Source organism: Camarhynchus parvulus, chromosome 1A (genome assembly GCF_901933205.1).
Source record: "Camarhynchus parvulus chromosome 1A, STF_HiC, whole genome shotgun sequence".
Taxonomy (NCBI): Eukaryota; Metazoa; Chordata; class Aves; order Passeriformes; family Thraupidae; genus Camarhynchus; species Camarhynchus parvulus.
The window spans coordinates 40764260-40886155 of record NC_044586.1 but is presented as its reverse complement, the minus strand read 5'-3'; the positions used below and the strand labels follow the sequence as shown (position 1 = coordinate 40886155).

The 121896-nt window shown below is 40.0% G+C and overlaps 1 protein-coding gene across 1 annotated transcript; it reads left to right on the top strand.

The window, feature by feature from the left end:
• The first annotated feature begins 13302 nt into the window (after positions 1-13302).
• Positions 13303-83898, top strand: ANO6 (anoctamin 6). The gene is made up of 20 exons (XM_030959840.1): positions 13303-13440; positions 39636-39712; positions 48268-48396; positions 56311-56376; positions 57952-58230; positions 58589-58702; positions 60567-60682; positions 61089-61223; positions 62526-62631; positions 63856-63916; positions 67254-67399; positions 68823-68900; positions 70333-70558; positions 71440-71609; positions 72159-72256; positions 72891-73021; positions 73829-74034; positions 78093-78292; positions 78755-78860; positions 79792-83898. Exons 1-20 carry the CDS (start codon positions 13353-13355, stop codon positions 79996-79998), a joined length of 2739 nt encoding a protein of 912 aa, XP_030815700.1. The 5' UTR covers positions 13303-13352; the 3' UTR covers positions 79999-83898.
• Positions 83899-121896: the final 37998 nt, after the last annotated feature.

Here is a 121896-nt window from a genome sequence, read left to right as displayed (position 1 = left end):
TTATTCCTGGCATAATACATTGAATTTCACAGGAAAATATGACAAGATTCTGGGAACAGATGCTTTTCTTTTTGAATGTGAACTGCTATTCAGTGTTCAGAGTCTTAATGGAAGTTTCCTTCAGAAAGAAAAAACAATGTTAAAGTTAGATACTTTTCTGACTTTTGCCCCTTTAATGTACAAAGACTAAAACCAAAGTTATCAAAAAACTATCTTATTCTCAATTTTAAAATCCTTGCAGTGGAATTGTCATGGAAAGATGTCTCTGGCTATTGACTTTTTTTGAGGTTACATTTCTAATACTTGCTGTGCCTATTTGCTTTCTTTTCTGATGTTTTTGTGTCAGCCTGTGATGGTTTTGCAGTTTCTTTTCACATTTACCTCCATCAAACAGTGTCCACACCTCTGCGTTTTTATGTAGCCCAAAAACCCATTTTTTATCTGGGACCTTTATAATGGTATATATTGTTATGATCTTGGCAATGACTCTTTTTTTCAGCTGTCTGATTCCATGAAGGAACTTTACTGTTTCCTATATTTTATTATAAATTAAATGCAGCTGTTACAAGCAACACCTGCAAGGAGATTTTGTCCAAGCCTTAGTATAATGCACCCTCACCCTTACTGAAACCACCATTCAGAATGAAATTCTGACTTTGAGATTTGACATTTACAAGGGTTTGAGGAGCTCAGAAAAAAGCATTATCTGGGTATATCAAAGGTGAAAAATTGGACTATGGAGTCAGACATGTTGTTCTTCTACAAAAAGAGCTATAAAACCAGGTCAAAACACTGTATCATGTGCAAGGCAGGCATTGCAGCTGGTCTGTGAATTGCAGACATAGAGCTGGGTTCAGCATCTCGGTTTGTTCCCCTCTTGATCACAGAGACTCTTGTCTTAAACTGGGCTTCTTCCTCCATGAACCAGCCAATCAGCACATCAGTCTCAGCCCACAGCCAGGCGTTCCTGGCTGTAATTTTAAACAACAGTGGTCTCTGATGTCCTTTGCATCTCATCTGCCTGCTTGGATGTCTCTTGGACGTCACAGAGCATCACTGCGCCTTGGCCCTGGAAGGCTACACCAGGAGGAATGTCCCCAGAAATATCTGGGGAAAAATATCTTTAGGACTGTCTGTGGGACCAGGAGAGTTGTGTCTCTAAGGGCAGAAACATCAGGAACATGAAGGATGATTTCTCAAGTCCGACATAAAGACTCATGCATGGAAAGGATGAAAAAGGACCAGATTTCCCTCCTGACAACATGGAGGTGAGCTCCACCAAGGACTATCCCCCTCCTCTGCCCCTACTAACAGAGAGATGGCTGGAAATGGGAAAGTTTAAAATGGAATGGGAAAGTTTAAAACTCCCATCTCCATCCTGAAATACTGGAGCTCTCTTCACAGCTCTCCAAACTAGAGTAATGGGGTCCTTTCTTTATGACTTGTACAGCCTCCTATGCCATACACCAAGCCCAGAAAGTGAGATGGACTGGAGATTGGAGGGCAGGGGTGGGTGGTGATGTCAGCAGGAGCTCCTTGCTGCAAATGCAAAGGGTAGGTCACTGCCAAGGCAGGGCACTGCTGGTCCATGTGCTGAGCTAAAATGCCATGTTCTCCTTGTCCTCCTTCTCTCATGTATGACCTTGTCTTACAAAGGTCTTCCCAACAATCAAAACATAAACATGCATTGGGAAACCTGAGAGACATTAATAGTGTTCTGTCCCCAGGTAGTTGCAGCATGTGTGTGCTGCTCTTAAGAGCTGCCAGTCACATTTCGAAGGAGAAAAATCACTCTGCAGAGGCAACCAAATCCAGCATGGAACAAGACATTTATATTCAGAGTCTGAGAGTAAAATCATATACAATATATTCAGTGGCAGAGATGCATCACTGACAGAAATGATCAGAGAAATTATTTTATAGAAGTTTCATTCTCTATTGTAAATAATGTAAATACTGCAAAATAGTATGATTTGTTTGCATGTGTACATGCACAAAGGCTGCTATTGGAAAAACTTCTACATTTTGACACTAACTGCTACATTAAAAAGTGCTATTTTCACCATAGGACCCTTGCTTGGAACCTTGTCGGAGAAGAAACTATTCTGTATTTTGCTTTAACCACACTATCCTGCGTCTACTGATAGGATATCTACTGTCTATGTGAAGGGCTGTGTTCAACTTACCTTCCTGGGGCTCTGCTCTGATTTCACTTCTCTGGAGTGAATCAGTCACAAGCATGCACTCTTAAGGCTTCCCGAGGCAGGGCTCCAATATTATTTAATTTTTAGCTACCTAAGGCTCCATTCCTGAGAACACTGAGTATTATGTAGACCTTTTTGTCCACATAATAATTATGTGTAATTATGTTATTGTTGTTGCTGCTGTTGCTGTTATTTTTCCATAAGACTGATGGGGAAAAATGAACATGATGCTGTTTTATGGAGTGTAAACTAAAGTACATACACTGTGTAAACCCATTAAGAAAGTGCAGACAGCCAACATTTGGCATTTCCTAAATTTTTCTCAATTAAAATCACAGCCATTTCATGTTGTTTAATTATTTTAATGTCATTTTAGAAAGAGTGACAAATAGAGTAGTTTGACATGCCACATTCCTATGGCCAAGCCAAGTTGCTTCTGCTTAAATAGCTGCAGCAGAAAATAATGGATTATTGAAAACAGTTTTAACAGAACTAACATAATTAATTTAGTCATATCTAGCTAAGGGAGGGAGTTAAGGAGAAACTGATGTTTGCAGTTTAGGCATGCATAATTTAGAAGGAAAGCAATCTCCTAGCAAAAAGTAAATAAAGGCTAGTGAGCCAGGCCTAATATTAGACTTTGCTTAAATAGTTCATGTACAGGGCAATTGGAGTATATGGCCAACAACTGAAAACACTTAAGAGAACACAGCCTCTCGGTGGTCCTGAGGTGCAGTGAAGGTTCCAATTCACATTGCGCCATGCCCATAAAGAGATGAAATCTGTGCTGCAGTATTTACAAGATCTGTTTATAAACTGATCATAACTGATGGAATACAAAAACATGGTGGTGAAATTGCAAATAAATAGGTATTGAAGGTGCAGATACATGTTTCTGAAGTGAACTTTCAAGTTAATTTAAGCAGAGTTGATTTTCTTCTCACCTGTTAGCAGTTAAAGGCTGTAACTCTATCCATGGCTCTGCAGGACACCCACAAAATTGATCAATTTGGGAGAGGTGAACTCTTCACTTGAGCTGTGGTTACTGCAAACCATCAGCTGCTTTCAGGGGACTCAAAGTTGCTGCTGGCAATACAAACACAGTAAAAGCATCCCAGGTGTTCTGAGGGGATATCACGCAACAGGAACCAACTCATCATTGAACAGTAGCTCCCACAAATGTATTTCTGTAAGTTAATGTGTTTAAAGGGGTTAGCCAGGTTAGCCAGTGTGCCCCCCAAACAGCCTGAATTTACTGAACTTATTCACTTTAAATTCATTTTGAAAGGGCCACAGCAGTCATATAATTTAGTTTCTGTATAGTTCAGTATCATGTGGAAAATAATATACAGGGCCATTTTGAGTTGCAAGGGTGTCTTGGCTTACAGAGAGAGCAACTAATCAGGAATGCTACCATTTTGTGCAGTTCCTGGACTGGCTGGTTAGCATTTAGTCAGCTCATATCTTCAGCAAAATAAGATCAAAACTGTTCACATCCTTCTTTGCATTGGCAGTGATCTGTCACATCCCCATACTGAAACATCAGATATACCAGAAAACGTTCTTATGGTATTTGACTTTGGGTTCTCCTAATTTCCTGTTTATCTAATAATTTTCCTTCAGAATGAAAGGTTAGAAAAAGTTAGAATCGAGAAACAGGAGCTGTTAGTGACTTGGTGTCTCAGACACAAGTTTGAGAATGGTCCCATCTGTAAATGGGATTGAGAATGGTCCCATCTGTAAATGGGAAGGAAGATTTCTTACTTTGGAACTTTAACATCCCACAGCAGCAAGCGGAGTTGCTGTTCACAAAGTAATCACCATAGCTTCAAACTGCAGATTTGGAAAACTGTTGCAAAATGTTAAATATATTTTCTGGTACTTTGCAGAATCACATTAGGGATTTGGTTACTTCATGATAACCATCATTCTGGATCTTGTGGTTAGGCATGTTGTTTCTCTAAGGAACTTGATGGGTATAGCACCTTTCAGAAGGAAACTAACTTTTAGATGAAAGGGGAATTGTGACAATCTTTACCTGGAAAAGTTTAGGCCACAGATTAGCATTAAAATTTGCTGTTTTCTCTGATCTGAATCAATGCCTAATCTGAAGATGCTTCTGCTGCAACCTATGGTGGTCAAAAAAGAGAGAAGCCTTAACACAGCAGCCTGAGGAACATTTCTGTTTTTCCTTAGAGGAAGTCAACAAGTTCCTCCTCTACATTTTTAGCCTTTGATCCTACAGTACTTTAATACAACTAGCATGGGAGTCAGGAAAATCCTCATGCTATTTCTTGTATTTTTTTCCACAACCAGCCATGGGCCCTTTCTGAGTGTGGGGTAGTGGCACAGTCACACCTTTAGATTGACCAGCTATTGGTAGTTTTCACCTCAACCATCAGGTAAGTGCTTTTAAAGACTTTTTTTTCTCGTTCATGTAATTTTACGTGCTGGCATTTGGAGGAGAACAAGGTTCTGTTTTATTCCTGTTTATCTCACTCTTGAGTTTCTCAGAGTAATAAGTCAGAGCAAGTTGTTTGTAAGATGTCATTTCACATCTCGGTTGTGAGGACGTTAATGTAAAGCCACATTTTGCACTTGTTTATCCTCTGCAGTTCTGGTGGTTTCACTGGGGATTTGATGGAGGAAATAAGGTCGGGATGCAGCTCTTTGAGCCCAATTCCGCAGAATTTATTCTGGAAAAAAAGCTTGTGGGCTTCCTCCTCCTAATACCCCATGCAATGGAAGGAAACATATGCTCCTCCAAGTGACCATGGAAACTGGTGCCTTGGTTTCCAAGGTGATTTTCTGGCAAGTGGCCGAAGGAGGAAGCGTTAACAAAACAGGATCCTGGGCAGCAGAAAGCATCCACATTCCTGGCGATGCAGCAGCCTGCACTGAGGAGGACAAAGCCACAGAGACAAACAGAAAACTCCTCATTTTAAAATCGCCAAAGGTGTCAAACACCTGGCAAAGGATGGGTAACTTGGTCTGTGTTCCCAGCTTCCTCACACATCTGTTTCCTTTTCTGCTTCTACCTGCAGAATGAGATCAGTCTTACCCAACTAACACCTTAAGGCTCAAATAATCTCACTTTCAATAGAAAACAAGAAAAGCAAATAACACAAGGAGAGAAAAAAGAAGCTGCTTAAAACTGACTCATACCTTGAGGTAAGGAAATTCTCACACTCTGTGTATATCTATATATATATCTATCTATCTATATGTATGTATATATGTGTGTGTATATGTATATATAGATACATATTTAATGTTTCATAGTAAATAAGAGTGGTTTTCTTTCTTGGCATTTGCAAGACATGGAAGACATGTGAAGAAATATCCATTTCTCTTTAAAGTGCAATAAAGATACTTTGCAGAGCATGTGGGTAATCCTCCTGGAGTTCCAAACCAGCATACAGCAAAACCCCTTCTTCACATTCTTCAGGAGGACCAAAACTCTCCTTGTTTGCCTGTCAGTGTAATTCCTCCATGGAGTAAATTTGAAATACAGTGATGTGCAACATGACATAACAGAGAGGAGGAGGAGGAGGAAGGACTGGTGACAAGATCACTTCCTTTTGCAGCAGAGGGGAAGAGGAGTTGATACAGAAGACACATGTGCTCCTCCAAGTCCTGTGCGAACATTAAAGCCTGCCACAGAATGCTCTCACATCATCAGTTGTGGAGTCTACTGATTTATATCACATCCATGACCACAAGCCAGTACAGACATAACATTTAACACTGGAACAACCCAGAAACAGCTATGTTACTGAAGATTAGACGAAAATTAAGACCATTCCTAGCAGAAAAGCAACCCATCCTGATAGAAGAAGTCTGATTGGGAAATAAAGGAAAGCCATTTCAGTGTTAAGTGTGCAATTAAACTCATTCTTCAGCTATAAGTAAAGCCTTATGAAGTTTGATTGCCAGGTTTTCATTAATGTGAGAAGGTCCTGTTCTATCCCTGCAGGATACAGTTATTGACAAGTTATTTTAAGAATGTTTCATGGCCACAGAATAGAACCAAATTATCTTTAAAAGTGCCGGGAAGTATTTTGACATTAAGTCACTTACCTAACAGTGGGATTTATTTCAGAATTCCTCTTTCTTCTTCTTTCTTCAACTTTTAATGGAAAATCTGTTCTTGCAGGTGGTGGTGGAGATGTACAGCAGCAGTCACTGAAAGCACTTTGCTTACCACAAGTAGAGAGCTTTACTGAAAGCATGCAGAAGTAGCACTTGCTTATCCCACTGGAATTGCAGTTAAGATGAACACTGGCTGAAGTGCTGGATGCATCAGCCACCACAGTAAGGGGAGATGATGACAGTGAGGGCAGAGGATGTAACCTGCACAAGTAACTGCCAAGACAAGCCCTTCTGATCTTATCACTGATAAACTCCCAATGCATATTTGTCACCAGATAAGTTCAGGTTTTTCCTGAAAAATATCTATTCCACTGATAATGGAATGGTAAGTTTGTGACATGCATTGCTGAGTGGGTTCTACAGAATGGAGCTCTCTCAGTTGCTCAGGGAAGATTGTCTGAGTAAGCCAGCATGGAAATAGAAAGATTAAAAAAGTATTTTATTTAAAATAAAGTATCATAGCTTCTATGACCAAATTTCTGGGAACATTCTCTTTTTTTAATGTGTGTTTTTGCGGCAGCTGCAGAAAAAAAAATGTAGTATTACCACAATATTATGGTCACTCCAACTTTTCCAGTAAGTTTTATCTCCTTATGTTCAAAAATTCACAAATTTGATCTTTCCAGGACATGCAGCTCTTATTTCAAATTAGAAAAATTGTTGAAGACTTTATTGTGTATTTTTTGTAGTCTGAATTTTCAGCTGTGGTTGTGTCATTTCTGTGTTGGCTTAGATCAAACATTTTTCCCAAGTAACTGAGATAGTGACACTGTAAAAAACACTTAGCAACAAGTGGGCCAAATTATTTGTCCTTTACTTTCCCAACCAAAGTGTACCTGCACTTGGACACAGTAAAGATGCACAGCATTATTCAAATTACTTTAACCATTTCAGTGGGGATCAGGTCAGTTCAGTGGGGTTCAGGTCAGGGCTAAATGTAGCTATTTGCCTTTTTTCAGAGCACGAAGACAAAACCTGTTGGCTGCCCTACAGGTGTGGGCCATAACTCCTCCAGCAGTCAGACGTGCTGCCCAGATACCACAGCTAGTTTAGAGCAGCCCAGAACTCACAGAGGTCCTAGCCCTGGCTTTGAAAGGCCTGGCCATGTTAGTCACATAGCTCATCTGGACTAACCAACACAGGTGGGTGTTGCCTGGGACTTAGAGATATCCAGACAGACTTGGGACATTTTTTAGTTGTTTTTTTTTTTTTTTGCAAGTAGAATTAAAATATCATAAAACTAGAACAGCATACTGCCCAGAAAATGACTGAATGTTATTGTTCATAATTCACCTTTTGAAATAACCTCATTATCTCCCTGAAGTTTAAATATTTTGAACTATATGAGTTCAGATATTTGTGTTAGAAAAATAACAGTACTTGAACTCTTAGCCTATTATTCTAATATACACATTGGCCATGTACATACCTTTCTTAAGAATTAAAAGCTTGGTATTAAACAGGTTAGAAATATCAGACAAAAGATTTCCCAGATGATTACCACATCTACTTAACATACTAAGGACGGCTAGAGAAAGAAGGCAAAAGGAACTCATAGGCAGGAGTCAGCAGAAGACTTGGCAGCCCTTACAAGACTTCTGCATCAAGTAATTACACACGCCACTGGCCTGAGATCCATCATTTATATCCTCTTTTATGCATTGTAGCTCATATTTCCTTGGTAATTGTTATTACCAATTCACTTCAATAGAGGGCAAAAGAGACTGAAGTTGTCATCTCAGACTAGAAGCTGCATGCAAGAGTGAGAATTAGGAAATCTGTGAGGATTACATGCAATTGGAAACATAACCGAGGTAAAAGAAAAATACTAGAGCTGTACAGAAATTGGGTAATTTAATTTCCCCTAATGATTCACTGCTCTCCCTATCTGTGAATCAGACTGAAATAAACATAAGAGCTTGATGAAACAAAATTATCTCAAAACTCTTCACAGTCATTTCTCTCTAGGCTTGAACAGATTGCAAGCACCAACTTAACAATACAGGAAAAATATATGGTGCAGTGAACTGGAAGAAGTTTCTTCTACATTTTCTTTTACTGACTGTTAATGCAGCAAATTTGTGAATAATTTGGTGCACTTAAGGGGATTTCTTGTGGGGAAATACCATTTTATTAAATGTATATTATATTTATATATATATAATTTATTATTTCTTTAGTTCGTTTTTATCTTCTCTCTGATTTTGTTCTTCCATCATAGCAAGGGCTTTGCATTTCAAATGATCTCTTTTCTGTTACTGAGTTTCAAAGTTTCAGTAATGGTGCTAAAGTCCCCTGCTTTCAGACACAAAGGCACAATATCCCAGCAGTTATTAAAAAGTCTAATGTTTTATGAAATGTGAAATAATAGACTTTGTTTGGTCCCTAGGATAATTATTTCTTTCATTCCAACTGAGAATGCAGAATAGAAAGACAGCTGTGTTCTCTGCTCTGCCCTGAATCCCACAGTGATGAACCACTCCAACTCCTGTATCCTTAAAGAAATCCTCACACAGTGATACTTGTCTCCTGCTGTTTTTCCCAAATTTCACGTGCACTGATACAATATTCCAGCACGGCCCTAATATCTTTCAATAATTGTTAGCTTTCCCACAAAACTCCCTGCAAGGGTTTTTTTTGGAGCATACCTGACATACCTGTCCTCCAAATCTTCTGTTTGCTTTCTACATGCTCATGGACTTTATTCTGCTAGGCCTATGGTTTAGGCCATATTAATTTTGTCCCCCAGCAATTTGCTGATACCAAGAAAAACACTCATGTTCAAAATTACCTTGAAAAATGAGAAAGAACTGATCAAATGAGGGAATATTATAAAAACAAGGGTAAAAATGTCCACTTAGGAACAGAAAATCAACTACAGAAATACAAAATGGGAAACTGCCAGACAAATTGATCTAAGACTTATTGCACAATGCAATAGAAATATGAGTTGACAACTGTGGAAAGACAAAAATTAGAATTGTTTCTGTGGACATGTTTGACGGAAAATCATGTCCAAAATGGTACAGCAATAGTATTCACTGTGGGTGAATTCTTACTTGGAATACAGTATTTGTTGTTGAGCACAATGCCTTTAAAATAAAGGGTGAGGCAATGAAACAAAATGTACAGAGGTATTGACAGGTAGTAGAAATATTAAGAGGGCAGAAATGAAGGATGAGTGGATACAACTGCATAAGCATGATAAAAATGAACTATATTCAATTAAAAATAAACCATATTAATTTTAAAGGAAGGGCATAGTCCCCAACAGAAAGGAGGACTGTTTCCTGCATTTACCATTCCAGTCAAATGAGAACACAGATTGCCTGCCAGAAGAAGACTCTACCTCTAACAAAGGAAAGTAATATCACATCACATCAAATACACCACTCCTTTTGTTTCTAGCCCATCTATAACGCAGACTCTGGCCTTAAGGAACGCAGGCCAGACTTGCCTAAAATTTATGGAGGTGGAAATAAGTAGAAGTTCAATGCAAAAGAATCATGTCATAGTGATTTTTGGATCTTGGGTATGAAACATCTGTCCAAAAATTAGTTTATCATTGCTCAGGGGAGATGATGAGGACCTGATACCTGACATCCCTTCATGAAATCACAGAATTACAGAATTACAGAATGGCTGACCTCTGCAGGTCATCTTGTCCATGCCCCTTGCTAAAGGAAGACCACCTGTGCTGTGTCCAGGTGACTTTTGAGTATCTCCCAGGATGGAGCTCCATGGCCCCCTGGTCCTCTGTGTTGTACACAAGGGACCCTGCCCAGACCACCTGAACATTTGTTTGTTGGTTCTTGTAATTGTGTAGATGTGAGAGTGTAAAGGAATGCAATCATGGAGAAAAGGACTGTGAGTGGGTAAAGCCAATGTACTTAAAAGATTTGGTAAAATGATATCACCTTCCTCTACCATAGATTCTCACACTGCATTTTTTACACTACCTTGTAACAGAGAGAAACGCACAGACAGTTATATGTGCTGGAAGCATGCAAGACCTGGGTTTGTGTAATCTGGATGAGAAAAGCTTCAGAGGCATTAAGGTGATAGTTTTCCACATGTAATATGTCATTATCAAGAGAACAACAACCAGCTGCTCTCACAGATGCTGGGAGAAGGACAAGAAGAAAACGTCAAATGCTGCAAAATTCTTTTGGCTGTGTACCAGCAGGAGTGACACTGGGGGCCTCATGGACTCCCCACCAGAGAATGTGAAGCCTATGATGGCAAATATTTGTCACCAGTGTCTGGATATGTTCAAACCTGCCTTTCTGCTGGGGGCTGGACCAGAGCAGTGACTGACAGCAAGCTTCTGATGCTCAGTGCCAGATTCTTCGTCAAAGGCCCTGTGACTCAGAGCTCCTGGTGCCAGCCCAGATCCACGCCAGTAAAAGACTTGGTGCTTGTGCCAGAATTTTGTTACTACTGGGCTAAACAATCTCTCTTACTCTCTTCCTGACCTATATTGTTACAGTTGCTATGAAACCCTTACCCATGGAGGCAATTTTTCCGCTGGCTCCATGAACTGTCTCTGTTTCTCACTACCAGGAAGTTTTATTTCTTCAATAAAATTGAATACAGTCATGCTTGAGCTGGGGTGGGGATTAGTTAGCCTAACATTTTCATTTCAGATGACTTTTGAAAAACTTGGCTACAGTTAACCCACCTGCAATTCTTTGAGTGGATTTTTTGCTATTATCCATCTGACAAAGAGATGGCAGCAGGGTGGTGCTGTTGCATTTTTGTCTACATTTACTTTTTTTTTTTAAATCTGTTTTTCAGGAGTAACAAAACTGAGCTTCTGAAGATTAGGTGTTTCACCAAAACTACACATAAAAGTATTCTCATCTGGTACAAAGTCAAAAAACAAATAGCTATGCATTTCCCAACATACATGCTTTTCATGTGAATTTTGCACACAATATTCCCCTTGTTTTTTAAGATATCTGCAAAACTCAGCTCTGTAATCCATGAAATTGAACATTCAGCTGTTGAAGGCTGAAAGAAGCCTAAAAAAATCTTTATTTGTATTATTACAATCTATATTGTAAAATACTGGAAGAAATCTTTATGCTGGGAGCAGGAGGTAGATCCTCTATCTGTATTTTTAGTAGGATCAAGTTAAAAAAACCCTACATTTTGTTAAAGCCTGGTTTTGAAGTGCTCTTTCTTTTTTTAATTTTGCTATTATTGGATCATATTTTCATTCATTAAATGTGAAAATGGGAAGTATGTAACCAAGGTAACAATGATGTCCCTGGAGAGTATCCAAGTGCACAAATCTCACGTCACCATCCTAAACCAAGCTGTACCTTGACTGTAACCTGCCCTGTTCCCATCATTTGTGAAACAAGATCTCACCAGCCAGGACCACATTTTGGGGAGGACCTGCAAGAAAAGGGTGCAGCTGAATGTTACACAATATAGATATGTAAAGATGTTACTGCAACTGTGTGCCAGGCACATCAAAACCATGATGTGTCTGCAAATGAGTCATCTTGGAGTGAACACTCCTGGCTGGGAGCGACGTAACTCACTCCCTCCCCATAACCTCACAGAGTGTGAAACCTGACAAGCAGTCACAGCAGTGAGTAAGGCACGTTCTTAGATGGTCAGAGGCAGATTGGATGTGTCACAGGGCAGCACACTAGGTTTCTAACTTAGGACACAAAAGATCAAATCTTGCTATGCATCATTATCCCCCCATCATATTGCCCTCCTTCTCTGATTCAGTTCTGTGAGTCTTTCCTAATCTGACTGAGAAAAATGCACAGTGTCAGATGGTGCAGATAACCATAATACCAGTGAGGTGCTATCAAAGGAGCAAAAGCAGTAGCTTCTGTTCTGATGCTTTTGCAGACCACTTCTGTCTTTAAGCAGACTATGAGAGAAGGTCTTTACCAAGCAGAGCTGATTCAAAACTCTGCAATTAGATTTCTGAACTATTTTTTTGCTGAAAGTGCTTGCACCTAGACTTGCTGTAATACCAGGCCCTGCTGTGACTAACCACAGCTGCCTGACAACAGATAACCATATTAACAAGCAACAAGCTTATCTGACAAATGGCTTTTCATCCAGTTTTTTGTTTGTACTTTAAACATCCTGAGTCCTGTGAGTCATTTTGGTATCAACAACAGACTGGAGAGTGAAAATAGATTGCTTATAGGGTTTTTACTGCTTTCTGCAGGAAAAAAAGCCTCAAATGGTATCTTGTGCTTCTTATCTTCTCCTTTCCCCAAATGTTGCTCCTCCATTTCTTCAATCCATTTTTACAGTCTTATTTCCATTTCTTCCCACTATACCACCTCAGTCCAGCTACTGTCTGGGCACTCCTCCAGATGTCTTGCAGTTTTAGGAACCCTTTACTTGCTCCTGGAACCAAGACATGTGAGTAGATGAGTATATTGATGAGCACTTAAATCCCTTTTTATAAGTACTTCTGCCCCCACAGTATTCCTGCTTAGTGACGATTCTGCATTCTCTGTGCTGCAAAATTCTCCTAGGTTGTGTCTGGAGGCTAAGATGGAGATGAGAACAACCTCTTCCCTCTGAAACAATCAACAACGAGTTGAATACGTTACTAGAGCTCTAGAGATGGTCTTTTTATTCAGTCCTTGATCATTCCCCCTTCAATTTCCATTACCTTTTCCAAATAACTCTACTTGTTGCTTTGGAGCTTTTTCCACCCGTAGGCTTCACATTTCCAGCAGTATTTAGCAGCGGTGAGTCCTTCAGTGCTTGGGTGCATAGTTTGACACATTTTTAAAAGACCCAGGGCTTCAGAGGGACGTGACGCTCCCGTTGGAGCGGAGCAGGGCCGTGCCCGGCGGGGCGGGGGCGGCTGCTCCTGCCGGGAAGGTGCCGGTGGCCGCCCCGCCGCCCGCCCCCCGCCGCCGCTCCGCCCCCGGCGCTGCCCGGGCTCGGGGCGGGCTCGCTCCCGGCGGCACGGGAGCCGGCACGGGGCGCCGCAACTTCGGCAAGATGAACGTGGAGAACCAGGATGTGCTGCTGGATCTGGAGGGGGAGGAGGAGGAGGAGGAAGACGATGATAATGATGATGGGGAGATCGGTGAGTCGGGGCTGGGGCGGGGAGGGTCCCCCTGGACAGCGGGCTCATCCCGGTCGCTGTGGCTCGGCGGGGTTCCAGCCTCGGGCATCCCTGGCGGGGCCGGGGCCGGTGCCGGTGCCGCGGGGAGCGCACCTGGCGGCGCCGCGCCCGGGCCGGGGCCGGGAGCCACCGGCAGACAACGAGCCCGCACCGCCTCTCGCCTCCTTCCGCTAAAACTACTGAGCATTTTTCCGCGGAAAATACGGGATGGATGTCTTTGTCGCTGCTGGCGGGTGTGCGCCAGGTGCGGTTGCCTTCTGGAGCGCCGTGGCGATGGTCCCGCTTCCGTAGCATCGGCACGGCGAGAAGCACCGAAAACTTTGCCTCTTCCTTTCCCTGTGAGCTGAGGGAAACGCGTGAGAGGAGGCAGAAGCAGCACTTTGCAGGGAGCGCGATGCCGGAGACCTTCGGTGCGGCAGTGATCTCCCAGCACGGGCACAGCCCGTGTCCCGGTGCCTCGGTCCTTAGGAAAACACAAACGTGCCATCGCTCCGGCCGCCCGGCGCTTGCAGCATCCCTTTGCTCCCCGCGCTGCCCGACTGGCGTGCCTTGGCTTGACACCGAGCTAAGGAAAAGGGTACTTGCAGAATGGCTTGGGATGGAGAGAGCTTGAAGATCATCCGGTTCCAGCACAGCTGCCATAGGCAGGGACACCTTCCAGCAGACCGGGTGGCTCATGGTTCCATCCTAGCTGCCCTCAAACACAATGCGGGGAAGAGGCATCCACAGCTTCTCTGAGCAGCCTCTTCCAGTGCCTCACCATCCTCACAGTAAAGAACTTTTTCCTAATATCTAATCTAAACATATCCTCCTTCAGTGACACCACTCCCCCCCCCCCCCACAGAACAATACACCCAGCAAAACAAAGTAAAATGTCAGGGGAAAATTGGCAAAGCAAAGAAAGATAGTGATTTTGCTGGAGGGGAAAAAAAGGCATATTGTGTCTGCCAGAAAAGCAGACATTAAAATGGACAGAGAGTTTTAAATTCAAAGTGTATGTTGGTCTTGTTCCAATACCAGTAGCCCAGGACAATGACATTGTATTTACCGTGGGAATGAATTCTATTAAAAAATTTCCAGAAAACAGCCCAAAAGGGGTTGTTTCTCAGCTGGTTCACACTGAAGGGGTCTGTTCATTTCACTGAAGAGACACAGATTTACTTCAGTTCAGAAGCTGTTTTTCAGCTGCAATTGCCAAGATATTCTAAAGCCTTTTATTTCTAGTTCAGTTGTTAAAATAAATCTAACAAATAAAGAATGCAGGCAAAAGTCAGTTAGACAAGCAAGTAGAAGCTGGATCTGTTTATATAAATTTTAACAAATAAAAAGGGTTTCTGCTCATTATTTTTCAAAAGGCTGTGAATGTTTTTGCTGAAAAGCACATATTTTTGATGATTTTTAAATATTTGGTCTGAATTTCTGCATTTGTAAAAAATTTTAGTGACATTAACTCTCTCTTTTTCATTGCCTCCAAATATTAATCCTTAATAATGGTAAATACAGGCTGCCACATTTGTTCAGTTAGCTCACTCCAGAAGTTCATAAAGTTTGAGCCTCACCCAATGTCTGTGGAAATCAGGGAATGTCTTTCCTCCAACATTATTAGCCTTTGTTTCAGATGGGAGTATCCCTTGACTTACAGTAATAGTCCAAAGACAAATCCAGTTTTCCATATGAAGTGCAGCAAAGGTATTGTTTGACTCCACTCCCTGAATTTAAAGGATGGATCAGCACTGCAGTGTATTAATCAACAGCTGTCTTTTCCATTCTTCACCCCAGAGAACAACTGAATTTTTTCCTACTCATAACTCTTTATCCAACTTGGGGATTGTTCAGCTCTCAGAGCCAGCAAATCATGAACTTCATATACTGTACACAGCAGTTGGGAACTACTCATGCTATGTGGCAAAACTGCCTAAAAATTGTGCAGTGATGATTTCATGAGTTGTTATGTTATGCAGAGCCTGTTACACTGCACCTGGATTTGTCACATTTGCTACTCTGCCTTGCAAAATGCATGTGTAACTGTCTTAAGGTTTTTATATTAGGTATAATTACAGGAGAATGATTTTATAAGTCTGACAAATATATTAATCATCCATTTACCTCCAGTTTTATTTTGCCACTTGCATCTGCAGTTTTCCCAAGGACACCATCCCTGGTTCAGGAAGTAAGCAGGATTTCTGAACACTTTCCAGTTCTATTCAAGGTTAATCCAAAGTGTTTATATCTCATCAGAAAAGCATTATTATGGAATGTCAGAGTTTGCACTCATGGCACATAAAGGGAGCGATCTGTCTCATTTTGGCATACAGTTGGTTTTGGTTATCCATGCTGATGACTAGCAAGCCACTCATGTCAGAAACAGTGTTGGGCAGACATCCAGAGAAAGAGCTATACACAAGTCCCAGTCCAGAGGGAGGTACCAGAGCTTCTCTGCCTGTTGCACAGAGTTTTGACACTAATTGTTTGGATCAGAGTTGTGCTTAGGGAAGTCTTGTCCTAAGGTTAGACTTTTTGGCAAGTTGAAACTTTTTCTTTCCAATGCTTAAACAAGATGGACAACCTTTTCATTTGGACGCAGGCTTTTCAAGAGGATTTTTACATCAGTGGCATTTTTTTCCCCCATAATTTATTTTTTCCCTACTGCAAACTTCACACCATATCCAAATTGGTTTGCTTGTGTTTGAGGATTTACAGAATATTTGAGTATGGTTTCCAGAAAAATTAACTTGTGCAGACAATATCCAGAGGCATCCATCCTGACTACCCATCTGACAAGAAATACTTTTGGCTTCATAAGGATATGTTAGCAACTTGCTTATGCTTTGTGGTCTTGGTTTTACTCAAATATATATCCTATTTGCTTCTTGAGCCTTGAGTCTACATCTTGTCATCTTTTGACACTGCTGCAATAATGACCAGACTGTGCTTTATAGATGGCCAAGGAAAGGATGTTCATATGTCAGCCTTTTTCTTCTCATACAATGTGCTGATAAGAAGTCAGGGAGAATTCCAGCTCTTCTTTCTAAGAAGGCTTTCATGCTGTTGTTCAGGACGCATTTTAAGCAACTACAATAAAAGTGTACAAAAGTGCTGGTTTATTCAAGCAACATAATAATTGTGTAGTCACAGCCTAAGACAACCAGTTTTGTTCAGCCCACTGTACAACTGGAGCCCTGCCCTGAGGGGTGATGTAATCCAGATGGTGTAGAGTAGGCATAGCTATCCTTCACCTCCTTACTTTTGCTCACTGTTATGTTCTCTGCTTGTTTCCTCATGGCATATACTGCATTTAGTCATGTTGCCTGCCCAGAGCTTTTATTTTTTCCATTTCAATAGCTCCAATAACATGATGTTCCTTGTATGATCCTACAAATATTATTGATATCATATACTGTACTCCAATATGAACATTTACCATACCCACAGTGTCCTCCAAATTACTCAATTTTGCCTTCATGACTCCGTGAAATAGGCAATTCTCTACAGAAGTCTTCTAAAGGCAATGGAAAGACTGAAAAATTAAATTCTTTTTCTCAGAAGTATGTCTTTGTCCTGCAATTTATTAAGTATAATCCCCGCCTTTGGAAAAATTCAAAGGGGCCAGATCTAATAATTTTTTAACATGCAAGACGTTGTAAGCAGATTCTTTTTAAAAAGTGGTTCTGTTTCTGAATGGACACTTTCTTCCTTTTCAGTCTACCTACAGTAGTAGTGAGTAAAACTGCCCCAGTGGTGTCTTTTCACACCCAGTTTTCTTCTCTTTTGCTTCTCATACTTGCGATCAACTTAAAAATGATTGGGGAAAATTGCAGTTCTCCATTGTCCTGAAGATGGCAATAAACTATCTGATGAGCTGAGAATCAAGAATTTCTGCTCCTTGCACTCTGTTTGGGACCCTGCTCTTGTGTGTGGACATCTTGTGCGTGTATGTTCCTGCAGAAACAAGCAGGAATGTAGACACATGGTCTCACTTATTCTATTAAATTAATATTGGAGTTACTATTGGGGCAGTGAGAAACTCTTCTTGGTGAGCTGGGACTTGCAAAGGTTCAGGAAACTCTGGTGTGTTACACTGGTCAACATCTAAACTACTTTTCATGACTTCATGTCCTTTCTCTTACATCTGTTACACCAATGGTTTACCCACATGTTTTTTGTCTCTTCATACTTCGGCATTTTTCTCTCCTGAAATTCTACCACTTCACCTGTGCAGAACCCAGGCCACAGATGAGCATTCAATCCAAGCCACACAATGACATCAACCTTGTCACCAAGTGTAGTTCCGTTTGAAAGTACACCGCTGGTACCACTCACTTTTTAAGGCTGATTTAATTATTTTTCTGCAAAACTCCTAAAAACCAAATGCTAAGAATATAAATATTTAATTGCAATATAATTACCAGTTTGCAGCTATTTATAATTCATAAATTCTGGAGGAGATCAGAGAATCAGGCAGGAATTTAGGAAATTTATACAACCTTCACGCATATACCCAATTTAACTCTATTTTTAAAGGTTTTTTACCATACCTAAATTCACAGTTGTCCATGAAAAACTTCCTGCACTGTGAAAATATTCTTTGTTCCTGTATTTTCAATTTAGCTGTACTGAACATATGAGTGCATTTTACAGGTAAGTCTACAAACTGTAGGAGGACTTATTTGCCAGTGTATTAGTTTGTGCAATTTGCACAACTCCAATAGTAATAGTTTTGTTTCTTTTCCTAATTATTAAGTAATAAATTTTATGGTGGATATTTATCACAAGTCATTCCCTGAATTTTTTCCTCTATTTACACAAGCCACAATTTCCTTTAAGAGGAGGAATACTCTACACTGTTGTGATCAACAACTTAAGATTTTTTAAAAATACTTTTCAAGCATTACCATTTGTTAAAAAGAAAACTCGTTAAATTCAATACGTAGGGAAAAGCCAGAGTTTTGTTATGTGGTACAGAACTCCAGCAGTTCTATAATGTTACAGTTACTAAAAGTAATGCAATCAAAAGCTCACAAAAAACTGTCCCAATATCAGTGGATTTGTGCTTTATGCAGAATATGAAAATGCAGATAGAGAACTTGAATTTGGAGAGACCAGAGACTTGGAAAGGAAGATTTGCACATGCCATAACAGATGTTGTCTTTCCACACAAAAGGACCTTTCAAGAGTAATTAGAGAAGAATTACTAATAAGATCTGTTACTATATGCCTGGAACATTCTTAGACTCACAGAATGGGTAAGATTGGAAAGGACCACAGTGGATCACTGATCCAACCTCCCTGCTCAAGCAGGGTCATCCTAGAACACATTGGACAGGATTGTGTCCAGATTGTTCTTGAATATCTCCAGTGAGGGAGACTCCACAATCTCTCTGAACAATCTGTTCCAGAGCTTGGTCACCTGTGCAGTAAAGTTCTTCCTCATATTCAGGCGGAACTCCCGGTGCATCAGTTTCTACCTGTTGCCTCTTGTCCTATTGCTTGGCACCACCAAGAAGAGCCTGGAAACATCCTCTGGACACCCTTCCTTCAGATCCTGATAGACATTGACAAAGTTCCCTCTCAGTCATTTCTTCTTGAGGCTGAACAGGCACAGCTCCCTCAGCCTTTCCTCATAAGAGAGATGTTCCATTCCCCTGATCATCTTTGTCACCCTCTATGGGACCCACTTCAGGAGCTCCATGTCTCTCTTGCACTGAGGAGCCCAGAACCGGGCACAGCACTCCAGATGTGCCTCAGCAGGGCTGAGCGGAGGGGCAGGATCACCTCCCTGGACCTGCTGGCAGTGCTCTTCCCAATGCAGCCCAGGATTCCATTGGCCTTCTGGCCACAAGGGCACTGCTGGCTCATTGACAGCTTGTCATCCACCAGGATCCCCAGGTCCTTCTCCACAGAGCTGCTTCCCAGCAGGTGGGCCCCAAGGCTGTCCTGGTGCAGAGGGTTGTTTTTCCCCAGGTGCAGGATCCTGCATTTGCCTTTGCTGTATTTCAGACTGTTCATCTCTGCCCATCTCTTCAACCTGTTAAGGTCCTTCTGCAGGGCTGCACAGACCTCTGGGATGTGAGCCACTCTTCCCACTTTTCTGTTGTCCATAAAGTTGTTATAATGTTTGCCATTCAATAAAGTTATCATTGAAATCACCTCATCATACTATTTCCTCATACCTGCCCATTCCTTGGAAATGATGGGTGGCATGCACTTAAGATATAGTTTGCCATTAGAAATGTGGCAAACCTCAAGGGGAATCTGATACTAAAATGGGTGTTTTCTGCTGTGATTACAAAAAGAAAAAAGAAAAAGAACCAAACACAAGGGTGCTTTTGTTTTTCATGGCATAAATTAAATAGTCTTGTACCCCTTAAAAAAGTCAAATAAAGTACCATTAGCCTAAGTTTGGGATTAACTGGCATAGCCAGGAACAGGAGTTACTGACTGCTGTGCTTTTTACTTAATGCGCAAATAATAAAACAAAATATTGTTTGCTTGACATGAGAAAACCTTTAGAAAAGGTGCTTCAGGCCTTAAGCATATGGAACTGCTGCAGTTGAGTGTTTAACAAGATCGTTTATCTAACAGAGGGTGAATGTCAAGGAGGACAGCTCTGAAGAAGGTGCCATGGGTTGGTTTGTGTGCTGTTCTCATATTGAGGAAACAAAGGTGAAGGGAGAAATGTTATGCAAGTGCTGACCTCTGTGTCCTGATGACCAGAAAAAATCAGATTATTTTTAGTGGACTGTCACTCATGCTACAGTGCATGTCTTTGGCATGGTCCTTTCTAACATTCTGAAATATTGCTGTACAGAATGCATATTATTAAACTGATACTTGGTATATATATTTTAATATGAAATTTTAAAAAATATTCACTAGGGGCCAAATATTCAATGGGCCTAATATCACTTGCAGTTTTTAGGGTTTTCTGTTTCAAACTCAGTGTGAGTGTAGGTGGAACACTCTCACCTCTGAAGAGAGTGAGGTCATCTGCTGCATTGGCTGTGAGAAGGGACTGCTCAGACATTGCTGCTGTCTGGTGTTCTGCTTCCAGTCTGATGGATCTGGAAGCTGAAGTCAAAACTGGAGGCTGTAATGCCACAAACATGTGAAGCAGCACAAAATGGTTTGGCTACAAAAGGTATTCCCACCCACAGCCAGCCCACAGCAGCAGCCTAAGTCTCCTTGGCATCCTGGCCCTGTATTTCACTGGGGAGTCTCAGTGCCACTGCGGTAGGAATGCAAAGCTGCAGAGAAGGACACTGCACACTTTATCTTCTTATTGCTGCTGTCTGTGGCAAATGAAAACTGGCAGTCATGTGCATTGCCACCAAACAATAGGTTGGTTTTGGTAGTCAGTCTAAGAATGCAAGTATCTAAGCATAGATCTATTGTCTTTTCCACCCCTCACAATTTACTCAGGCATCCCACATCTCTCTGAAGGCTTTGTGAGAGAAGACAGACAATCAATTCCCTTGATTGTATCCCAAGGGAATACACAGACATCTGAAATATATTTTTGCTTAATTTGATGGAATTACTCTCTTCTTACCTACCCCATTCTCAAGTATTTGATAACAGCAGTAGATGTATAGGCATGGTTCCCTGCAGGGACTTGAGAAGTGAGCTCCTGAGGCATCCTTAATGAGTGCCAGATTCAAATTGGGAAATTAATAAAATATATTAAACTGCAAACTGAACTTTAAGAAGTGCAGTTACAAGTCTGCTGGACCATAAACATTCTTTTCATTGTTTTGTGGCTCATGTGGTAGAAACAGCAGCTTAGTTTTAGAATGTTGTGTAAAGGCACTTCAATTTAGTTTTTACATTAAATACAATTAAAATAATTTCCAATTAAACCACTATTCATTAACATCATTTTGACACAACTGAAAATTAAAGTTTTGTAAGAACTGCCACCAGCAGCAGATTTTTCTTTGCTTTCACTGTTTCCCTTCCTTTCTTTTTTTTTTTTTGTAGATGGAATTCATCTGGCCCCATTAATCTGGTTAGTCAGGTTCTCCAGCATTTTTTAGATATGATTTATTATGGGACATTAAATATTTGCATAGGAGGCTGCTTACATTACCGTCATCAGAATGAGCTGAGCAGCAGTGTTCTGCTGTAGGAAACAGCTACTACCTCTTCTGTGTTCAGTGCTGTTTGAGACCAGCTGGTGCAGCAGGCTAAATGCCTAACTTGAGTTCCCATGATGTGTGTCTGTCCTGCAGGCTTCCAGCATGGGTGGAGGTAGATCACAGAACCACAGAATGGTTTGGGTTGGAAGGACCTGTAAAGCTCATTTAGTCCAGCCCCACTGCCGTGAGCCCCATCTTCAACTAGATCTGGTTGCTCAGGGCCCCAGCCAGTCTGGCCTTTAATATTTCTAGGGATGGGACATCAGCCACCTCTGGGCAACCTGTTCCAGTGTGTCACCAATCTCATTGTTAAAAACTTGTTCCTTATAAGTAGACTGAGTCTACCCTCTTTCAGCCTAAAACCATCACCCCTTGTCCTGTCTCTAAAGGCCCCGCTAGAAATTCTGTCCCCATCTTGCTTATATGCCCCCAGTTTGTCCTACAATGACACAATAAGGTTTCCCCAGAGCCTTCTCTTCAGCCTGAATGCTCTTGGTTCTTTTTCCATGGCTGCAGCAGAGACTCTTGAACTGTCCCTCTACTAGTCTGCGAAATGACAGTCAGTTAAGGAATCTTCACTGTCTAGGAAGAGTGGGAGCAAGAAGTGCTTGTGTTGAGAATCCCTGCACCTCCTATGGTGCGGTGATACTAATGGACTTGTGTCAGGAGAAGGGAATGAGATTAGTGACTTTTCAGGGGGTGAAATATTGTGGATTCTTTCCTTCCTTTGTGGGAGGAATAGTAACTAAAAAATGTCATCTGGGCTGCAGATCAGGTTAGAAAGAATGAGAAGTGATTGTAAAATATTGGTGGTGTAGCAACCCTGCTAAAGATGCTGGCAACTGATATTAGTAATCCAAGGGTGTGCTAACAGAGTGGAGGAGTTAAGAGCCATGACCAAACAGCCTGTGGAGAAGCTGTGGTCTGTTACTGTGATTCAAGAAAGCCTGAGAAAAGCACCAGACTTGAGCTTAGATCAGTGGAGAGACTCATGTAGTACAAACCAGGGTCTTACCTGAAGGTTCTCATAAAATAAAAAGTGTTGAAGTCCTGAAAAGAATGAGGAAATTGAAGTAAAGACAAAACATGTGAGTTCTGGGTACAGACTAAGAAAGAAAGAAAGCAATTGAAAGTGAAAGAGGAAGACCTCTTGGAAGTATTCACTGGGGAGGGCTGGCCAGTGCAGCTGTTAAGAAGGAATTGTTTGCTGTGGGTGGTGAGGCACTGGAAGGAGTTCCCCAGAGGAGCTGTGAATGCCATATGCCTGGGAGTGAGCAGGGCCAGGCTGGATGGAACTTTGAGCAACCTCTCTAGTGGACTGTGTCCCTGTCCATGGCAGGGGGGTTGGGAACTAGATGATCTTTAAGGTTCTTGCCAACCCAAGCCATTCTGTGATTCTAAGATTCTGTAATTATATTCACCTATTTATCTGGTCAGGAACTCATTAAGCAGTGGCATAAAGATTCTTCCAGTTGAGTTCATCAGGAAAATAAACTGCAGAAGGGACTAAGATAATATAGCTATGGGTGCAGTGAATTGAAATAATTCATCTGTGCCATTTTCATGTATTTTTTAATATATAGCAAAAATTGAAATGTGTTCATTGGTAATTTATCCAGCAGGAAAAGAAAATTGCTATCTTTATACTCTTAGTTATTTGCAAAAAAATTTCCACTGCTGCAGGTTTGGCACTGCAGTTAGAGATATTAAGAAGGCTGAGATGATAATCCAGAGGGCTCTAGCAGCGCCAGAGAGTTTTATTAGTTTGTGTGCAATGTTAGTAAGATTATTGGTGTTCTTTATCTGTGTTTTTTCTGTAAGTAGTCTAATGGAGTTTTTACAGGCATTAATGAATAAGGATGAGATCAAGCAAGGCACACTTTACCCTTGTGAGCAGTCCCTTTGACTAGAGTGGGAATAGCATCATTTTTGTAAACAATGTTGCAAAAGCAGAATTATTCCCTAATCGAGGTTATATCTGTTAAATATTTCATCATCTCCATATATGCTGATTTATTCTAGGAAAAATAATTAAATTCATTTAATCATTCTGCTGTCTATAAAATACAAGAAGGAATTTTGCACTAAAGCACATTTTAATCTATAAAATGATGGTAGTACTTAAGACACAACCCAGCAATTGCTCCTACAATATTTGGTAAGACTTAAACATGCAATAAATTTTTTTTTAATGACCTGAAGAATAGAAGGAATATATGCTGGAATATATTTTTTAACTTGTTCCTTGCTGATAACCAAGTAAGGAGAGAGAAAGCTTCAAGGGCAATGCGGCAATGCAGTCCAGCTGAGGAGAGCTCCAGATGTTTTTGTAAGTTTATTGGAGTTTACAAGAAAAGCAAAGTTCATCTATCACAGAATCCCGGAATAAGCTGATTTGGAACGGATCCACAAGGATTATTGGTCCAGCTCTTAGCTCCACGCAGGACAGCCCCAAGAATCACACCATGTGCCTGAGAGCCTGGTTGAAATGGACCCTGCCAGCCTTGGTGCTTGACCACTTCCCTGGGGAGCTGTTCCAGTGCCCAGCCATCCTCTGGGTGAAGAACCTTTTTCTAATATCCAGCCTAAACCTCCCCTGACAACAGCTTCAGGCCATTCCCTTGGGTCCTGCCACTGGTCACCACAGTAAAATCTGGGGAGTCCTTTAATTGCTAAAACTACAATTTCCTCATTAGGAAACAAAAGTACAGTTTGTTTCTAAACTCTGGGTCCAACACCAAGAATGCTTGCAGGCAGAGCCTTTGCACCTACACACAAGTTAAAAAGTACATCTAGGTTTTGACTTAATATTTTCACTGTTTTTAAAGTAATTAAAAGTATCTTTTTGGGACCCTCCTATAAACACACTGTCTAACATCAGAGTGTGGGAAATACTTTAAAGCAAACATGCTGAGAATCTCATTTCAGAAATTCAAATATATCTCCTTTGAGACATGTAAATTTAATTGCAGTGGGTAAATTTTATAAATCTATCTCAAGATTTCTAATTAGATAGTTCATTGATCCACAGGCATTGAAGGCTGACCAAACAGCCATCTGCAATTACAATTGTGTTAATCATGTCAGCTCCCAATGAAAAGGCTCCGTAGCTGCTGCCTGGAGATTTGGCGTTGGTGAGGAACACCAAGGGCTCAGCTTGGCTGCTAAAAAACCATAGCTTGGCTGCTATGTTTGGAGCTTGGGGCAACTGCTGTGTGAGGGCTGCCCTCCTGATAAACACATGGAAGGCAGGGTATGCTAGTTCCCTCTCTAAAGGGGTAGTATATTTTTGACAGCATGGTTGAGGTTGATCTTGGCAAATTTGTCTCATGACAAAAGCAGAAGTAGCTTGTCTTCTTTATATTTCCTGCTTCAGGACAGCTGTTTTGTTTCAGCTGATCTGGGATAAAAACAAACAAAAATAAATCACATTATTTTAAGCAATGAAGAAAACACCTTCTGATTCAAGAAGGCCCTTGGCGACCCTCGACACTGGAGGAGGTATAAAATCAGCTTATCAGACTTTTGACCAGAGGCCAAACTTGACAGTCCTCTCCAAAGCATTCTGTCACAGTCCTACAGTGAGTCAGCCTCCAGAGTATATGCATGTGTATCATGGTTCTGGGCATGCATGAGACCTAGGGGAGGGAGAGTGTTCACACAGAAATGGTAAACAGCTTGTGATGCTTCTTGGTTTCATCCTTTCTACCTCTTAAAATATCAGCAATACTGTGTTTTAGCAGCTGCTTTAGATAAGATCTCACTAATTCCTCTGAATTACTCAGGGAAAGAAAACATAAAACCAATGATATTTTATGGAGTTTGGGTTCAAGTTTGGACTCAACCTTTTGATAGCTGTTACACTGCCACCATTCCATGTACTTGTCTCAGGCTGTGATAGGAATACTGATATTTACAGGATTACTGCAGTCTGCTCCTATAGTTCTCACACAACAGCTTAAACTTCTGAGGTAGCAGGCTGCTGCTCCTTTCTATGTTCCAGTCCATGTAGGGAAGGATTACAAACCAAACAGGAGAACATAAACATGAAAATGATTCTTTTGAGATGAGTGGATCCAGCAGCATCTATGTAGTTATCTAAGTGTGTAAATATTGCAGTCCTAGTCCCCAGAGCCTGGGGGTAGCTGTTCAGTAGGTGTTTTTCAGTGTGGGGTTTTTTTCAGTTGATTATTTTCCAACATTTTTCATGATGAAAGCATAAATAATAATAATACTCCATTTATCATTTGTGGTTTGGTTGCTTTATTTTAATTTGTTTCTTCATAATGGAGGAGACTTTAATTAAATGCATTGAGGATAGATGTTTATCCTGTGCTCTAAGATCAAATGTGTCCATCAGAAGAGCTTCTGCATCTCTCACTGTGTATAGTTCACCAACCAAACCCATTAACCATTTGTCTCATCAGAATGTTCCTTAGGAACACCTTGCATGCAAAAATAAACATTGGAGAAATCCTGTTTTCTTTCGTGACGAGTCTTTCTGTTCTTTTCCATATCCATCACTATATTCTTTACAGTTTTCTTGTGCCACCTTTAGGCCCAGTCACTCTCTTGGCATTCAGAATGCCAGGTTTGAGTCCATATGACCAGATCTGGCTCATGCAAAACAGAAATGTCACTTACAAGTGGCATAGGATGCCCTTCAGATCCAAACTGCACAGCTGAAGTGCCAGCCTGGAGCAAGCAGGGATAGAGGAGTCATTCCATGATTTCATGTTTCTGTTTTTCTCCAGGTTGCTGATACTAAACTAAATTAAAATCTGGAGGTAAAATCCTCTGGTTTGTGTTCGGGGATCAGACTGGATGACCTTGCAGGGATCACAGAATGACTAGAATCCTCTTGTCTTACAGTCTTGGAGCTGGATCCGCACATTCTAAAAGATCATTTTTCTTACCTTTGACACAAAAAATGGAATCTGCAGTTAAGCCTTTTCAAAAAGAGAACAAATCTCAGCATATTGATATCAAGGGATAATGAGTAACCTCCTAACAGCCCAGCACTTGCATTTTCCCTACTGTAGTAATGAGATGCGTAAGCATTCTAAACTCAGCTTAAATGAAAAACAACTCTCTAGGGGCTGCTGGTTAGGTTTTGCTTTTATTTCATTGGAAAACTGATTTTTTACATTTTCTCCCTTCCACAGTTTTGAAGAAACGGATTAGAATCTCAGTGGAAATGAGTTTGTGACGAGGGCCATCACTGGGTCTCTCAGCACTGGTCTCTCTTATGGAGATCTGTAATGTTGTACAAAATGAGCAAACCCTGTGGCTGTTCCTGTGTTACTGCCATCTGGTATGTTCATCACATTGTAAAACAGTTTAGCAGGATTCTTTACAGACACCAAAGTAAAATGTCTTTCCCTGCTTTCCAAAACAAAGCCTGCATTTCCTCTTCTGTGGGCTTTTTTTAAGATTTCATGGAATTATACTATGGTGTAGGTGAGATAGGAGGAAAGGAAGGGTTTGGCTTTTTCCTCCTTATTATTCTTGCTGCTTGGTTTTGTTATAGCTGAACAGTATCTAAGATTCAATGCCAGTCATTTTTCATCAGGATCATTACAGTATATTCCTAAGCTCTGTTAGCTCCCTCCTGAGATACACTATCAAAATACACATATTTTTATTCTCTGTGCCAAGCAAAAGATTTGTATTTTTAAATTCATGAGTATTCTTTACTGATAAATTCTTAGAGAGAATTTCCTCAATCTAGGATGGCTAATCTTCTGTGACGGAGCAGCAATTCCTAGAGAAATCTGGAAATGGCACTTTATGCCAGACTATCATGTGCTTACTCTGCTGGGTCTAAAGCTTTCCTGCTGTTCCTACTCTGAGAGGTTTGCTCACAATGGTCGTGGGTGACCATACTGAAATCTGAAATATTACTCCACCCAGGGAATAATCCTTCTATATTGGTTGCTCGTAAGCACAAATCTTAAGCTAGATACCTTATACTTTATTAACATTGTTGCATGTCAAGCAATCAAAAAGCTCTCCTGTCCTATGATCAGCACTGTTCTTACATTTTCTCAGGTATCTTTGGCATCTGCCTCAGAGCATTTAGTACTGTGTAATATATTTGAGAATATTTCTAATGTGCCACCTCATGGATAGGTGATTAGAAACCTGCTGCTCCTCACCCCAGAGCCAAGACACCCAAGAAGCAGCTGCAGACTCAATAGTATTTAAGATGATCTAAAAAAAAAAGTACTACTTCTGTCTGATTCTGTACGTGGGAGCTTCCGTGCCTCTGTGCCCTCATTTTACACTTTGGAACCCTGAATGGTGGTTCTGACCCAAAGCACCATTGGATTCTCTTGGGCCAGGAGGCTGGGCTGGGTGCACCACTGACCTTCTGTAAAACTAGGGAACAGCCTGACTGTTCACTCACTGGTGAAAAGGGGCAGTAAGAACTGCACAGGAGGCAAGATGCAGGCCAATGACACTGCTGTGACATAAAGCTGGGCTCTGGGGCAGGCATTCTGCCCAAGGACAAGGGCCAGGAACTAGAGCTAAGCCCTGCAGCTGAATGACCACGAGGCAGTAGTGTGTTTCACTCCTCATCTGACAGAACAAGGACAAGCCACCAGTTGGGCTTACAAACCAGATGACAGACCACCCATCCCAACAAGAGGCTGGTTGCAGCCAAAGGCATGGCTTGATGGTGGCATTACCTTAGAAAGCGAATTGTCAACCCTGCCTAGGCTCAAGGCTTGGTCTGTAAATGTGCAATGGTTGATCTGTCCATTCAGTCACCTAAACCTGAGACGTCTTAACCAGTGACTAAAATGACCAGGACCTTCAGCATGCCATTCTCTCTCCAGAGAAATATACTTCATTTTTTCCATCCATCTCTTGTTAGAGGACTGTAATGGCTGTTGGGATCTTACATCCTTCTATTCTTGTGTTTTCAAAGTCCAGGGAAAAAAATTTATGTTCTCTCTGGAGCTTGCTTTTATTGCCTTTGTGTTTTCTGAATGTATTTGTGTATAAATTTGTTGAGTTGGTATTTTCATATGCATTTTTTTATTTTTACTTGAAGAGTGGACTTTTCAATGCCAGGCAGAGGGAGCATATTCTTATTTTCCATCAGACTTCCCACACTACTTTTATTAGAAAGCTGTGTGCACACATGCATTCTTCTTGTTAATGTCTCTTTTCCCAGAAAGGAACTTAGAAACCTCTGTGTCTTCAAAGCCACAGGGTCTGTGCTATGTGGTCTTCTGTCTGGCACGAAGATGTCAGACCTTACCAGCTGTAGTTACTGGGCATCACAAATAGAATTTTCAGCAGAAACCAGAATTTTTATTCATGGTGATTGTAATAAGCTAAAACAACCATACTGGTTGGTTGTGGGTTTTTCCATCATGGTGCTGAATTTACACTAATTACATTATTCTGAACTGACTTTTGAAACTTAATGAATTTGATCCGTGAGAAAAAGTCTCCATAGTAACTATGATTACTTTTCTTGCAGTGCATTTTGAGATTACTCTGCAGCAGCACAGAGTGCTGCTGCATATGGACCACTAATCAAATTGCCTGATTAGGTGAAATTCTAGACTTTCAGCAAAGTTTCCTCATGCCAATTGCAGCAATAATTATTACATCATTTCTGCTCAAGGGAAATATTCAAATGCTTCAGATATAATTTCATTTCTAAACTGACTGTATAATTAAATAATACAGTATAGCCAGTAGTAATCTTTCTCTGTATTTAAATGCAAATTTTACCAGTTACCGGCAGGAGCCATAGCATCCCTAATTGGTTGCAGCTAATAATATATTATGACTAAAAGATGTTAACATTAAGGCTATGAAGTCAAGCACTTAGAAGTTAGGCAGTGTCAGCGTTAGTATTGCCCAGACAACTTCCATTACCCTTCCATTTGTTTAAATGCAAGTTACAGTGTTTATGTACACAATCATTGTTCTTCTTTTCCTCTTAAGTCCACTGCCTCATTTAGTAAACTGGTAGTAATTGCAGATTTCTTTTTATCTTCCTCATAAACAGCATGGCTCCAGATCTTGTTTAACTCAAATTATCCAAGCATTGCACAGAACATTTTAATTCCTTTCATCCGCTGTGTTTCTATGGTGCTTTTGCCACACCTGAACACTATATCTGATAGGGATATAGTGAGTGTCAGGTTGTCTAACTCCTGTTTTTAGGGAGTCATGGAGTTTTAGGAACCCAGGCTCTTTTCACAGGAATGTAGGATTGCTGAAGTGATTACTAAGATGTGGGGAAGGTAAAACACATCTGAATGGATTGTGCAAGCACAAGATGCTGAACAGAGAGATCCAGATTGCACTGGCAGGAATCCAGTGCAATTGCAACAGCAGGAATGCATCTTCTGCAGGGCCACAAGAAAATAATTAATTTTTAACCACTTTTGTACAGTCAGATCTTAATCCCATTCTGTGATATAGTTTATAAACTCCCTGCTTTTCTTAAAAAGTTGTCTAAAAAATGCTCACCAATGACAAAATCTTTGGGACACATTTTTCAGAAACAAGAGCATTTTCCAATTTTGCTATTATAAATACCATACCACGCTTCATCATAGAACCATCATAGAACAGTTTGGGTTAGAAGGAACCTTACAGGACATCTTATTCCAACCCCTCTGCCATGGGCAGGGATATCTTCCACTGGACCAGGTCGCTCAGAGCTCCATCCATCTTGGTCTCAGACACAACCAGGGATGGGACATCCGCTGGTTGTGTGGAACCTATTCCAGTGCCTCACCACCTTCACAGCAGAGGATTTTTTCTAGAATACAATCTAAGCATACTCTCTTTCAGTTGGAAGACATTCGCCCTTGTCACTACATGCTGTTGTAAATGGTCTTTCTCAGTGAGAAGCACCCAGCTGTGCTGTAGAAGTGCTGAGCTCCCTGGCAGTAGCACCCTGGGCAGTTGGCTGGAAAACTCTGCTGAGAAAAGCTGGGCCAAACCTTGTTTGAGCAGCTTGCTCAGCACCACGTGTATCACATCCTGAAGCGGGCACGCAGGCCCCTTCTCTGAGGCTGTATGCAAATTCTTTGACAAAGAGGAAATCTTTCTTCTTTCAATCTTCCAACAGCCCTATATACTATCTATCTTTTACAAAAGTTACTCGAAGTTGTAGACAGACAAGTTTTACTTAGCCAAACCTGGAGTCATCATCATTGCAGCCCCATCTTGTATATAAAAGAAGGTAGGGTCCTGAAGAAAAAGGTTTGGGATTTATACTGAAAAATTATTTCCTTTGCCTTAAAATCTGCTTACATCTCCTGGGCTAGATCAAGTGGTAGTACACTGTACCTTTTACCTTTTTTGTAGTCACAAAAAATTCTGAAACAGATAAACCAGGATCCAGTCCTTTCCTTTGTGTCTTTAGAATGAGGATCTGCAATGACAAAGTGTCTTGAACCAGAACTATTTCAGTGTTCGTGAGTTTGAGTTTGGAGTCTTATTGCTTGACACATCTCTATAATTTTCTTTTTCAGAAGAACCCTGAAAGCCAGTTTCTCCCATTAGAGCCATATTAACCAAAGAGGAATGATTGCAGTTACTGATTTAATTCATGGGTTGTAATATGGGGCAACCTGAATTTTTATTTTAAAGGCTCTCTTAGAAAAAGAAGTTTTTCTTGTTTATTGGTAAAGTAGCTAAGGCAGTAAACCCCTTGTGTTCTACCATGTAATGACATTTCTGAGGGCACCACAGGGGCTGTACCCAGTCTGGGTATTGCAATTTCCTGGCACCCCCCAGGGAACTACCCACAGTGCCTGACAGTAAGGCAGGATATTCCTGTTAGCCAGTAGTTGCAAAATCATTATTTCAGTTTGCATATCTGGAATTGAATGTTTTGTTTATTCCCAAGTCCTGCTTTAGGGGCCTACGTCTCTTCTTTAATTCCATAGACACACATTAATTTCAGCAAGTATATAGCTCAATGCACACTTTCTTTGATTTTCCATTTGTTGTTGAATAATTTCTTTCTAATCTACTAGATAATTCCTATTTACTCTAAACTTGTATATAGATGCATCTTGTTGGTAAGTAGAGTTAATATACCATAGAGAAAAACATGTTTATTAGTTGACTTAAAGATGCTGTATACTTTTTTAAAAGCTCATTTATGAAACATTTTGCATTTAAAATAATTTATTAAGCAAGAGAAACATTAGTCATTTCATTTCGTTATAGTAATGAAATTGATGTATCAATTAATGAAATTAATTGATTCATTCTGGTCACTAAGGGCCATATGCTATGGTTGATACAATTTGGCTTAAAAACTCTCAGTCTGCTTGGGCATTTTAGAATACATCAGCAAGAATTTATCTGTAACTTTAAATGCCTACTGTGTTCTGCAAGTCTGTCCTAATGCCCTTTGAGTTCTTAAAATTTGTCTATCTCACCCTTTGCAACCTGGATTTTATTTACTGCAACAGGAAGAAAAATGCAGCCAGTTCTTCTTGATCCTTTTTTCAGGCTAAAACAGATTATTCCAAGTAAAGATATTTTTCTCTCAGAACTTTCTAACAGAGCTAAAAGTCAAAGTTGTCTGTAGGCTGGTGCTGAATTCAGTAACCCAGCTGATCCCTTATGCCTTATGTTCTTAATGTGACTGAGGTCATTCTTTTCCTCAGCTCTAGCAACTAAGAACTTAAATTTTTGACAGTAGGAATTATAATGTTTTCATCATTGTTAAAAATGAAAGAAATGAAATACATTTGCATGTAAGTATGCCTCAGTTTGTAGGAGCATGACAGAATCAATCATGAAACAGGCTCATTTGGCATCAACATTACAGTAGTTTTCTATCTGAGTCCATATATAATTAAACCAAAGCAGCCCTTAACTGAAAAATTTAAGAAGGCTTGTTTGTTGCATCATATTAATATACTTAAGTTACTTACTCAGTTATAAAGAGGTATATGTGGAGAAGAGAAAATTATTCAAGCCCATAGTCCAACTTGAGATTAATGCCTGAAAAGTCTATCAATCTGATGCCTACTGACTTAATCACTGTATTCCATTACTTTATACTTTGACAAAGCAAGCCATGTGTTTGCCATGCATGCATACAAACAGTTTACAACTGAAAAGCATATCAAATATTGTTTAAAATTATAGCAGGTAGACGTGCTAATACATTCTAAAACCAAAGGCTGTTTATCTTTAAATTGCCTATTGACAGATGAGAGCCAAAATAATTCTTTTTGACAGCCATTTCAACTGAACGTGGGTAAACTGTTTAGCTTGAGAAAAACCATGTGGAACATTGTAATTAGCAGCTGAATTTCTGCAGTGATTTACAGTCAGCTGGAGTTGGACGTGGGTACTGGATGAAGCCAGGTTGGTTCTGGCGTGCCCTGCAGCAGTGAGAAACAGGAGCCAACATTGGCTTTTCAGCAGATTACTCTGAAATCACAGAATTGTAACTAAAACATCATTAGCCCAGTGTTTTGTTTCTGAAACTGAGGTTGGGGCTAGTCCAGGTCTCACTGAAATGTTTTAGGATTTTTGCCACAGGTTTTGGGCAATTGGCCCTCTTTGAGTTCTGAACACATAAGAACTGTTTTACAATTACTGAGCCCCCTAAGCATTTCAATTCAGTGCCTCTTAAATATTTAGGCACAGCTATAGGCAGAATCATTTCCACAAAGTGAAATTTCTTGGTTTTATAACTGCCTGCTATTTACTTTATTATTTTTGGTGAGCTACAGCAACTCAGGCTTGCAATGCCCTCTATTACACAGGCAACTGAATGTTTTCCTGTTTAGGGTTAGCCATGAAAGAGCGTTTATTTTTTAAAGTCATTCCACATGTTCCCATCCTTTGTTTGCACAGCTGTGAAAGAAAACTTAATGGAAAGAATAGTCTTTCAAACAAGAAAGAATCATCTTCCAAGAGAGCCATTTCACTTCCTTTGTGCTCCAGCAGCATCTATAGCTTCATTATTAGGTTTCCTCAGGCTTCTGAAATCAATGTTTTCCTTATTATGTGGCATAGATTAGGTTTTTGGGTTGATGATACCTGCAGATCTGCTCTATATGAGTGCACAAAGTATGTAATTTATTGACAGCTGGAAAGTCATTTTGGCATTACTACATTTTAACATTACTAATTGTCACCATGTTTCTCATGTGCTGAAAGGCTGCAGGTGACCCTAAGTGAACAAGACTTTCACATGGAAGGCAGCTGTGTAGATCTCTTATTAACTCTAAATGATAAGTTATAAAGCATAGTTTGATATAAAAATAATTCAATTTCTCTTCAAATACATGATTTTTCTGAAAGTGAAGAATGTGGGGTTTAGTAGCATGATTGTCAATTTGTTGTTGAATAATTTCTTTCTAAGAAATTATCAAATCATTCTTCAACTATCTTCATTTCAGCTATGAAATGAAACTAATTTAAACATATTCTAATCACAGAACTTAGCAGAATGAATGCTACTAAATGCAAGCCAATAGTATTTTGTGGGATGGGGGGAAACCATTGATACTTTTATAATGTCTGCTCTCATATGTGCATGGAGGAAATATCATAGCTCAGAGAACCACTAGTCAGGAAAAATCAGCATCTGGGCAGAGACCACGGTCTTTGGATCTGCTTGTTTATCCCAGCAGATGGGAGCAATCTGACTCCATCCAGTTATTTGAGCCTCACTGTGGCAAACATATGATCTTTTCATTTGATTTTCATTAGAACACATAGACTTCACTAATCACCTTTTTTTCCCTTTTCTAATGTAGTGACAGTGCTGTCAAATGTATCAGGAAATGTGTCAATTCAGATAAAAATTGCATGTAAATATTTCCTGATATTTTCCAGTCAGTGATGTATTTTGTTATTATACTGATTTTCTTTGCAATCTATTTGAGGCCTGAGCGTGTCTAATTGTGTACATAATGTTCACAGTGAATGTTGTTGCCTCAGGCATGGCTGTGTGAGGACAGGGCTGTGAGGAAGCTTGAATGAGGGTTTGAAATATCATCTACTCAGTTCTCCTTCAGCAAACACCTGCTGCCCATTCCTACCCTGCTGCATTCCCACCTGCTGCTCTGTGCGTGCAGCCAGGTACTGCAGACCAGTTGCTGTGCCCCAGCACTGTGGTCTGGCTTTGCAAGATCTCATTTTCTACAACCACACTGTAAACTTCTCACTCTGGGGAGCAGGAACTCCATGCTGCAGACAAGTCCCACTGAGGGGCTGAGAAGATGTTCTTGAGCACATCGGGTTTGTACTTAGGAGAGCACAGTATTCTCTTAACTTATTTTTCTCCCTGTAAGAAGAGGATTTGGGACTTTGTTTAAAAATTCTGTGAGAGACTGTCAGCAGTCTCGCAAAACTCTGTGGGAAGTGAGAGGTGATGTGATCTCCAAAGCAAAGCAGCAAAGCCTGGGGAATTCCAGGTGTCACTTCCTGGCTTTGCATGCTTGGTTGCTCATGAGGTACCATGTTCAGTGCCAGGGCTGAGGTCTTGTCCTTTACAATGTCTCACAGGCTTGTTAGACACCAGGTACTATGAGTTTAGTGTTGTAAAATCTTCTTGACTTCTCAGAATAATTTGGTGCCTACTAATTTGGGTTAAGGCAGGTTATTTACAAGCCAAAAGCGTGCTGCAGCTCTTTTTCACCTCTGACTGTTTTCATTTGAGAGGAAATCAGTGATAACAAATACACAGAATTTCTTTGTCACAAAAAGATTGGCATCTTCAGGCATGTTTGACAATGCCCTTGTTACAAAGCCAAGCCCAGTGGTCTTTTCAAACATCAGCTTATCCAACATTTTTGTGGTTTTCTTGTCATTAATTTTTTTTGGACAGCATCTTTTTTCAATTCTGGATATTGCTTTTTTTTCGTTCTCAATCCTCTTAAATTTACAGATGCAAAAAATCCTTTCATCCCTATTGCATGTGCTTTGGACAGCTTCTATTATTTTGCTATTCAGACCCCAAGGAAAGGTTTGTTTCTTTATATTTAATTCTTCTTTATAGTTCTTACAAAGGAAGATCAGCTTCCATGATTATCAGTAGGCCATAGCGTCTCACCTATAGCAATAGGTAGAGATTGCTAGTAGAAATGTTCATTAAAACCTTTAAATTTGAATTATGCAATGAGAAATCACTGATCTTACAAGACCATCCACTGTCAATAACAATTAACTAATGAAAGAACTGGAAATTTTGTGTTGGCTATCAAGGAATTTTTTGTGTCTTTATTCAATCCAGTCAGAAATTCTGGCTCACCTGTGAAAAAGCAAAGCTGTAGAGAAAATTAATTTAAAAAATCACTGGTAGAATAAACAGCAGGATTCATCTCCCATGGCCTGGCCAAAAGAATGGGATACACATAGGTTATAAAAAAGTAGTGTGGGATTAACGTGGACTACTTAGTACTGCTGCACAGGCATATTTGAGGGAAGGTGTGAGGTGTTGACAGCTCACTTCAGTGTCCTGCACTGAAGAACAATCTCCAGGCAGCTGGAAATACCACTGACATATTGGCAGCTCAAATACCACCAAGATGTTCTTGTAAAGTAGTTTGCGCATTTTCAGTACTTAGAATTTTTACAACAACATCTTTTGAGAGGACTAGATCAAAGACCAACTGGTATCATTGAGCAGACACTCAGAACTGTGACTACAATAGAAAGAAATAAGGTTAAGTGTTCTGACAAAAGCATATGTTGTTGGATTGCTTGGAGACAGAATTTGATGTGTCTGTCAATTAAAATCAGAGTATGCTGGCACAAAGCCAGTAGATTTCCTTGTTCCCTTGAACCTCCTTTGCTTTAATTGGCTGGGTGATAGAACACAAACATCTAGCCTTGATGTACTGTAACTCAAATATTAACAGGAGTGATAACATTTCTGAAGAAGAAATGACTAAGAAGAACTATTATTTTAACATAAAATCTCGGCACAGCGGCCCTTAGACATAACTACGAAAACACTAGGACCAGACTTAGAGGAAGCTGGATTTGGGGAAGGACCTCGAAAGCTCCTCTAGGACAACCTTGTAAAGGTGATGCCAGATTCAACATGGCCAAAATAGTTCCAGCATATTTAATTCATCTGTACTAAATAATCTCTGGTGTTAAAGACCTCACATGACCTCACCTGCCTTCCCAGGCACTCTCTTCTACTGTTCTTGCTGTTAGGAAGTTTTTCTTAGTGTCTAGCACCAAACTTTTATGCTGTAGGGTTTTTTTCCTTCCATACTTAAAATTGACTTTACTGTAATGCTGGAGGGGAGGTAGGAGAAATAAATTAAGTGATTTTGGGAGTATAAAAAGCACTTTGAGTGGGTGCACCTTTTTCTGGCAAAGCTGAGTTTTGCAGTATTGTTTTTGTATTTCTGAGAGGCTAGAATGGTCTCTTCCAGATAAAAACTGCACAAATTGGCACAGCTGCCCTTGCAAACCACTGTCAAAACAAATCTTATCTAAGTACCCATTCAAGTAGTGTCAAGGCTTTGTAATTTTGGATTCACATGAACGTTAAGCTGTAATTAACTTGAGAGAAGTTCTTGGCTATTGTCTCATGAGAGGTGAGAGTGGCAGGCCCCTTTTACTTAAGTTCTTCCTTAGGGACAATGACCCAGGGACTCTCTTGAGCATTATTTCAAGTACAAATGTGTTAAGATGTTAAATATAGACCCAATTCTAAAGTTTCCATGACATTCAGCATAGCAGGAGGAAGGTATTCTGGACAGAGACCCTGATGCAGAGGCAAACTGTACTCACAAATTTCACAAGGATATTTCTGACCAGCCCCAGATCCATCAGGATTTGGGAGAATTGGAATTCTTCCTGTGAATGCCATGTTTCCAGCTTCAGTTCTGTCTGAAGGGTTTTCTAGACAGGACCAGTGATGGGGGTGTGGTTACTTAGCAAAAAGGCAACTTTAACTCCAGATTCTGCAGTTCAGTGGCTGGGATTCTTCATGTCTGTGTCCACACCTGCATGTTTTGTGTAATGGCACACACAGTTTCAGAGCAACTGTTTATATTTCAAAACAATATGCTTATATTTCTACTTCCCTCCATTACATGTGGGCAGAAGCATTCCTTCTTCTGTGGGTTTTCAGAAATACTTTGTCTGGATATCTTTGTGTCCACACAGAGAATAAAGAATGAAGGAAATGTTGGGAGATGTCCATTACACTGACATTGAGAATATATATTTCCCTTCTCACCCCAGTCTAAGCTGAATCCATTGAACCCTAATGATGCACATGTTCAGCAATTTTTCAGTAGCTGCTGAGAGGTGCTTGTGTTTTCTGAGTCTGAATGTTACTGTCTCACCATGTGATGTTTGAATGCTGCACTAGTCCACATTTTCCATCTTTTTTTTTAAATTCAGGGAATGTTTCTGAACATTTTAATGTTGTTGAGAGCTCACAGACCTTGGTTATTCAACTGGGCAGACCTTTGAGTTATGTCTCTAATATTTCAGAAAAGATTCATTGACTTGCTTTTGTCTTCTCCCTGGAGCATTTACTGTCACCAGAGCAGAGATCTGGAAACTGACAACACCACCTGGAACTAAGTCCCTACCAAACTCCATGAAAGGGTATTTAAAAAAGAATTTTTTGCTTGGAGGCCATGAGAGAGTTCTGTTGATTTGTAATCTTGTTGTGCTATTTTTCTAAGTTTTGACATATCTTCAGCTGGTATAAATGAGCATCATCAGTGAAAAAGAAAAGCCTCTTAAAATGTCTTGAAAATGTAGCCATTTAGCAATGAAGGTTTTAAGCCAAAAAAAACCAAAATCAAACAAAAAAAAGCTAAGCTAAACCAAAACATAACCAGGCATATCAGTTGTGTTTTTCCTGGCTTTGTATCTATGAGTGCTGAGCTATTCTAAAAGTACTAGAGGCTAATTATTTTAGAGTTTGGAGATCTTCTTTTAGTATTATAGTATTTTTTTGTAGGTTGAGGCTGTCCTTTCCAGACAACACTGGCATTTAAGTACCTGTATTATCCATGGCCCTTCCTCAGTGCAGGACAGACTTAACTAAGATATGTCTCAGATTTAAGGATCTAAAAATAACAGATGGGATCCATCTGCCTGCCACGCATAGGCAGGAAGCAGCCTACTCCCTTCAGCTACTTGATGTTATCTTCAGCCTCAGGATGTTATCTGACTTCTCCTTAAGAAACAAAAATAGTTGGGAAGAAACAAAACCTTGCAAATACCTTGCAGCAATTGTAGAGCTTCTGTACCTTATTTCCAGTAGCTTTATTAGGATGAATTTTTGTGTTATCCGGGGCTTGATTTGGTAGCCAGTATTCCCAGTGTGCTTGATAAAGGCTTCATGCAGTAGCATATTTGACAAAGCCATTTTTAGTTCGTGTTGTATTTTCAGGAAACCAATTCAGTTTCCAGGTTGTTCGTTTTTAACAGGTATTGATGGAACAGGTGAGGAGCAGCTGAGGTATCAATACCCACTGAAGTTGTAGGTGTGTTTTTAGGTTGCGTGTCACTGAGTTACAGTGTGTTACAGAATGTTACAGCATCACACCTGTATAGCACCCATTCCAAGCCTTGTGAAGAATTCTTTGCTACTGTTATTTGTTCTTGCCTGACAGGTACAGCCAGCATGAGCTAGGGTTATTGGCACAGCTGGAGCCACTGCTGGTGCCTTTATTCATTTAAAAGTAAACTTCTGCTACAATGTCCCTGGAGTTTCTGAAACACTAAATAACTAGTAAAATGCTAGCAAAGGGATGCTGTTTGCATCACTGTAGGGATGCATCACTGCCAAAATGTTCTCCTAGCATTGCCTAGTCATCCTGGTGTTTCACTTCCTTGTCACCTGCTGATTGTAACTGAAGTGTGACACACAATTGTTCCATTTCTGAAACACTAAATAAGTGCAGTAGACTGGCTTCTCTACAAAGCATTAATAAAAAAAAAAATTAAAACTATAAACCCATAAAAAACCATACCACAAAAAAATGCTAACATATTTTCATTTTTTATGTTTAATTTTAGTCTTGGAACTGAACCAGGTGATTATGCCCACTTATGGAACTGTGCCGGACCAGCAAAATCTTCATACACCTGAATGGGTGGGTACCTGTTTACTTTAACTGTGAATACCTGTGAAATTCTCTCTTGTAGGTATCCAGTAGTCCAGTAGCTGTTCCAGAAAACTAGCATTCCTTTGCACTTGCATCACAGGCAGTTGATCTTTGTGATTAAATCTGAGGTGCTGTAATCCCCATTTCCCTAAAGGTACCTGAAATAATTTGCTCAGATCTGAAAGCACAGGTTGTCACAGGCACTGGACTCAGTTATTAGTGACCCATATAAATTCACTATAAACTGATATATACACATACACCTCCTCTCTCTATGTAATTTTGTTCACAAATGCATAGGATTTCTGTGTATGTATACAAGAATAAGTAGTTCTGAACACACCCTACATATAAGCACACATACCCAAGAAAGCTCTAAGAAAGCTTGGAGACACCAAGAAATTCCTTACTCCAGAGACTGAACTGACAAGAAAAAGAAAGACCTAGAGGTGTCCTTTCCCTTTGTCCAAAGTTCCAGGTTCCCAGCTCACCTAAGATTTTCTGCAGCTAACAGGCTGCTGGCTCTAGCTCAAGAACCCCTGCCTCAGATCTCTTAGGAAACCAATATCCAACCACTGGAAATGAGTTTCCTTCTGGGAGGTGGACATCCTCACCTCCCCTGACCTGATGTTTTGCAGCAAGGTGTTCATTTGAAGCTGTTTAAGCATTTTTGAAGCATGAGGTGCAATCAAGAGCTTCCATTTCTCAATTGAGTGCCTAAACTTTGATGTTATAAAAATCCTTCTTAGAGTCTCCTTGTGGTTCATTGATTTTTTAATGCATTTTTATGAAGTGAAATAGCATCAAAACAGCTGGAATGTCATATACCTTGTGGTTAGAACAGTCTCCTCTGAACAGTCTTGGTAGAATTTATTTTTATTTCTACTGAAAATTGATGGTCAAAATTGATTTTTATTTTTGGTTACTCATGTTTACCAGCAATTGTAGTTTCTTCTCAGTTTTAGCAGCATTTCTGCACTGCTCCTTCTGTCCCAAGTCCTCATTGTTGATCTAGATAGTTTAAGTATGTTGGAGGAGACAGAAAGATAAAATAGACAGCTGCTGAACCTCTGCTAAATGCATTATTGCATATTGTTTCTAGCTAATTGTAGCTAGAAACAGAGATTGAAGAGGAAGCCTGATCTGAAACAGTTGAATAGAAGGAAAGTACTGTGCCTTTTGTCTAAACTTAGATCATGCCAGAAGTATTCTGGAAATTTGATTTGATTCTGCAAGTTCTTCTGAGGAGCCAAAACTAAGTAAACTATTGGCTAATAGAAACAGTCCTGTTCTTCTTATGGTGCTTTCTCTAATTACAGTTTCATAAGCTGAGTTTGCCACGGGACCCCTGCCTCATTTGGCACATGAATAGGACAATTATCTCCAAAAAGCCAAAAATCTGTGAGGATATTGTTCGTGGTACTTCATGAAGCTTTAAATGTGGCAGGAAATTGCAGTGAAGGAATGAAATGCTCTTACCACTAGAAAAACTGAGTTTAGTCCTGGATAATTGGACAACCTCTGCTAAAGGATTTCTGTCCAAGACTTGTGGAGTTGCAGCCAGATTTTTTTTTGCTGAGTGCCAAAGGAGAATATCCATGGTCCTGTTTGCATTTGCAAGAGAGTGACATGTGGACCTGGAATTGAGTGTATTGCTCTTTGAAGAGAGAGAATTGCTGAGCTCACTGGAAAAATGTCACTGTCCTGCTGTATAAAGCTGTAACTCCAAATTTAGGAGACAGTGAACAGGTTTTGGCATAGATGTTTAGATGCCTCATGACCATTAAAATGAGAGATATACTGTTGCTTTCTGTCCTGGAGGATCTTTTAAAATTAAATTTCACAACATTTGCAAAACACTGAGATTCTATGAGGAGAATACCCAAAGCATAGTCAGAAGGAAGTCCCTATTTTAAGCATTTGAGCTATTTAAATGAGGTGTAACCAAAAAAACAAAACAAAAAAAAAAAAACCCAATAAAACAAAACCAACCAACCAACCAACCAAACAAACAAACAAACAAACAAAAAAAAAACCACCAAAAAAACCCACCAGACATTAAATGAAGATGGTAATAAAGAGTATTCCATAGCTACTACAAGGAGCATAGAAATATAGCGTGTCATGCTACAGTTTAATAATGTATCATAAACAACATGTACAAGGAAGACAAAACTGCACAGAAAACATTAATTCAAGCCTTTTCCTTGAAGTGTTTCGTTTTGCAGCTTATCTGGTTTGTAGGTAGATAATTTGAATTAGCACATAACAATAATTTGAGAGTGAATATCTGCAGGGAGAAGGTTAACTTCTTCAAATTTTCTATTACTGCTGCCCCTCACATACAATTTCTTTTGCAAGAAGGCTTCTGGGAAGTTCAAAAGAGTGAATTTTCCAGCTCTTGCATCCCATGAAAGATGGGAGTTGCTGAAAAGCAGGTTCTCAGTGAGTACTTTCTTCATTTTCTTTAAAAGCAAGGCCATTTGGTCTCTCTCTAATCAGGAGTGACTGGAATTCCTCCTGCAGCCAGCAGCAACCTGACGCTCAGACAGGAAGTCAAGTGGGTGTCTGGTCCAAACTTAGCTCAGGGGACAAGGCATCCCAATGCCTGGCCAGTTACCAGCTGCTTTCTGCTGACAGAAACGCATGACTGTACTGACACCCCATATTTTTTCTACTTTTCTTTAGTTTCAGTTTATTTCAATTTGTTACATAGCTGAAATTCCTTTGCGTGTGAAAGAAATGAAAAAAAAACCTTCTTCTGATGAAGTGCTTGCTAATATTCACATTATTGCTAAAAAGAGAATGAAAACAGTCCTCTGTTGTTTATTAAAAAATATGAATAATAAAGGAAAGTGTTAAAGGCACAGCAGTTTTATGGTCCTCCAGAGACAGACCAACATTATTATGCAATATGCAAATAAACTTACATCTTCCAATACTATCTTATATATTATATATATCAATGTAATCCAGAAAAAAATGCTTGTGTTGGTCTTAATGGAGAAAGCTGTCTCTATAGGTTGCTCAGAACCTGAAGCAATAAAAATCTTTTTATATGGCTGTGATAGTAAGAACTTTGTATTTCTGTAACATTTTCTTCAGATGATCTCAAAGTCATTTACAAATAATTATGTTTCCTGATACCCCGGTAATATAGTTTGTTTTCTTTTTATTTACTTGTTTTCAAGTTTCCTGCAGCAGACAGAGAGAAATAACTGTGCTCCTAATTAGTCAGTCTGAAATTTTCCCCTTCATAAAGCCCTCAACTGAAGTGTAACCTGCAGATCCCCCATGTGCCTGTCTCTGTGCCCGTGGGAGGGTTTTTTGCAGGTGCCTATCAGCAGAGGCAATGTTACACAGGCTCTGCTCTGCTCTCCTCTTTCCCAGTACTGATTTATTCACTGGCATGCTGCAGGATGCTATTTTGAAGCATATCTGAATATTATGTGAGGTTGCAGACAAGTAGTTTATCCCTGCAGTAATGATTACATTTGGCGCTATTGACAGTCACACCAAAGGCTCTTGCAGGCAAAATAAAGCACTTCTATCATCTTTCCAGTTAGAGAAATCATTCCTGCAGAATCTCTTGTTATTTAAAAAATCCAGCTCACAATACTGTGCTTGTTCAGGGTATTAGTAAACAATAAATAGCTGCAATTCCTGTGCACATATTTTTCTTCATGCTTGTCTCTGTGCTGCCCATCCCACCATTATCCTCACTGAATATTTAACTATATCTTGTCTAGAGAAGCCTGGAAAAGTGAGGCAGGTTTCTTGGAAGTGCAACCATTTTTCCTCCCTGCAACACAGCTGCTGCTGAAAGGAGCTTTCCGCCTGCACGTCCTCCTTTAAAGTACTGCAGGCATCGTGTGTAGCCATGGCTACAGGAGCAGCTCTGAGTGACACACGGCAGCTCCCTTAGACGCCAGCCAGCCTGGTTACACCTGAGGAGGGCATGCAGAAATCTCCCTCCTGGTGAACTCTGAGTCAAGGGGCTGAGGAGACCTTCCATGGTGTGGGCTTTTGTAGCCAAAATCGCTCCTTCAGCCTTCTGTGCTGGGCCAAACTTGTCTTCCTGTCCCACTTGCCCTTTTCCAAGTGCTACTGTGTCCCAGGGTCTGGGAGAGCCAGGCCTGTTGGCTGGTGATGGCTTGTGCTGGATTACCAGAGGGCATGAAGTTCCTTATTCCTCTGCCGAGGTGGCCACAGGGAGACATACTCAGGGAGCAGGAAGATCAGGTGTGTAAGGGAAGGGGAGAGCATGGCAGAGCACTCTTGGCACTGATGGCATGGCACTGCTTATGACCACTCCTTCAATGTGGCCGCAGCAGTGCAGCACCTCCCAGCTGCAGCAGGATCCCACACCCAGCACCTGGTGTGCATTGCTGGCAGTGAGGGCCCGGCAGTGGGGCTGTGGAGAAGGCTTTGGTGCTGAGGAGGTGATGTCTGCCTTACACACATTTCTGGGCTTTTGGTTGCCACAGGCTCCTCAGACCTTGTTCCCTGGAGTGAAGAGCCTGTGATGCTCACCTGATCTGACCTGCTCCAAACTGAAGCACAGAGGTACAGCCACATGGACGTGGCCATGTTGCCTCTAGGCTAACCCACAGAAGTGTAACCTCAGTATTGCAAAAAACTGTATTCGTGGCCAGGTCCTTCTCTCCTTCAGAGTCCTTCTGTTCAAAAAGCAGCTGCTAGTTCCCTGGTAGCAGCAGTTGGTTGTGCAGCATTTGGACAGTTATTAAAGGCTGCAGATTGTGCGCTAAGTATAATTAGTATTTCACAGCTATATAGATATATATTTTTTTTATTGGTGGTGTTAATCAGCATTAACCTGCTGTCCATTAGAGTATTATTAAAACATTAGAGTGCACATCTGATTGCCTCCACTGGTACTTAAAAATGAGTTTATGCCAAGGCTAAAAAATTAAATAGCGCAGTAAATAGTCCTGTGTTTTGGAAGAGGTGCCAATGGGCCTGTTGGTTATTTGGGGCTGTAATTTGCTACTGATACTTTAAAAAACTATGTATTGAAATTTCAGCCCCATTAATTTGTCTATGTATGCAAGCTTGTGTGCATTGGTAGGATAGTAACATTTGTAAAACTGTCAAATAATATTACATATTAAAAAAAACCCAAAACAAACATTGTCTCAAAGGAAATGCTAACTTCAAAGTACACTACATCTTTTTGGTTTCCAGTCCTGTTTTTCCCTGGGTAATGTTGAATAATATATGATTTTTCATTACCAGCTATCAGTAAGGATTACAAAATACCCCACACATGTAAGTTAATGTGGCTGTTGGAAACTTGGCTATTACCTTCTCTTTCACATTTTACTTCTTAATTTTAATTCAGCAATATTTAATTTATTGTGAGCTACATAATCTATTTGTATAGGTCTAAATCTTGATCTCTTTGATGTTCAGGCCTCATGAGTCAATTCTTTATTATTTTATTGATATATAATGTGTCTGTGGAAAGGCCAACTGAACAATGTCCTTGTGATTAAAAGCAATGGAGATTACATATAAGAAGTTAGCTCCATAAGTATAAACTTCTGTGTATCTGGATTCATGCGGTCTGATATTTATTAATCTTTCAGCTATATTCAATTTATATGTGCATAGTGTGTGAATGAGAGATAAAGGTGTATACATACAATAATAGTTATACACACATGTGAATGACAACACTTATGTAAGTGAATTTATCGGTCAGAATGCTGGTTAACAGGCAGATTTTATTTTATAAACTGTTTTTTATAACTATTGTACATATCATTTTTAATATGATAAATTATTATTGATAATCCAGTTATCACTGCTTTTTTGAGCTTAAAAAAGACTACATTTAAAGGAAAACTACTCAGTGAAATTATGCAAACACAAATTACCATCAAATCCTCTTCTATCAAAACTTGATTTGATGTTTGCTCTTTTCCATGTCTTTCTTTATCCTGAGGACAGGTCTTATCAGAAAATGTGCTAAAAGCTGCAGTGAAAAAAAAAGTTATAGCTTTTACTACTTTTATGTTTTTGAGTGCTTGACTTTCACAACTAAACTGTGTGTCTTTAAACATAGCTTATTATAATGATGTTTCTAAGATTCCAAAGAGAAAAAAGCCCAGTTAAAAGACCTCGTGCTTTATGCAGTGGCAACCCTTCCCCCTGTTATTCATTTTCACAGGATCTGGGCCCTGTGTTTCCACATTGCAACACGGAGCCATCATAGCCCATGGTGTGCCACAGCCCACTGGGGTCCCAGGGGAGAGCAGCAGCTCCCAGGCTGGGCTCTGTGCCTGCTGCTCAGGCACCTCCCAGGCTGTGTCCCAGCAGGGGCTGTTGGCTGTTGTTGGTGCTTTCCTCCCAATAGCAAATCTTGTCAACATGAAATCATTGTGGCTATATTTTAACTGAGATTGGAAATTATAGCGGCAAGGCTGTGTTTTACACCTGTAACTAGTCCTCAGCAGGAGGAGAGCTTGTCGCCACCAATTCTGATTTCTTGATAGGACTATGCCAGCTTCATCTCTCAAGAATTTAGAAATTCACACCCGTAACTTGCTTTGGCTGATAGAGATACTCGGTGTCATTGTGTTCTGGTGATGTCATCTGGAAATTGATTGCCTTTTTTTCCCTGAAACTTTTTTCACAGTATGCATTTGTATGTTGATTTGGTGACTGCCTAGGTTGTCTCTAAATCCTATCCCAGGCTGTGAAACTAACATGCAGAATGTGTGTATACTGGCCATATGTGTATGTGTGTCAGCAGCTGCTTGCTGTCAGGTTTGTCACAAATCCCAGCACACAGGTGGCATTCAAAGAAAACTGTTCTATTCAAGAATCTGCTCAGACTTTTGAAGCAACTAAGTCAACAGGACTTGTTTGCAGCAGGTCCTAGCCTTTGTACATGCAACAGAAAAAAATTGTGAGTTTAAACTCCCCCGAGTTTATTTAAAATATGGAAATTTTGTCATAATTACAGGGGGACACATCTCAGTCACCTGTTTTGGTTCAGCCAATAAACAGGTACAAAATAATCTACAGGGAGAGGTTTTGCAAAAAAAAACCATGAGAAAATTTGTTTTGGAAAAACTGACACGTGGTTCCTAAAACACTATATGCTCCCTGGAACTTGGGTGTTCCTGACTGAAGACTGACATTCTTCTTGGTTCTTCATAGTTGAAGAACAGCCATTTCAGACTGCACTGCTGTGGTTTCTGACACCATAACCACGTTTCTGTGGTCTTTCTGTGGACCAGACATCCTAGACCTCCAAAACCTGACCTGGCATGTCTCACGAAATTTGGTCTGAACTGACAGAGGAATTCCAGCGATGGGACATCTGGGAATCGTTGCTACATCCACAGCAAATGCAAGAGATTATTCTGTGTCATTTTTCCTGATCTGATCCTGTCTTGCCCAACCCTCCATGCCCAGTGAGCTGGAGGCCAAGGCTCCTCTGCAGTTCTGAGTGGGAGCCTTGCCAGCTTTGGAGATGTTCCTGTCTCTGATGCCGTGCTGAGTCCCACTACAGGCTTTCAGGATCAACTTCAGCGGCACCACCTCCGTTAACAGCATGGACGGATTTGGCCAAGAACCTGAGTGGCTGGTGCACATTACACAGCATGACTTGGATAACATTACAGCTGTATATTACCTGAAAAGAGGGGAGTGGTAGTGTGTGATATTGCCCCCAGGGAACTCCAAGAAACTACAGAATCATTATCCAAGCGTTCAGGTTTCCCTGTCACCAAAGTATCTGTATCGTTTCACACATGAAATAACACATTAAGATGTTATTAGTGGATATGACAATCTATCCTACTTTCCTCCAGGGACTAGATAATGGCTTATGGATATATTAAAACTTTTGATTTTGGCATCTGTTATAACATGATGGATGTGTGGCACACAACAATGTGTTTTTGCTTGCTGAGTTGTTGCAGATAAAATGAGAAATAAATCCACATAATATGTGTCTGTTTGGAGATCTCATCTCTGCTCTGACCATGTTCTTTATTCTCTTGGCAGTGGTGGGTTTAAGTACAAGCATGCATGAAACTACTTCTTTTTTTTTTTTTTTTTTAGTAATTGCAGAGATGCTTACATTTGTTCAGGTAAGGGAACAGATGGGAATGCACTAATTCTGAGACTCCCATCAGGCAACAACAATTTTGTAGACAAACTATCTAATGATATGTCCATGATGGTGTACAAATTACTAGACAGATGCATTATTTGGTACTGGTGCTGCATCCCAGTGCTTCTGTCATTATGGAAATGTAGTGTACCATTTTTAAAGAAGAAAGGTCAAGGTTCTGTTGATTTGATGTCATGCAGAGACCTGACAAATTCCTCTGGATAATTTATTTTTCTTCATTTTACTCTGTGCAGCTTTGTCATTTTGGGCTTCCTGTTACACAAGGCTGATTTATGTTGAATTTCTATGTTCAGTGAACTACTGGGTAAAGGGAAGCAAGTAAGGAACTAGCGAGTAAAAATCTTCATATTAACCTATGCCACCGGCCTTTCAGGTGGATTTTGATGATAAACCTGACTCCTTGTTCTTCAAAGATGGGCAGCGAAGAATTGACTTTGTTTTGGTATATGAAGATGAAAGTAAAAAAATGACTCATAGGAGGAGTGATCGTAAAAAGCAAAAGGTGAGTTATTTTTCATATATTGGATGTTAGAGCTGTGGGCAGAAAGGACAGTGCCCTCACTCAGAACAGCAATTGCTTTGCCTTATCCTCAGACTACTCTTGGGAGCTGGGAGACTGAAGCCCATCAAAAGAGCAGGGAACAGGACTCGAGATGCTAGATTGCTGTGTGGGTGGGCAGAGCACTGCACATCCTGTCAGCGTGTGCTTGGGGACCTCAGAGCACCCTCCTGGATGGGAGGCCACCCTTCAGAAGATGTGAGCAGGAAAATGCCGGTGTCAGGTTAGAGTTGGACACCAAGATCTTCCCACTGGGAAAATTTTCTATACCTACAGTGATTCAATTAGACCCCTAATGGACTTTGGTAATAAAATCAGAGTATTCAGAGGAACCCAAAGGAGGGAGATGACCAGTTGCTCCAGATCACAGTTATGAACATAGCTGCTGACATTCTGCTGACTTCTGATAACATAGCTAAGTTGTTCAAGGGAAATAACTGCACATCTGCCACCAGAATTTTTCTTGGATGTTTCTTTCCCTTGGCACTTCAGCAGCTTCACCCTTGCTAGAGACCTTGCAAAGTTTCTGACTCAAGCCAGTGACTTTTTGATGCTCCTTAGCATCCACAGCTCCATAGCTCCTTATCAATGAAACACAATAATAGATTAAGTATTATTCTTTAATCATTTCATCAGTGCCATCAGAGGACTACATTCTTTATGGCACACAGGGTCACAAAAACGAGCTCAGCCATGCCACTGAACTGTCTGAGAAATAAGCATCTATGAGATTGTTCCCTTGGCATCTGCACTCCCCCATCCACCCACATCCTCCTCTGATTTAGTAATAATCCATGTCCCAGCAGCAGCCTCTGGTAGAGAGAGGCAGGGAGAAAGATATCACTGAAAGCAGCTCGTATACAAATAATAATTTGCAGTTAGGAAATAGAAGAGTAGGAGTAAAAAGGCCTGTAGCTAAGTTGGTTGATACTCATTACACAGTGTTGTTGTTGGCATTAGGAGGACAGCCATAAGGAATGTCGTTAGTAGGGTTTGAGGGAGTCCTGCCGTGGGTGGATGTTGTATTACCCATGATCACAGGATCAGCAATATAAATTAATTGAAAGAGGTAATTAGACAAAAAAGCTGCCCCTTTAGAAAGAATTGTTTTTATCAATTAGCATTTTACATTTATGTTTGTAATACTTGGCCATTGCCCAAATATATTAAAAATATAATGAGCATCTTTTCTAAGTAGTGATGGAAATTAAATGTGAGCAGTGGAGTAGTATTTTCAGTGCAGTATTAATGCTAAGACATTAGCCAGAATGAAACCATTAATAATTAGACCAGGAGATTGTAGGTAGGTGCTTGCATAAAAATTTTACTTTCCAAGGTCTTAGTTCCACAAAGATCTGCAGCCAGGTTGGCTCTGTGGTGTGCTGAGGAAGAGGAAGCAATCTACCTACACGCAACACGTGAGACAAGACCATATCAGACTAGTGACCAGATAAGGGGAACACTGAGCAGCTGGGGAGCAGTTCTGGGGAAGAGGCCCCAGTGGTTTTCGTGGAGAGCAAGCTGAACAAGAGCCAGCTGTGCAGCCTGACAGCAAAGTGGCCAACAAAACCTGTATGGACAGAAGTACAGCCAGGAGAGTGACACATGAGCCTAGGGTGACTGGGATGTGTCAGAAGGAAGCCAAAACCAGTATTTCCATGCATAAGTAGAAGCTGAAGCAACAGGGGGACTGTGCACATATACCTTATATCTGAGATTGAAATTAAGATTACATTTATGGTGCAGCTTTACATCCTTAGAATTCCAGGAAGGAAATTAACATTTTGGCCTATCACAGTTCCCAGAATGGCGTGGGGTTGGTGCTGCCCAAGATACGCTCAGCTTTCATCAATGTTGGCATAAAACCTACTTTATAGCTTGTCTTTACTGACATTGTTGTTCATTAGGTTGTAATTTTTTCTGAGAAAAATGACTTCCATCCTTGTGATGAAATGGAACCAAAATAAGGAGCATTGCCATGTACAATCAGTTTTAAATACTGCATACATCACTGTCTGATCAATGATGAACAGAAAATGCCAAATTTTACAAGTAGTATCTTGTGTAATTCAGGGTACTTTAAGCATGAATAGGTTCCTTGCCCATGCTACTCTTTCTTTGACGTCCCTGACAGTTTTATAGAGCTATTATCCAGAGCTTTATTGTGCACAGAATTTGGAAACTCCAGCTTACTGAAATATAGAAGATTCAGTGAAGTCTGTTCTTGTAGGGTGACATCCTCAAGTCACTGGAGCCAGGAGCAAGTTTTGCACTGGTTGTGTGCAATGTTACAGGTCTGTGAAATCTAGAGATTTGTCACTGGGAAAAAATCTGTCTGACACACACAGCACGCCACCCAATTGCATGATGTGGAAGTCACTTCAGAATTCAAATTATTAGTGGACACCTGTAGATTTCTGAAGGGAAATGTTTTGTGTGCTGCAATGGGTGGTTTTATTATGGTACATTATGAATGTGGAGGAGTCCCCAAATTCTTACTGAATTTAGACAGAAGGATTTGAAAATCAGGCCAGAACCTAGGTATCCAATTGGCCGGATTCAGAGAAACAGGGCACAGATCCACGTGTTCTTCTGCAGCAAAAGAAGACTCAGATCCTGGAAGTATCATTGTATTGGATTTGAATGGCTTTCTGCTCTTTTTCTGAATAATTGGATAAGTGTAATGGAATGGTCCAGCATTAGTTTATAGTAGTAAGCAATATTCTTGGGAAAATAGCTCAGATGACAGCAGGAAATAAAACATGGGTGTGATTTGATAGAAGGAAAAAAAATGGGATTCTGAAGCTCTTGGAGATCCACAGGGCTTCTCTTGTTTTCATCTGTTTCTGAAATCTGGTTTTGGGTAGGCAAAGTCAAACTAATGAAATGACAGCCTCAGGGAACTGTCTAACATAATTTATAGATCCAAAAGATAGTAGGTAAGTTTCAAATATGCAACTCAATTCAAACTCCAAACTTTTTAAAGTTGGTATACAATTAATTTTGCAAGCACTAGCAAAAATGAGACTGCCAGGAGAAGATTCCAGAAACTGTACCTTGCAAGCAATTGAAATTCTTGCTCAAAGCATATCTTTTAAATCTACAATTTATGTACCCTATTTGTCAGGATAGCTTACCATCAGAATAGAATTTAAATATCGCCAGTCTCTTCAGGAATGCTCCCAAATACCAGTTTCATCTGTTGAGGTCCTCAAGGAGCTCACTGTTGAAAGTCAAAGGATCAGGGCCAGAAAGGTAAATTCAAGCTAAATCAATGCAGAATGTCATTTTAGTCCATCTATTTCCCCCCAACAGAAATAAACAGAAAGACTGTCAGTAATTTAAATTGGAATGTGGGCAAAACCTTTCCAGCCATGGTGGAATCTGTGCTTCTCAGAAACAGATGGATTGATTTTTTTTTTCCAAATTGAATGAAACTATCACTCATGGAGAATATTACACACCTCTTGTTTGGGTTTTTAAGTACAGTGTTTCTGACAAATTCATCAGAGCTGGAGAATTTCGTTTTCATAAGTAAACAATGAACAGTTCCTGCCTCTATACTTGTCTAGTTCAGATAACCAACGACAATAAAAACACAAAAAGAAAAAACATGACCAAAAATAGGCTTGGGTAACTTTTCAAACAAGAATTATACTTATCCCACTGCTTAGCATGTGTCAGACCTGCAGTGAGAGAACAGCACTTGGGTTTACAGTAAAAGGGTATCTCTGTGCCATTTTATGCAGTGATGCGAGGCAGTAGAGAATGACAGGCTCTGCATGCCTGTGGTGTGCTCAGCCAACCTACTCAGGAAGTCTGATAAGTATGGAAGGGACCTTTGGCACTGGGAGGAGAGTGGACACACCTGCCTTCATCTCAGCTGGATGGTTTTGAAGCAGAAACTCACTGAAATAAAACCTCTGCTCCTGAGGCAACGACCAACCCAAATTTTACTACTTTGGAAGGAAGGATGACAGAAGAATATGAAGACAGATAGAAGGATGGAGTTACTCTGCAGTTACTACATACATCTGTAAGACAGAAATTCTCTTTCCAAACAGGGTGACTGGAAGCTGGTGTTGAGGGCAGGGCTAGACTGCAGTATTACCAGTTCTGTGCGGTCACGGATCAGGTTGCAAAAAACCATGAAGCTGGCTTAAAATCAAAGGGTATATCAGAAAATATGTATTTGGAGTTCTTTGGGTTTGCTTTTTTGGGGGCTTATTCTCTATAGCATGTCCTGCTTCTCATTTTTATGATTGTCTTCAAACATAAGGGAAAGAAGCTTACAGAGCAGAGCTGCTCAATCAGTTAGTTTTCTGATGCTGACAGCTGGGACTTTGGGGAAAGCTTCCAAACACCATCAAAGAAACTGTGAGGCAGCTAATATTGTTACAGTGATCCTCTTCACTTCCTTCAGCTGTTTTTCATAGGGGAGGCTTTGGGTCCCATGTACTTTCTCTTATTGACTGTGATTTATCTGTTGCCTGTCAGATAAGGCAGAGGAGGCTATTCAAGCTCTCTTTTCTATTTAGGATTTTTTCCCTGAACCCACATGGATATTGTGATAGGGAACTTTCCTCTTTGCACAAAAGAAACTTAGCAAAGATATGAGTTGAAGTTCTTCTGTCACTGTAATCAAAGCAAGTCTTCCCTACCATTTACAACACACAGGGGGAAAGATGCTACTGGTCTGCTACCAATTTCCAGACCCACAATCTTGTTAATCTCCTCAACTTGGCAAGACAATCACCAGAAATTGAAAGCACCATGGTGAAAAAGCAGCTCACAAAAGCTGATCCTTCTGCATGCCTGTAATACTTGGCATTTACTTACATTCTGCTTTCATTTTCTTAAGACTGTGTATGATTATGCATCCTAGGTGTCTTAGTCTATTGACTAGCCATTCAATCATCAAAACCTATGTCAGATTTAGATCAGCAGCATTACCATGATTACTTTATTATTGCAACTTAGCCTTGCAGGTAGCTGAGCAAAATGCCAGATACTAAAATAAACTTTGGGTGGTCTCCACCTTCCAGCCTAATAAGCTGTTATATCTATATACTGTATTCCCCAGTGAATGCAAAACCACTATAGACTCCTCTGGGTAAAAGTCTAGCTCCTCTGTAGATCATTATACACATAATTCAATCATTTATATAAAATAGCAAAGCCCCTAATTAGCAAAGCCTCCCAGAGGCTTTTTTTCTCACTATTCGAATTTATGTATTATTAGGAACCTTAATATTGTCAACATTCATGTAAGATTTTGAGGGCAAAATTAATTTTGGGAACTTATTGCCATAATCAATTATTAAAGGAATCTGATTTAAAGTTTTTTTTAAAAATAGTATTAGACTTCTACAAATGAGAATTGCTCTGCATCTATTTTTATGCTATTTAGAAAGAAAATCAAACAGGTGTTTAGCCCCCTGCCTGTTTTATTTGCTGGAACAAAGCAGAACTTGGGTTGAAATACTTTCATGACTGAGTAGTGTTCATTTTAGAAACAACCACATGAATATAGAAGAAGCAAAGAGGTGGGATGAAATGGCAGAAGAGTTACTACTAGGGTGACAAACTCCTGTGTGTTGTGTACTACATATATTAATGAACTGGGAAGAGGGTTGAATTTTGATATAACAAAAATTTCAGAGGAAATCATTATATAGTTTACTTAGAAGCCAAGGTGGCTGAAAACCTTTAGCTTTAAAGGAGACTGGAGAGCACTATTATGTATTAAATAGTGAATATCTTGAAAATGCAAGAAAATATATTACTGCAAGAAAAACACACATTCACATTTGTGATTTTAAGTTAGAGGTGTCAGTACAGCAAAGATAATTAGATGTACACACCATAAATGTCTATATTACACACACACGTATATATACAAGGAAAAATATAAACAGCATTATATTGTCTCCAATAGCCAAGTGAATTTCTGAGACATGGAGAGATCCCTCCATGAAGAGTGCTATCAAAGTCTGGGGTTGTGGTTTTGTCCTGAAAAAAAGCAAGAAATAAGGAGAAAGGTGATAAGTGTTGATGAGAGAAAAAAAAAAAAACAGATTGAAATGTTTGGCTCTTCTTGTCCCTAGCTCGAGTAGAAGGTGATATTAACTGGAATAAAAAGGCAGAAAACCCAAAACAGATAAGAAAAATGCTTTTTCACAAAACATGAAATTAGTCCATTGAGATCATTTTCTCATGCAGCTGCTGCAGCTGGGAAGTAACAAGCTATAAATGGGGTAGGCTGTTCATATTGTAATTCAGTTCTATAATTATTAATTTCAAGACTTGCTGGAGTTTTGGAAAAATAGCATTTTCTTATTTGGGGACTTATAACCATCTTAAAATATTCAAGAACTGGATGAAACTTCTTTGGGTACACAACTGACCTGTTCCTGTGGAACTTCTGAAGAAGTTTTCTGAAATGGTTTTTACCTATTTGCTGAAGCATCTTTTTGCCCCTAGACTGGGTGAGCTTTGAGTCTAGCCCTGAGGACCACTTTCTACATACCTACCAAAGTTCCCAAGACTTTATCTAGAGGGTCATTCGTTGACTCTGGTTGTTCATGGTAGCAGCAGGTCTGGATCCTGTGCACAGATTTTAAGGCAGCTAGAACTGCTATAGGGAACCACATGACAAAAAGCACTGGGACCTTCTTCTTTAAGTTTCTGTAGTGGGAGATGCCAATTCCTTTAAGGACCTATTAATCAGCAAAGAAATTGGTCAATGGCATGAAAGGAATCTGGGAGAAAGAAAGTAGTATGTCCAGGTCACTCTGAGAACCTCATTACAGCCCTAGCCCTGGAACAGGAATAAAGCTCTCAGCTTTACATTAAATTCATCTTCTTCCAGCAAACTGCTCACTTGAGAGCTCCCAGCCCCAGCTGCCTACAGGTGCCCCCCATAACCCAGGCTGGTATTTTGACATGTAGTTTGTAGTTCAGGGAGAGCTGGCTACCCTTGACTCACATAAACAAATAAATCATTGAGAAACTACCCAGTTGGTCCAGATAGCTTTTAAATTTGATTGCTTCACATGAAGTTTCAAAATTTCTTGTAAATCCCATATGGAGTTGTACATTTTTTATTTGAGGGGAAAGGGGATGTTTCTGTGTTTCTTGGGAGGAGGTCATCTGTATGGAGGAGCAGATTCAAGATTGGAAAGACATTTCAGGTTTTTTTGTAACTCACTATCTGCCAAGTGCTGGTAACTATGAGGTGAAATTAAAATGATCCACACATTTGATTTTTACTGAGAAAAACTTGTTATGTCCTTCTGGAGACACTAAATGCTCCTGGAATAGCACCCCTGACTCTACAAGTGCTACAGCTCTCAGCTTCTTCCTTTGGAGAGGTAGTCCATGGACTAAAATATACTGGAATACTACAGTTTGAACCACTGTGCAAACTCATATGATTACTGTGAAAGAAGCATAAAGTTACAGGTTTCTGGGAGGAAAGTGAAGTGGAAAGCGTTTGAGATGAAGACTTTCCAAAGGAAGATAATTGTAGTTCACTTAGTGACTAAAGGCAAAAGAGATCAAAATTTCTGGAGCAGATTTACAAATTTTCAAAATATGAGTCATACACCTCTGAAATATACCAGAAAATGAGAGGATAAGTTCTCCACAATTGCATTTGAAGACAATATTGCATATCAGACAAAAAAACTGATTCAGATTAATTAGTAGGTAGGACTGTACATATCACCACAGTAGCAATCAAGTGTTGTAGAGATAACATAATGAAGGTTTTGGGAGGCAATTCCATTTTTCTATGCATACGTTTTTTGTGAAATTTGGAACAGATGTTTTACAGTGTTCAATATCTTTTAACAGAGGAAGAGACAAGTATATGAATCAAACCTGATAAACAATGGCTTGCAACTAGAAGCGACGAGGTCGGTGAGTGCTATTCTCTGTGTGAATGGCTGTTCTGAGAGCAGAGCTGCCCCTGTGGGATTAAGGAAACTGGATATATTAATTCACTGTAAGATTTCTCTCCTCTCAAGAAAAAAAGGCCCATCTTTCTTCCGTTAGCAGTGTCTGAGATCTGATGCAAAATCTTTTTAAACTTATGTCTGCTCCTTCCTCTGCAAAATAAAAGAAGGGAAGCTGGAAGATTACATCATGAAGCTGGGAGATTACATAGGTCATGTTTGCTCAGAGCTTGCAAGATAAAAATTACTGTCTGTGCCCTGCAGAGAGGTACTTCCCATACTCTGACTGTGTAGTACAGGTGGGAGGCTAGTGTGTGTTTGGGGCAGAATGCCCCTGCCAGAAGAGCAGTGCATGACCCTGCTTCTCAAAAGGCTGCCGTGTCGCCTGCAGGCAGTTCAAGAGCACTGAGGTAATGCACACCAACTGCAGAGCTGCTGTCTCTGGCAGGGAGTATTATAGCTCCTCCAAATGCCTTCTCTTTTTTCCTACCCTGCAGGGCTGCAGTGCTCCATCTGTGTCTCCCTCTCCAGGACAATCACTTCCAGTCTAAAGTTGTTATTGTCTGGTAGTCCATAGTGAGGTCCAGAAATGGTCGCTTTCCCCCTTCCTCCCAAATTAGACTCAGAATCGTGGCATCACAGTATTTATTTGTCTGCTGTGAAGGCTCCTGCTGCAGGTGCAAGAATGCAGTCTGGTTCTTCACATTCATAAAAAAGTAAATGCTGTCTGGAAGGCTGCTGCAGACCTGGTGCAATACTTGCTTGTTGCAGTCTTCAATAGTTCTGCTGTGATTATGGCTGAAAAACATTTGAAACTGGACATTTCCCCAGGCTGGATCAGATACCTGACCAGTGCCCCTGAGCCAATGAGCTACATAAGGAAATTTCACGTGGCTGACACTAATGCAGGGCAGCAGTAGGACTGCAGGCCGCGTGTGGGCAGGAGGCAGGAGTGGTTGTCAGGGTTCCCACTGCATACTGCTGCTGGTTTGGGAATTCCACTGGGAGCAAATGTGCCCCATGCTGTCTTTTTCAGCAGTTTCATCTGATTTCCCTTTCCCTCTCCCCATTCTCTGTAGGAAGCTTGGAATTCTTCTTGTCCGGGATCACCCATGAGTGCCTAGCCTGCTCCCAGCGCACTGGGTTGTAACTGAGCTGCTGGGGAGTTACTGGCAGCTCCAGAGCCATACCCTGCCCTGTCAAAGTACAAGAAAAAAAGAGTCCTAATGACCCTGTATGGGCAAAGTGTTACACTTAAATTGCTTTGTAAAGTACTTTGCAGAGATGTAAACATTAAGCATTAAGGGAAAATTTAACTGTCTTTTTTCTATACCTGTATATACCTTCATTTGCCTGAATGTTTCCTCATGTCAGCACTTTTACAGAAGCCAGTGATATATTTGCTGGGATGGACAATGAATGCAACTTTGAGTAGGTCATCTATGAGTTGTAAAGAGAAGGAAAATTCTAGATAGTTCAAGAATTGTTAAAATTAAAGTTCTTTGCTTGCATACTTATTTTCAATATTCTTTTATCTCAGGTTTTAGATGAGAAACTTATTTTTGTGAAGGTGCATGCACCTTGGGAAGTGCTGTGCACGTACGCCGAGGTTATGCACATCAAATTGCCCCTGCAACACAATGACCTGAAAACCCGAAAGTCAGCTTTCAACTGGTTCAGTAGACTCTTCAGGGTGGATGAAAATATCATCAAACCTGAGCAAGAGTTTTTCACTGCCCCTTTTCAAAAGGAACATTTGTCCAACTTCTACATCCAAGACAAAGACACGTTTTTCAATCCTGCAACCAGAAGCCGAATTGTAAGTCCATAGAGTATTTCTAGCATTTACCCATAAAAAGAAACTATTCCTTTTATCAAATCAGTGTAATTACCTTCAGTAGAGCATCCTAAAAAATTAAAAATGTTTGGGATGCAACAGTCCTGTGTGATTTATGAAATAGCCTGGGCAATCCAGAAGGAAAATTTTACTTACATTTATCCTATTTCTCTTCCAACTGAATTTAAAGGAGAGATTTGAATGGTTTGTACACCCTGTGCAATTAATTTTGTGTACACTGCTTACTCTTTCTTAACTTGATTGTATGCTGATACAGGTATAGCTGTATATGATTTCTTTCAGGTTGCAAGGACACAAAAATATTTTTTTTAAATTTCAGGTTCATTTTATCCTGTCCCGTGTGGAATATGCAACAAAAAATAATGTGAAAAAGTTTGGCATTAACAAATTACTGGACACTGGAATCTACAAAGCAGCATTTCCCCTTCATGATGTAAGTCTGGTGCTTGCAACTAAAATACACTTTGAAATAGAGGTCTGAATTATATCTAGAGGTCTGAACTATATCTAGATATATATATCCTCTAGGTATATCAAAGGACAGAAGCACTATTCATTGCCTTATTCCTGGATTGGTATTATATCTACATAGAAGAACAGGATGTGGTTTTGCTAAAGAGATTTTCTTCCAAAGCACTTTTGGTTAAAAATGTATTTCTATAAATGAAAAACAATATATTTCACTTGAGAGTTCTTAGACTTGTATTTTCTGGGAGGTGTATTTCAGTAAAGTACCAGGACTGAGAGATAGTTCCCATGACATACTGCATTATCAGTCCTAAGTCAATGTTTCGTTAGTATGCAATTTTCCAATATTAAAATTCCTATCAACATTGCTGATAAAGATGTAGACTACAAATCTCATTTTAGGATATGTGAAAGTCTTGCACAGTGAGAAATAGTCCCTTGGTTCCCAAACATGGCAGCATACATGCATGAGACTCAGGTTTCTATAGGAGGACACTGCCCAGACAGTCCAATGCCTCACAGATGTTGCCAGAATCTTGCAGAGAAAAGCTTCACTGGTTTCAATTTCACCTCGCAATAATAAAAAATCCAACTTCTGCAGCTACACTTCTGAAGCTTTTTAAATTATATAATTTGAATAAGAAAGTTATACTGAAAATTGTTTTGTATACTGAGGCTAGCAATAGCACAAAAAAATCAAGGAGAAAAAAATCGGATTTCAGAATATTTGACAAAGAAACAACTCCATGTGAGGCTGTGAATGCAAAGTGAGCAAAGTCTGAGGGCTGATTTTCTGTATTCTATCTATTGCATAACTGCAACATCCCAACTTGTCCCCCTCAGAGCCACCATTCTGTGTCCAAGGTGTGTTCTGTCGAGGAGACATTGAGAACATGGGAGGTCAGGAATGATAACTGCTTCAGCTGCATGGACTTGGCTTAAAATATTTAGGAGGCCTCCAAGGTTTTCAAAGAAATTTTTAAGGCAGAATCAAGACAAACCATGTTTCTTGTAAGTAATCAAAGATTTACAGAATAGAATTCATATAATTTGTGACTAGCTATTTTTAAGGTTTCCTTTTAAAGCTTTAAAACCTGCCTTGCAGGATATTTCTATCATGGCATGGGGAATTTGGACTCAGTATGACTAGTAATTAATGACTGTCTTTTTATACAGTTGAAATTATACATAACTGCTATGCTGAAAATGAAAAGTAGCAGATAGATTTCTACAAACATTACTCATGTTGTTGCATCACAGATATAGAATGGAAAATGTCTCAAACACAACAGGTTTTCTTGAAATAGCTTTTTTAATAGCCTACTAAGAAATACAAAGATTAGCTCCATGTGAACTCTCTTTTAAATTTAAAACAGAGACTAGAGGCCCTGGATTTTTCCCCCAGTCTTTCCAGCCTGTATTCTAGTACAATTTATTTTGAAGCAAAGCATGTGTAGCATGTTAAAGCTACTTAAAATCCATTTTAGTTCAGTCCTGTTCTCTAATTAGAATGGATCCTTTTTTATTTTCTATTCCTAAATGCCAAGATGCTGACATGTGCTTAGATTAAGTTCATGATGAGCCCTGTTATTTTCAGCTCACATATGTACAGCATTTACTTTAGCATTCAGTGCCTTTCTGACAAGCTTCTATCCTGAATCCTGGTGTGCTCTCAGAGCTGCTGCTAGCAGTTAGTAGCTTGCAGTAAGACTGTCTAAAAGCTACTCCAGACTCTAGCTTTGTGGCATAGAAGTCATCTGTAGAGATGAGAGATGAGCAACTCTGGTTAGATTTTAGTGCTGTCTTCTCATGCTCGTCCTGTTTTGCAGTCAAGTTTTAGGCACCTGTCGACTGATCCCAGCTGCCCAAGTGAACGATATCTCCTCTACAGAGAATGGGCTCATCCTAAAAACATTTTCAAACTGCAACCCCTGGATTTCATCAGGTTGGTGTAACTGGCACTGGACAAATGCAGGGAGAAAGAGAAATCTACATAATAGGTCTGGTTTTGGGGAAGTCAGAGACACAGGTCAGTTCTGAGGGAAGATACACCCAGATCAGCTTATGAATAGGAGCATAATTTGAGATTGGTTTCATGATGAGCTGGTTTATGAAAAGGCAACCACTTAAAATTTTTCTTTGCAAGCCATGATCTTTTTCCTTTTTCACCCCCATTTCTATCCTTTTACAAAAGCATACAATACTACTGCAATTCCAAACTTGAAACCAGAGGATGATGACAATATGGGTTGGCATAAAATGTGTGAAATGGAGAGCCATTTGAAACAGAAATGCAAATTTCCTTGCTTTTCAAAAAAAAAAACCAAAACCAACACCTTTCTCCTCTGTAGGAAATACTATGGAGAGAAAATTGGCATCTACTTTGCTTGGCTGGGCTTTTACACAAATATGCTGACTGTGGCTGCAGTTGTAGGAGTTGGCTGTTTTCTGTATGGATACCTGACAAAGGACAACTGCACATGGAGGTACCTGGTTTAATATCACATACAATTTTGGTCAGTCCTGCACACAGGGGAGCAGTACAGGGTTTGCAAGACATTGCTTAATGAAGGAAGCAAAATTAAAGGGCCCGAGAACACCTGCCATAGTGGATTTGAAGGCAAAGGCATAAAATGTTAGATAAATAATGGATATCCATGGATCATTACAGTGATAGACATCTGGGAGTTTGCTATTTCATAATTTTATTCATATTTTGCATGAGGTTCACCATACCTAGTGTAGAAACACAAAGAAAAGAGTGACAATCAGAAGTTAACACAAATTGCCATAATACATAATTTTCACTGTGGTAATCCTTACACTAGATACCCAAAGACATTAAAAGTTTCTTTCCTCTAATCTGGGAAAATATAGGAAGAGCAACAGCACAGGGACCTTCAGCTGCTTAGGATACCTTGGAAGGCAAGGCATAGCCATGACACAGATTCTCTCATCAGAACACAACAAAATTCAATCATGGCCAAATGATCCAGGGGAAAAAAATGATGGCATTGTGTCAAAGGACCTACAGACCATCCAGCTGTATATCCCCTCCTGGAAGGGTGTTCCCATTCCATACTGAAAAGCTATTCCACAGCTCCAGTCCTGTGCCCAATTTATACCCATTTAGCTTTTTGCCAGAATTATAATTCATTTAAGCAGCTCAGCTCCCTCCCTGGTGTTTACCCCCCTGATGTAAGGTAGGAAGTAATTACGTTACCTTTCGGCCTCCACCATGCTGGGTTAGTGTGTGTGAGATGGCAGCTCTTTTGCCAGCTCTTAGGAGATAGATCTGTAAACCCAGGAATCCTTGCAGCAGCTCCCCTCTGCACAATTTCCAGTCTGATTCTGTTTAGAAGACCACAGGGACTAGGAAGTCCTTGGGTTTTGCAGCTATTCCTTGTTCTGCTAGGCAGTGCTGCTCTTCCTTCTCCCTTCAGACTTGCTATAATAGCAAGTGTGAGCATGCAGCTGTGGGTTTCCTACTGAAGAGAGTTAGATCTTTTAAGAGCTGTTTTATTTTTAGTGTGGGCAGTTTTGAGAATTACCACCATGTACAATGGATGGAAATTATTTTCCTCATGTGTCATCCATTTTTGAGATGAGGATTATGAATGGAAATGGGAATATGTTGCCAGGGAAAGGGGTGGGGGTGGAATTCTTGAGCGCAGATCACTGGTAAATTATTCCTTAATTCCCTGAAATTATTGCACTGTCTTCATGTGTGAAAAAGGACTATAAGAATTATTTAGTGTTGGTGAGTGACTGACTAGTTTTGTTTTTAGCCAAGAAGTATGTGACCCCAACATAGGAGGTAATATCATAATGTGCCCTCAGTGTGATAGAGCATGTACCTACTGGAATCTCACCATCACTTGTGAATCATCCAAGGTAACTCCATTTACAGCTTCTAGACACACTTTTGAACTTTAGTTCCACTTTCTCTAGTACTACATATAAAACAATGTTGGTCCTCCATCAGCATCCTGCAGAACTGCTAAAGATGGCAAATAGTTGTTCCTTTTGATACAGTGACTCAACTTCAAAAAGTAAAAACAACAACATTAATTGCTCCATCTTGATCTAAGATGAAAAATTTAGTCTTTTTTATTTCACATTGCTGCCGATATTTGATAGGAGAATAAAATGTTATATCAATTGAAAATTGGTTTCATTTGGGGGTACTTCTTTTTGAGGGAAGGAAAGATTCAGTTAAAGCCTTGATCCAGTAGCTCTGAATCAATTTTTCTAAGGAAACATTTAAAGCTTGTTTTGACATTTCTAATTTCTGCCTCCTCCCTGCATGAAGAAGTTATCTGGATCTATGCCTTGAATTTGATCCGTGTTGCCAAGGAGAAGATGGGTACAAGGAGAGGCTGGTGTTGGCTATGACAGAAGCTGTCACACAGCCATGTCCTGTTGTCTGCTCTTTATTCCTGTCAAAAGGAACCTCACTTTCTTTCCCCATTACCTTGTCTCACTAAGCTAATGTTAGCCTTTCATCATTCCTCTCCGTAGATTCAGCCCCAAAACTGCAGTTTTTCAGCTATTCATCAAAAATATTTTGCCCAACTTTAATGTGTTGCATCAGCACACTTACATGGTAAAAGAAGTAAGATTGCAGGGAAAAGGCTGTAATGGAAAAAAAAAAAAAGGGAGATAGTGACCAGAGAGGTATTTCATCAGTGTGGTTTTACTAACTAACTTATTTGTTATCCTGCTTATGAGAACCAGATGTGCCCATGGCCTTAGTGGCTGTACTAAAAATCCATAATTCTATCCTGAGTTCCCAGACCAGAAGCACTGCTTTTCCTCTTAGTAAGCAACAGATGGAAGGAAGTTGGATAGCACACCATTTTACTATCCCTCATAATGCATATATGGCTTTTATTTTTAATAATGAACTTTACATTTAATTTCCTTTATTTACTGGAGAGTTGTGTGCATGGACAGAAATTGAGGAAACACTATCCACAAGGGTTGTTTATGAAACTACATAAAACTAAAAATCAACATTTTCAGTAAGCAGCTTCTGGGTTCTGTTCTGGGTTGGTGTAGAAGAATAAAAATGGTCAGTTATATTTTAAGATTTTTTTTTCTTTCCCACTTTTCCAGAAACTCTGTATATTTGATAGCTATGGAACACTGGTGTTTGCAGTATTTATGGGAATATGGGGTAAGTCAGTTTCAGCAACTGTGGTTTGTTATCTAATTTTGGCCAAGCCTCCAGCATCAGCCAAGGATAAATTTGCACTGACTTTATTGCTAGTACTTAGGAATTCACTGGAAAGTAGTTCCATAGAAAACAAGCACATTCACAGGAACTCATCATAAACAAACAAAAAATTGTAAAAAATTAGTAAAAATTGTAAAAATTAGCCTTGAGTATCTGTTCTGTTTTGATGACTTGAAGAAAATTCTGAGGGAGGTGGTTAAGACTGCTACATGTTCATCCAGCAGGAGCCAGCCACATGCTTAAGTTTATCTGTCAGGGGAGCTGGGTTTTTTCCCAAAGACTTATGGAGATGCTTGTGCTATTAACAGCTGTGTAACTGCACAATGCAATTGAAAAATAGTAATTTTTTATATTTCCCAGGGTTTTTTTTCCTTCTGTCTTTATTTAAGAAGCTGATTGTAAAAAGTCTGGTAGGTTACAAGCACTAGGGTTATCTTTTAGCAGAGAAAAGATATATGAAACCAGGATGTTTCCCACAGGTGAAAACACTTGGTGCTATGTTCAAGGGATTAGGCAAGGTTTATTTTCCTGGAAAAAATTTATTTTATTCATATTAGCAGCTTTGTTAATTGGCTTTTATTGCAGTGTCTTATCCAGTAATTGTGGAAGTAAGTTCCATGTTAGGTCTGCATACCAGGTGCTATAGAGAATGTATCTCATGTAATATTTTGAATTCATATATAGGCTGACAAGAATGCAAAATTTGCTTTCTTTGTAAAACATATTATATTTTTATTTCCCTATGATGACCTAAAGTGCTTCAAAATAACTCTTCCTTTAAAGAAATATAAGATGAAATGTATAACTTCAAAAGTAAGTTTTTTTCCTAAACATATGCTTAAGTCAAAATACCAGCAGGGAATTCGCTGAATTAAAAGTTATTAGAAGTTTGATACTAATGTAATCTTCTCCCATCACGTCAAGAGTTAATTTATTGGCAATTTGGTTTTTAATTAAAATTGTGCTTCCTGTTTTGAAGGATGGTTCCAGGAGCAACAATTACAAAGTTAAGCTTCATGGTTATAGAGATGGCTGCAAGGTCTATTAGTATTCTTGTTGTAAGTCCACTATATAAAGAGGTGAATTATATTACAGAAATTCAGCCAAAATTCTACTGAATCCAAATGACCCATGGTCCTCATGTAATTCCAGCTGTAATTTTCATCTTGCTCTATTACTTTTTTTAGACCTTCTTGTCTAAAACAATTAAAATTAATACTAGACTCTTGGATATATTATTGCATCATTATCAATACACTTCTAATAAGAGCATATTTTCTTGTGTGTATTCCCTTCAAAAATCTTAAAGCACTATAAAACACCAGGGAATTTGGCCTCAGGAGTTAGCCCTTTTATACATTGATGCCAATTCTCCCTTTGCTGGTAAGACTAGATTGGCGAAGGTCCTGAGCAAGAGGCAGCTTCCGCTTCACTTGCTGCCATTCCTGGATCCCCTCCCTGAGCAAGGCCAGTTAAGCCCAGAAATGATCTCTAATGGAGGCACTTCTTGTCAGACCTTGGTGACACAGCTTCAGAGGCAGAATACCTGAGACAGCCTGAAGGGCAGTGTTGGAGAACACACAAAAGGGGACACCATTCAAAATTACATGAAATGACTGCTTTGATCTCCTGCTTCTGAAATGTCATGTGTTTCCACTGTTGAAACATTCTTGCTTCAAAATAAAAGGAAAATGGCAGATCCAGCAGGAGCTCCTTTCATGCTCTGAAAGACACAGCACAACTAATAGGGGGCTGGGAGAGTTGTTCCTGTGTTCTGTGCCCTTCTGTCACAGTTAGCATGTGAGGCTATCATCACAGAAGGAGTCCCTGCACTTCTGGGCTCTCTAGCAGCAGCTGAATTTGCAGCTGGAACAAATCAGTGTAGCCTGTAGATTCCTGAGATTTGGGCTGGATAGCAATTAAAGTTTTATGGAAGACTAATGTCCTTGCTCTGCAAGAGAAAGCAGATGAAACCCTCTGGTCCTCTGCTTGCAGTGTCCTTGCTGCTTCTGAGCATGAAGGGGTGGAGGAGTCCTTGTGAAAGCGGCCTCTGAGGAATCAGGGGAGCAGGGTTTCCTGGAGTTTTGCATTTGCAGATGCCAAGGTCATCTCACAGACCAGCCCATGGAGTTTCCTGGCTTTTAAATGTTTCAGTTTGGGATTTTTCAACCACACCTGATTTTAGACATAACCTTTAATGTTTGGACTTTTAACTGCATGCCACTGAGGTTTCATCATTCAGAATGAGGGGCCAAACTAGGGAAAAAAAACCCAAATTGTGGGGTTAATTACTCCCAGACAATGAGAGCAATGAAAATGCAGTGATTGGTACTCCTCCTGGAAATAGTGCTGCAGAGCCACACCACTCATTTAATCTGAGACTGCACCCTCTTCAAGAGTGAAGCGTCCAGGTAGCGTGGTACTGACACCCAGCATCCTGAGCTCCTCCAAGCCTTCCCATCTGGGTTTGTCATTGCCTCTGCTGCCAGATCTGCCTGTGTAATGTCTTGGGACAAGGTTATGAGTTTGGCTGAATTCATGTTTAGCCATTACCACTTAGGCATCTGTGTACCTGATCCTCAGCACTTCCAGCTGCAGGAGCACAGTCCAGGAAAACAGCTGGCCCAGCCCAGGGAGTTTCTAAGCTCCATGCCATATGAAAGAGCTGCAGTCTCTTCAGGTTTATGCTAGCAGAGCAGGAAAGACAGCTGTATTTAAGCAGTTTTACCTGAACAAACATTGGTTTTGTAGCCTGCAAATTGATAACTTGTCTACACAAAAATTGCAGAGTGAATGAGCATGGGCTCTTCCCTGTGACAATTTTTCAGATACTTAGTTTAATTTTTCTAGAAGTCTGCACTTTCCAGCACTTTGTCTTCACGTATCCAAATAATTTAGTTTCTTAAATATCCCATGTTAAACTTTTCAAAGCAGCCTGTAATATAAAATCCAAAGTGCTCATATTTTGGCCTTAGGCAGAAAGAAAATACATAGATAAAGTATATACATTCTTTAGCATGTGGTTGCACCACTATTTTTACACCACTTTAATATGAGAAACCTCAGGTTTCTCATATTAAAGTACATATACATCCAAAATCATAGTTGCATATAGGAGTAAATCCAGTTGTTTTCACCATTGCATTAGCCAATAAAGGTTTTACTCCATGTCTGTGAAAAGTTGTATGGAACACTGAGGCATGTGTTATATCCCAGAGGGGGCAAATGGTATCCAGTACTCACGTGGTGTTGCTCATTTTGTCTATCCTTTGGATAGTTACCTTTTTTTTGGAGTTTTGGAAGCGACGGCAGGCTGAGCTGGAGTATGAATGGGACACAGTTGAGTACTTAGAGCAAGAGGAGCAAGTTCGCCCAGAATACGAAGCTCGCTGCACTCACGTAGTGATGAATGAAATCACACAGGTAAGGAATATTTTGACAGCTGGTGTAGGCATGCTTTGAGCAGACACTGTGAAAATGGTGACTCAGGACTGGAGCTCTATAAATCAGCAGTGCCTCAAATTGATAAGCTGGTCTGAAAACAGTCACTTGATAAAGTACAGATGCAGGGAGAGGGAATTGAAATCTGACTGAAAGCACTTTAAAGTAGTTGCCTGTTTGAGGACATTGCACTGCTGAGGTTCCTCTGTCTTAAATAAACAGAAGTAGGCATCATCCCCAGCTTAGAAGACTAAGTCTACTTTATTAAATACCTCAAGAAATTATTAATTGTTGCTGCCAGAGACCAAGATCACAGAGCATTTGCTATCTTTACCTAGGAATGCATCAGGAAAAAAAAAAGGTAAATAAAGGGAAACAATGCATTACTATATGTTATGCCAGGAATGTTTTTTAACCGAAGATGTTTCTGTTTGAAACATGTATAAATAGCTATTGTTGCTAAGTGCATATGGATGAAATTATCATTAATAACAACAAATTTGCAGAGACAAGGATAAGCCTCATTTCAATGACAGAAGATTCATATTTATGAGGATCTTAGTTTAGATTTTTATTTATTATACATTTCAGTAGCTTTAGCTTTGGCAGCTTACTCAAGTTCAGTTTCACTTTTTATTATTCTCTGTCAATAGATTACTCTGTCTTTTGTCTAATCATTTGCACTGCTTTCACATTCCATCCACGTTATAGTAATGTTTATTAGAGAGCACCTGAAAAGTATCAAAATTAACTGCCATAGTTGAAACTATCCTATACAGATCTTCTTTTTATATCTTGTGCTATCAAAAAGCTTATAAACCTATGCCACCTTGAATATATAAAGTCATAGCTAGAAAGTTTCTTCCAGACAGTTCAAAGAGTGAAGAATATGATAAAATATTTTATTTTGATCCTCAGAGATCCTTTAAAGACTCAGTGAATTTTCACAGTACCACATTGAGGTAGTCATTTTCCTTGGGGAAACCATCCCATTGTTCGTATGGAGTACATTGAGAAATGCAGAGATCAAGGACCAAAATTTTTAGTGCCTGCTAAATTTAGCCATTGAAGTTTGAAAGATAATGACCTTGGATGCCATGAACAGCCAAGAAGGATGGGTCCATTCAAAAGGACTATGCACTCTGTAATGGCTGAAGTCAATAAGATCTGAGGACCTGCTACCTCTGTGGAAGTCATTTTTGTCTTAGAAGTGGCATCAAAAAAGACACCTGTAATCAGGCAAGACTTCTGAAATCATGAATAAATGTTGAGTTTCCAGAAAACAAAAAAAGATACTTTTTTCCTTTTTTCTTCCCTCAGTATAATAAAGAGTTCAATTGGAGCACACAAAAAAAAATGAAAGAGAATTGTGTTCTTCCTTGATCTGTTTCCTAATCTTTTACAGCAAGAAGAACATGTGCCATACACTGCATGTGGGAAGTGTGTGCGGATGACTTTCTGTACAAGTGCCATCTTCTTCTGGGTAAAGTTCTTCTCTTATTCTTTCCCCTCATAAACTCACTTTTCAAGTAACTGTCCTCCTGAACTGAACAAAAAATGAGAGTAGAACAGGTTTGGCTGGATTTCCATCTCATGCATGAATCAAGCCCATAAGGTATGGACCACATAGAGAGGGTAGCTGTAGTCACCCAATAGTCATTAGCAGCTGTAGCTTGTGAGTTTTGCTTGTGAGGATGGTCCATTGATTTTTCCTTCATTATTTTAAGACAAATGCCTTTGCTTTTAGGGAGGCAGTAAGGGGAAGACTTTGGTTTATATGCTCTCCTCCTTGCTAGTTTGTGTCTGATTTGTTCCAGCTGTGTTCTTCCATATTGTGTCTCACAGTCCATGACCTCTTTCAGGTTTTGTGTTTCACTTAACAGAGCAAAGCTGAGCACTCTTTAATCTTCCAGAGCTGCTACTTTAATTAAAACTAAACCTTGAAAGCAGTCCAGTCAACCATGACACAATATATAACACAATGAGCAGGCCTAGAGAGATTGCCTTGAAAAGCTCTGTGTTTTAGCATGCGCCTCATCTGTAGCACAAATAGCAGCTGGAAAAGACCTCATTCTCAGTGAAAGGATGCAGATAGGAGATAGAGTGGTGTCTGGCAGCCCAGGAGAGCCTCAGCATTGACACATTTGAAACACAAAGGAAAGAATACCCATTTGCAGTTGGATTTAGATAGGGCAGACTCCGTGTTGCATGGAAGAGATTTGTTCTGGGTTTGTCACTTGTGTTACTGCACAGTTACTGTGTGTGTGGTCAGGGAAGGTAGGTCATGGCAGTTTGCTGAGATAGTGAAAAAAAGATACACAGCCTGTGGACCTTAAACTGAACAATAGCTAGAGAAGTAGCAAAAAATAAAAGCAGGAAGAGATGCAGAAAGAGGAGATGGCAAGCAAGATGGGGTGCCTGGATCATTACTGAAACTCCTGCAGACTCCATGACTTGGCTTAAATTTTTTCTGTTCCTTTGAGGGGTCTGTAATCTGTAATAGTACCATGTGAAGAGAAGGTGCAGCCCCCTCCATAATCAATGTAGACTCACTAGTACATTTGCCATCCTGCCAATTGTCCAATATGAAGAGTTTTCTCCCTTCACATGCCTCAAGGTGCAAGATTTGATTACATTTCTTGTTATATTGGCTTACATCAGTAAAAACCCTTGTTCTTAGTCATAAAACAGACCATCTCTTTTCTTTCCTGCAGATTTACTATGTTACATGAAAAAAAATGTTTCTTTTATGGATTCTCTATTTATTGCTTTGTATCTTATTTGATCATCCTCTTGCAATGGAATGACAGGCACAAAATTGCTTTCCTTTTGCCTATCATAAAAAGTGTTTTGAACTCACTTTTTCCTAATGCCAGTGGTTGAACATGAACATCTTTCTTGCATTCCCTTGGCAGATCCTTTTGATTATTGCTTCAGTTGTTGGAATCATTGTCTACAGGCTCTCAGTTTTCCTGGCGTTCTCCTCAAAGTTGTCGCAGCACGTCAATGGGACGGAGGCCCTCCGCAAGTACCTGACTCCACAGACAGCCACGTCAGTGACCGCCTCCCTCATCAGCTTTGTTGTCATTATGATTCTCAACATCGTCTACGAGAAAGTGGCAATCCTGATCACTGACTTCGGTATGCTGCTGCTCTACCTCAGGTGGAGACGTGGGGTAAAACAGCTAGAAAAAATAGCATTTATATGTATAGTAGGTATTACAGTAGGTGAACATCTGTACCACATCTTTCAGAATTTTCCCACAAAATCACACAATACCACCTAGAAATTTTCCAATATAGATTTTCTCAGTATCAGAGAAATATGATATTCAGCTCTTTGCCTGAAAAGGCCTTACATAGGCAGCATGAAAGATCAATTGTTTACAGTTTTGTGCTTGTAAAACATACAAAACAAAGAAAATTACTACAACAACCAAGCTTTATGAAAACAGATCAGTAAGGCATAACACATTCAATTATATTAGCTTTTGTTTATGGGGAAAATAGCTATTTTCTTGTAAATAAGTGAACTAAGATCACCATTCCAAAGCTACATACCACTCTGATGTTCTTAAACAGATAAACAGTCACAAATAATATTATTCTCTATATCCAGGCCATCAACATCAAAGTAGCTATTTTACTTCAGATATGTGAAGTAGTTTGGTGTTTTCCCTTAATACTGTTTCATCAGTTCAAAGTGTTACATTTGCATCTTTGTAGAGTCGGTTGGATCTGGGTGCTTTTTCTTCCCCTGAGTTATTAGAATTTTTGCTTCTTCTCTTTCTTTATTGTCAGGGAACAAGTTCTTTTCTTTTTACAACCCATACAGTTTTAGAATTATATAATGGTTACAGCATACCTGGGGATTAGGTACCATCTAAATGATAATGCTCTCAGTCATATAAAGGAATATGAGGCATAGAGATACTTTGCAGCTGAGGCTCTGGAACAGCTTGTAGATTACTTGTAGATTGGGTTGGGGGTTTTAAAATTTATTTATTTTTCTTTCATTGCAGAACTTCCAAGGACACAGACTGATTATGAAAACAGTCTGACCACAAAGATGTTCTTGTTCCAGTTTGTCAACTACTATTCTTCATGCTTTTACATAGCCTTCTTTAAGGGTAAATTTGTGGGTCACCCTGGAAGTCCAGTTTATTGGCTGGGAAAGTATCGCAATGAAGAGGTAAGAATGTAGAATGTATAATTAGTCCAGGTATTGTGCTGCAGTTTGGAGTGTATAAAGCAAAACATAGTTGTACATATTTAACCTTAGGGTTTAAAAGTGACTGCCTCCCAAGGTAATTACGTCCTTACAAACCCCTAGCGTAAAAGAATATGGCACAAGACCCAGTTGGGCTTAGAAATGTATTGCACATACCCAAAAAACTGTATTTTACAATGGTCCTACAATCTGTGACTGGGCACACAGAAAAGACAGAATATCAGTGGAAGCATTCCTGTTTCACTGGGTGACCCTGACCTGCTGATAGCACAGAGCTGCATGACTTTACCTGGTATTTCACTCTTCCACTGGTATTCTGTCAACTGACCATATGTGGCCTGGATTTGGCTTTTGCATACCTTACTGGAAAGGTTTGCCTAGACAGTCTTCTTCGATTGTTTTCAGTCATGTTGTTATAATAAATCAGGGATGCATAATTTTAAATGCTTCATGCATGCCTGAAAAGTTACCCAACCTCAAAAAAATTTTCCCGTCTCTCCCAATCTTCAGTGTGATCCAGGTGGATGTCTCCTGGAGCTCACAACCCAGCTTGCCATCATAGTGGGAGGGAAAGCTATCTGGAACAACATTCAGGAAGTGCTTGTTCCGTAAGTTCAAACTATTAAGTAATCTTCTTTTTCACGGTTGAAAAATACTGTTTTGCTTGATGCCTTCAGGCATTTGGTCACTGAGTTTGGTAAGTGCATATTGTGTTCTGAAAGAATAAGACTTGTCTTCAGAGTCTTTTTTGGTCTAGTAGTCTGGGCTCCTGTCTCTGTTGTTTTATCTGATTTTAATTCTAATCAGAAATTCTTAATTCTTCCTTCCTCTGCACGTCAAACTCGATGTGTTTCAGGTTGAATATTCAAAACTGAGGTAGTAAAAGCTATGACAATATTAAACTGAAGACTTGCTTAATATTGATTAGAATGGTTTGTTGTTATACATTGGGATTTTAAAAGTCGTGTATAAGTTACTATTTCAATTAATTTAGTAGATATAAATCACTGTGATTCTGGTATATTTACACTCTTATTTATGGCTTGTAAAAACCCACTTGAAGGGTAAGGCAACAAAAGTTGCCTTTCTTAGGAAGAAAGTTTTGAATAATTCATAAATAAATAAATCAGTTGTTTAAATCTACAGCAGAAACGGGTTTTTTTGTTGTTTTTTTTTTGCATTTACTGGATTTCTTTAGGTTTTTTTACCAATGTTAGTGGTTTTTTTCTCCTTGTCTGATAGTTTGGTCAAGAATCTAATTGGAAGATATTCTGCATCTGCTAGATCAGAAAAAGTTGTTCCCCGTTGGGAGCATGACTACCACCTCCAACCCATTGGAAAACTTGGACTATTTTATGAGTATCTTGAAATGGGTAAGGAACAGTTTAGTCCGGATTCACTACCACTGCTGGATACAAACATGTTCTAAAGAAAATCTTCACACAAGCAATGCTTAATATGGTGGGCAGAGGAGACATTAATGTTTTCTGAGACAAGTTTTGATTGAGCCATTACAGATGGTTTTACAGGCTTTTGTTAAGCAGCTGAGCCTTAATCCATTTTATAACTAGGAAGCATCATGTGATTTACAAGAAGGAGTACTGCTGCTTCCTTGCCTAATCCTGTGAGAAATGCATTCAGAAGGCAGACCCCTGTCATGTTCTGGTGCTGCACAGCAGAGCCCTGTGTCACACTGCTCTGCTGGAGCTCTGCAGTCACCAGGACTCATTATTGGTGGTAACCTGGGAGCTGGCAGGCCATGGCTGGTTTGTTGCCACCATCCATTCTGTGACAACATTGCCAGTGTGCTTAAGGCAGCACCCAGACACCAGTAAGATGATTGTTGGTTTGGGCTTTCCAGTTCAGTACGGAGACAGATAGTCATGAGATTTCCAGGTCCTCATGGTAAAGATGTCAGAAAGAAATGGATATTTGAACATCCAGAATAGTTCCTCATGCTGTGTTGTGATTTGTAATATTTTCCTGTCCCCTTCACCCAGCAGGTTTTTTTCAGTACTGTTGTGCTACTATTTTCTTATCCAAAAGAGTCACTAGGAACCCAGCTACTCTTGCTTGTTTCTCCCACCTGAATTTGGAGTATATAAACTATACATGCCTACACTTGCTTATCTCCAGGAAATGAAAGCCTCACCAATGCATGTAACCTCTCCCTTTCACAGTCATTCAGTTTGGCTTTGTGACCCTGTTTGTGGCGTCGTTCCCCCTGGCTCCTCTTCTGGCTCTCATTAACAACATGCTGGAAATCCGGCTGGATGCGTGGAAGCTGACAACGCAGTTCAGGCGCATGGTGCCACAGAAGGCACAGGACATTGGAGCCTGGCAGCCCATCCTGCAGGGCATAGCCATTCTGGCCGTGGTCACCAATGTAAGTACGGTGCCAGCAGCTGCAAAAGAGAAAATGCCTTCTCTGCAGGTGCCACATCCACATGTGGGAATGCTGTGCATGGCAGTGCAACTGAAATGATCCTTAAGGCATATCTTCTGAAAACAGAAATTCAGCTTCTTTCCTGTGTGCTTAAAATACCACGTGGGTTCAAAATTGCGTATCAGAATGAATTTTCTGAGAATTTGGACTCTAATCTGTTCTTCAGTTGTGCTTAATTTTTTTAACTACACAACAAACTGAATTTTAAGAGAGTTTCTTGAAAATATTTAAGAAAAAAAATCTGATTAATATACTTCTAACAATGAAATTCAGATGTTTCACGTTTTTTGTATCAATTCACCAATTTTTATTTGTAGGCTGCATTGTGGGAAGAAAAATAAGCCATTATTATTTATCACTGTGGACTATTTGTGGAATACTAAACAGGAGCTAATCTGTATTAACTTACAGAAAATTCTTGCTGCTGGCCTTTTTTAAAGGAATAATGACCACTGGTTTCTTCTGCAGGCACAATAACACCTCAGCCTATCCATGGGGAATAGCCTTTCTCAACAAGGTCACTGTTTTCTTCTGTTTTCAGAGAGATCCAAATATGTTATGCTATTGGATAACTGTATTTCCTAGTCAATTTAGCTGGATCTTGTAAAACCAATATGAAACTAGAAGTTGAACATGTATCTTAAGATTACTTTAAAATATTGTGGCTTATCACAGTTCTCGTGATATTCAGGGCAGAGTTACAGTGGCTTTGGTGACCTCATGTTGACTTGGCCGTGTGTAGGCTTCTGTCAGGAACGTGTTGGTGCCCTGCTTTTGGCAGATGATGTCAGTGTGCGAGCAGGGCACCGGCCACTCGCCTCTGGGGGCCGTCGCGTGCGAGGCGCTCAGCTCCAGAGACTGTCACGTCCAAACAGCCCTGCTGCACGTGTTGTGAGGACCTCAGAGAGATTGGTATTTATTGCTAATGAGGTGTGGGCCATAAAGCCATGTGCTTGAGCAAATGCTAGAAGCTGTTTTCCTCCTTTAAGTGTGTTTCTTTCCTTGTTTGACATCCAGGAACTGATCCAAGTCATCAGTCTCTAACAACCCTGCCTTGATTTTTACCTTAGTACACAGAAAGTGTTTCTTCTCTTCTACATGACTTGTTACAGCTAATTATACTAGGGTAGTGTATCATCTTCCCCTTGGTGCGTCTTCTCCTTCATGCATGTTACCTTTGTAGCAGCTGCTAGTGCTTGCAATCAACTTTTGCACAAAGCTACCAGTTTTGAGAGTTGCCGTGAGGCACTGGACTTGCTATTGCATCTGTTGTTGATTTGAAGACTGATTTTAATTAGTTATGGTATAAATGGAAAACTGTGTGCAGTAAGGCTTGGGAAGCAAAGAATGTGCTGTTTGTTTGTAGTTCTCCAGTGCAATAGTCTGAAATGCAGCCCATAATTCAAGAGGAAAAAAGTTTTTCCTTTGAGAGGATGCCGTAGGATTAGTTCTCGTATTTCTGTCCTTGAAGCTCTCCGGAGCACATCTGGAGATCATTCTGAGAGAGGGAGGAGAGTGAGACAAGGCTCAGATTTAGGATGATGAGAGACCTGGGGCCTTGCAAAAAAAGATTCAGTAAGATCAACTATTAAGCTCTGTAAATACCATATTCCAGCGTCTTTCTGATACAAAGAAGCAGCATCAAACTCATTTGGTCCAAAGGCAGAAGGAATTTTTTTGCCTTACTGTTAAGTTGATATTAATTCATTTATGGTCTGACTAGATGAGCTAATGAACAGGAAAAAAGTTTATTTCACAAAAATTTTCTATGCTTGTAATTCAGACTACAAATACTCTACTTGTACTCTACTTTTAACTCTACTTCAGAGTTAAAAACAGAGTAATTTAGCTGTGAGGTCGTCTCCCTGCAGCTGCAAGACACAGTAATATATACTTCTTGTCAGTCAAAAACACCTACTCAGCATGTAAATATAAACAACACATAATTTTCACTTCATTTCACATTGGCATGTAATGCTTAAAAACAGTTTTTAAAAGTGCATGCCAACTACATTTGATTTAAGCCAAAGTGCAGTACAAGAAAAACACCTTATCCTTGAAAATTTTCAATGACTTTTAGACCTAGGATGCCTTTTTTTATTTCTTATCAGCCAAACTTTCTCTCAGCTGAACCCACTTGTAACAATATTCTGGAGAACTAAATACAGATCTTGGACCACAGTCTCAGAAGGATTGTTTCTGCAACTTTTATCTTAACTACAGTTTAGCTTCTCAGGTTCTTCAAAATAAGCCAGCTCAAAAGGTCAGACCCTAGGATATCATTCGTCATTTGGCAGTGGTGCTACTTGAGGTAGGGTGGGTCTTGCCCCCTTTTCAACTCCCTGCTCTTTCCCCTTTGGTCCTGCCTCTTGCATTGTGCTGGCACCAGCACTGTAGAAACACATGATTAATCAGACCAGGGAAAAGATCCAGTGGTGATTCCCAGTCAGATCAGCATTTTCATCTCATCTGCTGGTTGGGGCCAGGACTGCCCAAGCCAGCACAGAGCACAAGTCAACTGCTAGAGGCAGATGCAGGATGTTGTTTTAGCTAGCACTGCCACCAAAGCATTGTTCAAGGAACTGTAGAAGAGTTATCCACATTTTTTTCACCCTTTCTCCTCTCTCCCCTTCCCTTTTTCTGCAACTGTTACAAATACCTCTTCAGGCTGGGATTGTCTGGCCGGAAATGCTGCACAAAAATTGAAATTTTTTGTCCCATGTCATCAAAATAAGGAAATACAGATCTCATTAATTACAGAATGGCATGATGGAGAATAAGAAACAGATATGAACCAGTTTTTGTGCTCCTCTGTTACCCATTATTGCTTGACTTTGCCCCAACTCTGTCATATGATTTTCCTGTAGTTTTTTCTGCATCCTTTATACATCTGTGCTTAAACCTCCTTCTGCCTGATCTCATCAGATCCCTACTTCACACCTTTCTCTTCCATGTCTCTGCCCTGGTTCTTTCCATCCGTGTTATCAAGTGGTATTTTTATCCTGGTGTGGGACAAAACTCTTCTCTTAGAGTGCTGGGGTGCAGCTGGTCATTCCTTCCCAGATGCTGGGCACCAGAGGCGCCTGTTGTCATGAGTTGGCTCGGCAGCCTCTTGCTAAATACTCAGCTGCAGATCTTGCCAGTGGAAAGTCTTCCTCACAGGGAAACCTTTTGAACTTGCAGTAGCAGGGGAGGAAATTGGATTAAACATATTTAACCTGTCCTCCAGAATAGGATGTTTTGGGAAGTTCATGAGTTTAGAAAAGACTTCCCACAACAAACCCACAGATCATATTTCCTACCCAGTTTGTGACTAGCAGACTGAGTAGGACAGGGACTCTCTTGAGCAAGATAAAAACAAATGGTCACGTCATGTACAGCAGCACTATGCAGCTGCTACTAAAAAAAATTATCTTGGCATCAAGAGCAGTTTCCACATGTACTCTGCTGTAGTAGGAGGCAACAAGTACCAAGATGAATTTGGGCTGGCTAGCACCTCAGAAAGGGTGGGAAGTTTCTAGGATCAGAGATGGATCAGTTATATATCTAAATTATTTAATTCCTTTACTCAGACATCGGAGAACCTGGTGACATTTAATTTTCTATTACTGAAAAACTCTTCTGTTGTTTCCATTAGTTTCATCAGGCAGAATTTCTTCAAGCATCTCATTAGTACTCATAAGAAGCACATTTGCTGATCTTCTCTGCATGCCCGTGAAAGAAGTGTTTTATAGTATAACAGTCTTAAGGCATTCAGCCGAGCTAGCAGAATTTAGAGACTGTACAGAGTGCACATGCCAGAAAGGGATTGTTTGTGCCCATGAGAGACTACATGCTCATTTACAGAATGAGCAACCACTGACAGGAAAAGAACATATTTTCTATTTTTAGCTCTTATGCTAACTTTTGAGATTATAAGTATATGGCAAAGGAATGCATATTAAAGCTTATTTCTTTAATGCTGCTCTGCTTTTTTGTCTTCTCTGTCTGAAATGCAGGCTTTGATCATTGCTTTTACATCTGACATGATTCCTCGTCTGGTTTATTACTGGTCCTTTTCGGTCCCTCCTTACGGGAGCCACAGCACTCACACTATGGAGGGGTATATAAACAGCACACTTTCTGTCTTCAATATATCAGACTTCAAGAATGAAAGCAAGCCTTCTTCCCCTTGGCTTGGGAAACAAACAACATGCAGGCAAGTGTCAAATAAGCATTTGTCATTTTCCAATTACAAAAATAATGGTTTTTATATCTAAGCCATCTAATTCAGTAAAAAATATCCCTTAAGAAACATTAAAACATAGGAAAATCCAGCTTATTTTGAATGGCAGAATGGAGTGGAAGTATTCACCCATAAGTTTGTGCTACTCAGAAAATTCTTTTTTTTTTTTTTTTAATTTGGCTTTCTCCTAGCTGATAGTTTTCCAAAAAAGCACCTTAAAATTTTTATCAGTAATTCTTAATAAAATGGCAAAAATACAACATTTCAGCCAAATATGGCTTATCTTGCAGATATGATTTTACCCATCACGGTAGTTCCCGAAGCTGACTGTTCCTGGACAGGTTAAGCAGGGCCATGTCGTGCTCCATCCTCTGGCCACAGCACCGCACTGCAGAGATGCCAGAGACAGCTCCTGACTTTCCTGTTTGCTTTCAGATACCGGGATCTCCGCTACCCTCCTGGTCACCAGCACCAATATGAGCACAACATATACTACTGGCATGTCATTGCAGCCAAGCTGGCTTTCATCATCGTCATGGAGGTCAGTGTATGGGGGTTTGAGCATTGCCTATTTAGTCTCTTCCCTCTCTGCAGAAAATCCTTCCAAGCCTTTCGGTCCAGGCACAGCTATCAGAGCTGGTGGTCTGTGCTAGCATGAGCAAGAACTTGGGAGATGTAAATTAAGAGTAGTAACATTGGAAAAATAATTCTCTGAAATCATGACATCAGCTGAGGATTGCCCCACATATCTGCAGCTTCTTTTCTCAAGAACTGTAGAATAATTTTTAGTAGCAGAAATAGAATACATGTACTTAGAGGAAGTTTGCACACAGTGTCCTGAATGCATGTGCACAATACCTGTTTGTAATACATGTACATAATGCAGGTACAATACATGGCAGAGTGAAGTCTATAAAGACAGTCCCTGTAAGAAGTGATCATCTCTAGATGATCATCAAAAAACAATTGCTCTTTCCTCTGCAGCTACAGCCTGGGCTTACGAAAGATGGGAATTCAGTCCAAGATGAAGAGAGAGAAATATTGGGTATTATTTAATTATAAAATATGTTTAGGTCCTGATACAGGGACTACTGAAGTCATCAGAAACTGGTTAGAGCAGATTTCCTGTATCAGAGAAAAGTAATTGCCCCAGAGTCATTTGAACAAACATAAAAAATCTTATAGGAAACTGCAAAAAGTGTTTCCATGCAGGAGGGAAGCACTGTGTACCAGGGTTTCCCCAAAGCAGGCAGAGAAGTCCTTGCTCAAATCAGGATTGGAAAATCAGAAATTCTTGTTTATCAGATAATTATTCTATTTTATTAGTCATGTCTTTTTAAAATCTTTTTCTAGTGTTAGATACTGGCACGGAATCAGCTCAGCCTCTTAAGACAAAAAGTGACATTTCATTTATAATGATAATAATGTCCTGTTCAACCTGACTGACATTTTTTCATTTTCGCCTTTCCCAGCATGTCATATACTTTGTGAAGTTTATTATTTCGTATGTAATTCCGGATGTATCAGAGAAGACCAAGAGCAAGGTCAAACGAGAGAAGTACCTCACACAGAAACTATTACACGAGAATGATCTCAAAGGTGTGAAAAAAACCATGGGCAAAACAGCTGACAAAATCATCAAAGGAGCAGACAGCACTTTCCGACCTAAAGATGAATGAGGACTTTTTCATATGGAATACAGTACTTGGACAGCTAATATCTGTCCAGATATTACCAATAGCTATCAAGCACTTTGGATTTACTAAGCATTGTTTCTTGCAGCTCTTACATGCTCATTTACCAGTTTCCCTTGGACAAATGCAACCACTGCAATGCAGATAAGAGTTATCATTTTTTTAAACAGCTTTTTAGAACATATTAAAAACAAAAAAAAAGAAAAAGGTGAAAATTATTTATCCTCTTAAGAAGATGCTGATTAATTCCCAAACACCTAGGCTGCTTTCTACTTTTCTTAGGCATCAGCTATTAGATAACTAGTCTAACTTGAATAAACCTCAAAAACAAGAATGATTTGCTGTAAGAATATCGTCGCATCCAATGAAGGAGTTTTGATTGCTTGCTAATGCAGACCTCAGCTATAAAATGAAGAGGAAAAGCCAAAACATGAAGGAAAAAGAAAGAAAATACAACTCAAAATCCCACTGTTAAGCCATTAGAGTTGACATACTAAACATGGTTGTTTGCAACTCTGAATTAACTATGCATACTGAGACTTAAATGGATAACAAGATATTTCAATTAATCATGGACTTGGATCACAAGAAGCAACAGGACTGTAAGCCCATCCTGTTCATCAATCTCCGTGTAAACAGGAGAATTGCCTTTGAAATCAATGCATACAAACTGACCTTACAGCACGCCAAGTGAGTAGAAAACTCAGGCATTTTATCTTTCCCCAGTCAATGTACTTTCATTAGTTCACTCGCCCATTCTGAGCTAAATGCTCATAGCCCTGAAGGTCTCCTACCTGTAAAAGCAATAAGTGTTAAAAGTCTTTTCACATACTAAATCAATATTTGTGGAGGGCTGTCTTTTGCATTTCTCTCACGCCAGAACGTGCTTTTCCCTGAGGTTTTGACATAGGACGAATGTGCAGCTGAACATTTTGATACAACCTTGCATGATAAAGTGAATTCTGACAAGACTATGAATCTATTGGAATTGGAGATTGGAATAAACCATTTAATAGGCCTTAACCATGCTGTGAAGCTTTGAATAATATGGAAGGATGTCAGAGGTGTGGAGTCATGTGCTACAGCCATCAGTCATCTTCAAATCAGGCTGCCAATCTCCCCGCTTATTTTGGCTCCAACTGCAAACTGGGAATTAGGGAATTACAGATTAGGCACGTATGTGGAAGGCTATTTTGTGCCTGAAGAAGTGATATTGCAGATTATTAACTTGCTTTCTCTTTTAACAGTTTAACAGTTTTAATGAACAAATTCATATAAATCATGAAAACCAAAACCTTCTTAAAAAAGAAAAATATGCCTGTGCTCTATAACCCAGGTGATTATGTTTGTAATTTTGTACTCTTCTTAAATGCAATAGATATGCAGAATTTTTAGGCAGATTATTCATATAGCTTTTTAAGTATGAAGTCCATTTACAGAAATTAAATAGCATTTGGAAGATGCATTTTATGCAGTCAATAATCAGAAGGAATTAAACCTATGAATTTTGCAGCAAAATCTCCAAATACTGAGTGCCATGTAACTCAAGCCTGTCTTTTGAAGCAAACCCTATAGAATCATAAGATCACTCAGACTCGAAAAGACCTTTAAGATTATCAAGCCCAACCATTAACCTGACACTGCCAATTCCACAACTAAACCCTGTCCCTGAGTGCCACATCTACATGTCTTTTAAATACCACTCTCTGAGCCCGGCCATCCAGCCAGTTTTTTATCTAGCCAGCAGTAGGTCTGCCCGAGCTGTGAGCAGATGAGCACCCATTCAGCCCCAGGGACTTGTGTCTGTCTAAGTGGTGTAGTAGGTCAGTGACCATTTCCCCTTGGATTATGAGGGCTTCATTCTGCTCCCTGCCCCTGTCTCCCACCTCAGGGGGCTGGGGTCTCAGAGAACAACTGGTCTTACTACTAAAGACTGAGGCAAAAAAGGCATTGAGTACCTCATGCTTTTCCTCATTTTTGTCTGGGTGTTTTCCACCGCATCCAACAAAGGATTGAGAGTCTCCTTAGCCCTCCTTTTGTTGCTAATATGTTTATAGAAACATTATTATTGTCTTTTGCAGCAGTAGCCAGACTAAGTTCTAGTTGGGCTTTGGCCCTTCTAATTTTCTTCCTGCATAACCTCATAGCATTAGTCTTCCTGAGCTGTCTGCCCCTTCTTCCAAAGGTCATCGACTCTCCTTTTTTACCTGAGTTCCAGCCAAAGCTCCCTGTTCAGCCAGGCTGGTCTTCTCTTCTTTTGAATATTTCCAGGGATGGAGACTCCACAACCTCTCCGGGCCCCCTGTGTCCCTGCTCAGTCATCGTCACAGTGAAAAAGTGTTTCAGTTTCTGCCTCTTGTCCCGTCACTGCATAATATACCAAACTTTCAGTTAAAACCAACTTTTGTCCAAAAACTTTATTCAAGGAACAATTTTAGTGAAGTAGTCAGGATTTCCCTGTGGAAAATGAGTTGATTTAGAAAGGACAGTCAGCTCATTTCATACTTGGAGCTTTTGATTTCAGCTTTCAATTGGACCTTTCTCATTTGCAGTTGTGTTCAGATGAGAGATGCCATTTTTATTCCCTCATCAGTAATCACAGTACCAGTGTGCCTTAAATACCTTTCCAGGTGTGATGTTAGAGGGCTGGGACAGGTAAGGAGGCATCCTGTGATAAAGGGAGGAAAAATACAGCACAAAATGGACCATTTCAGGTAATTATTTGGTCTTAAGGAAGCTCTTTGGAAGTTAAAGAGACTAGGAAACAAACGAATTGTCATACTGTGAGCAGTGGCAGAGCTTAAGGCTGATTTTCAGGAGTTCCTAGACTTATGGACCTTTGTTTGATACCTGGGGACTCTCCAAGTTGTTTCTTCCTACATCAGTTGTCATAATTTCCTAAAGGGAGAGTTAGCCCTCAGTGTCATTAAGAGTTTATACTCCTGCCTTCAAAATAACAATTAAAAAACCTGCTACATCAGCAAAGCCTATGTGCCTGTGGCTTGGGCTCCTCACATAATAAAATCCTAATCAGCCCTGAGTGTGTTTCTATGTAACCTTTTTTGTTCAGATGACAAATGTGCTTTGGAAACCAGTCTTCCACTTGTCTCCATTTTCTGGGAGGCATCACAGATTAGTCTGGGCACACATGGACTGAGTTCCTTTTGGTTCAAACTGACCCAGAAGGCAGCTTTTAGATAATGGTCACTGACAGGCCCTCAGTCTGCTGAAACAAGAGCTGGGCTGAAGAGAGTGGTGAGCTCTGCATGGGCATCACCTAGCCAACATTAACTTTTTGCTTGGGTGATTTGCTTCTGAAATGCTCCTTGCTAATGTAGCTGTAACATTTCATTTCAGAAGACATTACATCAGGAACTCAGTTCAGTTTGCCATGTGCTCAGTGTTATTCACAGCAGAGTTCTGAATCAGAGAAAGAAGAGGGAATCCAACACAGTGCCTAATAATTGCATTTTAATAGTTTGATTTAAGCTGTGCAGTTTCTGAAGCCTCTACCTCCAGCTGCTGAAATGTGCTCTGCTTGCATGACGGAAGCTCTGCGGGGGCTTAAGAACAAAATACTGGGGGCCAGTTGCCAACATATGAGTATTTGTAATTTTTTTTTTTTTTTTAGCCTTTGTCACTTTAATTAAAGATCTGCTTGAAGGAAAAATCAGCATTTGTTTTAAACTCTGACTCAATTTTACCTTTTTTCTACACTTGATACATAGACCAGACTCCTACCTTGTACAGATCTATTGAAGTCAGGGTGAATTTGGACCAGTGACCATTTCATTGCCTTACCAAGCACCATAAATTACAGATGATCACCACTGTTTTAGACTCTGTGTATGTCAATAAAATTCAGAATGTAAGAGTGTATTTTTTATTTTTCTAAGAATGTTTGCAATTAGTTTCTGAATATTAAGGTTTCTTTATATTTATTGTCATTAAATAAAGTCTATTTTAAAATATCAATACATCTGATGTTGATTAGTGTTGTTTGTTTTTCCTTGAATGATACTGCTGCTGCCAAATGCTACACTTAAATTATTACAGTGTCATCCCTGTCTTAATTTCCATATTCATCCTCCTTTTCAATCTTATTCCATTAAAGTGTTACTAGTGCTGAAATTTATCTTCTGGGTTTTTCTGCATCCCCTAGATGGAAGTCATTCCTTCAACACTACGTTGATGACAAGAACCATTATGTTCTCACACAAATAAACAGTTTAGGTCTTTATAACCTTTCACTACTCTCATGATAAACCCTGTGTTATGTTTCAGAGTCATCATTTATTTCTTCATCTGGATCGAGACTGGGATGCTCTCACCCCCAGGCAGTCCACTCCGTCCCTCTCTCCCTGCCATCCAGCCATCCGTTCTCTTCTGCTTCTGCTCTGGGTCTTGCTCTCTGCTTCCGGGAAATCCTTTCCTAAGACGTAGAGAACAGAAAGGTTTGAGGGTAATTTTAAATAGGTATCTTCTTTGCACTGCACTGCACTGCAGTGTGTTGGTTTTATTTCACAGAGATTCTCAGGATCTGCTTCCAGCAGCTTTAATGGCAGTTGTAGAAGCAGAAGTACCACAACTTCCAACCTGTTTTCTGCTGACTAAGGGCTATGTGTCTGACCCATGCCAGTACCCACATTGCCCTGCACTCTTGCTTCAATGTGGCTTTGTCAGAGCAAGAACAGCAGAAACTTTAGGATAAAGCATAATAAGGATTATTGTCCTGCAAGCAGAAAGATATAGTATCATCATAGCCCAAATCCATACGAGGATTGTGCAGTTTTGAATTGACTTACACATTTAAAATTGTTCAAACAACAGGCTTTAGTTATTTTTCTACTTAATATAAGTAGTCAAAGCATAGGATTTTATTTCTGGTAATGTTAGAATGCAATTCTTTCTGTCACAGAACAGATGAAGTGCACTGATTTTGGATAGTCAGTATATACCAGATGAAAGTACACTGTGTTCTGCCCCACCTGGAACACTCAGCCCTGTTATTGTGCTCTGCCTGCACATCACCAGAGATGTCAGCAAAGGTATGATCAATTCACACCAAATCTAGATTTTTCTCTGGTATGCCTACCTGTCATTTCCAGTCTGTTACATAAGGCTGCTTTTCCAATACAGGGGAGCAAGTGATGGTGGCTGCAAGTTTTATTTTATTTGCATTTTTGTGGACCTGAAGCATGGATCAGCAGCAGGTATGCAAAACACTGAAAAGATATGGGTGTAGTTAGTAATAAATAACCTCAACACAGCTTGGAGCAATATTTTCCTCATAAGAAAATAATGTGTTTTAATAGCCTGATAATAGTAAAAAATTATTTTTAGGAAAGTTGAAGAAAGTGGTTTTTATTTACAAGCTGGAAGTGCCTCAAAACAAGAGTCTTTTAAAATTGCTTTCTACAATTTCTGCTGCTTTCTCTGTTACATCCTGTAAAAACAATGCTAATTGCTGAGATTAACCTTATAGTTAATGAATCAGGAATTGTATCAATTGTATCAAGATATACTCTAAAAATATGTAGGCTATGGTAATATCCTAAATGCTGAAGAGAAAGAAAAAGAAGAAAAAGTACACAACACAGACCAAGGAGAAAATCCCACTGCATTCCACAGTGCAACATGCACAGGCCAGGACACCAAAAAAACACCTCTGGCATATGAAGAGAGAGTTGAGGGGAGAAAATAATATCTTAACTTGTACAACACAAAAGAAATTACAACCAACTCTGGTAGCATTAACATAATATCAGTGCAGGGGATGTTAGGTATTTGTACAGTATCCGTGTAAGTCTCTCACATAATTTCTCAGCTTTTTGAGAAATTATGATGCCCACAAGTGCCTAAGTAAGCTGTGCTGGGATCCCCAGCCCCCTGCAGCTATTGCCTTACCTCCCATTCTCTGGGATCCCAGTTGGTGTCCTGTTACAGCCATACTGTGCTCATTCATGCAGTCATGCTCTAAACCGGTATGGCTGCTCCGAGTGAGCAGAAACTTGGGATGGGCACTGGATCTTCGCTTGCTGGAGCCAGGAAAGCCAATGGAAATTGTGGCTGACCCCCCCAGCCTGGCATTCAGCCCTCAATATCCATCCCCTCCACTGAGGATTGAGGGTGCTTGGGGTTTGTTGTGTTCTTGAGTTTATAGAGCTCAGAGTACCCAGGCTGACAGGGGTTAAGATTACTTGTCCTGTGAAAATATTTTGGCAGCCATGCCAGCATAAGGAGGCAGGGGCTGCCCTGGGGCTGCCTCCTGCCAAGCCCCGTGTTTGTGCAGCTGTGCACTGGGCAGGGGAGTGTGGCCGCATGGGGAGTGTGGCCGCATGGTGGCTGTGCTGGCATGCATGGCTGTGCTGGCACGCATGGCTGTGGCCACACGGGCAGCCTGGCAGGGGGTCACGCAGGGTGGGAAGTAGAGATGAGATGGTGGGAGAGGTAGCCCAGTTTCAGGGCAGCCTCTGGCCCAAAAAATCTACTAAAGCACAGCCAAACGGGCTCCTCATCCCACATAGTTATTTTAATGAGTTTTAAAAAGAGGGACCTGCCTGCCTGCCTGTGCTGGTTACACAGATGAATGGGCAGCTTGTGCCTTTAAGAATCCCCAGCGCAGCTGCAAACAAGCAGGTCTGGTCTTGGCACCTGCTCCGTGTCCTCTGAATATCCCTATTCAGGTGGAGCTATTGTGCTTTGAGCTCAGGCTTCACCTGAAGCCAAATTAATTTTCCAAGTTCAGACATGCTGTCTGTGTGCTCATATCTTTAACTATATAGAAGATTACACAGATGGCTGAAAACTCACAGGATAGGGCCCTTTATCATTGTCCTAAATGTGGTTTTGCAAAAAAAAATACGTCATTGTTGTATCAGAGACTGCCGGAATGTCACCTGGACTCCCAAAGCCCCAGGACAATGTGGGAGTTTCATGGCAGCACCGTGCAGGAGCCAGCAGTGCGGCCTGGGACAGAGGTGACACCAGACAAGGGTACTTGCAGGAGGTCTTGGCCAGAGGCAGAGGTCTCAGGGAAAGGGCAGCAGCAGCCCCCTGCCCAGCCATGCCTCCAGGTTACAGCACTGACAGCTATGCCAAAGCAAGGACTGAAATCTTCTTGCCATATCTACTGTTAATTAATAACGGCTTACTTGGACCTGGGAAAGGCAAAAACTGATCTGCCTCTCCTGGAGTGCTGTACCTCCAGATTAATGATAGGTTATAGACCTGCAACTGCTCACAGCAGCTCTCTTTTTAAAATATGCTAAAGTGTTGCTTTTTATCTCTTAAAAAGGTATATGCACATGAACATTTAACATTATATCACTGGTTTTGCACATGACTACAAATAAAAGAAAAAGGTTGAATCTGTGTTTTTCTTAACTTACAGCTTTTAGTGAGAAGCATACATATTTTTTTAAATGGAAAAAACAAAACAAAAAAAAAAAAAAAAAAAAAAAAAAGGTGCCAAACTGATTTTCTTTCCTCATCAGCCTGCTTCTGTATTTTTTCCCCAGTGATCCATGAGGGGAAAAAAATGTCACCATCCCCCAAGAGAAGCCATTAACAAATCCTTTCTTATCTTGCAGTTAAAGTAATGACATCTTATTGACAGTGCAGCAGAACAAACAATGTCTTATTGAAAGCTCCAGTACTGCAGGATTTGGGCTGTCTTCAGTACCTGAGACCTAGTAATGAAAACAGGTTTTACTGCTAAATCAGAGACAATGTCTGCTCTAGTTCTCCAATGGCCTTTAGCAGTCCCAGGCACACAGGAGGTGTGCATAGTTCACACCCACACCACAAACCCAGTCAAGTACAGAGACCTGACTACAAGAGGTGTGCCCAAAGTAGCAAGCAGTGAAAGTATGATCTATGGCACCTATGGGAACAGAGCTGGAACTTTTCCATAACACTGTACCTGACACATGGATCAGCCTGGAAATACAGGTCCATCCATTTCTTACAATCTGATTTAGTCTTGTCAGAGTCTATGACAAATTATTTGCTGATTTCTGTACCTCATCAAATTCTTTAGACCAGCTGCAGATATTTTTGATGAGCAAACATGAGTTGGTGGTTTGGGATTTAGTTGTCATGTCTGTGTATGATTTTATTAAAATTATTAAAGTACCTTTGTTCTTGAGATAGATTCTCACTGAGAGCAGGATACCTTCTTGTATCCTGCTCTCAGTATCTTGTGGGTACAAAGAGAGTATTGCAACCCAGACATCAGAGTTAGGTCCTTTGTATACATATGGCTTTGTGCAGATGAAAAATCAGCCAGTTACAGAAAATTAAACTGTGCCTCTCAAATCCACCCAAGCAAAGGGGAAACAAAAATGCAGAAAATCGATTGTTGTAGAAGTGAAGCCTACAGCTTCAAGTAATCTAAACCACCCCTGTCAGAGCTCAATCACATCCTGTGTCCCCACGCTTTCCTGCACATTTTTCGACTATCACTTGTGTTTACTTGACATCCTGAAGAATCAGCTCAAGATGCAAAACTGCGAGAGACCTAACTAAAATCATACAAGTACTGAATATTCTTCTACCAGCTCATCACAGGGCCAGTGGACACAACTGCTGGTGCACAGTAAGAGCAGAGCAGCATGTCACTGCAGAGCAGGGTAGGACAGCAAGACCCACTTGGAGTGCTTTAAAGTCTTGTAGACCCATATCCTGGTGTCCTGGTGTCCTGATGTCCTGATGTCCTGGCTGGGGAGGTGGAAGAGACAGCTAAGGGGGTCTAACAGATCTCTACTACCTAAGAATCATCATTCTCCCTCTCCATCAACCTTCACTATGCACAGTATTCCTCGTGCCCTTTGTGAAGATGGTTGAACTCATTAACCCAAGTCAAAATTCCCCCATTTTTATCTATTCAATTTTATTCTGGATAAGTGAGTCAACCTGGTTCATTACCGATCCAAACACCACCAGAACCAGAGCAAGAGCTGAAGGAACACACAGTAAAAAGCTGGGGAATCAAACCTGCCCTGTCAGGGTTTATGATGTATTAGAACAACTGAGCCCATGGAATGAACTGCAGCTCTCAAAGTTCCATTACTTCACAGAATAGTTACTTGGTTTGCAAATGCTTTTTTTATTCTTGTCTTTATTTTTTTGTTTACTAAGCCAATGCATCACATCTGTACTGCACATATATAATAGACTATAAATGTGAATATGAATGAATGTGTGAATGTTCAATGAATGTGAACATACATTAAGAAAGTGCTCAATTTATCAGTATTAAATTTAACAGATCTTAGATTAAATACAACTTATACTGTTGAGTCAAAAAAGACTATTATTAAATTCTGTTTGAGCTAGAGCAGGAGAAAGCAATGTGTGATGTCTTAACTTGTGAATATGCATTTTCAAACTGCATCAGCAAGGCCAGAAGGAAAGGGGAAGGAGACCCAATTCAAGCCCCCTGAGGAAGCTGAACATCTACCAAGGCTTGGTCAGGAGAATGCTGAAGGACCTGTGACAGAGCAAGCCCTGTTCTCATGACTGGCTTCTCAAAAAGCCACTAATAATGCTGGCAAACATCTGGCTCAGGAATACCACTTCCATTTTTCAGATACCCCTCTTGAATTAAAGCTGAATTTTCAGGAAAATACAAACATATGAAGTATTTAAATAGATCTTTTAATAGAAAAAGAAATTCTTAGAATAATGATTCAGGACACTCCCAGTGGTTCTTCTCTCACATTTGCTACCGTAGGTCCTACATGGGTGCTCAGGACTTTGTGCAACACCTGCCAAGATTATTCCTGATTAAATGTGCAAGAGATGGCCTGTAGGTTCAGACAGCCAAGCCCATGTATATTCCACATGGTTGCCAAGAGGTCTCCAAATTCCCTCTTCTTCACCCAGGAATAAGATATAAGTGTGCCCAAACCTCAGTTCTGAACCAGAAAGGTTTTCCTTCCCTCCAGCTGCAGAAGTGCTGGATTTGTACATATGACCTAATAAATATCCTCTTATTTGTCTGGCTTTTGCAAAAATTAGAAACACCCAATTTGACCACTTAGATACCCCATAATGAGTCACATTTGCGCAAAATTTCCTAAGCCTTTGCTTTCTCTTTTTGCTTCTGGTTTTTACTTGGTCTTCAAAAGAAGGAGGACTGACTATACTTGTACTTTGCAATTCTTCTCTGCCCCACTCTGGTGCACTCTCAGCAGCAGAAAGCTCATAAGAATCCAGCAACCACCACATCTAAATCCAACATCTGGCTCCAGTCAGCCTCAGACATGAGACTAAACACCACTCTATCTTATCATCCTGTTTTTTCTTTATCTTTCCAGGGTGACAGGAGTTTCATCTCTTTAAATATACACATTCCCTGTCTTTAAATACCAACAGTCTCATCTGGCTTACCTATAATTAAAACATTATTAGAGTAACTAATTTCATTTAACAAATAGCTTATAGAGTACAAACAATCCCACAAAATAATGTATGGCTCTTTACCTTGATTTCATTTATTCCTGTTGTCTGGCCTTAAATGGGATTGTGACTTCAAAAGTCAGGGTATACTGTAGATAAAATTTTTGATTGCCCAACACTGGAAGGGCTAGCAGACTGTAAGCACATAGTCTGAAAAAGATATTTACTACTTTACTTCAAGAATCTCCATTATTCACTTCATAGGCCCCCTAAGTCCATGTTAACCTAATGAATTATCCTCAATCATACTGGCAATACATTAATAGAAATGTTACATTTAGTCAAAATTTGTAAAATTCTTACAGATAAGTCTAACCTGATCTTTTTAACGATTTTCATTGCAGGAACGTAAGCTGTAACACAGCTATTCTTGATGCAGACAGTTTTCCAAAGAAGACGTTCCCTGCTCGGTATAGCCAAGTATGATGAATCCCCCCTGCTCCCTTTCCTCCAACAAAACCACTGGAGGAGTTGTTTGCACTCTATATTTTCAATGTATCTTGTCAGTCAAGTGCATTTCAATGAAGGATGATTTTCTTCAAAAGCCTCTGGAAATGTTCTTTGCAGAAAGACCAGAAGAGCCATCTTTTTCCTCTTGTAATTTGGCTGACACAAATGAACCTGGGCTCTGTTGCCTTCCAGGTTGAGAAGGTGCATCTCCATTCAGTCACAGTGAAACAGGACATGGGGGAGGATTTTTATTCTTAAGTAAAAACTGCAGAGAGGATAATCCCAGATATTAAGGAGCTTCAGATATACTAAAGAAACAAACTAAATATCACCAACACTGATTTCCAAATTATCATAAGAAATACCAGAAAGGACACCAGTAATCTGGTGAACAGTTCCACACCTTGTCCTTCTCTAGAAGATCCCACCTCTAAAATAACACACAAATTCATAATCCATTTTTTTTCTTTTTATTGCAAAACTTCTATAACCAAATGTCTTTAAGTAATGGCTGGGAAGACAAACTGACCTTGTGGATTGGTACCCAACTCCCAAAGAGGCAAGGGGCAGGGCTGGGGTCCGGGCATTCCTCCAGCCTGGCGATGGCACCACCCCTTGAGAGCACAATAAGGAAAATGGGCAGGAAGGGCAGAGGGAGAGGCTACTAGAGGGCCAAGTTTCACCTAAATCAGCATAATAATTATCTTTCTTCACAAACATTGTCCTTAAGAGAGGTTGTTCTGAGCCTGGTCCTTAATAAAGGGGATAATAGCTCATGGGAACAACAATCACAGGAGTGATTTTTCTAGTCAGCTTTTGTTCCTGTACTTGGCCAGTTTATGTGCAGCCTAAGGGTATAAACAGAGAGGCTATAGAGGGGATTAACAGGCTTCTTTTCTAGCAGGGCTCATGTGCCAAAGCAATGACTCTATTAGCATTGTTTCCCCTCAAAGGTTTGCTTCACTCAGAAACCAGCACAAAGCCACCAAACTCCTTCTGGGGCCCCATTTTTTCCCCTGAAGAGGAGGGAAGCCTCACTTGTGGATCTAACTACTTTGGTGTTTTTCCTTCTATCTGGGATAACCCAACCAGGTTTTCCTCCTCCCTTTTGCAGGCCATAGTCAGAGACAAGGTATCTGTGGAGATTTTACACCCCTACAAGCTCCACATCAGCAGTCACTTCTCCACTACAGCATTTTAACACATTGATTTGATGAACAGGATGTTATGCTGGGGCCTTTCACTCTTCTGTGTACTGGCAGCATAACAGAATGCTACAGAGAACAAGGAATACAGGGATTTAAAAGGTAAGCCTCACCTCCTCAAGTTTTAGGGCTCTGGAGGGTAGACATCTATGCTTGAGTAAGCCACCTCAGGATCTCTTTGTAATTAACAAAGAAAAATTGTCACTTCTCAGGTGTTATCTTTCTGATCCACTTGGATTGACATTGGGATGTGGTGGATGTAAGCGAGAAGTGGCTGAGTTGTCTGCAGGTGACCAGACAGGGTTGGATTTCTGCTCCTCTATCTCCCATGGACAACTTCTCTTACTCAGCTCCCAGCTACTCAGTTAACGCCCAGCTTCTCACTTTTGGTGTTTTTTGTTTGTTAGCTTTAAATACAATCTCATTTTTGCAAGACTTTTTAAAAATTAATATTCCCCTTTTAGGGATAGCTCTCACACAAACGTAATCACCATGGAGAGCTCGGGGAGGCACAGCAGAGAGTGCAGTGACTTCCCATGGAGTGAACAGCTGGAGAGTGATATCATGAACATACCCACCACCAGAGGAGCAACAGGACTTTACTCTCTACTAGGCACTCCAGAGGATTCACCAGACTATCTCCACATGTGATTAAATTAAATATGATCAAGTTTAAATCCTTCTTTTGTCCAGCTCTAGGTTCCAGCATGTCGAAGGATGAAGCTCTCCCAGTCTGCGGCTGACACCATTCCCACAGATGCATCTTGGAGCAATTTAAAAAGTTAATCATTCTGACTATGACCATCCATGTGGTGGGCCATAATCAGCTGCATGATGCTGTCCAATATGTGCAGTGCTCAATTTAAGCAGCTGGAAACAACAGTCTGCACGACAGGATAATCATTCATCCCAGGTGCCTCATGCACTGCCAGGATGAAGGCTGGGAGCCATCTAAACAGCTAAGCCTGAATTACTACACCATCATTCAAAGTCACTGCTAGCTTTTATTAATCATTCATAGGGCTGTGTATTATTCATATATGAAGAAGCAGCACGCTCTCTCTCCCTCTCTCTCGTGGAATTTGCTTTTGTGAGTGATTTGGGGGAGACCAAGGAGATGAAGAACCAGAAGCCCAGCAGAGCTTTCCCAGAAGAGCAGGAGAGCTGCAGAAGTAGGTCACGAAACCTCTCGGTAGACAGACTGGTCCTTCCCTCATTAGGTTATTTTTAAGCACACAGGACCAGCTCCTTAGGTAGTATAAAGGAGTTTGGTACCATTGATTCCATTTCAGCCAGACACATTGACACTCTCTGAAAATGAGGTCCATGATTATTTAAATAGAAATACCCCACAACATAGCACCATTACAAGCCCAAAAGATACCCTGAGTGTGCAGTAACACTAAGCAGGACAGGCAATGCACTGCAGTAACACTTTAATGTTCCTCAAGACATGGGGCCAAAGTGCTTTTAATGCTTCATGATGAATACATTATAGAGGTGAAGCTATCTCTATGTATTTATAAAGCAGATACTGCCTTCTTATCCACTGGTCCATGTTTTTTGCTTACCAACACATTAGAGCTGCCCTCTAGGACTTCTTCACTCAAGGACTGAATCTCTGAACCACTATGAAAGATTAAAAGACACTCTTGGTTTTACAGAAATCCTCTTGCTTTTACAGGAAATCAGCTCCTCCTATTTAAATATCTAGTTAATTTCATAGCAAGCACTTCCCACCATTTTTTTTCAATCTATTTATTGGCCTGTTCTCTGCAACACCTTACAGTACAGCAAGACCAGCTTGCTTTGTCTGCTAACATTTGTACTGTTCCATGAAAAAGCAATTTTAAGGAATTAAGTACCTATCTCTTAGCAACCTTTATAATTAAGTAAAAAAGAAAAAGTTCTTTTTTTCTTTTTTGTTTTGTTTTGCTACAAGAGCTGAATAGGAAATATTTTCCCTCCCCAGATAGTTTCCAAGAGTCCAAACTTACATATTTTGCAACCAAAGGAAAACCCAAGACCTTGGGAAGCTTTCCACAAACATATTTAAAAGGCTGGAATAAAGCTTTTCCACCAGGACTTTGGGGAAAGCAGACTGAGGTTCTATGCCAATGTCTAATTATCTAAAATTGTGGTACAAAATTATTTCATTAGAAGTAACTCAGTGAGTCCTTCCCAGTTAATTCTTATCCCAGCTACCATCCAGCATCTGGGCACACTCCTGCCAAGTTTGAAACCAGGGAAGCTTGACTTCAGTCAAAGATTTCAGAATCCCAGGGAAGGGCCTGGGATACTCCCCCACAGCGAAAGAAAGAAGAGAAATGTTCCCTCCTGCTCTCCTCTTTCCCCTCCTCCTCCTCCTCCCTCTTCCTCCTAGTTTGGACCAGAAACACCTCACTTTAGTCAGGAGCCTTTCTGTAAGCAAGGCTTGTGTGTGTTCATAAGAAAAAGAATATTTTTTCTTAACAGCTTCAATTTAGAATAATAGGTTTAAGAGACAAAAAGAAAAAAAAGTGAAAGTGATTGGCTCCTTAGAAAGTGTGTCAATGTGAAAAAAGCCATACTAATCTATAGATCTCACAGTGTGAAAATTAACATAATTCTAGAAAGCCCTAAGACTGAAATATTGCTGCTAAGACACATCTAAGTCCACAACATAGAGCAGATAACAGCTGAGACCTAACTTTTCCTAGTTTTGTCATGCAATTTGATGGAAATTTTAAAAAATCAAGTTTTTATGTGACCCTGTCCACTTAGTGACACTGATATATGTTTTGAGACCATTTGCAGTCCAAAAGCTGATCCTGGCTAGGACTAAAAATTTTAGTTGTCAAGAAAGTCGATTTTATTATTGTTTCCATTTCACTTTAAGGCTGATTTTCAGTGGTCTGTAGCTGTCAAGAAGTGTGTTTTATCCTTGCTGGGAGGCTTGATGAAAACCTGAGCAGTGCCTTGTATGTGTAGTATAACTTGTAGAAGGATGGTAAAGTTCCATCACTTTTGAATTGATTAGTAAAAAGAGCTACATAGATGCCAGCTGGATTTTAAGATTCATCATTGTCAACTTAAGTGTTAGAGGAATTTTTAGCTAAGACATCTGAGTGTTTTTGGATCTGGATCTTAGGAATATACCAAATTTAGCTGAACAAATTTCCAGGATTTTAAATTAGGGAAAAGGACAATTCACAAGGAATCTTGTAATTTGAAAGATAAAACAAATTACTTGGTTATTTACACCATTTACAAATGTATGTAATATTTTCTGATCTTTAGCTTCTACTTGTGAATGATAATTTAGCTTACAAGTAAAAGGAGATGTACAGATACTGCATGAAATGAAGGTTTGCATTGCTTTGCAAAGGATGGATTTATATTAAAACCCATTTTCTTCATTGTAAACCAGTCCCCAAACCAGAATTCAAATTAAGTTTTTGGTTTGTGGGGTTTTTTTTGTGGTTTTTTTTTTTTGTCCTGCAGATAGAAAAGAAGGCATTGCAACTGCTTTATTCATCTTCTGCTAGGGTAATGAGCTAAGGGATCCCTGAGGGGAGCCAGGTGAGCCTGAGCAGGTCTGAGGGCTCAGACCAGGGTGATCCCAGGACCAAAACTTAGTGACCAAAACAGGACCAAAGCACTGCCAGCCCGTGCCCAGCGTGGCTCCTGCTCTCCCACCCAGAGCCTTCACTGAGCTATGCAGCAGCCCCCACCTCACCCAGCCTGCAAGTCATGGGAATCACACAAAACCAAAAACAGCGCTGGAGAGTGGCCAACCCCACTTACTTCCATGTCTGGGGAAAGGGTGGCTGAGGGGAGGTGCACTTGCTGCAGGCTGTTCCAGGGCAGAGGCTGCCTCTCCTCTGCCCTTGGGTCTGACCCTGCCTATCAGGAGGCATTTTGGGGGTTCAGTTGTGGAAAAGTCCTCTACGGCGTCTGATTTACAGCTCACATGTAACACACAGCAGGTGTGGCACACGTGTCTCTCTCTAATGGATTAGAAGATTTTAAAGTCCTTGCTCTAAGCTGCATGACTCACCCAGACAAAGGCACCACTGTTGTCTGCTTTCCAAACCCAAAAAACTAGGAGCTGAGGAGAGACTTTGTTGCTCTTTCACACCTTTGTGATCTGTTTCTTCAGGAATATCTCTCTAGGACTAGGTAATGGTAATTTAATTGGCTATTTCCTCCAATATCCACCTTTTACTGGCTAAATGCAATGCAGTTCACCTGGCTGATGGATTAGGAGAGCAATCCCTCCTTGTGTAAAGCAAAGCCTGTAAGTCACAGACAGCTCTGCTCTTCTCCTGAAAGTGCAGTGTGGAGTTTCACTACAATTTCAAAAGACTGGGTGAACAAGAGCAAGGAAGCAACTGAATTATTTTTTTCTGTACTCATTTATCTATGGCACTTCTGATTTTGGGTTCTTCCTTTTTAGTGAATTTAGTTGTCCCTTGGCTGAAGCAAAAGGCAGCTTTAGTAAGGTTCAGAAATGTCTCTAGATCAGAGGAAAATGTGCTGTCATCTATCAATGTGTTCCCAAGTGAAGCAGAGCTAAGGACAGCGGGGCACTGTTGCTGGTGGCTGCAGGGGTGTGTGAGGAAATCCCTCCCCAGCAGAGTCTCCGTGGTGGCTGCTCAGAGGGAGCAGACACGGCCACCTGCCCACCACACCATCCACACCCATCGGCTGATGGCTCAGAGTGGTCTGTACAAGCATCCACTGAGGCAAAAATTAAGCCATTTAAGCGTCTTATTTTTGCCCTCTGGAACAGAGATCTATATCATGTGATATAATAAAGGGTCTATTCCTAAAATCCCAGTTGGAAAATGGGCAGCAAAATAATGCTGTTAGTGAAGGTTTTAAAAACAGTCACTCACAACAGTCTTTCAGCTGAGTACTAAACTGTATATGGAATGGAATAAAGATGAGGGCACTTCACAACTGAGGCAGCACAAGTTACAATAAAATTTCAATATGCTGCCATGCTACATCAGTTGTATTAAATTATTTTTCCTATGTTTGAACTTAACAGCTGTTTCCTCTTTCATTAAACATTCTCCTATGCAAAATCATTAAAAGCCTATTACCATGAAAACCCAACCAACTTTGAACGTTAATGAAATACAGATTGTTACACTTGTCTTCCTTCTTCTATCAGAATAAGGAAGATGAAATGGCCAGACCCATTTCTAGAGACTGGCTGCTATGGCAGAAAGGGCAAATACCCATTCCTCCTCATTTGCAGCAATGCAGGGCAGTTTTCTAAACCCATTATAAAAATAATTTGCCAGATACCTTTATAACTTAACCTTTGCATCCATATTCTGAAGAGTAGCTTAGGAACCTCTCAAATTGGGAAAATATCACAAGTAAAAAAGATGATTATGCCATATTTCCTACCATTTTCCTACTTAAGGTCCTTGAGAAAATTTTGCTCAACCTAAAAGCAAGTAATTTTATTCTAGAAAAGAGCAAATATACAAGACATCAGCTCAACAGATGTGAGAGTCTGGGATGGAAGAACTTACATATTCTTAACTATATATGCAAACACTAGATTTCAAAGCTCACCTGAAAAAATACTGCAGTTGTTGCACAACACTATTATTTTTAGAGATGACTTCTCAAATTATTTTCATATGCATTAAAAGAAAAAAAAAGAAAAAAGCAAAAAGCAATGTGATATTTGGGGCATAAGTAAGCATTCCTACACCTAGTCACCAGAAAGCTTATCCTATGTGCTTTAGGACACACAAACCTTTACTTTTGCCTGAGCACCTGAAAAGCTATTACTTTACATATTCTTTTATTCTACTGTTATTTTTACCCACATATATATACTCAATTTCACCTAAGCATCCCAGATCCACCCAACCATCCCCACAAACTAAAATCTGTATGACAACCTCAATTCCTTAGATAAACTCCCCTAAGTAAGGTTACCATGTCCAAAGGCCTCTGAGACCACAAACAGAGGCACTCACAGAGGGCTACAGGATAAAACCTCCCAGCTTTTACAGCCTTACTCTGCTATCATTCCTCAAATCCTAACTGTACAAACCATTTCAAGTGCAAAGATATTAACTGGGTCAGAAATATGATAAGTAAAAGAGAAATATTATAATATAATAGAGCAAAGGGAATTTTAAAAAATGGAGAAGTGTCTGTGGAATGCGTCCCATCCAGCTCCAGCTGCTTCACTTTGAACTTGGGGTTGTCCCAGTTTCTGTAGAGAGCTCACCTGCAGCCTCAGCCATCTCTGGAGTCAGGCTGAAGCAGCTGGGGGACTCGCTGCAGCCAAGCTTTTTGATATCAAAAGTGAAGACTCGCTGCAGGAGGAAAAAAGGGAGTCCCTTACACACCTACAATCTGCTCCTTCTGGGAGAAGGTTGTTGATAGTCTATTTGAAGTGATAAGCACCATCAATCTTTGTGTCTAGGGCTCTATGCTACATATTTAAGCTAAAAATAGTTTTTAAAAGCTAATCAAAGAAGGCTGTATAACATCAGCTAGGAAGTGCAGAGGGTGGTCTGATAACTTTTTCCTCCCATGAACACTTACAAATTTAAATTTGCTCTGAAAACAAAATTATACTTCCAAACACAGGAGATTCAAGAATAAAATTCCCATTAACAGCTATTAACAAGAGTGATCAGTGTAAATCCCTTCATATTAAGTGAAGAATAAACTGGAATTGAAAGACTCTCTAAGGAAGAAGGAGAAGTTAGAAAGAAAAGCTCCAGAGGCTCAGGGGGCTCCCCAGGCTTGAGAGCAGGGATCCACTGTCAGCTCTGGGGCTGGGTCCCTGCAATGTCCCAGGAACTGCCTTGATCCTTCCCATTTCCCAATGACAGCCAAGTTCCAGTAAGGAACATGACAGAGTACCCAGCCCAGGCACAAAAGATGCACTTATACCATTTCTGGGGCTTGCTGGGGTACAAACCCAGGCGTGCTGTGAGTGAACCACATGGTAAGAAGTGAGGGCACGGCAGTCTCCATCCACACTGCTGCTGAAGCCCTGCAGCAAAAAGAGAAATACTCATCAAATAAAGTACACTGCCATGAAATTGAATTTGCTGAGAAAGTACAGCACTATCATCAGTTGCTTAGGGAACTTGTTTGGTGAGTCCTCAGAGATGGTTACAATGGTTGCTGCCTGTGAAATACAGAAGCACGAGGTGGTATGATTTTAGGACTTGGTCTTGTGATATTTCGCCATCACCCCCGAGTTAGTAAACACCAACTGAACCATGGTAACTGTTTGTTTCTGCTGCCTGTCTACTGCAAATTCATGAGAAACTGTGTTTGCTCTGGGCCAGTTTCATCCCTCTGTGAATGCTGCTGTCCACACTGACCACAGGCTACATTCACAAGCTGGGCTGACTCTCTTGGCTCAGATGATGCAGGATAATGACTGGACTCAGGCAGCTGACTCCCCAGGGTGGCTGAAGCCTCAGACACCTCAGCCTTGCCTTTTCCTGGGAAGTGTGCTTGCTGCCAGTCTTTGTGTATTCCCTTTCCACCCATGGAGCATGCAGCATCCCCTAGGCTGCACCGCTGCATTCCAGCTTTACCAGCATCTCATAAACCAGAAAAGTCTTGTTACAAACCACAATAAGTTCAAGCACTATTAATTGTTCTGTGGATGTTTGTGTACTACATTGAAAGGTATCTCTCTTTCCTTTGGCTTGGAATACTCCCAGATTTTCTGTGACTCCCCCTATTTTCTGTTGTGTGGGAAACAGGGACAACAGCTGCTCCTCCCTTGTATAGATGATTTTTAGCCTTTATACCCCAAAAGACACAAGGCTGAGAGCCCAACTTCACATCCAGCTGGCAGAGAGCAGCAGGTAGCAGTAGTTTAGTTCAATTCCATGGTTGTAGACTTCTAACGGCCCTTTAGTGGGTCACAAGGGGTACATGGATGAGTCCTTCTAGATTTCTTTTTTTTTTTGCCTCCTTTTGATTTGTCTTATCTCTAAGAGAAACCACTCCAACCTTATTAATCTCCCTTCATACGAGAGTTTTCCTGTGCTCCAATTATGTTTGTCACCATTCCCTGAACCTTTTTTACTTCTTTTGTTATTACCTTGAGCAAGGATAGATAGAAGAGCAGAAGTAGAAGCAGTTCTGCAGGCACACAACTTGTGAACTACAGAAAAGCAGGTCAAGGCTAAACTGAACTTTGGATCAGCTCTAGCAAGGTCAGTGGATGTACCTTAGGAAAGAATGTACTCTCTTCAGCTGTTTCTTGTCAAATTCATGTTCCTTAATGCTGCTTAGGCTGTGAAAAGCAGCTGTGGCTGACACCAGGCTGTCCACGGCGCATGAAATTGAAGTCACGTTAAACGTATTTCAGCTGGAAATGTGGATACACAAAAGCCTTTCTGAGCATTTTGGCAAAATCATGCCCAAGCTTGACTGTACAGCATGGCAACATGTGACCAGAGAAATGATCTGGCCATCTGAAACTCCTGTTCAGATTGCTGCCAAAATGAAGGGACAAGAAATCTACTGCCAATTAATTAAGGCCCTGCCTTTTGTTCCTGTGGCTTGTGTCATCCAGTGCTGTCTAACAGGTTTTAGATCTTTTCATTATCCACACAGAGATTTTTCCTTGCTTTTAGTTTTACTAAATCCTTCATTTTGATGAGCCAATCAATACCATAAATTAATAATATACCACTCAGGATATGCTGCTTTTCACTTCCATTTCAAATTACCTTGTTTCGGCATTATGATCAAGAATAAATAGGAGACCTTGATTTTCTAAACATTTTTTTTGTGCGTCTTCCACTCCATATTGACTATTCATACATTTACTTTTTTAATTTGCTCTCTGAATCAAGCAGCTGTGGTCCCTCCATCTCTGTATTCAGAAATATTTCCTGGCTTTTAGATTATGCCTGTTGGTATGGCAAGACTCTGCTGTGTCCAATTACTCTGTAACATAAAGGAAACCTGATGCAATACAACCAACTGCCCATTAAGTACAATAAGGAGTTATCTTTGTGTATGTTCTTAGGCTTTAGTGACTTTCAAACAGGCCAAAAAATTTAGACCAGTATCTTGATTGGTGACATCTTTCCTACCACCCTATAGCTCTTGCACAGCACTTTATCTAATCTGTGGCAGCTGGCAGTAGTTCTTCCAGACCGTCTCAGCTCCTAAGGCCTTTTTCATCCCACAGTTTATGGCAATGTAGAAGAGTAAGACGGACGCACGACCAGAAGAAGTGAACTGAGCCACATAACAGAATAGTGTTGGAATGACCATAAATGGTTATTGCTGGAATAACCTCACAGCAACAGCTTCATGGCCTGGACCAGCAGAATCTTCCCTCAGGCAGGTGTTTTTGACTTGGCAATGATTATAATTGCTTTCTGTACTAAGGATGCACAGCACAATGTGGTAATTTCTATTCTGTAGAGTCAGTGTTCAAAGAGAAGAAACCAGCAAATGCCAAAACAGATTTTTAGTGATGTGTGTGTTAGTACTGAGCTCAGGAAGGTTTCCCCAGTCCGCAGTTTCTTCATCAAGAAGCAAATAAAAGGCTGACAGTAGCCCAGTGATCCAGGTTTCATGTCCCCCTGCAGAGATTCTGCTCTCCAGCTATAACCACAGCACCTCCCCAAACTGCACCAGAGCTCCCATGTCCTCCCCCTCCACAGGCCTTGGGACTGACCTCCTTCTCTACGGATGCGGAGAGCAAAGGGCTACACAGACACAACATGCCAGTTCCCAGCTGGACTCTGCTGAATGAGAGTGTCACAGATCTCTCTAAGAATTGCAGTCATAGCCAGCCAAAGGCATATTCATGAATTCTCACTTTGAATCCCATTCCATTTAAAAAATGCTGTACCCTTGAGGGTTTTTTTTCAGTACTTGCAAACCTGCCAGCTTTTTTAACATATAAATAGGAACATTTAGTAAGAAAACAGGGACATGATTCTAACTCTATCAAAATACATCTGATAGAAAGAGCTTTCAGAAGAGAAAGAATTGAAACGATTCACTGCTTTTAAAGAATGGTTAAAACCCCATCTTTCATTACAGCAAGACCTAGGAGGAATGGCTTTGATCCCTCAATATTATTGGACCAAAGGCAGTTAATACCTACTTCTAGAGTAGTGGCATTAGCTATTTTACAGAATTCTTTAAATTACTTCCAGAGCTATTAAAGTCAATCGTAAAATATCACTGCATTTACCTCACGAAAAATTTCCCCACCAGGTCATTCCACAAAAGCCTTTAGAAGTTCCAATATCAAGTGTCACAATTCTGAACTTCTGACACTTTCAGCCAGCTTCATCCCGCTAACTTTGGGAACCTTAGCTAGAAACAAAGGCCTTGCAGAGCTCCTCTGAAGTTAACGGAGAATTCCGAGCAATAATTCAGGCTGACTCTTACATGGGATGAATCCAATATCTTTTCCCACATAAAAGCATCCAGCCCTGAGTTATATACCCAGGCTCCCTGTTGTATATGTGGGGACATCCACCTGTCTCTGAACAGGATCTGGGAAAGCCACCAGAAGGAATACAGAACTCTCTCATCTAGCTGGCACTGAGCTGTGGGGGAAAATCTTTTCTCCCTCAGCCCCAGGAAGCTGCTGATGCAACCTTCTTGGTTTCCTTGCTTTCTAGGAGCAATGAGGGCAACCATCCAGGTCTGTGGGAGCCTTGCCCATTCACCTCTGCCAAGGCAGTTTTAACCTAAATCTTGTTGTGGCCAGCAACACATATCTGTATGTCATTCTCCAGTTTCTTCAGGTTAATTTCCCAGTTTTACTTAAATGATTGCACGTCTGTTGAGCTAGCCAGCCAGAGAATTACTCTAATCTAGTCACTTGGAGAAAGCATGGAAGACTATGTCATTACAGTTTCTGCTCTCAAGATTATTCAGTTTTTTGATATAAAACATTGATTGGAGAAGAAATCAAAACATTGATCTAACAGAAGAAATTACCATGTTTAGTGGATATATGAGAACACCTAGTTACTCTCAGCAACGAGATGGCGTTGGTCATGTTCCCAACATACCATTCAAAAAATTAAGGATTTTTCTGGCAGAAATGTAGATGCCTAGAGACTTATGATTCTGCCAGGGTCAGCTAGTAACAGAAACAAGATTTTAAGTACTTAATTGTGGTTTAACATCCCTATAAGTGTGTAGGATGTGTTAGGAAATCCTACTGCTTCCATATTTCTCAATGTGAATCTTAAGGGAAAGTCCAGTGACTGCAAAAAAAGAGGACTCAGTCTCTTTCCCTCTCCCACATATAGATGGAGGCATACATGTAGCACACTGCCATACATAATTCAAAGTTGTATGAATAAGTATGTCATTTTTGAATGACAGAAGGAATGAGTTGGCCTGCAATCTACATACCACTCCTCATGGCATATTGGCATAGCATGTTTGCCAAATAAGATAAATAAATAGGGGTTTACCCATTAGTCTGAGAAATAAAGCTCACCATGTTTAGATCTGTTCCAAAAATGTGAACATACTACTTGGAGACATCATTGTGCCACCTATAAGGTTACTAGGGCTATGTGCAAGACTGGGAAAAGGCTAGACAAAGTAATATGGAGATCACCACTGAAGGGAATGGAAAATCATGTATTTTATCAAGTAAGCAGCCCAATGAAAATAAAACATCAGTATAAAACAATGAAAAAAGTATTGGCAGAATGAAAAAAAAGACAATATAGGAATACAGAAATAGAAAAAGAAAAAGAAAAGAGCTATCAAGGTCATTTTTATGCACTTGTACACTGGAAAAGAACAGTCTTCTATTCATTTAAGTGTACTGTGGGTTTTTTCTGTTTGAATAGCACTACAAAACGCTTTTGCACAATATATTCCTTATTCTAAAAACTCTCATATAAACTGCACACATACTCAATAAATAGACATATTTTATAACATAATAACTCATTCCTTAACCTCACTGTGAAAATGTAAATTGTCTTTCAATAATAAAGAAGATAATCAGATTCAGGTTAATGAGAAGATTTGTCTGATTAACCCTCATCACAGTGAATGACCTGTAATGGTCCATCATGCCTAAATAAGGTTTCCAAAAGAATTAAAGGCATGGCCAAAAATATATTTATAGAAACAATCACTGGCCACTAAATAAAATCTGGAGCCCTGTGTTAATCAATGAACTTCAGGAAAGAATATTTAGAGCATTCAAACACCTAAAGATGCACTCTGGGTGACTGAATTACTAGAGTTTACAGTCTTTCTGGAATTATATACCCAGGTGAGAATTGGATCATACAAAGAAAAAGGGTTACAAACAATAAAAAAAGCACATAGATTTCCCCTTCTTAATAAAAACAAACCTGCTGAAAGATAATAGTGCTTAGCAATTGGAAAATTGCATTCCTGTATGTAAAATTAGTCTTAATCCAGTTAGCAGCAGTGAGAAGACAGCTGCATCTTGTGCTCTGATGGAAAAAAGTCTGGAGTTTGAAAAACAAAAATGAGGAGGTAAGAGAGATTTCATTCCCTCTGTTAATGCTGTGGTTACTTTGCCCCCATAAAGCTGTGTGGGGAAACTCCTGCCTTTCCAGGATCTGTCAAAATGATAAATAAAGATGCATTTTTTCTGAAGATGCCAAGTAAATACATGAAATATCATTAACTCTTCTTTAAAAACTAAGAACAGAACCAAACCCACTGTGTGCAGGTAGAACCAGGTCTTGACATTTCAGGTATTCACAGGAGTCATTTTAAGAAAAGATGAGTTGAAACACTTGGGACTTTGACTGCCATGTTTCAGGCTCTAAATCAGGCAGTAGTTTCCAGAGATTAAAAACTGTTCCTTTGTGTGGGTTGCTACATAATATGCCTTTGAAACATAAGGAATTGATCACTTTGCAAGAACGGGTAACAGACTCATCGCAGTAGACGTCTGCTAAACTATAGCAATTCTTCCTTTCCCATGATTATCAACAGAGCAAGAACAATAACTCATTGCCAGTAATTTACTGGATAATTCTCGATTCTCCTCTTTACAAACTGTCACAAACAAAAGTTCAAACTTTCAGATATGGCTATTATTTAAGATTAGTTTTTATTTCTATAAAATGTCCCAGAGATCAGAGTATCCATTAAGATAAAGTAGTTGAGAGTATGGACTGCATTGGTAGGCCATATTAATGGCCTGGTTTCAGCCTTCAGTCAGGCTCATGTCTGCAAATATACGTGAAACAGCAAATGGAAACCATGGAATATTACAAATTAATATGTGACAAAATTAACTTTTGAATTTAAGAACATAAAAGATGCCTTTTTTTCTTGCTCATGATGCAAAGTTGCAAAAAATTGAGTGCTTAGAAAACCAAATCATAGTACGAGCTGACTTTCCAGTGCCAGATATTCAGACCCAAGAGCTTTTTTTTTCTTGTTAAATTCTGTCTTTTTCACAAGCCTAGCCAAAGGACAGAACCAGCCTACCAGCTGTACTAAGGGAAGCATCTGGCCAGTGACTTGATTCTTGTTCTTCAGCACCCCCGTCTTAATTATATTTTGCTAATTATGGTATTGACCTTCCTCTGAGGAATCTCCTCTCTCGTGAAAACAGTATTAATGCAATTAATTTAAAAATGGAAGGTATTTCTCCTTTTTTTAATGAAGCAGAGAGCATTCTAAAAATGCCATGAAAAGGATGGCTACCAAAGAACAAATACCTCTGCTGCCCACCTTGGGCCATCCCAGACTAATGGAAAGTACTCTCTTTCTTGTTACCAAAACTACCAACCATGAACAGAAATAGGCAAACTACATCTTCACCATAATAATCAGATATGTGCCTAATATAGGTCATAGCTTCACTTCATCTAATCCACTATTATCAGAATACTGGTTTTTTCTACAAAACAGAACAAAAAAATTTTATCAATACTAACAACACCAAAGACAAATCTCCAGGAAGTAGGTGTAGATTGTGTTCTGGTAAGCAAAAGGTAAGATCATAAGGAGTCAGGTCTAAAAAACATTTTGAAGACAATTTGCGAGAAGAACCAAAAGATGTAGTGAAATCTCTCTCAAACTTGCTGTGGGCAACCAGGGGATCAATAGGGCCAATGGTGTTTCCAGAAAGAGGAAAGCTAAGTGGGCTTGGTGACCACAAAGAAGAACTCAGGGACAGTCCCACTGCATAGGCTTTCCTGATGACAGCAAATAGGAGCAACTCAAATGTAGTATGGGACTGCTTAGGACAGAACAATAAAATAGGTATTAATGAATCAGCAGAGCCCTAAGGTATTTCCCCAGAGTTGTAAAAGAACTGCTTAAACTGCTCAGCCCTTCCCTTAAAAGGTAGATGTGAACTCAGTTTTGGAAAAGAAAATTAGAAAAGGTCCAAACACGTATAGATGTCTAATGCTGACGTAGGAACATCGACATAGAAAACTTATAATAAAGGCTAAAACTTCTGTAGGGAGTAAATATTACATCATAAATTCACTGAGCTCCTTGGAAATAGTCAGTGAGAGCACAGATTATGGTGGTGCTGTTAATGAAGCATGCTTGTGTTTCTGAAGTGGTTTTGAGAACATCCTTCCCAAAAGATTGTTAAATAGATAAAGCTCTTACAGTTGGAATGAAAGGGTAGGAACAAATTGTCATGGGGGTTTTCTTGGGTTTTTTTAAAGGGACATTTCCAGGGTAGTCCCACCAGCATCTGTGGACTTGTGTGCCTGTCCCATTCACACAAAAATCATCTGAGAAAAGCAAATAGCAGCATAGCAGCGTTTGTGGATGATACAAAATAGTTTAGGGCAATATAAGCAAAGGCTGCCTGCAATGTGAAAGAGACAGCTCACAACAGGTGGGATTTATTTTACCTAACCACAGCATAGCTGTTAGAGAAACAAAGAACCACCTGAGGCTCATTTTGTACACAGTGGACAGAAACAGGCGGGATTCCCCTGCTCTGTTTGGGATATATACATCAGACTTGGAGGAATCATGGCCCTGGAGATGCCTCTTTCCCTCTGCTGCCAATAATGGGATCACATGGTGCCTGGCTCAGATGATGTTTTCCTATATTTAGTCTGATGAGCAGGCTCTGGATATGCAGGCTGTAAAATAACAGACAAAAATTCAATGGCAATAAATGTAAAATAATAAATATGGAGGCAAACCATTTTAACTAGGCATATATAAATTAATGGATTTTAAACTGTCTATTACTATACAGAAGAGGCAACTAGGAGTCACTGGCAGTAGGTCTGTGGGAAGCACTCAGTTCACTGTTAGTAGCAATCAGAAAGACACATAGTTTTGTCAAGCGTTATATCTGGGATACCAAGTGCCTCATAACATAAGTATAACGTAGGACAGGTCAGAAGGGAGCTTTATTAACCATGACCACAGGGAACAAACATTTGGATAGCATTGGTCTCTCTGCTCCCCTGTGCTCTGCCAAGTGATTTTAGAGAGCCAGCCTATAGACTGTGTCAATATGTAAGAAAGGAATAACAGTAAAACCAGAAATTATATGTTGTGTAGATCAGGTGAAATTATCCTTACTGGTGACATTTCAGGTCCAGCTACTTAAAAAATCATCACAGAAATGGTACAGGGGTAAGAGAAACACACATTAGGGATGGTCCAGAGGTGGGAAGCTCTTCCAAATGGGGAAATATTAAACCAGCAGAACTCATACGCACAAAAATACCTTTAAGGGGAATGAAATGAGGAGTGGTGTGGAGAAGTTGCTGGTTATTCATTCTTGCAATTCTATCAATGTCAGAACTGGCTTGTTGTCACAGGCATGTGGACAACAGCATCATGTGGTACCTAGGGGAGTGAAAGCCATGGAACACTGAGGCACTGCAGCCAGATCTCAGGAGCAGGGTGTGGGTAGGGACATCATAAAATTGTTCCAACCTTTAGGGGAAACTAGAGACTGAGAGAACAAACAGAAAGCTAAAAGGAGCTAAAACCATACGACGTGTGACTGGAGAGGCAGGGAACTGCTGGAAAGGCTGTGCACAGTGAAGGATTCAAACAGAGACCTAAGAGATATGTGGATCTTGAAAAATCCCTGTGTGTAATGGAAGATAAGTCAAATAAACATAGTTTCTTAACCCTCTAACAGCATGGTGTCAAAGTAGAAAGAGGGCATTCTTACTGGACTGTTGAGTGTGAATCCCAGGGAAGCATGTTCCCTTGCTGAGGTTAAGCATCCAGAGTTAGCTTTAGCCCAAGGACAGGGAGCCTAGGGCATTGCTTAAGGGGCGAGGCTTAAAAGGGTCCTAGTAACTCACTGTGAAACAGAAAACTATGACAAAGGGTAGAAAACACTGAAAGACTTGTAGATCTAACAGATTGATCAGAACTGTGAACTTTCCACAGCAGATGACCTCAGAAAAACCCTGCAGAACTGAATTATGTTTGATATATAGCATATGTGATATAAATATATATTTATATATAAATATAGAATATTTTAACAGTCTGAATATAGGCATTGGGGAAAATGTCTAAGCTGTTGATTGAAGATTGATTCTTCAGAACTGCCAAAAACTAAAAATTTAACAACATGCAACAAAAGTTTGTGAATTAGCAGTTTCTATATTGGAGACTTTCCAGAAACAGTAAGACTATGAGAAATGTCAGAAGAAGAATTAAAAAGAAGCAGAAATCTTCCATGTACTTCAGAATGGGTATACAACAGCTCCATACAGGAAAGGAAGATATATTTCCAGATACTGCAATCACTTAGAAATGCATCAGATTCTATTCTGTCCTTCTTGAAAGAAAATAGAGCCAGCTAAATATTCAACTGTCCTGTACTCATGTGGGCTTAAACACAATGTTTCAACTACAACCTTTGCAGAGACTGGAGAAATGCAGAGGTAATCCTTGCTGGAGAGAGGCACAAGCTCAGTTTTCTTTATGGACCCTCTATTACTTGCTCCCAGAGCAGGAGAGAGAGCAGAAGCTGGGCAGGGGCAGGAGGACAGGGGCAGAGGGAGTCTGGCAGTGGCACTGCAATGTCAGCGGCACTGGCTGTGGGGGCTTTACTTCCTCCAGTTCCCACCATGCCACCGGGGACACTGAAACGTTCACCATGGAGGCAGGAATTTGCCCAGGTCCTCCATGGGGACGTAAAGCAGGGGAATTTTTGCTTTTTTTTTTTACCTTTCCCTTGTTCAGAAACTCATGCTGGATGATGTAAACCTTTGTGGCTAATAGCTTATTTAATAAAATATTGATTTCTTTCTTTTCTCATACTTTAGGAAATAGGATCTTCAAGCACTTTGATTAAGTATTGTAGTTTCCTCAAACTCTTTTCAATGTCTAACAAAGTCTAAGTCCTAAACTGACTCTTTCCTTAAATTATATCCACATTTTCCACAAGTCCTTTAAAAATAAAGTGTGCCCACCAAGAACATTGATGAAGGAGAATACCTCAACTTTTCTGATTTATCCAGCAGTACATCTACAGATACACATGAAAAAATGTCTAAGAGTAGTTTTGAGAGGAAAATACCCTCACTGAAAAACAGAGGTGTGAATAAATAAAATCTGTCATAGTTACTTGCTAAATAAAACTAACCAAAGTGGAAAATAAATGTTATGTATATCTCAGAGAAAAAAAATTAGCATAAGTAATTTAGATTGTATAAAGTAAGTGTAATTAGACAGTACACAAAATAAATGTGTACATTATTTATTTCTAGTTAATGAATTATAACCCTAGTACTAGAGATGAAGATGTATATGAACTAAGGTTTATAAATGTATCTCTTGAAAAATTTTGAAAACAGAAACCATTAATAATTTTTAATCATAAATGAAAATAAGATCACCCGTAGAGTTATGAGATAGGATTTAACAGAATTTAAGCTGATGTAACAATACGCACAATGGAATACAGACATCTATAGAGAGCATTTTTCAAAATACCCATGGTAATCCTATTAGTGTTCATCATAATATTGCTAAATAGAACTACTTCAAAGAGTAACAGTGCATAGGAATTGTAACTCCAAACTGATAAATTCTGAAACAAAGTATCATAATCTGAAACACTGCCTACAGAAAGCACATTTTAAATATTTCTTTCACTGGTAGGTTTGCAATTTTATGGGTCACATGAAAATTTATTTCAAATCAATTTCTACTTTTTCTTTTCCCCCCATATGAATTCTGTGGAATTAATATGGATTTTTTTTATCTTAAAACTTGTGGAACTTTTCTGTACTGTATTAATTCTTTCTACTGGGTATCAAAGAGACTGAATATATACTGGAAGCCTTTCTGAATCAGGTTTTTAAGTTTGCCCAATGAAAACCATTTGGCTGCATAACAGTTTTAACCAGCTTTAAAATTTCTATTGCTCAAGTAGGAATAAATGGGTTCTTGGTTAATAGAGCTTGTGATGTTTGGCCATCTTTAACCTTTGTTTAAATTTGAGATAAACATGTTCACTGCACATAACCGAAATAATTTTAAAGTCAGCATATGCAAGCTGATTTAAATTAGCTGAGGATCTAGTCAGAAATATTGTCCAGAGCACACACAGCAACCTTATGCAGATTGCCTGTCTGCATATTTTCAGCATAGTCTGTAAGAGATTGCACTGGAGTAAGCCATAGGTAAATGCTCTTATCTTCTGGATGCTATCTGCACTGGCTAAATGAATGTGTTATGGCCTTCTCTTCTCTTTACACAATTAGGGCTTGTGGCCATTAGAAGAGAAGTATGGATAAGAAAAGAAGAAAAGTTCTAGCACATAATGGTATTAAAGAAAATCAATACAATGTGCTAAATGGCTGAATCAAAAAAAAAAAGTGAAAGATCTTCAAAGTATTGACACTACTGCCAAACAAAATGCACATCAACTTTATTAAGTACCTTCAGCTTCCTCCATTTACTGTGACAGGAAAATAGAAAAGTATCAATTTTCTAGATCCAGACACTATCTGTCTGTGTGGCTTGTCACAGCAATGGAGCTGCTAGAAAATAAAAGGCTTTATTTGTGGAAGAGAAAACATAAGTGCTGGAGCGTTGATGTAGAATCATAGACTCTTGGAATGGTTTGAGTTGGAAGGGACCTCAAGGATTATCTTGTTTGAACTCTACCACTGTGGGCATGGGCACTTCCTACTAGACCAGATTGCTCAAAGCCCATCCAACATGTCCTTGAACACTTCCAGGGATGGGGCATCCACAGCTTCTCTGGGCAACCTGTTCCAGTGTCTCACCACCCTCACAGTAAAGAGTTTCTTTCTGACATCTAATCTAAACCTAACTTTGAATATGTCCCCTTTACTCCCTTGTCCTCTCACTGCAGTTCCTGATGAAGTGCTCCTCTCCAGCTTCCCTGCAGGCCCCCTGCAGATACTGGGAGGTTGAGATGAGGTCTCCCCACAACCTTCTCTTCTCCAGGCTGAGCAGCCCCACCTCTACTGCACTAAACTACATAATAATAAAATATTAAAGAGTGTATAACTCCTGAAACAGAAAATTCAGAGGCTTTATCTGAGGAAGTTCCCCATTGGTTCTGTCCATCCACAAACTACAAATGTGTCTTGAAGGCCCACACTTCTGCTCAAACTCAAACCTGAGAAATAAGTTAGATACACATAAAATACAATAAACTTGAGGAAAATGCTCTAGGTTTTCCAAAGCCTAGACTAAAAGATTTGGGTATTAGCCTAAACTAATACCCAAATGTTACCCAGGACAGAATTAGTAGCTTTGCCTTGTTATTCTTTTTTATACTTGATTACCATTATTTGTCACTGTAAGGAAAAAAGAATACATTGTCCTTTTCCAGCTCAATTTAGAATAATGTCTCTAGTTGGTGGGGTTTGTGTTTACCAGAGACAGGATGAGACACAGAGAAAGGAGTTTGCTTTGTAGGGACAACACCTGCAGCTCTGAACTGAATGACTAGAAAAGTTACCCCCAAAGTAAGTTCTTCCCACAGAATTAAAATGATCGGTGGACCTGGCTTGCTAATAAAAGGATAAAATGCAACTTTGGAGTTCCACATGATAAAAACAATGGAAAGGAATTTCTCTGCCACATGATGGATGCTAAAGCCTCATAGAGCAGTGCATGGAGTTGTGGGTACAGTCAGTCCAGGACATGCTACTTCGTCACCTCAGTGTGCTGAAACTCTCCCTTCAGAGCAAGAAGTAATTTTCCAGCACTGATTTATATCACTATTGATTCTAGGGTCTCTAAAATCAAAATACTGACTGCACCAAGGGTAATATTTTAAGACTGTCTTGTGCTCTGCAGGAGCACTGATACAGTGGAAGTGTTGCACCCAGTGCTGGCACAGCAAAGGTGCTGCACCCAGCCCCAAGCAAAGGTAAAGGTGGTGGTGTGCAAAGCATGATTCCAGTTCCTGAGGGAATGAGGCAGCCAGGAGTGTGAGCAGGCACCGCCCTGGCAGGATGCCCAGAGGGCAGATGCCAGCAGGCGCTGTGTGCAGGCACTCCAACCCAACATCCTTGTCCTGCCTCTCCCTTCCAATCTCCAAGTCCACCTCCAAAGCCTCCCACCTGAATTCCTGAGTGGCAGCGATGGCCTCCATGGGGCAGCCACCTTGACATGGGATATGGGGAGCCCTTTGAATACAAAAAATTTGAAAGACCTTAGTGAAAGCCATTCCTGACATGTTTCGCTCCCATTTCCAAATACAGCACAAGAGTCTCTCCTCTCTTTCCAGCTGATAAAATATAGCTGTTGTAAAATGCTAGCTAACCACATTTAGCAAATGGAGATAATAAAATAAAAATGAAACTATACTTACTTAAGAAAAACAGTTTCCAAAACACAGACTTTGGCTAGAGGCTGTGTTTTGCTTAAGAGTCTGCCAGGAGATCTGTGGACTGTTTTGTAAACAGTTCTCAAACTGGTGTTTGTGGGAGAGACACATGGGAAGGGGATGAGAGACAGATGGACATATGAAATGTATCCCAAAGGAAGTTCATCAGGAAAGAAAATGCTCAAGAGCAGCTTTGATGGGATCTAAGAGAACTGCACACCGTGGGAAGAAGGTGAACAGGGAATTGTTCATTTCCCATTGTTTCCTGGTACACAAGAGCTAGGTGACAGCCTCAACTCTGTGTTTAAGTCAAACACAAGGAAGCATTTTTTCCAACATAACAGAGAATTAATGATGTAATTTATTGCTACCAAAGTTGTAATGAGCTATAAAGGAATTTAGTGAGTTTGTAAACAATGGGATTACCAGGACTGTTTAGCAGAGTGGTTTAGGCAGAATTGAGAGCCCCACCAGTCCAAACTCAATGACTGCTGAAGATGACATGGTGTCCTGGGGTACCAGATGGTGTTCTACACAGGAGAACCCTTCATTTATATTCTTTCTAATACCCAAACCCTAGGCATCCTACATTGATCACTGTAAGATTTAGCATTATGTAGCAGAGTCATAATCTGACCTAATTTGTTCTTCTTACATTCCAGAAGACAATTCATAGACCTTTCAGGGTTCCTTCTGATTCTTTCCGACCTAGCTGAAAATCTGTAAGCTGAAAAGCTGTAAGCCAGAGCTTAAAATGGTCCAGTCATCTATTTTATTCCCTCTACTCTCTTCCTTTGCCATGAAGTGTTTCATTCATCTTCAAAAGGGCACAAAAACCTACCCAGGGAACTGCAGACTGCTCAGCCTACTGTTGTTTCCTCAGGAAATCATTCAGTGACGACTCTTGGAGTGCACTTCTGGCACATGAAGGTGACTGGGAACTCTCCTGGGCTGCATTAGTCAATGGTTTGAGGGAAGGGATTTTCTAGATACTGAACAAAGAAGAACATGGGCAAACTGGATTGAGTTCAGCAGAGGCCCCTAGGCTGGGTGGGGGCTGGACCATTTTCCCTTTGCGAACAGAGTGAAGGAACTGGCTTGGTCAGCCTGGAATAGACAAAGCCATGGGAGGACCCAGGAGCTGCCCCCCACCACCTCTGGGGGGGTTCTTTTAGGAAGAGGAGATATCTGGGCTCATCACAGCAGTACATGGCAGGAGAGCAAGAGACAAGGGACATAATTTGAAATAAGAGACATTCAGGTTAGTTGAAAGGGATCATGTTTTCCCCAGCACACTGTGGAAGAGGCTGTCTAGAGAGGCTGCAGAGTCTCCATCTCTGGAGGTCTTCAGGACCCAAATGGGTATGGTATATTCCTGAGCAACCTGGTCTGGGCTCAAGGAGACTCTGCTTTGAGCAGGGGGCTGGCCTAGTGACCTTCTGAGATCCTTTTCACCCTGAATTATGCTATGAGCCTATGATACTATGACAGTAGTGACAATACTGCCTTTCACTCAGTTCTATAGATTTAATTAATTTTTTCTATCCTGGTAATTTTAGATTAATTGCTTTAGTTTTTCAAAGAAATGCATTTGATGCGTGTTTTTTTGTGAGTGATGCTTACTGTCCTAACTTTTGAGCTATTGAACTTGATGTCCTGCTATGTAGCACTGCCAGTATTGAGTTTAATTGCTACTTTCAGTTAAAGCAGTGTTTCTTGTTCCTGGAGTTTCCTGCTAAGGCAGGAGATGCTGTCCTCTGCTCTGGTGAGACAAAGCAGAGATCCAGCAAATCAGGTTGATGGACCAGCACTGAGGGAAGCTGTGGCATCACGAACCTTTGGCTCCTCAGTCATCCCAAACACCCCTGCTCTGGGGGAGACAGTACAATACATATTCTAGTACAAAGAACCCCTCTCCAGGATGTTTTTGGGGACAGCAGTAGTTCTTCCTCGTATAAAAAGGGGGTGCTGACTTTTAAGCTGTGGTGGGGGGGTCTGAGGCCTGTGCAAGGGAAGGATGCATCTCCAGATATAACCCGTCCCTGCTCAGGCTTGAGAGCTACCAACCATCTTTGAATGGCAAACCTCACCCTGGAAAGAGATGCATACATGAGCTTCCTGTTTCAGCTTTCCTACATAAGCATTTTTAGAATAGGGAAACAAGTAAGCCGCAGGTTATTCACAGGCTAGGAAAAAATCACTTCAGTAATTTTGCTCAGGTAATTTTATATTTTTGAATTATACGGAAATAAGAGCAATTAGCTTTTAGACTATTTTTCCTTTCACATATTTTACCCACCCATTTCCCATTCTTCTTTATTGGGCAGCTAATAGTACATGTTTTGCTCAGATGGGTTTTAAGAACTGGAATGCACAGAATATAAAATTGTACTTTCTTTTCACATTTTTCCCACCCCTCAGAAGACTGCCCAGCACGCCTTTCATACCATACTTGTTTTGCTTCTTTCCTTTCATGGTCTTGTTGTTGTATGCATTGGATTAGCTTCTATAAAACATAACGTTATTTAGCAAAAAAATAGTGGACTATAAAACATAACGTTATTTAGCAAAAAAAGAGTTACATCACAGATGCAGATTGATGGGATTGTCTTTGAGATTTGTGACTAGAGACATTTTCAAAATTTTCCTGTTGCACCAAGCAACCTGTTAAGGGCTGACATCAGACACATGCAAGTTTCTATCTTCTTGCATATGAAATGGGTTGAAAAAATCCACAAATTTTCTGGTAATTCAGTTCACCAAAACCTAATGTTTAATATTTTAAAGATATAAAAATTTTAATTGTGTTTCTGGACTTTTTTAAAAAATGTAATGGTTTTGGACTTTGTAGCAAAAAAAAGAGAAAACGCCAAAAAGCACAAAAAGCAGAGGTGCTTTCTCTCCATGGACACCCTGAGCTGGGACTGCAGGGTGGTGCCAGACAGTGCCCAAGTGACTGGCAGCGTGCTGGCCCTGGGCTCAGCTCTAGCAGGAAAGGCAGTCTACAGCTTCCAGATCCTGGGGAGTAACTCTGCTCAGCCACCTTTTGCATTTCCCTCTTGTCAGAAATCTTAAGGGAAAAAAAATATCTTCAAAGTGAAGGATTGTGGGAAAATCATTAATAAATGTCATAGCAAAAAAACTACATTTAAACACAAACTTTGGTTGCACGGGTTTTCTTATTCGGCTCTCTCCTCCAGGAGGAGGATAGGAAAGAAAAATGATTGCAACATGTTCTAATAAATTAATGTGTTGAAATTAGAAGAATGGAATTTGGAACAGAATGTGGAATTTCATACCATTGTCTTGGAATCCACAAAATCTTGTACATAAGGAAAAGCGACTTCATATTTTTCCATAGTAAATCTGAATTTATTTAGACCAGCATGTAAAGATGGTTTCAACTCTGTTCAGTTAGAAACACCTATAATTTTAGAAGAGAGGGACTGAGAATAATTATTAGTATTTAGATTTTAGAGTATCTTCTTCACACTGAACACATTCCTGGGAAGAGCCTGCACAAAGCTTGTGAGGCAAATGTGGACATCCTGAACTGCTTTATGACACAAGACCCAGGCTTGGAAAAGGTTCGTTTCACAAATATGAATTTACCTGTTGCGCTCCCTTCATTTTTTCCCTACCTGTCCCCTGAGGACTTGTGCTACAGCAAAATGTGTGTAAGCCAAGTTGGTGTATTCCAGTGTATTTGCCTGTTGGCATTCCTTGTCAGATGATTAATCACAACTTACTGTACTATGCCTACTGCACGTTGTGGGATTCTCAGGTTGTCTCTCCTGCAAGGACTTGGAAAGATCCATCCATGCTGCTTACCTCTTACGGAGAAGCCTACAAAATATATCATCATTTGTGCTGGAAAGTACAACGTAATTTTCATGAAGTTATTTGGTTTAGACTTTGCAATAACAGCAGGAGAAAGTAACTTTCTTTCCACTGAAGCCATTAAGCATTATTAGTAGCAGGAAGTTTTTGGGAAATCTTGTGGCACAGGGTATATCCTTTGTGTACTACCAAGTAAAGACCAGAGTTATTATTTGGGCTCTATGAGATTTCTGAATGCATAAAGCAAATTATTTTTATATTTTCTCCTTTGTTTTTAATGCAACAGAATGTGGTTATGGTATTCAGTAGCAGTGAAATTATATTTGGTATTTAATAAATCTCAGCATCACTTAGCTTTTTTAAATGATAGAGATTTATTGATAGCTCATTTGGTGGCCCTGGTATTAAAGCATCCATAGCCTCCCATTTCAAACAATTCTTCATAGTAAAATGAAAACAGTTTTAGATGTGGTTTAGATATCAGCCAAGATGTAACCTAGGGGTGCAATTATTACTTATGACAATAAATCGAAAAGAGGAGGTACTGAGATAAACAAGTATTCTAGAAAAAGCATTGTCCTAAATTTACTTTTATTTTTTCCGGAAATACTCACTAAACAATGAGACATGCAGAAAAAAAAAGTATTTTTTGGCACAGATTTTATTCTTTAACTTTTGGAGTCATTACTAGTGGATGCAAGATACCTTGGACAAAAGGGATTTAAAATAATTAATGATTTGATCTATCTGTAACAAATAATTTCCAATAAAACCAGATTGCACAGGGCTGAATGGCAGTCATTACTGTGAGCCTCATGCACCTGTTGTTGTAGACCTCCATGAGCTCAGGTACCTGAAGCATTCAATTCACATGGCACTGATTAAACCATCAGAGTCAAAAATAAATGGCAGACAAGATAATGGAGGAAAACCAGATGAGGCATCAGCGCTTGCAGACAGTACTTTTGTACATCAAAAGAGACCATTGCATGTTTTCTGATCACTGTACTTCCACAGCTTCTTCAATTAACTCATTCTGTAAGTTATTACACAGTCCCTTGCTGAGAAGGATCCAGGACATGAAGGAGCCTTACGACTTCTGGTTGTTATCTTCTCCAATGTATCCTCACTGCCACGAATCACAACTCTCTATCAACTTTACACCTGTAAGAAAAGATTTAGGGAAGACAAAGACTCTAAATCAGTCAATGCAAGCCACAAATAACTTCATTAGAATCAATGTGTTCAGCCTGTGCAGTTCTGACAACGCACAGCCAAAAGGTGTCTAAACAGTAACTGTCTCAGTAATGCCTTGCATGGTGAACCACAGACTTACAGATTTTTAGACTGGGCAGAGATTTTAAACTGACAAATTGCTGTCAGGTTAATGGATACCCCTTTTCCTTGGTACTTTCCTTCGCATGAAGAGCTGCAGTAAAAGTTCAAGAGGGATGAGTGGTTGTACACTGTTCTTTTGTAAAAATAATACAGGATATGGCATGCTTTATGTAGGTAAGTGCACTGAGACCTTCTTTTGGGTATATTCTGCTCCCCATAGCTTGGAAGCGCCAGGAAAGTACAGAAAACACATACAGAGAAAACAAGGTATCTAGTGACTTAGTTTAGACTGACGAAACTCAGTTTCTGCAGTCTGCCAAAGAGAAGGCTCAGGGGAGACAAGATCACAGAATACAAATACCTTCAAAGGAAGAGGATTATTTGCATTACCAGAACATGACAAAACAAAGAACAGGGGCTTCAAACTAGAGAACATGAAGTGCAGTGGAGTAATTAAGCACTGAATGAAGCATGGTGCCAGTGAAGAAGGGACCAAGAGGGAGGAACAAGGCCAGAAGAGAAAACTGAAACTGACAAAGGAGGAGAGGATTACAGGCATAATTAATTAATTCAGTGTTCAGGAAGCTGGGGGATTAGGAGTAGGCAAAAGCTGTATCCTTCCTCCCTCCACAGAGGAGCTCTATGGCCTGCTGCACATTGGCCACCAAGGCAAGACATCCTTGTTTTCAGTGATCTTGTCTGTGCAGGTACCACTTGCCCAGGAAGAGCCCACCTATCAAAGCAGGGCTGTCATGAGCCTGCACTCTGCACCAGCTGTCATCAAGTCTGTACCTCACCTTCCCAACTGTCCCAAGGGTGGAGAAAGTTCCTGGCCTGATGTGATCGTCCCAGAGCTCAGGTTTTGCTATACACTTCTCAGCCATCACTTACAACATATTGCACAGGGAAGTGCAATTGAGCTTCTTCCTTTAACTTTCCAATGCTTTATGAGAGCTGAAGGCTTTTTATTAAAATATGCTACATTAATAGTATATTCTTAGCTAATATTTTAATATCTTACAACATTTTAAGATTCATGTAATTTCTTTCCCCTTTATGGAGAACTCCAAATAGGCAAAAATGAATCTCCATTTCAAAGGAAGAAGGAAGCAGGTTTTGAAACAAGAAATATAGAAAAGTCATTGCTTTTGAAAGACAAAGAAGAATGTCTAAATCATTGACAATACAGGGTCAGAAACAGTTATATGCCTGCAACAGCCACACATCCTTTTTCTGATTAAAGCAATGTCAAAGGTGAAGATGAATTCATTATAAAATAATCTTCAAAATAAAAAAATTGATAATGCTTATTGGAAAAGAACAGTGCTCAAACAACAAAATGTCTGTGGAATATCAGAACAGAGGTTCACACAAAAGAATGTAACTTCAGATACATATTAAAATGGCTTTCTTGTTTAGTTTTTTCTAGTTAAATCATTGGTTCCAAGGCAGACATAAGTTTAAAGTATTGACATGAAGTAAAATATGCACTTGTGTTTTGGCTAAATAAAGAAAATTTCAGAAGACAGCAAATTATCATAGTCAAGAACTATTTCTGGAAAAGCAGTGCTTGATTAGTCCATATTTTAATCAAGTAAACAGAGGACAACCAATTCTATAAATAATATTGGGGTTTATGTGAGAAAAAATTAGCAGGATGCAATCTTTACAGACTCAGTTGTTTTCAGATTAATTGGAATACATAATGAAAGTAATTACACTCTGATATTTTGATGCATGTCTCAGTGTACATTGGAAGGAGTCCAGTAAGTTGTCTGTCTATATCTGATTTATAGAATAATGATGTATCATTTTAAATTGCTCCTCATGAGCAATAAGCATAGAGTATTTGTATAAATAGTAAATGTCTCTTGATTTTTACCTTTCTGTGCCCCCAAAAAGATGTCACTAAGAATAAAATATCAAAAATAACCCTGAGCGATTTACTAAAAAGAAAGCCCTTTTGAAACTAAAAAGTGAAAATTGGCTTGTTATTCACCAGGCCTGTGTATCATGCAGACCACCCAGGCCCTTCCCCATGACAGGCTGTGCTCCCTGTGCCCAGGGGGATGCAACAGGCACTGTCCTGGCTCGCTGGCTGCACAGCTGGGCTCCAGCCCTGGTTGGGAAGCATTCTACAGCACCTCCAGCTTTGTGGTCAGAGCAGACCACAAAGTTTAATTTTCATTGATCAGCATTTTCATTTTCAATTTTTGGTATAGTTACATTATGTTATGCTATGTTGAACTTAGTGTTTTTAACTGTTAACATATTTTTGGTCTGTCCCATGTACATTTATTTAGATGATTAGTTGTACATATATACAGATGCATATGTATATGTATATGTATATATTTATGTCATAATAGCGATGGACACACTTCCTGGTGATTATTTTGTCTTAAGATTTTTATAAGCAGTATTCAGATGAAAGATAGAACTAAAATTTTAAGAATACACAAAAAGAGCCTGTTAAAATTGCTTCTACAGGTAAAATAAATAACCCCTTATGGCTGTTTCATAAAAATAAAGCTTTTAGACTATGTTTTGTATTTAAAATTACATTGTTATGCAAAAGAAATATTAATTGCAGTTAGTGAAATAACATATTGCTTCTGGTCAAAATGGGCCTCACTTCTAAAGGTATTTCCTGCCTAATAAAGCAGTTCATTACCTTGTGGGATTTCAGAATTACTGCAGTAGGCCAGCTGCTTTTTCCCCATCAAAATCAGTGCCATTAAGATGCTGAGGCACTTCTGAAAAGCAGCCATACATGCAAGAATATTGTCACAAATATGTCTATATATTCTTTAATTTTCAGATTCAACTGATTATTTTTTGTCCTTTTGGGAGTTTGTTTGTAAACTGTAAGAGAGAAATGCCTTTTTCTGCCTTTTTAACTCAGTCTATCAGCTTTAGCTGAAATAACACAAATGAAGAAAATATTATGTTTGCAACTCACAACTAAAAATTTCACTGGAAGTAATTCAGGAAAGCTTCAACCAGTGAAGCAGAAACTGAAAAAGCTCCAAAGTTTAAAAAAAAACAACAAACCACAACACACCAAACAAACTATCTTTTCTGAGAGACTTATACAATGTGAAGATTTATTAGGCCAAATGCACTTTTGAACTCATTAACATCTGAGAATAGTAAGAGTAAAATTAGGCCTTAGAACAGTCTGTCATTGCCATGAATATAAATAGCATTTTTAAAGAAAAGTGTACTTATTTTAAACCAAGACCTTTCGATTTAAAGAACAAAGGACGGCTTTTTTGTGTTGGAAAGTATGAAGATAAATTCTTATGTTTATGGGTTGTACCTTGAGACTACAAGTGTTTTAATCATAAGTGATAATATCTACAAATCTAAATGTAGCCTGTTCCACACTGTCTGAGTAGATGACATTGTGCAGTTTTAGGTACAGGTATAGTGACAGCAGCACTAGTCCAAGAGCAGCAGCAATTAATATCTTAAGCAACATGGGACAGGACAACAGAAACAGTGGGGTAGGCTTTGGTATTCAGATACACAAGCTACCCAACAACATTTATATAATGTGTTGGGGCTGAGTGCAAGTGATAATAAACTAATGTGGATTCATTATGATGACTCAGAAAAACAATATTACATTATAAATTCCAAGTAATATGTTTCTGTTCAGAGCGGATGTGGTCCTGCTAAGAAAAATAGTACCTTTAAAAGTTGTTCCTTTGGGCTAAAAAGCTGCTTGAATTCTTGAAGATAAAGATTACTGGAATGCCATGC

Excerpts from the sequence above, each read along its gene's own strand:
- ANO6 (XM_030959840.1), top strand. The coding sequence starts at position 13,353 with ATGAACGTGGAGAACCAGGATGTGCTGCTGGATCTGGAGGGGGAGGAG. Across the intron at positions 58,231-58,588 it reads CTGCAACCAGAAGCCGAATT|GTTCATTTTATCCTGTCCCG; the intron begins GTAAGTCCATAG and ends TTTAAATTTCAG. Across the intron at positions 73,022-73,828 it reads TTATGAGTATCTTGAAATGG|TCATTCAGTTTGGCTTTGTG; the intron begins GTAAGGAACAGT and ends TCCCTTTCACAG.